The 125,873-nt window shown below is 45.6% G+C and overlaps 2 protein-coding genes and 1 long non-coding RNA gene across 9 annotated transcripts; 1 reads left to right on the top strand and 2 right to left on the bottom strand.

The window, feature by feature from the left end:
- Window positions 1–4,779: 4,779 nt before the first annotated feature.
- Window positions 4,780–91,993, bottom strand: CUEDC1 (CUE domain containing 1). Of its 3 annotated transcripts, none has more exons than XM_055001683.1 (12): window positions 91,750–91,993; window positions 37,145–37,260; window positions 33,193–33,809; window positions 28,678–28,805; window positions 23,605–23,731; window positions 21,759–21,942; window positions 20,052–20,135; window positions 16,701–16,790; window positions 10,378–10,471; window positions 7,779–7,837; window positions 6,857–6,920; window positions 4,780–5,991 (listed from the first exon to the last, which is right to left on the bottom strand). In XM_055001683.1, exons 3-12 carry the CDS (start codon window positions 33,481–33,483, stop codon window positions 5,985–5,987), a joined length of 1,128 nt encoding a protein of 375 aa, XP_054857658.1. In that variant the 5' UTR covers window positions 33,484–33,809; window positions 37,145–37,260; window positions 91,750–91,993; the 3' UTR covers window positions 4,780–5,984. The 3 variants fall into 3 exon arrangements, with proteins under 3 accessions (XP_054857658.1, XP_054857657.1, XP_054857659.1); XM_055001682.1 differs by lacking the exon at window positions 91,750–91,993 and adding an exon at window positions 91,002–91,248; XM_055001684.1 differs by lacking the exons at window positions 20,052–20,135; window positions 91,750–91,993 and adding an exon at window positions 91,002–91,248 and having other exon boundaries at window positions 4,782–5,991.
- On the top strand, window positions 91,403–92,216 carry LOC129344796 (uncharacterized). The gene is made up of 2 exons (XR_008598413.1): window positions 91,403–91,476; window positions 91,956–92,216. It is a non-coding gene; the product is annotated as an uncharacterized LOC129344796 (long non-coding RNA).
- Window positions 92,217–98,868: 6,652 nt separating this feature from the next.
- On the bottom strand, window positions 98,869–124,673 carry VEZF1 (vascular endothelial zinc finger 1). Of its 5 annotated transcripts, none has more exons than XM_055001237.1 (9): window positions 124,238–124,672; window positions 113,988–114,706; window positions 113,339–113,402; window positions 110,480–110,663; window positions 109,086–109,127; window positions 106,207–106,362; window positions 102,752–102,790; window positions 101,797–101,841; window positions 98,869–101,211 (listed from the first exon to the last, which is right to left on the bottom strand). In XM_055001237.1, exons 1-9 carry the CDS (start codon window positions 124,268–124,270, stop codon window positions 100,784–100,786), a joined length of 1,710 nt encoding a protein of 569 aa, XP_054857212.1. In that variant the 5' UTR covers window positions 124,271–124,672; the 3' UTR covers window positions 98,869–100,783. The 5 variants fall into 5 exon arrangements, with proteins under 5 accessions (XP_054857212.1, XP_054857213.1, XP_054857214.1 ...); XM_055001238.1 differs by having other exon boundaries at window positions 114,009–114,706; window positions 124,238–124,670; XM_055001239.1 differs by lacking the exon at window positions 101,797–101,841 and having other exon boundaries at window positions 124,238–124,673.
- Window positions 124,674–125,873: the final 1,200 nt, after the last annotated feature.

Raw genomic sequence — 125,873 nt, 5'->3', positions numbered from 1 at the left:
TCAGCCGTGCTGAGCTTCTCTTCCTAACTTCAGCAAGGCTGGAAAGGAGAGGAACGCTCTGTTGTGAGGGGCAGCTGGCTTAGCCTGTTCGCTTTGGAAGCTGAGGTGGGGCCACTCAGAATTAGGACTCTCTGGACTACTCCCGGCAGGAAATGGCACCTGTGGAGGGCGCACAGACTCCATGGCATCCTTTCCACCGTGAGTGAGTCCCTCCTCTCACCAACATCTGCCCTCCCCAAGCACCACCAAGGGGGAGATCAGTGTTCCCTTAAGTATTACCAGGGCTTTTTTTCTGGGAAAAGAGGTGGTGGAACTCAGTGGTGGAACTCCGGACCGCACAATGACGTCACTTTGGGTCAGCTGGAACAAGGGGGGAGTTTTTAAAGTTTAAATCGCCTTCGGTGAAAATGGTCACATGGCTGGTGGCCCCGCCCCCTGATCCCCAGACAGAGGGGGGTTGCCCTCTGCGCATGCTGTGGCGTGGAGGGCAAGCTCAACTCCCCTCTGTCTGGAGACCAGGGGGCGGGGCCACCAGCCATGTGACCATTTTCAAGAGGTGCCAGAACTCCATTCCGCCACGTTCCCGCTGAAAAAAAGCCCTGAGTATCAGAGCTTTATCAGAGCCTTTATCAGAGCTCATGATGGGAAAAGCCCTCCCGTCCCTCTAAAAAGCACATGAAAGGTGGTACTGTTTTCTTGGAACCAACATAAAGAACATTATAAACACTTATAATCTGGTTCCCTCATGGACAATTTAGACACAAATGTGGCCACAGGATTTTTTTTTTTGGACAGTCACAGCCCATCAGAGGCCCTTCCCTGGCCTTTTATGTTCCATCCCATTGTCAAAATGGCTGCCCTGTACAAACAGCTGCTGAACTGAGGTGTTAATAGGGTTGCCAACTCTGGAGATTTGGGGGTGGAGATTTGGGGGTGAAGCCTGGGGAGGGAGGCGCTTAGGAAGGGGGGAGACCACCCTCCAGAGCAGCCGTCATCTCCAGGGTAACTGGTCTCTGTTGCCTGGAGATAAGTTGTAATTCCGGGAGACCTCCAGCGACCACACAGAGGCTGGCAACCCTAGGTGTTAAAGGCACAGGAAGTCTGGTGGCAGGGGTGGAGTGGGAATGAGGGCCTCTCTATATAACACAGGGTGGTGTGGCTAGTCTGTACCACAGGCAGTTGATGTAGCCTTTTTACTACCACACAAATGAATCACGTATTCCTTTAACTGAAAACAGGTGGGCCTATTCTCTTGTCTCAAATGGGGCTGTCTGTCTGCATCTCTTTACAGCTCTGTGTACCGCAGAGGGGGCACAAGCCCATGGGCTTGGCAAAAGGACAGGTGCCCTCACCATGTGCTCCCCCCTCCCTAACATTCCTCAAAGCCCCTCTCCCCCTCCCCAGCCTGGCATCTTCTAGTAAGCATGCCATTTCTCTGCAGAGGCCCAGGCGGTGGAACTTCTTACTGGCTTCTCTAAGCGTCTTTCTGCATTCATGGAAAGTTTTAACAAGTCAAACCCACAAGCAGCCACCAAGCCTTGGAACGTTCAAACAAGCAGATCCAATTGCAAGCTTGAGCGCCTTCCAAGCATTCAGAGAGTGGCTCCGGACAAGGAGGGAAGAACAGCCGGGTGCTTATTCAACCTAGAAACTAACAGAGGGGAAGTGGGGGGGGGGGGAAGCAAGCCCTTCTCGCTCTTTGGCTGGGTTTGTTTTCCAATGGCAAGTTTCCAGCTTTGCCCTTAGCAACGAGCAGATGCTTGCTGTCCAACAAGGGAGGAGAGGGAGACGGGGGGGGACCAGGGGGGGGAGGAAGGTTCAATCTAGAGGATCTGTGTGCTTCTGCAATGTGACTGGCCTTTCAGAACAAACTGTAGGTACCCGGCTGCCTCTCTTGTTTGGGATTTTTAAAAGCAATATTGTTTAATCCCCTTCCACCAACAACCCAGTCACTTGGGTCTTAAATAGATATAGTGTGGCTGAGCCTGAGAGGCAGAACTTTTGTCGAGTGACATCATTGCCTTGGAGGGAAGACACACATTTCATTCAGGATTGTTGGTAGTTGTTTTTTTCACTTTGTTTTGTGTGCTAAAGACTCACTGATCTGGGTGTGCTTTCGGAGGCCACTTTTGTTGGATATCTTGGCGGGAGGTGATGCCCCTGGCACCACATGTGCGCGTGCAAAGTATGTGCCAGGACCAATGACTTTGGGTCAGCTGGAACAAAGGGAGAGTTTTTAAAAGTTTAAATCACCCTTGGTGAAAATGGACACATGGCTGGTGGCCCCGCCCCCTGATCTCCAGACAGAGGGGAGTTTAGATTGCCCTCCCTGCCGTGGTGCGGAGGGCACTCTAAACTCCCCTCTGTCTGGAGATCAGGGGGCGAAGCCACCAGCCATGTGTCCATTTTCAAGAGGTTCCGGAACTCCGTCCCACCACATTCCAGCAGAAAAAAAGCCCTGGCAAGCACACACATGAAATTTTCACAGGTGTAGCCATTCAATGGGGGCCAGCTCTTAAGATCCACAGTAGCCACTGAAAGGAGGCCATGCTCTAAAGATCCATTTTAATAAAAAAATTATGCTTGAAAACCACGTTTTGGAGATTTAATTGGCTGTTTTAGAGAATTCAAATTGCATCTTCTCCAGCCAGCAATGGTAAGACTGAAGAATATACTTTTCGTGCTCCTACACTTATCAGGGAGGAAGCATGGAAGCATCTCAGCATTCTGGAATGAAGTGACCTTCAAGCTTGCCTTGGACCAAAGTATAGAAAGCCATGTTTGAAATATGTAAACAGCTCATGCAGTTCTTAATGGATCAATAGCAAGTGCACCCCCCATTCAAATCCAGGAGTGGGTAATTAACTCTTTCACTCCCTGCACCAATTTCAAACTAGTGTCTGCTTCTGATTGCCCCAGCAGAAAAAGGATATTGTGCAGCTAGAAAGGATGCAGGTAAGGGTAACCTAAATAATCAGGTGATAGAGGTTTATCAAATTAGACAAGGTATGGAGGAAGTGGAGGGAGAGAGAACTTTTCTTCCCTATCCCATAAATATCTGAACTTGAGGACACCTAATACGCTGATGGGAAGTAGTTTCAGAACACTACGCATAATTAACTTGCGGAACTCACTGCTACAAGACTCATCCACCACGAGCTGTTAGTCATGGTGGCTAAGCAAAACCTCCATGTTCAGAGGTAGTATACCTTTGACAGTCTGTAGGAAGCAACAACACAGGGGAGGCTATGCCCTCTATGCTCCTGCTTGTAGCCTTCCAGGGCTTCTGGCTGACACCACAGGAAATAGGATTCTGGCCTAGATGAATCTTTTGGCTTATCCAGAAGGACTTTTCTTATGTTCTAAAACAGCCTCCTAGAGCTGCTGTTTAGCCCACTAGGGGAGATGCCCGTACAGTTCACGTCTGTTTCTCCCAAGATGACAAACAGCCCCTGCAGGTGGGCCCCTTGAGGTCAGTAAAACAGCAGAGTGGGAAGAGATTTAAAAAAAAACTTCCAGAGGATGCTTCATCAATTTTTGATCTGTTTTGGTCCTAAGGAACATGTCCTGCCCTTGCAACCAAAGTAAAAATTCCAATTTTAAAAATGTTAAGAGGTGTTCTCATGTTTCTCTCTCCTTTTCCAAAACAAGCCAGCAAATGAAGGCATACCTATGCGGCAGACTGTTTGTTACAATCGCTCCTCAAGGCACTGTGGGAACTGTAGTTCTGTGAGGATGACTAAAAGAGAAAGATATTAAGTGGAACCATAAAGATGAAACGAAGTTTATTCCAGCACCAGCTTTGGTGAGTCAGAGCTCGCTTCAGACGCAGTCGTGTGAAACAGTCTGATGCAGTGAGCTCTGACTCACCAAAGCTGATGTTGGAATAAACTTTGGTTATAGCCCAGGACTGTCTCCTCTGACTGGAAGTAGCTTTCCAGGGTCTTAAGCAGACAAAAGTCTTTTCTAAATTTAATTGGAGATACCAAAAGCTAAACTGGAAAGTTCCTCATATGCCCTGTGGTGGGTCCTCCCATGTTCAGTGTTCCTTGGTTATGTTTCCTAATGTAGATTACCACGACAAATAAAATGGTGACCAAGAAGCCATAACAGCCAAGAGGTACCCTACCCTCCAATACAAACCAGATGCTAAAGAACCCAATCCAAAGCCCCTGTGCACGGCCTTCAGTCTAATGGCCCCTTCACACGTGGCTTCATCCTGTGTTCCTGAGGTAGCACTTGAAACACTGGCTCTGCCAAGGGCCAGGCCCTTCCCACCCAACAGTCACCGAAAGCCATGATCTAAGCCTCTTGTGGCAAAACCATAAGGAAGGGGCCCCCAAGTCAACGAAATAGTTCACAAAGGGACTCTTAAATTACTGAAACAGGAAGGGGACTGTCCGGCGCTGCCGGACTCGGCCCCGGGGTCGGGGGTGCCACCCTCCAGCCAGGAGGGACAGCCCTCCCACGGCCCCCCAACCCCTTACCTGGCTGGCGACATGGGGGGAAGCGAGGCCCAGCCCCGCGGAGGGCCTCCCCGTGCCGCCGAAGACCGGAGTGAGGACGCCCGGGACGGCCGTGGCGACCGGGAGGGCCGCGGCGAAGACGCCAGCCGCGGCGAGGAGGCTGGCTGCGGCGGTGGGGGAGACCGCGGCGAAGACGCTGGCCACGGCGAAGACGCTGGCCGCGGCAGCAGGAGAGGCCGCGGCCCGGGCCCCGGCGGAGAGCCCAGCCGCCGCAGCCCGACGGAGCCTCGAGCCGCGGCGGCCGGAGCCGCGGCGGCAGGCACAACCAGCCACACCTGAGCCGGCCCGGGGAGGGCCGGAGCGGGGGAGGGAGTCCGGGGGCAGGGAAACCCAGCGGGATTGGCCCCAGGGGAAGGAAGACAGGGGAGGAGGCAAACCAGGGCTGCTAGTTGGGACACGGAAGGGTGGGGGATGGCAGGATTGGTGGAGGTGGTGGGGAGGAAGCTATAAGAGGGCAGCTCCCAAGGACACCGGGGAGGAGGTGGCTGGAGCGACTGGGAAAGAGCCGAGAGAGAGGGCGAACGCACAAGCCAGAGCTCAGCAGGGAGAGACGGTGGAAGCCGGGTGCCTTAAACCCCCACCTCTCACCCATATCTGAGGCCGAGGGAGCCGCCCTCTACTGGACCGCGACGGCGGAAGGCGGGAGCGGCGCGGGGGCCGGAGCGGGCGCTCACAGGGACATAATAGAATGTAACCTCCTCTTACATTAACGATACAGAAATACAAAATTAGAAGATGGGTCACCCGTGAACAATAGGAATAATGTATTTTTAGTCATGTGGATAATTCTTTAAAGTTTGTTTTTTAAAACCCAAGGACTGAAGCCAAAGATTGAGCCATTGTGGTGTGTTTTCTCGTTGCAGAGTGGGATGAGCAGAAACGCATTTTCATTATTCTGATTGCAACAACCAGATCTTGATTTGGGCTTACCTCTATTAGCAGCAAGAATGATAACAAAACAATTAGGCAAAATTTTGAGGCCACCCTATACCTGGATGGAAGTCACCACACATCCGTAAAAGAGAGATGTTTTTCCAAAGGCTAGCCCGAAAACCACCCACCAAAGGTGTATCGCTTTTTCATTCAAACATCTGAACAGCATCGCGCAACAAAGAAATACAGAGGTTTGACCCATCCAACTTCACAAACTCAAAATCCATTCTCCAGCAGCAAAGATTTCCATTAAAAAATTCAGATCAGCTGTTAGTTTAATCACTCTTTGTTGGCTGGACTCCTTAGATAAGGAACGGGGTGGGGAACAGAAGTGTTTTCTAACTCTTCCAGTAAGAAAACATTGTGCCTGACGCTTTAATGCTTGTACATTGAATGGAGTCCAATAACTCCAGAGCAGGGATGAAATACCAGCCAGAAAATCATCTTCCTTCTTGACCAACTTCCAGCTCTCACCTTCTTGTCTTTTATTCATTTCTTTTCCAATTTGCTGATCAAAGACCCGGTTCAGGCCCTAGAAAACAAGGAGAGAGCATGAAAAGTTAAAAACCGAGTGAGCTCATTTTATGAGCGATGCCAATAAATCAGCCTCCAAGGCTTGGGAATGCAAATTAAAAGGAAGGCATAAAACAGCCCATCAAAGAAAATTCTGTGTCAGAAAGGACTCCGTAACTTACGTGATATTACTTAGTGAGGTCTAAGCCAGGTTTGGATATTTGTTTAAGGCGCTTACTGTGATCAGAAACGAGCAAAGTATCAAACTGAAGGACTGCGGGCTGGATCCTATGATTTCCCTTCAGCTAAGTTAGATCTTGTCACTCTCCTCCAATAAGTCTTCCTTCAATAGAGAAAGCCTTCCTCCATTGGAGAATGACTTCTTCTGGTGGAGAAAGGCCTCCTCTGATGAAGAAACACCTTTCTTTCCGAGAGGAAAACTTGGCGCAAGTTGATCATAGGATCCAACCCAATCCAGACTTTCCCACCATCTGAATGGAACTTTCCCGCCTTCTCCCGCCTACTGCAATCCATCTTCATGAAACGCTGCTCTCGGGGGACAGGGAACCTTGTGGAGTAACATGATGGAGGGGTGCAGTGGGAAAGGGGGGGAGGAGTTGGTGGACGTTTTCCTTAGCGGAAAACCTATTCTGGATCTAACCCCAACGTGAGTTGAGTTGCAGAAAAACCTCACTCCACACCCCAAATCAGATATATTCAACAGCCACAAAAAAGTGAAGTAAAATGTAGTAGAAATGTGCCACATTTAAAATTAAGCTTGGATCAAAACTGTGGAGTGGAGGTGCAGGGCGGCCTGAACAGACGGAGCAAGCATAAAAGCAGGGGCCACAGAGGTCATCTGTATAAGCTGCCGTTCTTCTTACAGTGCTTCTCTGGATGCTTCTTGTTCCACATCTAACTGTCGCCTTCTTCCCTGGGCATCTTCATCTGAAACGCAAACACAGATCAGCGAGGATCCTGAAGACCCAGCTTGCCATTTAGGTGTTGTGAGTTCTTCCCGCAGACACGGGCCCCAGATAATTAGAGGGGGGGATATAAGCAGGACACTGTGAAAGCTTTCGATTTACATGGAACTTTACATTCAACCTTGTAATGTTTTGCCATGTAAATATTTTTGTGTGTTTTATTTCTGGAAATTAAGGTGGGGTTTTTCAATGCATGTTTGCTAGGGTTTAAAATGCAGGCCTCTAAAGCAAGGAGGAGGAAGGCTGGACGGGAGCTGATTCTGCAGTTTAGCCAGAGTTGCTCTAAGGGAAATAGTTCCGTGTGTTGTATGAAGTGTTCTGGGGGGAAGTGAGGAGGAATGAAGTGCTATACTCTGAAGGAAGTCGGTGTGTTCTTTGACGGTGCATGAATATGTCTCAGTGGATGCCAAAATTTAAGGGATATTCTATGCTGTGTGAATGGGAATACCCCTCTTCTAAACAACAGTAGCCTCCTGCTTTAGGTGTGTGTGTGTGTTTGTGTGAGCGCTTGTATCAAAACCAAATCATTTTAAAAACTATATTGCCGTATTAATTGGGGGAACTTTGTTGTTAATTCAATGGATTTTAGTGAAGTAAACGCATCTACTGACTAAAGAATTGCAGCCCCAGTCGCGCTCCCCCGCCCTCATCTGGCTAAGGTGGGAGGTTGGCGAGACTGCTGCTTTACAGACCCCCTGATGAATCTTTGAAACACATCAGGATGTACAATTGTCAATAAAACTACCCTTTTACAGCACCTTGTTTTTCTTTCTCTTTTCTTCAATCCACCCCCCCCCCCCAGCCTAAGCCACAGTCTTACCGCATGAATGTCCTTCAACGTCATCAAGAAGGTTAGCTGTCGAGGCCGCAGTCCCCATCCTGCACTTGCCGTTAAGGAGAAAGGGGAGCTCCTGGTCTTGCCAAGTCTCAACCTGAAAGAGGCCCCCGCGTGACTGAGCTCCATGGCTGGTGTCCAGTGGCCACCAGGACATGGGGAAGGTCCTGCTGACCAGCTACCAAGAGCCTTTCCCTCAACACCCGCTACTGGGGATTCCCCACCTAGCCCAGACTTCCTCTCTCAGAGGCCCATTCCTCTGAAACGGCCTACCAGGGCGCCACAGCACTTGCTCTCACTTGTTGCATGCAGGAAGGTGTGCAAAAACTGCTTTTGTTCAGAGGGCATTTTGTAGATGGTGAACAGCTTGAGGCTGCGTTTTAACTGGTATATTGGTTTGGACTTGCTTGTATCTCTGCTGCTTTGTCTGTTTTGCTAGCCACCTTGAACTTGCAGAGATAAGGCGAGATATAAATAATGTAAATAAGTAACATTGTGCAACCACCCTGTGTCCCTGGGATTCCCTGCTTGCTGAGAATCTCTCTACATGAGAACACTCGAGTTTAGGGAGATGCAATGTTAGCCTGGAAGCGTAGTTTAAAAAGACAGAGCCAAAGGCTCTTATCAATTTCACCTCTCTTCAGAGCCTGCAAAGATCACTCCTCAGAGGGCTTGTTAATTTCCTCTTTGCCTCCCTGAAGGCTCTGTCAATTTCACCTCCCCTTCAGGGAGGCGAAGAGGAAATTAACAAACCCTCTGAGGAAAGATCTTTGCCTGCTCTTCAGAAAGGTGAAACTGACAGAGCCTTTGGCTCTTTCTTTTTAAACTATGCTTCCAGGCTAACATTGCATCTCTCTACACTTAAGTGTTCTCGCGTAAGTAGTCTCGTGTAGAGAGACTCTGAGACAGGTGCATCTCCCCTTCACAGTTTCAGCACCTATTGAAGCTAAGGAGAGTCAAACCCCACAACTTTTTTGTGGTATATACCAGTGCAAGCGTGGTGCCCCTTGAGATTTACAGTCTCTGAAACTGGGAAATATGTTTGGCTTTCTTTGTGGCCCTGAGGTTAGTTACCCGCCGCTAAGATCCAGACTGAAACAAGCAAAACATCCCTGAAGGACATCATTGTTTGACTAAGCAGATCTGGAGGAGGACGTGCTCCCAAGATGGAAGCTGCATGCATTAGAAAGATTCTAATATTCACTACAAAGAGAGAGTTTAAAAAACCCTCCCTCCTCAAAAATGTCCTGGAGAGGGCTTAGCATCAATGGAATGTTGGGAGCAGTCGTGAAGCAATGAAAAGGTGAGAGAGGGGTGAAAAGGTGTGTGTGTGTGTGTTAGACTTTATTAAATCCCGCAGGGGACATCTGAGCTGGAGGTGCTGGTGTTTCTCAGTCATTTATCCCCACTCCCTCATAAATGCTTTGCAATTACACAGCTAATTACTTTTATTATTAATAACCAGTTTGGTGTGGTTAAGAGTGGCAGGACTCTAATTTGGAGAACCAGGTTTGATTCTCCACTCGAAGAATGGTTTAAGTGATGGGGCAAGGGATTTTTTTTTGTTGTTGACTGTGCATATGTATGTCCTGTTACGCCAATAAAGCTATTCGGTTCTCCTCCACTTGAAGCCAGCTGGGTGACCCTGGATCAGTCACAGCTTCTTGGAGCTCTCTCAGCCCCACCCACCTCACAGGGTGATTTTTGTGGGAAAATAACACACTTTATAAACCGCTTTCGGTAGGCGTTAATTTATCCTGAAGGGCAGTATATAAATCAAATGTTGTTGCTGTTGTTGTTGTTGTTATAAACTGACAGAAAGTATGTTATCAACATCATTAAACAACTATTATCATTTGAACCTGTGTTGTCAACAGGATGCTTCAACCATCGGGCATAAAAACCAGCCCCGCTTGTTGCAAGGCAACACAGAGTGCCTTGGGAAGGGAAGAGGGAGCCCCGAGTTCACTCCCTGGTCAGCTGTGGAACTTGTGGCGCTCGCGGGCAGGACACAGAAGGCAAAGAAATGTCTTAAAGAAAAGTACGGTGATTTTACCCCTGAGGCTAGGGCATCACTCCACTAGTGGCTGCGCTTCTGTCCCCTCCTCGTTTGCAGGTACTTAATACCTGGGGACTTGGCGTGAGGCATGGGCCTTTGGGTATGGGCTGAAGGGCTCACAGCCCTTGGCTCACAGCCTGTGGTCTTGAGCAAGCTGTGGTCATGAGCCAGACCAAAGACCAGTCCTGGAGTTTGGGTAGTACATTTTGTCTTCTCTAGTCACTTAAATTTAAATATTTCTGGGGTTTTAGGGAAGCCAATTTCAGTCCCCAGGGATGAGAAGAGCAGCATAAAAATACCTTAATGAATAACTGACCAGTGCAGGAAGTCAGCTGTGTAGACCGTAAAACATGGTTGCTCTTGTGGCCCGCCAAGCACACCCGAGCGCGGACAGAGGATCCTTGCATACCTGGGATGTCCTAGGAATGGTGCTCTTGTCTGGATAAGATCTCCATGCTGAAGACCAAGTGGAGGAAGATGTTACACAGTCCTAAAAGGGTAAATAGGCCACATGTGGAAGGATACACCTGATGTTTCAGCAACTGTTTTCTTTTTGACTTCCTCATCTTGGTCTTCTCTGAGAAAGCCCTGGCAAGTTCAAAAAGCTTTTTGCGTGTAGCTGGAAGAAAACCAAACAGTTTTATGAAAAAAGGGTCCCAATATAATTTTTTGTGACCCACAAGATGAGGTGGGGAAAGCCTAACTCAACATGGCCTCCATATGCAACCCCATAAGATCCAAATAATCTGTTCTGTGGTAAACCTACTTTGCTTTGTGGGGAAGAGTCTGAATACGGCTATTTAAAAGCATTATGCGCTAGAGTTGTCAGCCCCCTCCCCAATGCTTGAGCCACTTCTCTGGGTATCAAAAGGCGAAACTGGTGGTCCTTATCCTAGTGTATGCTGATCCTAGCACATTCGCACACACATGAACACAAAGTCGCCTGCAATGCACAGCCTGCTACTTTATACCCTGCAGCTCAGTTTGCAGCTCAGTTTGAACTATGATACAAACACAGAGCTGGAAGGATAATAGAGCTGCAAGATAACATAGAACTGCAAGGGTGATCTAGTCCCAGACCCTGCACAATGCAGGACATTCACAGTCACCTGCCCTCCTCCTCCTCACCCCATAGTGTCTGCTGCTCTATGCCCAGAGGAAGGCAAAAAACCTCCAGGAGCCCCAGCCAATCCGGCCTGGAGGGAAATGCCTTCCTGACCCCAAAGTGGCAACTAGCATTACCCTGGGCATGGGAGAAAGGGCCATGAGAGCCTGGCACCAGCTCATCCCTTCAGGCCCTCCCTCTCCCCATCTGCATACATTCACATTAAAGCCACAGAATCATCACTGTTGTCAGGTGGCCACCTAGCCTCTTCTTCTATCCCTCCAAGACGGGGGGAGCTCACCAGCTCCTGAGGAAGCCTGTCCCACCGAGGAACTGCTCTGTCATTTAGCTGAAAACCCTTTTGGTTTAATTGTAACCCAGAGTTTCTGTCTGGTCTGTCCCTGTGTCAACAGAAAACAACTCCACCCCATCCTCTATGTGACAGTCTTTCAAATACTTGAAGAGGGCTATCAATCGCCTCCCTTCCAGGCTAAACATGCCCACCTCCTGCAACCTTTTCTCATTGGACTTGGTCGCCAGGCCCCTCACCATCTTTGTTGCCCTCCTTTGGATGTGTTCCAGCTTGTCAACATCCTCCTTAAACTGTGGTGCTCAAAACTGAACACGGTGCTCCAAGTGAGGTCTAACCAGAGCAGAGTAAAGCAAAACCATCACTACACGTGATCTGGACACTATTCTTCTGTTGATACAGCCTAAAATCGTATTTGCCCTTTTAGTTACTGCATCACACAGCTGACTCATGCTCAGTGTATCATCCACTAAGACTCCTAGATCCTTTTCACATGTAATACTGGCAAGACAAGTCCCCCCATGCTATAATTATGGCTTTGATTTTTCCTATCTAAATGCAGAACTTTACATTTATCTCTGTTAAAATTCATTTCATTAGTTTTAGCCGTTGTCCATCCTGTCAAGATAATCCTGAATCTTGATTCTGTCTTCCACTGTATTTGCTCTCTCTCCCAGTCTAGTATCATTTGCAAATTTAGTTGCCCTCCCTGCTATTCCTTCATCCAAGTCATTTATAATGATGTTAAACAACACAGGGCCCAGGACAGATCCTCGAGGCACTCTACGTCACTCCTCTCCAAGAGGATGAGGAACCACTTACAAGCACTCTTTGGATGTGATCTATCAATCAGTTACAAATCCACCTAACGGTAGGAGGATCCAAACCACATTTTACCAACTTGTCAACGAGAGTATCATGTAGGACCTTATCAAAATATCCACGTTTTGATTATTTTGTCTGAATGCACCCTGACAGGGCAACATCTGACAAACCTATCAACGAAACTCATTAATTCACTTGTGTGTGTCAGGGAAGCACACTGGGGCATCAGCAGCCATGCACAGATCTGGACCTGGAGCACATGTTCTCCATCGCAAGGTACATGAGATCAGTTGCTAGAGCTGGAGACTCTCAAGTGGAGCCTGAGATTGGACTGTATCAACTACTGACAAGGGGAAAAGGCAGACGGGCCTACCACCTCCTACCAGGCCTGGCCATCTAGTGGCTTTGCACTGTCTGCCAATCACAGGTACATGTTGTGGACACACCTGAACTGAGACCTGGAGGGCATGATCCCCAGTGACTTAAACTGGAGAAGACGGAGACACTAAGAAGGGCATAAGGAACTGCTCCGTTGAGCCAGGCAAGGGTGAAAGGGCCAGGTCTCTCATATTTACACCCGACCAACACCAAGGCATCCTATTAGGTTGGATCCAGCTCAAAATTTCCACTTGTGCTAGGGCTCTTGCACAAATGGGAACTCAAGAAAAAGACTGCATCAGCACCCACGCTTATCGTAGCCCCACCTGCATCTCTCCATTTGTGCAAGGTCTTGTGCAACTAATTTCTGGGCACTAACGAACAGGGAGGAGAGTGGAACTGCTCTGAGCAAGTGGAACTCCTCTAAGTCCCCTTATGTTTCTGCTGCACCTCACTGGATCCAAGCCACTGTTTGCCAATGACAGCAGGCAACGTGGCACCACCGTTCCCTTCTGTTGCTCAAAGGCCTTAGACGATGCCACCCTCGGTGTAAATCTGTAAGCCTCAACAAGACAGACTGACAAGTTTCCAATTAAGCATTTTCTCAAGCATCCTTAGGTTAAACATCCAAATAATTTAAAACGTAATGACTACACAACAGCACACTCTTGTCACAACTTGCTAGTTAAATGCGGCTCGTTTAAAGAGAAGCCCACAAGAGCCACGTTGTCCAGCGCAATGGGTTGTGAACGGTGAGAGCAAACACACTAAAATGGAAAAACCAATATGAATGCCTTTCATCCCAGGCACACAGAATACTCCTTTCCTACAACACACAGACAGAGGGACACTGCCTATGTTCCCAGGGCTTGTTTTTAATATGCATTCCACAGCTTCATTCATGTGAAATGCAGAGAGATGAGTACGAGGCTGTGCGGCCAAACTAAAAATAAAATGAAATCTAAATTCTATGACCCACCAAACGCGGCTGTCAGTCAAACACTCATAGCATTTAGCAAAATTTATTTCAAGGTTACCAATCCGTTGGGAGTGAGGTGTATGGAGATTGTGGATAGATAAGAAATAAGAATGGGACATGTTAGCCATGGAGGAGAGAGGAGGAGTTGGGCAGAGAAATGAATACATTTTCCCCCTTTCTGTCCAACAATAATCAGACCATCATGAGCAAAATGGGTGGAATCAAAGCTTACTGCACCTACTGCGCAGCACAACAAGGTGGTGGAATCCTGAGATTTTTTTTTCTGGGAAAAGAGGTGGTGGAACTCAGTGGGTTGCCCTCGGAGAAAATGGTCACATGGCTGGTGGCCCCGCCCCCTGATCTCCAGACACAGAGGAGTTGAGAGTGCCCTCCGTGCTGCAGCGGCACAGAGGGCAATCTCAACTCCCCTCTGTCTGGAGATCAGGGGGCGGGGCCACCAGCCATGTGACCATTTTCAAGAGGTTCCAGAACTCCGTTCCACCGCGTTCCCCCTGAAAAAAAGCCCTGGGTACAGGGAACTGTTCCATTTCATATTGCAGGGGGGGAGATACCACATTTCTGTAAGGAGAAAACTAATCTAGCCAGGAGTGATTGATGCCAGAACGCTTCTCCCTAATGTGCTCATTTTCTTTTACTTGCAGGCATTTTCTTTAGATGGGAGAATGTTAATCCCGCAGTCTGAAGTGCTTCCCTCTATTCTGGATTCCACCGCCACACTCTGCTCAGGGCCAGCATCAAGGGCTGGAATGACTGGGCACCTGGCAAGGTGAGTGGCAGAGAGCCCACTGCCAGGCAGAGACACTTCATCCGTCTGATCCCGTCACCCCATGAGGAACGGGAGATCATCACAGAGGCGTTCTGCGTAAGTTCTGTGATCTCCCATTTGCAGCTGGGAGCGAGGTCTGGAAGAGGGAGTAGACGCTCTTTATGCTCCTTCTGAGCCCTTCTGGACCCTTTTGAGCCCTGCGGGCACCAATGCCATTCAAAGGAGAGTTAACGTGTTGCGCTCTGCTCCTCCTTCTGAAGCCCACGGAGCCCATCTTGCCCAGGACCCCACCAGGACCTGGAGCCTGCCCTGACTGGTCCATGTGCTGACCACACCTCAGGGCAAAGCTAGACCAGTCCATTTTTCACAGATTATGCCTGGCTTTCGTAACCCAATTTCCAGGCCATCAGTCACACATCACGCTGCTGGGAATGTGTTTCTTAAGTTCACAGGTCCCCAGTTCAAATCAGGACCATGGCAACAGGGCTTCAGCCTTCCTCCATTTTCCTGCCCAGAATGGTCTCAGGGGCATTATTGAGGGGAATGTGTAGCCAATCAGTACATGGGTAGTCCCTCCAGTGGGGCAAAGAGTACCCTGCAGGGCCATTTCAGATCAGGAAAATGGCACCGGAGAGGGTAAAGGCTGAAGCCCCTTTTCCTCCATACACCATTCCAGATGCAAACTAGATGCCTGTGCACTTGGGAAATGAGTTTCCAGCAAGGTGACATGGCTGAAGCTCTGAAAGCTGGGTCAGCAATAGGGTTGCCAAATCTAGGTTGGGAAATGTCTGGAGATTTGGAGGCATTGAGTCTGGGGAGGGCAGGGTTTGGGGAGGGGAGGTACAATGCCATAGATTCCGCCTTCCAAAGAAGCCATTTTCTCCAAAGGAACTGAGCTCTGCCATCTCATGCCTTGAGGTATGTTTTGGAAGTTTTTATGAGTTTTAATTGGTGTTTTAATGCTGTCAGACACCTTTCAACCCAAAACTGAAAACAAGGGAGACCAGATTTTGGGACTTCTGGGAGTCATGTAAATTGTGCAAATTAAACACCTGTTGATTATATTTTCATAATGTATCCTTCTCCTGCTGGCTATTGTGTTCACTGGAAATTCTGCTTTGTCTAAACTTTGGCCTCTGAATTCTATCAGGAGCAGCCTACTTTTTGCCAAGACTATCTTAAGGACTAGAAACACGACTTCTCACCCACAATCATGAATCGGCCAGCAGAGTCACCAGCACAGGTACCAGGCCCTGCAACAGACCCAGATGCCAGCTCTGCCCCTATATCTACCCAGGGAATACAATTACAGGACCCAATGGCATCAACTACACTGTCTCTGGCTCTTACAGCTGCTCATCCTCCAATCTGATATATGCCCTCATGTGCCAACAATGTCCTTCTGCTCTGTACATTGGACAAACCAGCCAACCTCTACGCAAAAGAATAAATGGACACAAATCTGACATTAGAAATGGAAACGTCCAGAAACCAGTGGGAGAACACTTCAGTCTACCAGGACATTCCATCAAAGACTTAAAGGTCGCTGTAGTTCAACAGAAACCTTTCAAAACAAAATCCAACGGGAGGCTGCTGAACTGGAATTCATATGCAAATTTGACTCTGTCAAGCTGCGACTGAATAGGGACTATGAATGGTTATCACATTACCACAGGTAACAGATTTCCTTTACAGAGGTGGGGTCTGGGGGAGCCCAGTGGCACCTGGCGTGGGCTTTCGGGGACCACAGTTCTCTTTGTCAGATGCATCTCACGGGGAGAGCTGTGGTTATCGAAGGCTTATACTACATAGGAATTGGATGGTCTAGCTGTTTTACTGCTGCAAACTAACACGACAAACTCCTTTGAAGCCTCACCCAAGCCAACTGACCGCCACACCAAAAGGAGATGTTTACATTTACTAGCAAAGGAATGTTTTGGTTGGATCCTCCCTCTCCCCCCCTAATTGCATCTTCTCTCTCCTCCCCTCCTCCCCCCTCCTCTTCTATATTTGACCAGTTTCTGTACCATGCAGCTGACGAAGAGAACTTGATTCTCGAAAGCTTATGCTACAATAAAATTGGTTAGTCTTAAAGGTGCTACTGGACTCTTTTTGATTTTGCTGTTATTCCAGCATCATTTTTGTGAATCGCAGCTCACTTCCCAATCCCATGCACATCTGAATCTGTGGGAATACATGCTGTTAGCCTTTATAGTGCCACTGGACTGCTGTTTTATCTTTCTGCCCACATAGTGGATGGCCATTTCTCCACCCATCCCCAAATAGGAAGAAATGGGCACCCAGAAAGATTCCAGTGTGCTGACACCAGCATCAAAAGGATGCAGTGGTCTCATGCCACGTGCCCAAACAAGCACAGAGGCTCACACTGAACCACCATTAAATCTGGCATAAAAGAAATCACAGCCTAAAATTCAATTCTGCTGTTTGCTGCAATGCAACTCACATTTTCCCATGTGTTTTAATTTGTCCCTGAATAAGGCATCTTCGGAGATGGCACTGCTGGCCACGCCACTTAAGGAGCGAGTGATGTCATCTGGAATGTAAAACACATCTGGGATCAGCTGGCAGTCGATGAAATAGAGGTGAATTTTTAGCATGATATGTAGCAATGAAGCCCGTTTGCTTGGCCGCTATAAATATGACTCTGGCCTCTACGACTGCACCAGGTGTTGTCCCTGAACAACTGGACTTCACAGAGAACTTTGCCTTAAAATATAAGAAGAACACAGAGGAAAGAGTCGATGTGAAAAGAGACCAAGGATATGAAACTGTCATTATTGAGGTCATTTATAGATTGATGGTCCACTTTTTAAAAAGTTTCCAAAACGGCACACAAATAAATCAAAAGATTCCAAAATCAATTTATAACAACTGAAATTACAAAAACACAACAAATAAAAAACATAATTCACGCAGTAAAGAAATTTTTTTTTAAAAAAAAAGTAAAACAAAGCTTGAATCCCATTTAAAGCCCCAGGGGATAAAAGGTCCTCATTTTGTACTGGAAGGACGTCTTGGATCTCTTTGAGGGTATTTCTTAAAGGGGGAGTAAGGATGGGAGACCGCCAATGAAGACCAGGGTTGCAGAGGTAGTCAATGGCAGACCACCTCTTGCCTTGAAAACCCTATTAGGGGATGCCATAAGTCAGCTATGACTTGACAGCACTCTTCACCCCCAGCCCCACCCCAAAGCCCTCTAGCCATCTGCCATATTTCTAATCAGGGCTGTAATTTCTCAGTCTGGTACAAACGTATCATTGGCTCCCCACCCACCCACCCTTTCAGGGTGCAAAATCCATCTTGGGAAATTCCTGTAGATTTGGGAGTGGTGCCCAGGGAGGGAGCTCAGCGGGATATAATGCCACACAGCTCAACGGGATATAATGCCTTTGAAGCTGCCGTTTCCTGCAGGGGAACGGACCTCTGTAGTCTGGAGATCACTTGTCAGTCTGGGAGAACTCCAGGCCCCATCCAGAAGTTGGCAACCCCTAATCCTGTCCCCATGCATACAATTTCATGAATCATTAAAAAAACGGACCATTTTATTTCTGAAGTGACATAAAATATCCTACGAATGGGATTGCAGCCAGCCCCCCCCCCCCCTCAGTGTCCCGTCCCCTTCGTTGACCTCCCTTCAAGGGTAGAGATATCCCCTGTCGCCAGCAATGCTTGGGCCCTGATCCTAATCCGTGAAGACAGAAGCAAAGGAAGACAGGAATCCTGTGTAGGTCACACAGGGCCGACTCTTCTGAGAGGAGGTAGTTCTCCCCGTATGCTGACTCCAAGCCATTTATACCCAATTCCCCTCAGGACCAGAACCAATGGGTTGAAATTAAATCAAAAGAGTTTTTGGCTAAACATTGGGAAGAAGTTCCTGACAATTAGAGCGGTCCCTCAGTGGAACAGGCTTCCTTGGGAGGTGGTGGGCTCTCCTTCTCTGGAGGTTTTTAAGCAGAGGCTAGGTGGCCATTTGTCAGCAATGCTTATTCTGTGAACCTGGGCAGATCATGATGGGAGGGCAGGAAGGGTGACATCAGTGCTTTGTTCTCGTGGCCCCTTCTTACATGCCCAGGGTAATGTCGATTGCCACCTTGGGGCCAGGTAGCAATTTTCCCCAGGCCAGTTTGGCTAGGGATCCTGAAGGCATGTTGCCATCTTCTGGGCATGGAGCAGGAGTCATTGGGGGTGTGGGGAGGGGAGGTAGTTGTGAATTTCCTGCATTGTGCAGGGGGTTGGACTAGATGACCCTTGAGGTCCCTTCCAACCTTATGATTCTATGATATGCAGGGCTGGTTCACATATGCAGGAGAATCACATGGTTGAATGGACCATACCACTTCAGGCTGCTGGGGAGGGGGTCCGACTTTTTCAAGCAAACAGAAAACCAGCAGCATAGCAGAATGAACGTTTCAACATCCCCCGCTTCTTTCTTGATGCACAATGAGGCTTTAACATGAGGCTCTAACATCCTTCAATGGCATCCTCAATGATCCACCTCCACCAACAGTCCGAAGCAGTCCAGTCCATTCTACCACCACCACCCCCCATTCTCCAACATGTGTGAACCAGGCCTCACTGTGTAATCGAGTGGCATGAAAAGCCCCGTCTCCTGTGCGTCAATGTAGAAGAAGACAATCCCGCAAACGTTCGGTGCTCTGGTCCCTGTAGCAGAAGCACAGCATCCATTTTCTGTTTGCAACCTCAGCTAAAATGGCCTCCTTTAACACTCATTTTGCCTCTACAGACAACGGCTCTAAATCTCTCCTGGGAGGCTGCTGCTCAGCTCAGTGGGTAAGGTTAAGTAGGATTATTCCCTTATCCTGCCCGCAAGTCAATATCCCTCTCATTCAAAGGATAAAGGACTTTGCATTTACTACAGTGGGGAACAGGTCACCACCACCCCACCCCAAGTCCAGATCCAGCATTCGACACAAAGTAGTCCTATTTTTTTAAAAAGCAGCTCTGTTCAAAAGGCACTGCAGACGTACAACACGGAGGCTCGAACCATATGCGTAGATGCCTGGATCCCATATGACTGGCTGCACCAGCTGTTTTTCCCAGGTCAGATGAAGAACAACTGGAGCGGATTTGTTTGTTTTAAACTGATTTTACGACTTGGAAAGCTGCCTCCCAAAGCTGTAAAATCAGTTTAAAACAAAGAACGTACGTTGAGAGAAAAGACCAGAACACTGTGGCCGCAATGAAGCCCGACTGCTCCTCTTCATGGCGCTTCTGAAGGATGGAGGGGGGGCGGGGTTGACCCGGATGGTCTGGCAGCTGCCGTAGCGGCTTTCTCTTTAGAGGTTACAACAGGACTGGGGGACAGAGGCTCCCAAAGTAGTTAAGAAGCAACCTCAGATATCAATATCTGGCAGGCTTCGAAGGAAGTTCACAGGTATCCAAATCCCAATGCAAATTAAATACTAAATGTCCCTTGGAGAATGGATTCTCAGTTGACTTAGATTCATGGAGCGGTTCCTGGAGATTCCCTGCTTTCCCTCTGACAGCCTTCAGTCCAAGGACAGATTGCCCTGCGCCCTGAACGGTATCTCAGATGATGGCTCGACCTCAGAGCTCACAGGTTCACAAAACTAGTATCTTGCTACCTGCAGTGCATATAATGGGCTTGTGACTGTGGCTCAGGCAATGACTGTGGATGTGAAAATCAATTTTTAAAAAACACACAAGCAAATTACACTACAGGAAAAAAAGCCAAAACATGAAAGCTCAGTCACATGTAATATTTCAGTTCCTCAACAATGGCAATGCGGAGAAACAATCCAATGTGACATACCTGCTACTGCAGGAGAGAAGCTGACATCATGACTGAGGACTACATTGCTCATCTTGGATTTCTTTGACTCGTATTTCAAGCGATCTAGAAAACGACAAAAATATTTCCCCCCACCTTGATGCAATTTGCCCAACCAGTGAGGAACATATATGTGGTGCGTCTTCTTGTGGCTTCCTTACTGAACGTTCGACAATTCATAGCTAAACGCGCAAAGCCTCTATTGAAAAGCATCGTCTGAATCACAGCAGAAGCACTCTCCATGGGGTTTACCCGTGATGGTTCAAGGGCATGTGCAAAGAAAGAGTAGCTGCAGCGTTAAAGTGTTGGACGAGGATCTGTGAGAGCCAGGTTTGAATCCTTGCTCTGCTGGGGAAGCTCACGGGGTGAACTTGAGCCCGTCCACACTGTGAGGGTTGCTGTGAGGATAAAATGAAGGAGATGAGAATGAAAGCCTCTTTGTGATTGGGGAGAAAGGTGGAGTATAAATGAAGTAAAGAAAAGTAAAGGAAGTTCAGTGGGGTAGAGCCTGCTTAGGCATACAGGAAGTCCCAGGTTCAATCCCCAGCATCTCTAGTTAAGGGATCTTTGGGAAGCCCTTTGCCCAGGGCCTTGGAAAGCCACTGGCAGCTAGAATAGAAAGTGCAGGACTGCATGGAACAACGGTTTGACTCTGTTCAGTAGGCTTCTCTGCTCATATAGGAAGGAACCAGAGCCCAGTGGCAGAACACACACAGTCTACCAAAGGTCTCAGGTTCAAACCCTGACCCCCTCCAATTAAAATGAGCTTAGGTAGCAGGGCTGGGAAAGATTTTCGCCAGAGACATTGGAGAGCTGCTGCCAGACATTAGAAAACAAAAGCATCAGGATAAGGCAGCTTGGCATGTTCGTACAATGTTGCAGTGACCAAGGCATCAGCTTCCACATATGAATCAGTTCAAATGCAGCAATCTAAGACTGAGAATGTTTGGTTCATCTTCGTGGCTTCTGTACAGTTCCACACTGGGAATGTGCATGCACAGGCCAGCCACAGAGAAGATTTCGGGAAGACTACGAGTGCCCTCCTCAGTTTTTAATGCTCAATAGACATTCTAGTGAAGAATACAACTGCATTAAAGAAGATAAGTTTCTCTCTTTCTCTTTGTTGTTATGGCTCAAAATAGTCTTCTTCAAGATGCTGGAAAACACCAACCTGACTAAAGGCACCTGTACCCTCCCTGGTACCCTTAAAAAGGCTAGACAAAGGGCTAAGTCCAGAGGTGTGGCCTGCCCGAGCCTCCCCACGACGGTTCTTTTCCAAGGCTGTGGCTTGGAGAGAATGAAAGAATAACACCCCTCCTCCTAGTCATTTGATGTTTTTGGTGGGAAAGCACCAAAGGGAGGAGGCGCACTCCTAATAAATCTTCTCTATGGCTTGCCTGCATGTGCAGAGTCCCAATGTGTGCCTGCATAGAAGACCACATGATGAATAACAGTTACAGGTAAGTGCAACCCTGTTTTGCATGTACTCATGGGTGCCAAGGTAGACCACAAGTTCATGATTTGCATACTTGAGAACTCAGAGAAACAGATGACAGGAAAAACTATGATTGCCAATGACACTGTGGAACTGTGATACTGTTTTTCTTTCAAAATTGGGACTGAATGAAACAGAGTGAATCCCCATCACGTTAGAAAACACACACCGATGACTCCAAAAGGACCCATTACCTCTCTCTAGAGCAAGGAGGAAGTCTCGATTCCTCTGCAGCTCCTTCATGAACTCTTCGTTCTGCAGAAAGAGGGCGATCCGCTCGTCTTCTAGGTACTGTTTCCACTTCCTCTCTTGGTCCAATGAACCTTGAGGTCCCCGACTTTCCTGGCTTGGTGCAGTCTGGTGGCAGCTTTGTGAACTCTGCACAAAGAGTTCTGGTTTCAAAAAGGAGCCACTTACTAGGCAATGAAAGCAACATTTCTGGACTGCCACCGTGGACACTCAACCACCAATCCTGCAGAGTACCTTGTTCCAGCCTATTGGTGACCCATCCCAACTCTTGCTGCATGTCCTTCCTATGGCCAGAGTCAGGGGCTAGGGTGGTGTCATGATGAACCCCTCTGACCAACCCTCTGACCAGGCCAGTGACTCAGACCAGGAGGGCTCAAGGTCAGGGTGGGCCCAACGCTGCAGAGGTACTGGCTGGCCATGCGCTAGCAGTGCCAGAGACCAGTCTGACAGAGCCTGCAAAGGCCAACCATGCCCCAACAGCACTAGAGACCACCCCACCAGAACCTGCAAGTGAGTCCTAGCTGCCTGCCTCTGAGATCACCACTGGGCCCCTGCCAAGCAGAACACGAACCGGCCCCGCAGCCCCTCCAGATCAGCTCCCACGGTGCAGGAACGGTGGTGGCGAAGGGCCTGGGCAGAGGTGGCACAAAGGAGGCAAAGTGCGAGGCTGGCAGGACGTCACTTCCCTGCAGACTCAGAACAGGCGTGAAATACTTCCTTGCAGGATCATATCCAGAGCAAACTTTAGCTTCCTGACTTCCAGCACCTGCCAGCAAACGCAGCGGAGCCAGATCACCCCTCCGCCCCTCTAGGCTTGAGAGAGCCGCACTGCTGGATCAACCAGTCCAGGAGGTGCAAGCCCTGGCTCCTGCTCCCTCAGAGGCCAGCTAGTCAACTGCCTGACTGACTCCTAGTAAGTCCAGCTAACCAGGTTGAGGACAGGTGGATCCTGGTGTTCTCCCGGAATTACAATTGAGCTCCAGGTGGCAGAGATCCGTTCCCCTGGAGAAAACGGCTGCTTTGGAAGGTGGACTCCGTGGCATCACATCCCAGCTGAGCTCCCTCCTCTCCCCAATCTCTTCCCTTCCCAGGAAGGGAAACCCTGCAGCAAAGTTCCAGACCAGAGCTGGCAACCCTGAGACAGATCATAGGCCAGCTCTCCACCTGACCTCCCTCTGGTGTGCTGGTCAAGAGTTTCTCTGAAAGGAAAAGGCCGATCAGGGTATATGCTACAGACATAACCAAAGACATAACCAATGGAGGTCACTGTCGCGTGCTTGATGCAGCCTCCCTCACTTTGGCTCATGCTTCATTGTGGGCTACGTCGGAGGGCGGAGAGGATGAGCCGGCCAAGGGCCACGCCATCCAAGGTGGGCAGCAGCACTTGGCGGTCCTTCCAGTTTGCAGAACTGAAAGAAGCTCCCTAAGCCAGGCCAAGGATGGTTTGATCTTAAGCCGGAGTGAGGAAGAGGGCTGGATCCAAAAGTAATGTTCTGGCAACCCGAAAAAGGCACTAGACAAAACTCCTAGCATTTAAACCAGCATTGGCCAATCTTGAGGCTTCCTACTTCCTCCCACCTGCAAGAGCTGAGGGAGCAGGTTCCCATTTCCTTTTGCGCCTAAAAAGGGCACTGAAGCCAAAGAGCATTCGCAGACAGCTAGCTCCCAGCCTCCGGATTTCTGATCCGTGCCTGCCCTGGTCCACTGTCAGCAGCTTACGTCAAAGGGGGAAACTCAACTGGCTACCCTTTCAAGTACTAAATAATAATGAAAATAAAATTCACTTCTCACCTGTACCCTGTCCAATTGCTGGGGCAAGATGCGGAGGAAGTCATCGGGAAGGTTGCCTAGCAACGGGGGATTCCAGTTCCTGTACCGCTGTTGTGCCTGAGGGCCACTGGAATTCTGGACATCAGTCCTGTCAGAGCAAGGACAAAGGGCTGTTAAGCTGAAGTTTCCCAATCAGGGAGTCTTGAAAAGCCATCTCCTTTGGCTGCCCCTAAGGGCCTTTGGTTTCTTTTGGCTCTGCAGAATCTCCAAATAATTCTCAGCCCCTGAGAAGGTATGGAAGAGGTGGTGTTCCCATAGATACAAAGGCACCCCAGCAAAGTTATTAAATTGGCATAAACTTTTGGAATGGATTTCAAACCGAGCTCCGGGCGGAGTTGACCAGAGGTTCAACAAATCACAGCAGACAAACTTCACAGAAAGCTACCAGGCCCTTTTTCTTGCTCACCCCCATGTCCACGGAGGACTGGGGGGGGGGGAGCATGCAATTTCCATTCATAAAAGGTGACCATAAGGCCAGCAGACCTCACAGAATCTGCCCAGGAATTCTCTGAAATTGCATGCAGGGGAGAAGATGGGAGGAATCCTTGAAACTGACTGTTGTGCACCAACACTGTGGAAGCCGTGGCTGTAATTCCCTGTGTTCAAATCAGTCAAACAAATCTTGTGGGGGCCCTTGCTTCTCTCCCCCCCGCCCCCGCCTTCCTACATAGGAAGAGCTGGATCAGACAAGGATCCAGCAAATTCAACTTCCCGTTTTTCACAGTAGCCAATCAGATGCTTCCATGAAGCACACCACCCTTCACCTCCTTCCCAGCAACGGGAATTCAGAGATAAATATCAACAATAGACAGGAAATAGTATGGCTGGCTAATAGCCATTTGATAGGTCAGTTCTCCCCCATGAATTGATTTTCTAAATCTACCTAAGTCAGTGGCCATCACTATGTCTTGTGGCAGTGAATGGTATGTTTAGGCAGGGCCGGATCTAGAGGGGGGGCAGGGGGGTAGTCTGCCCCCGGCGCCGCCAGGGAGGGGGCGCCAGAAGCAGCTCCCAGAGCGTGCAGGCGGCAGCATGGGCAGCCGCGCTGCCTTTTGCTTGCCCCACGGGACAGGGGGCGGCTGGCTTGCAGCGCACCCCCTGTCCTGCAGGGCAGGCAAAGGGCAGCGCGCCCGCCCACGCCACTCGCTTGCCCCGTAGGAGAGGGGGCAGCCGGCCGCCCCCTGTCCCGCAGGGCAGGCACATGGTGCGGGCAGCCTCGCAGCCCCCCACACTGCCTTTTTCTTGCTCCGCAGGACAGAGGGCGCGCGGCAAGCCGGTTGCCCCCTGTCCCACGGGGCAGGCGAAAGACAGCGTGGGAGGCTGCAAAGCCGACTGCGCCATTCGCTTCTGAAGCGAATGGCGCGGGCAGCTTCTCAGCCCCCCGTGCTGCCTTCGGCGCACAGCGTGATGACATCATCAAAATGACATCATCACGCCGCGTCAGGAGCGTGCGCACACGCAAGGGCTGGCAAGCGTTGCCCCGGGCGCCGGGAGCACTAGATCCGGCCCTGTGTTTAGGGGAAGAAGCTGGGAAGAGCCCCCTAGCCTAGCTGGCTAGCAGCAGCTGAATAATATCTAGCTGACTTTGTTTCCCCCCTGCTCACAGGTACTTAAAAGTGCAAGCCATTGGACATGAACCAAAGAGCTGGCAGGAAGATCTCGCTGAGACTTACAGAGGGCAATTCCCACAGCTGCTCTGTGGGTGCAGGGAAAGTGAGTCAAGTCCAGATGCAACTCATTACAGAACATAACTGCCCTTTAGTCCAAACCATTCCCTTCTCTTGTCTATCTGTGTTGGTATTTTTTAAAACTGTAAGCTGCTTTGGGTCCCTAGCCAGGAGAAAGTGAGTGTGAGTGAGTGTCTGTGTGAGTGTTGTATACAAAGTCTTCCCTTTAACCTGTCCTGAACTTAGCGCCCACTGATTCCTAGGACTGTCCCAGACTATCTGTCGTCTAACCCTTGACAGATCCTTTTCATTCATTCCTCTTTAATCTCATTCCTTTTCCTTGATAAGACTGCTACAGTCTACCCATCTCTGTCCCAAGGCCTGCTGTAGCCCTCACATGATGTTGCTGGGATCACTCGAACACTTCACAGACTTCCCTCTTCTCTCCCTGGACTTGTCCTTCTTGAATAAAAGAAGCTTGAATGTCAAGGCGGGGCTGGGAAGGATAATTTCTTCCCATCTTCTGCAGGATCGGTGCTGCCCTCCCAAAAGTGTTGTCCCGGATAGCTAGCTAAGGGGAAGGTAGCACTAGCTGCCTCCTAGTTTAAAGCTCTGATCTTTAAGTGTGCAAACAAGAAGAACTGCCCTATTTATTCATATCATTGTAGGGCAGGAAGACGTTTTAAGTAGTAATCCAATCAGCTGCCCTTAGCATCTAAGACAGAAGTAATAAATATTCCCCATCCGATCTTTAGCAGAAACTTTTCAGCTCAAGGGAGCACTGGTATAAGAAGTTCAGTGTGGCTACTTTATCTGTATTCCATATTTGTGGCCACAAATCGCACTATTTTATCCTAAGGTTGCCAGGTCCCCTTACCCTCCTGGTTGGGGGGGGGGGCTGGCACTTATCTCTAGTTCTTTCTCGCACACAGCATGATTGCATCACTTCTGGGAGTGACATCATCGCTCAGGCCCCGGGAGTGCTCCTGGGCTTCATGCCAGACCTCCTGGGGACCTGTGCAATGACGTCACTCCTGGGACTGATGTTGTCGTGCCGCACTGGGAGTGTAGCCCGGGAGGCTCCCCCCTGCACCTTTTCCCCCACCAGCCAGGTGAGTGGTGGCAGGGCAAGGAGGCTGAGAGCAGGGGATCCCCTGCCCCCACCAGGGGACCGGCAACCCTACTTTATCCATATCTCCTACTCACTTCAGTATTGCTATGGGCCCAAACTCTGCACACACACACACACGCACACACACACACACACACAATCCAGAGTTTGGGTGGGATCCAGGACCCAGACTCAATTGGCAACTTCTATCGATTCCCACTTCCTACAGCTGACCCTTTTCATTTTCTTCCTCAGCGTCCTCTATTCCCCACCTCCAACAGCATTTTGTGGAGGTCAGTGGGTTGCTGCGGAAGAACAGAGGCAGGAAAATTCCATTCTGCTTTTTTAATTATTTTTTAAAAAAAGAAAAATCCATTCTGCTATTGAAAAATTTAGTCTGGATCCAACCCTTTGGAAACCCTGAATGTCCAAAGCAGGAACATCTGCAAAATGCAAAGATATGCCAACAAGAAAAATGTCCATAAACTCCAGGCACCAGGTTTCCTTAGCACTGAATTTTGAGGGGGCGCCAGTGATCACACACTTCATATTGCAAGACTGTGCCACACAAACACAATAATTAGGCACAGAATTCAGCAGCTTGAAAAAGACACTTATCTCTTACGGATGGGCACCTTACTCACCAATTTCCCAGCCCTTAAGATTACCAACAAAATATTAGGTAATGCCTAGAGAAATGTCATAAATCAGAGGTAGAGGTTGGGGGGGGGGCTGAGCAGGATTCCGTGGTCAGGTTTTTACCCCTCTCCATGAAGAGCAAAAGCAGAATTATGCAGAACTGGACAAGATATGCAAATGTGACTTACAGTGCAGTTCTGAACCGAGTTGCCCCCTCCTAAACCTGCTGCCTACCCTGCAAATCTACCTAATTTATGCAGGCTGCAGAACTCACCATTTGAGCAACCCTGTTGCTGCCCCGTGCGACCCTTAGATGAGAATAACAATAAGCACATTGGACTGAAAAAGTTCTATGTGAGTCAGGAAAGGATTACAAATAAACTTGAAGGGAACGGGAGAAGACCAAGAACCACCCACTAAGTGCAGTTCTTCTGAACTCTCCGCTGTGCCAGGATTTTAGGAGACTGGAGACAACAGGCAGGACTTCCTTAATTGGCCTGCACAAGAGAAGGCCCCTTGGAAGAGGCGCAGGAAGCCAAGGAGCAAGGAACAGACAAGGAAGGAGCAGAGGCAGCCACATTCTGGTAGGTCCCAGATCAACAAGGAGAGGACTTGCTTGTTGCTGCTAAATGTTTCCTTATTAGAACATCCCATGAAAGCAAGAGGGGGAAAAACCTTTTCCGGGAATGTACTACTCTACCAAATGGGACCGTCATGTTTGTGATGAGAAAAAGTGGCAAAATAATAAAAGTATTCTTCCAATGAGCTGAAGGTAGCATGTGTGGGGTCTTAACCTCTGTTATCTTCCCAACAACTCAGTGAATGACAAACGGTGTCTTAGACCCAGGTTGCCCAATTAAATGCATCTGTCTAAAGAGATTCAAACTCAGGTCTCTCCTGGAAACCCAACACTCTATCCACTGTACCACAAAGGCTCTCTGTTCAGCAATGAACAGCCAGGGCGATACAAAGTGCTCAACTAGCATTCTCCCTCTGACTGAATGTCATGTCTGATTGTCTATCAGTAAGGCGGTGAAACAGGGGTTACCCACAGACAAAACTCTGTGGGTCACCCCCTACACACTTGGAAACTTCCTAAGTACGTCAGAAAAAAACTTCAGAATTTCATTTTTTAAAGGTTAATATAAACTTTTAAAAAATGGTCTGACAAAGACTGAACATGCTTAATGCCAAGGGCACTTGAGAGTCAGTTAAAAATAAAGAAAGAGGGAGAGAGGAAAATCGTTTTGCTCTAGGATTGCCAACTCTGAGTCAGGAAATTCCTGGAAATTCAGGAGTGGAACCTGGAGAGGGTGGAGTTTGGGAAAGACCTCAGTGAGGCCTAATGCCTTCGAGTCCACCTTCAGAGTAGTGGTTTCTTCCAGAAGAGGTAACCTGAGCTGTGATTCCAGGAGGTCTCCAGGCCCCACACGAAGGTTGGCAACCCTAGCCTGCTCATACCATTACTTGGTCATATAAGCTGAGAGGAAGAGATCTGGGTCAGGGAGAAATTTTGCAATGGATTATCTCCTCCCCTGCCACCATGATTCCTCACAAGTCCCCTCAACTTACATGAAGTGTGGACTTTGTGAGCTCCAAAAACAGGTTTCTGCTTACCTGGGAGGCGGGGTTGGGGGAGCTTGTGGATACTGTCTGTCAAACACGTGCATGTCGTAGGAAGGGGGTGAGTAAACGGGGGGTGGCTCTTCATCAGAACTATCTGGTTCCAGAGTCCGTTCCAGGATCTAATCAAAAAAAGACACAGAATTGGAATTACTTCAAACATTGCAGAGGACAAAGCAGGGACCCTGAGGGACTGCGGTTTCTCTTCCCCCACCTTCTCTACTAGTGCTATAAGACATGCCTATAGCTTTTTGGAGCTCTATGCAGTTGGGTGCATGTATGAAACAACTTCCCATAAGAATTACTTGTATCACACAGTAAGTATCTGCAGTGACACCACAGGTGCTTCAACAATACACGTGGGATGGCAGATTCAAATGAACTGCAGCCCCACAGACACCTAACCACATGGAAGCAATTTCTTAAGGCCACAAAGTCACAATCAGCCCACGGGAAATACTGGTGTCGGGGGAGGGGGGCAGAGTGTGTTCAGGGTTCCAAGATGGGGAAATTACCTTTCCTTCTCCTTGCAATTTACAGCCCCTTCTGTTTCTAGGATGCAAGTGAAGTCCCTGAGAATCTGTTGTGACATCACAGGCAGATCAGCTAACGGCTGCAGGGCTTGCTGGCGACAGCCCTCGAGGGAGGTGGCCCACGAATTCCGGCCCTGGGTGTCGTGATCCCCCCAGCTGGCTCTGCACTCTGACTCAGAGGCCTCAAAGGAGGAGCCTGGGAAGCCGGAAACATGGCCGGGGGAGAGAACTCAGGGAGACCCCTGCACGGTAGACAACCCAGCCCTGTGTGTGCCAGAGGCTGCCCCCGAGGAGCCTGCCCCCGAGGGCCCTCCCCCAGAACTTCCCTCTCTCCCCCCACATTCCAGGGAGACCAAGCGCAGTCCAGGAGCTCACCACGACCTGCCTCCACCCAGCTGGAGCAGCAGAGCACGGACTTGCGCTGGGGTAGCCGAGGGGCGATGCAGTGCCAGGTTAGCAGCCCGTGTACCAGCTGGGAAACCAGAGAGATGGCGCTCCCTCAAGGATTCCGGCCCAACGGAGCCCTCCCAGGAGAGTTCCAGAAACTGCCTCCAGAACAGCTGGGGCTGCTTTTCCTCAGTCTATTCAAGCTGGGGGCCAGGAAGCGAGCGCTGCTGGGTCAACCGGTGCACGAGGCTGCAACCCTTGGGCGCCAGCTCCAGCCCCCACTAGGCAAGTCCTGGCTCTCAAGGAGACCAGCACACCGGGAAGCCTGAGGCCAGAACCCTGGGAGCGAATTTTTAACTGCCAGGGCCCCACAGGTAGAGGAAGGGAGCAGATGGGCCTTCCTGCCTCCACCTGTTTGGGGCTTCTGCACCTCTCCCTTTTCCAGCCAAGACAGCTGCCATTTTAATTGCCAGAGTCCCTGTGGGACCCTCTTCAAAGACACTCAAGCAGCAGCAAAAGAATCTGCAAATTGCTGAGGAAAGACGGACACAATCCATAACGAACATAAACCAAGAAACGGCAGGAAGAGACTGTAAAGAGCTTCCAGGGAATTTGCAGAAGAGATACTTAATTTGTGTTATTGCAATGTATTCATTTTTGAAAGCTGTCTGGAGTCTCAGAGAGGTGGGCAAACACTTTTCAAATAAATGTATGTATAATGGAAGAAAAGAGGAAAGCCCAGAGAAGCTTTCCCAGAGAAGCCCAGAAGCAAAGCAGCTGACTGAATATTTTCTCTGGCTGTTCGTTAGTATAATAGAGAAGAAGGCCGTTTTCACACGGCTTACCGGCCACGGAACATTGCGCCGAGCTCCCGGAACGACAGCGTCTTCCTGGCGCGATTTCGCACGAGAACTCCTGGCGCGATTTCCGTGGCCAGTAAGCCGTGTGAAAACGGCCGAAGTCGTGGGATGAAGAACTCAGATCTTCTCAACTGCTGACAACCACCCCCCAACTATCCAAGGCACTAGACACACATTACGGCCTGCTAGGCACTCGATTCTCCCTCCTGCCCTTGTGGTTCTAAGCAAATCAGAGAAACAGGAGGCCTGTTATGTCCCCAGTGAGCTGCCAAGGAGGGACATTGTGCTGCATTCGGCTCCGGGTCACACAAGTCATGCAGGCTTACAGTCACAGCAAGTCTGGGAAGATTCCCAGCAACTTGCCCTTAATTGACCCAGGACATAACACCCTTTGACACCAGCACCAGTCAGGATTCCATCCCAATCGAGATCCTCGCTTGAAAGTTGGGGCTTGCACCTACATCTTTGGGATGTTTTTCAAATCCATAAATAGTCAACAAGCGTCATGCAACACAAAACCTGCTTGCAGTTGTCGTTTCTGCTCGAGATGACCTGTCCTTTTCAGATCCACTTTCAAACTATGCAAGACAGTTGGATTAATTTTGCCACGGCTGCTACCGTTCAGGTTCTCCCTCCTTGTGTTTTCTTTGTGTGCTGCAAAGCTTTTCTGTCTGAGGTTTCCTTTCGCCATTTTGAAACAGCAGGATTTGAGTCCAGTGGCATCTTAGAAACAAACAAGATTTTCAGGGTGTAAGCTTTCAAGATTCCAAGCTACCTTCTTCAGACAAGGAGGAGGAGGAAGAAGGGAGCTTGGACTCTTTACACCCTGAAAATATTGTTGGTCTCTAGGGTGCCACTGGACTCAATCCTGTTGTTCTACTGCAGACCAACACGGCTACCTACCTGAAACTATCCATTTTGAAACAGTGTCAAGGCAGCGTGGTATAGCTGGATTAGAAACGGAGAGAACTGGGTTCAAATCTGCACTGCCATGGAAGCTTACTGAGAGACCTTGGGCCAATCACTCTCTCTCAGCCACAGAGTAGTTCTGAGGGTTAAATATAGGCGGGGGAAATGAAAATGTAAGCGGCTTTGGATTCCCAGTGGGGGAATCAATGGTTTGACTCAGTATAATGTAGCTTAATATATTTATTTATTCATGCATGTTATATTTGGGAGAGGCCATAGCAGAATGCAGGCCTTGCATAAGGTCCCAGGTTCAGTCCTTGGCATCGCGAGTTAAGCAGTCACAGGGACTGGGGAAGCGGCTTTCTCTGTCTCAGACCCTTGAGAGCCACTGCCAGTTAGAACAGACCAATATTGAGCTAGATGAGCCAATGGCCTGTTTCTGGGGGTGAGGAGAGGAAATCTAGCCCTTTACCATTCTAGAAGTGAGGAGGTAACAAGGCTAAACCAAGCAAAAATCCAGAATGAAGTTCCACATACAAGTTTAAAACATTTCATAATTCAACTTCAACTTTTACAACTTCAACTTTTACTTTGAGGGACATTTTTTTCCTCAAAGACTTCTGTTTCATTCTTTCATTTGTTCATTACGGTCCTAAGATTAGTATACATATTAGTCAAGTGAGGATACAATTAAAAGGAAAAAAGATCAGCTTTAAGAACTTTTAAAATACAATTTCCGTAATTTAAAAATTAATGCACAAAATTTAGCGATTTGATGTGTAATCCTAAAATTTTTATCAGATAAAAACTAGCGGAGCCTTGCATTATTGGTGGTTAAATGACCGGGGATCATATCAAATAACTGGGTAATGAATCTGAGACGAACCTCCCTATAAAATGGACAACTAAAGAACATGTGCTCAACAGACTCAGCCTGTCCTAGGAGGCATGAGCACAACCTTTGTAGGTAGGGGATTTTGTTGTACCTGCCTTCGATAACCGCAGATGGAAGAGCGGAGCACCTGGCTAATCCAAAGACTTCTGTTGAATTTTAAGGCAACTGAATCCAAGACGGACCAATCGCCACATTGTTCAGCTGTTTTCGAATCTCCTTTTCTCTATATTCTCCAAATTCTAAGAATATCTGGCAACCGTAATGTTGAAAACAATCTGCGTTAGGTTTGGCAATGTCCAAACTATGCACTATGCCAAGGCTTGAGGTGCACATTGTAAAACTAAGCTGCCATGTTGGATATATCCACCTATCTGTACCTCTCAGAATGGTGAAAGCAATACAGCCACTCTTGGAGCCCACCAGCTTTCCTCCGCATGCACCTAAGTGCTTTACACTGGATCAGAGCCTTAAGCCATGCCAAAGCACTATTAGACTATTGCATAATTAAAAGCAGCTACTGGAAACCCCTAAAATTTGCAGGGGCTATCTTAACTGCCCTCCAGAAGGAAAAAAATCCAGCAAGCATTGATCTGAGGAACAGAGCCGTCGTACAGGTTGATACTGAGAGAGGTGATCTTGTTTTCCATCCCATTTAGATGAAATTCTCAGGGACTGCAGGATGAATCCAAGGGATCTCAACTTTCAGATGGATGGGACAAAAGACTCCAGGCAAGAAAGGGCAACACATTTGGCACTTAAAGGCAAAACAGAGGGAACTTGCGAAGATCGACAACACTTAATGTTTCGTTGTTATCCCATTCATTTTTGCTAACCTAACAAATGGGACTCTGTTGGTTAGTCTTTCCATCAGTCTGCACAGCAGCATGCACCCCCCACCCCTCACCCTACGTCACAGCAAAGTTACCTCTGGAGGAATACTGTCGTCTGAATCCGAGCTGTCGTCATAACTGCTGCCATCTAAGTTCATCTGTAACAACTGATCGATTGTGGCATCCACAGCTCCATTGTTAGCCCTCAAAACACATTCAATGATGTCGTAATCCATATTGGGGAACATCGTCTTGAAATCCTCCATTGCCTGGTTAAACTCCAGCCGCCGCACCTGCCTGGCAGGGCGGCTGTTGTTGAGTTCCTGGGCAGAAGAGCCGTTCCTTGAGCTGCCATTGCTGCTGCTCCGTCGGAACAGACTTGTCATTTTTGATAACTGCTTTTGGAAAATGTTTAACCTTTTCAAATCAGCTTTTGAGGTAGGAAAAATGAAATGAATAAATCCCAGGCCAAGGAGGGAGATGGGAAGAGGCACGAACTGCCTTCCAGGTCTGCTGTCAAGAAACTACGTAGCCATCTTCTAACGCTGCCAGCCGATAATCCACAAAACAAGGGCGAAACATTGACGATGCCAAGATGAGTGGGCACAATAATCCTGAAGCGTTTCCACCCAGGGCGACTCCGCCACAGGAGCTGTCCAACGCAAGGCCTCTAGAAACACTGCAGCATCCAAAGTCTTAGAAGCATGTTTAACTAAAACAACAAGCACAGATAAGAAAAGTATTCATAGAGGTAGCAGATTTTTAAAACATCAACACAAACATTTAAGTTAGGAAAATCTGGAATGAATTGGCTGGAAATTCTCAAGCAAATGTTACACTTTTCTGTGAAAATTCACATGTGGAGTGAGGACAAAAGGGTACCATTAGGTGGAGTGGTGGAGCCAGTTTGCCCACTGCCCTTATCATACTCATAGATGCAGAGGAGTCGGCCGTGTTAGTCTGTGGAAGCAAAATCAAAAAGAGTCCAGTAGCACCTTTAAGACTAACCAATTTTATTGTAGCATGAGCTTTCGAGAATCACAGTTCTCTTCGTCAGATGCATGGTACAGGAACAGTTTCTGTACCATGCATCTGACGAAGAGAACTTGATTCTCGAAAGCTCATGCTACAATAAAATTGGTTAGTCTTAAAGGTGCTACTGGACTCTTATCATACTCAGTACAAAAGTAGCTCCTCCTCCCCAGCCTGAGTGCTCTGGGGGGAACCAGTCCTGTCTCACTGTGTTCTGCTCTGGCTCCACCCTGGTCTCTCCAAATCCCACCCATAATGTGTCCCGATTACATCATGGCCCCACCTCTAATCTGGCTCCGCCTCTCAGCCGTTTCCAGGCAGCCGTTCCTTTTGAAGTGAGAAACTGGCAGACCAACATGTAGCTAAACAAGCAATTTTCAGAACTGAAAAATTTCAAAATTGTGGATAAACCACCAGAAGGGAGGGATGGGGAAGTTCCACAGAATCCAAGATTAGCATTTTGCCAGTTTCCCTTTGGAAACACAAAAAAGTGACATTTATTTCTGGAACAGAATCTAACGACAGATGAAATTACACTGGGAATGAATTCTGGACCTATCGCATTATCTAATTTCCATTGAGTGATAGGTGGAAGATTTCAACCCAGTTAGATAACAGAAAATACTCAAACTTCAGCGGGGGAAGTCACAAAATGAAAGAAATGTCTCTTAGTGATATGTCACGCAAGCAGATTCAACACTATTGGCCAAAGCAACAAGCTCTGAAACTGGCCCATACAAAACTGTTCCTCTATCATGCATATCGGTGATGCACATAAGCTGTGTTCCTTGTGTTAACCAATAAGTGTAAGCAATAATAAAAAACCTGTGGCCTTTCACACTTTGAATTATTCTTTGCAATGAAAGAGAATGTGCTGAGCGAGGGGATCTCAGGGAAAGAGTCATGACGGAATGCCAGAATAGCGTAAGGGAGACAGTCCACCTGTCAGTTTTTCAAGTTCCTCTGTTCTCATGTGAGGTTTGTGTGAAGCATTTCCTTCTTCTACCAATGGAAACCTGTGCATATGGCCCTGTAAAGCCACAAGGGTCTGCAGCCTGTCACTCTCTGGCAGCCGCACCTCAGACCTCACTCGCAATGCCACCATGGCAGCTCACCAAATGAGGGCAGTCCACTGGCCTGCAACGCAGGGTGCTGCCAATACAGCTGGATGAAAAGAGGTATGTGCCGCAGCTACTAATTCAGTGACAGCCAAAGGACAGAAGGAGACAATGGGATTTGGCTTAGCCTTATAAAGCCTCATGCTCTGGCCTGGCCCGAAATGCAAATATTCTCATGTGCACGCACACACGCACGCACGCACACCAAGAACCTTTTGTATTCTTTTACACAGAGAATTGGGGCAGTGGTAATTTTGATGCTAGCTGTTTTGGGAAGGTGAGCATGTACCAATTCCTAGCGTGGAAGGCAAGTCTCCAGCAAGAATGTAAGTGGGAGAGTATGCTGGGTGACTGGGGTGAACAGTAGGGGCAGGGAGCACGAGTCTCCTGCACCCGCAGGTTGTCAACCAAGGCAGTCAAAGTTCCAGCCATATGCAAACACCCACATACACTGCAGCAGCCACCCTTATAAGAACTGCAGCAAATAGAGGGGAGGAGGCATCCTCCTTGCTCTGTTTATTTAGGTAAACTACGGGCTACCTCCCTCTCATAGTACTGCTGGAAAAATGGTCAGCGTTTGGCGCATGAAAGAACAGGCACCCCGGAATCGGTTTAAACTAGGTTTGGTGTGACAAATAAGCAGATATGTTCAAGGTTAACCATGAAGTTCAATGTGGGTGGCCTTGGGCCCACCTCTCTCTCTAATCCTATCCTACCTCACAGGGCTGTTGTGAGGGCAGAATGAAAGAGGAATGAACCATGGAGACAGCCCCGAGCTCCTTGGAGAAATAAGGACAGGGAAATCAACAGGGATGTAGCAGCCAGAACTCCTCTAAACAGTTTATGGTGTTGCTGTGAAAGAAAGAAGAGGCGACTAAAGCTAGAAACTGTATTTGTTTGTACGCAGAACCACTCTCGTAGAAGACTGCTGAGTGAAAACTAAGAATTTTGAGGCTCTGATCCAAGGATTCTGAACAGATAATCTGGCAACTTCTCACTCACAGGCCTCTAAGGTAAAAATAAAATTAAAAAGTGTAAATATACAATACACCGAAAAATTATCATCATTTATTGGCCCTCAAGACATCCTAAAGGGAAGCAACATCATCAAAACTGGAACCACCACCACCAAAAAAACATCAAACCACACCCATAAAACAGTCCTAGGCAAATAGGAAAAAAACCTTAGCCTGGCCCCTGAAAATTAAAAAGCCAGACATACAGTAGTAGAGAGCAAATCCCAAGATGCTATTTTTGTATACAAAAAAGTCAGTGTGGTGCAAGGCTTTGGGCTTTGATGAAGGTGACCTGGGTTCAAGTCCCACAATGGCAACTAGTCGACCTTATGTCACTCATTATATCTAAACACATGGGCGAGTAGCGGTTAACGTACTGGACTACGATCTAGGAGACCCAGGTTCGAATCCCACTCTGCCATGGATGCTTGCCGGTGGTGACCCTGGGCCAGTCAATGTCTCTCAGCCTAACTACCTCACAAAGTTGTTGTTGCGAAGACAAAACGGAGGCAAGGAAAATGATGTAAGCCACTTTGGGTTCCCATCAGATGGAAAGGTAGGATATAAGTGAAGTAAAATAAATAAAAATAAGCCACCCAGTCATTACTCTTTGACTGAGACCCACTTGCTCAGCAGCATGTCCTCCAAGATAAATGTTCCCCCAGATCAATTTTGCATCTACATGATGGTAGACTTCCCACCCATGAGAAGATCCACCATCATACCACTGTCCCATATTCAAACTGACCCATGCATTCACCCACTTCTAGTAGTGATAAGTTTTTCCAATGTTAGCTTTCCATTTCTGGGAGCTTTCTGGGATTTTGTGGATAAGGCCTTAAAATCTGGTACCTTCCATTTCTGAACCTCACAGGACTTACTGAGATAGGTCGCAGTCCTGTGTTGTCATCCCGTTCTCCAGCAATTCCAAGAAAACTTTTCTTTACTAAGAGAATGAAATCCTTTCATCAGACTGCTGGAGAGAAACAGCAGCAACCTGTGAGAAAACATATATTTTAAGTTCTCCATCATTCTGTAAGCAATTAAACAGAAACGTGGTGGGAGGCAAGATGGTGAATGGGCAAAAAAAAGCATAAAGTTCATAGAGTCATAGGATTGGAAGGCACCTCCAGGATCATCTAGTCCATCCCTGCACAATGCAGGAAATTCACAACTATCCTCCACACACACACCCAGTGACCCCTGCTCCATGCTCAGAAGGTGGCAAAACACCTCCAGGATTCCTAGCCAAACTGGTAGTGATCAGGCTTACCCTGGGCATGTAAGAAGGGACCATGACAACTAAGCCCTGATGTAACCCTTCCTGCCCTCCCTCTCACGATTTGCCCAGGTTCACAGGATCTGCATTGCTGTCAGGTGGCCATCTAGCCTCTGCTTAAAAACCTCCAAAGAGGAAGAACCCACCACCTCCCGAGGAAGCCTGTTCCACTGAGGGACCGCTCTAACTGTCAGGAAGTTCTTCCTAATGTTTAGCCGAAGTTGACACTGAAGAGAACAATTTTCATCAGTTTTTTTAAATATTGGGAATTCAACCCCAAACTCATCCAAGGCTAAGTATAAGGCATCTGCCTTGGAGATGCTTACACCTCTTTAGGGATTAGCACAGTGTCTCAGAGGCAGGGCACAAAGGTCCCAGGATTAAGCTCTGGATTCTCCCACTTGAAAGATTTGAGATAGCAGTTGATTGGAAAGACATTTCTGCCTGAGACAGGGGAGGCTCCGGACCAGCTAGACTAGATCATTGTGAGCTAGAGGGATTGATAGGTCTAACTCAGTAAAAGGCAGTTTCATTGTGTACATGAAAGTTGTTTACAGCCATACTGGTCCAAAATCCAAATCCAAAAACAAGTCACAATCCACACAGCAGGACGCCAAAGATCATGCAAGCTTTTGAGTTCTCCACGACTCATCTTCAGGCAGGATGCTACAATATAAAAGAGTGAGGGAAGGAGATGTTTCAGGCAACGATTTTCGTGCCAGCATCTCCGTGCAGAGTGCCCGCAGGCAAGCAGATATACATTGGCACCTTTGGTTTCAAGTATCATATAATTGTATGCAACAGTCCAGGACAAGCATTCCATATGCTCTATATGGCATAATTTGGGCATAACTTCCTTGTACATACACATGGCATGCTTACACATATTTTTACAGAAGCATAAAAATTATCAACCATTAAAACAATTACAATATCCATTAAAAAATGTAGCCAGCACACAAATCAGTCCTAATCTCTCTTTATCAGTCCTAATCTCTCCAGCAAAATAGCAACAGAAACATTCACCAACACAAGTGAATTATAACCCAAACAGCTGATGTTGATGGGACATGTGGCGTCACGGGGCTCCTAAGAGATGACCAAGATAGTGCCAGGGAAGGAGTCCAAAAACACACACACACACCTCTCTCTGGAAGCCACCTGCCAAACCTTGGAAAGACGGGAGGTGGGAGATGCATTTCTGAAGACTGTTCAAAAGCTAAAACTGGTTCAAAAGGTAGGGACAATATTGTTCCCATGTGTGAGCTGAACTACAGGCAGATTTAAAAGGGTCCTCACTGGTTGCCAGCGTGTTTCCTGCCGCAAGTCAAAGTGCTGGTTATGACCCATAAATCTCAGATCAAGATACATGAAGGATCATCTCCTCTCGGATGAACCTGCACGCTGCACCCTCCGTGCCCAGAATCCCAGCCAGTCTCTGAATCCCAGTGCCAGGAGGCAACATCACAGGAGGCCTTGGCCTCCCTGCCCCGTTGATTGGCCCTCCAGGGCAACTGGCGGGACACGGGGCGAAACAAGATGCTGGCCTAGATGGCCCACAGGGCCGATTCAGTAGGGCCCCACAGACTGTCCTTATGCCAGTTAAGATCTTCTTTGGAGCCTCTGCTCTGTGAGTGAGGACCAGAGAACAGGGTCTTGTCTGCCGTGGGGTCCTTTAGGAATGTACTCCCCCCATACAGCCCTGCAGAGTTGCAGTTTTTTTAGGCGCCAGGTGATGACGCTTTTCTTTTTCTGGAGGATTTTCATCATAGTTCCTCACACAGGAAATCTTTTTATTTGAAATATTTACTTTTTTTTTTTTACTCCATGCAAATTCAGCTGTGCTTCTTTTAAGCTTTCACGGCATAATGTTTTGGGATTTTTGTACAGTATGATTTTAATCGCTTTATTCTGATCTGTTTTTATGTTGCTGGCTTTTTGTATTATTCTAACTGCATTGTAAAAGTCTGTTTTTTGGAGAGAGGACTAGAAATATTTTTAAACTAAAAAAATAATAAATGCAGTCTGGACTAATGGCAGGCTCGTATGAAATGGCAAGCTCATTTGTGGCAAGCACAGTGGAAGTTGAATATAATCAAAAGGAATACCTGGCCCTGCAGAGACTGGTCGTACAATGGCCTCACAGCGTGACCTTTCTTGCCTCCCCATCACTAAAACCGTAAGCAGCATCTTACGTGACAGGAAATGATAAAGAAGTACATTGTGCCCATGTGTTGTATGCAACAGCACATCCTGGGTTGAACTGTACAGTGTTACGATGCTGTTGAGTTGAACATAGCTGTAAAATGGAGAAATGACACCTTTGCAGAAACACGAGCCCCTGGCCGTTTTCACACTACCTTAATTTCCCGCTTTGTCCCCGCCTTTCCTAATGCCATTTCTTCCAAATCATTCCACACTCCTCTGGAAAACACGGCTTTCTCCTGCCATCCAGTTTCCTCACTGTCCTGTAAAAGAGCGCTCCCCCCCCCCAAAGGCATGTAATGTGATTAATCACGTGATATTTCAAACTCACATGATCTTTCAAACTCAAAATCACGTGATCTTCAAAATGGGAACAGAGGGCGGTGTGATTGGGCTGCGCGATCAACTTCGGGGGAATGAAAGTAAAAGTAAATTCTAGTGGGAGTGGATGGAAAACCCTTTTATTGCGGCACAGGAGAAACACGAATTAATTGTGTTCACATATATGGGGGGAAAGACGCAAGAAACCCGTCCAAAATAGGAAGAAACGGGATACTTTGAAGCGGAAGAATGGATAGGATTTTGCAGCACATGCACGAGAGGATTACGAAGAGGTGTGGAAAAACCAGCAAATGACGAGACACAGACGATAGCATGACGCGACAATAAGGTAGTGTGAAAATGGCCCCTCTTCAAAAGGGGTTGGCTGAAACCGCTTAAACAAAGAATGGCACTCCTCCCTGCCTACACACAATTATTCTATACAGAAACCAAACAGGATTGTACAATTCATGAGCCAACAAAACAAGTAAGGCATCACAACAATTGTTCTATGGGTCCCTCTAGTAGTTGAGATGGGATCAGAGTTTATTATGAGGTGAGGTAACAGCAAGGCAGCCTCCGAATTTGGGGTGCCGTTGAGGACGCTGCATTCCAGAGCGGCAGGGCTAGGGTCAAGATTCTTGCAACTAAGGCTGCTGCTCAGAAGATGCAATCTGCAGGCTGTTCTGGCTAAAAAACATTCAACCACCCAGAATCCTCAGGGTCCATGGAGTCATGTGACACCAGAAAGCCAATCCAAAGCTGGCTGTTGTTCCTCGCTCTGTGTACTATGGCACAGTGGAACAGGATCTTCCGTCTGCACCATCTGTCTGCTCCATTTTGATCAGGTGTGGCTTGTATGCCGCTTCCCTGCCTACTTAGGATGGGGATAGTGGCAAGAGCTCCGGCCCAAGGAAGGCAAGTGGCACGGAAATGGACTGGCACAGGGGCAACATCTGGTCTGGGTGCCCACAAAATGCCCTAGGTCACTCACCACACTGCTTCTGAACACCAAAGTGTTATTCTTAGCTAGCCTGGTTGACAGAGAGCCACTGTGATATAGCAGCCGGTCCCTGAGTGGGGAAGTTCAGATTTGAATCCCCAGTCTACCAGGTATCACTTTAATGATACTGCTGCTCATACAGCCAATTCGGCTCTGAACAGTGTCACACTAGAATTAATTAACGCACTAGAATTGATTAATGCACAGAGCTGTATAATATAGAAATGTAATATTAATCGTCGAAGGCTTTCACGGCTGGAGAACGATGGTTGTTGTGGGTTTTCCGGGCTGTATTGCTGTGGTCTTGGCATTGTAGTTCCTAACGTTTCGCCAGCAGCTGTGGCTGGCATCTTCAGAGGCGTAGCACCAAAAGACAGAGATCTCTCAGTGTCACAGTGTGGAAAAGATGTTGGCAGGTCATTTGTATCTACTCAGGAGGGGTGGGGTTGAGCTGAGTCATCCTGTAAGAGTTTCCCAGGGTGTGGAATGCTAATGGTGGGAGGCTTCACTGTATCCTGAGGAGGTTCTTTTGCATATGGATTGGGGCTTGATGTGCTAATCTTCTCTGCAGGGCTATTGTCGGGTATAGAGTGTTTTGTTAGCCTGGTGTTTTTCAGGGCTGGAAACCATGCTCTGTTCATTCTTAAGGTTTCTTCTTTCCTGCTGAAGTTTTGCTTATGCTTGTGAATTTCAATGGCTTCCCTGTGCAGTCTGACAAAGTAGTTGCAAGTGTTGTCCAGTATTTTGGTGTCCTGGAATAAGATACTGTGTCCTGTTTGAGTTAGGCTATGTTCAGCCACTGCTGATTTTTCAGGTTGGCCAAGTCTGCAGTGTCTTTCATGTTCTTTTATTCTTGTCTGGATGCTACACTGTGTGGTCCTGATGTAAACTTGTCCACAGCTGCAGGGTATGCAGTATACTCCTGCAGAGGTGAGGGGGTCTCTACTGTCTTTTGCTGAACGCAGCATCTGTTGTATCGCCCTTATTAATCAGATTTTTCCAGCAGATGTAACAGCCTTATTCCACCATTGTCTGACAACTAGTTACTTCCAATGGGATAACGAATTCTATGAACAGATGGATGGGGTGGCCATGGGAAGCCCTCTCAGCCAAGTTATAGCAAACTTCTACATGGAACATTTTGAAAAAACAGCTCTAGAATCAGCACCCCACAAACCTACAGTCTGGTTCCAGTTCATGGATGATACCTTTATCATCTGGAGCCATGGTGAGGAAGAATTGATGGAGTTTTTAAACCACTTCAACAATATCCACCTGAACATACAATTCACCATGGAGAAAGAAATTGAGGGTAAACTCCCATTTCTAGATACCTTGGTCATCCGCAAAGCAAACTTTCAGTTAGGTCACAAGGTCTACAGGAAACCAACTCACACAGATCGGTACTTACACAAAAACTCCAATCACCACCCTCGACAGAAAAGAGGCATAATAAAAACATTAGTAGACCATGCAAGACAGATATGTGAACTGCACTTTCTCAACGAGGAAATTAATCATCTAAACCATGCACTTCAAGCAAATGGCTACTCCAGAAATGAAATCAGAAGAGCGAGTAAACCAAGGATAAATCAAACAACTAAGGAAAAACAGTCTCCCACAGGAAAAGTGTTTTTGCCATATATCAAAGGAATCACTGATCAGATGGGAAAGCTTATGAAAAAGTACAGCTTACAAACAGTATTCAGACCCACCAGAAAAATACAACAGATGCTACATTCAGCAAAAGACAGTAGAGACCCCCTCACTTCTGCAGGAGTATAACGTATACCCTGCAGCTGTGGACAAGTTTACATCGGGACCACAAAGCGTAGCATCCAGACAAGAATAAAAGAACATGAAAGACACTGCAGACTTGGCCAACCTGAAAAATCAGCAGTGGCTGAACATAGCCTAACACAAACAGGGCACAATATCTTATTCCAGGACACCAAAATACTGGACAACACTTCCAACTACTTTGTCAGACTGCACAGGGAAGCCATTGAAATTCACAAGCATAAGCAAAACTTCAACAGGAAAGAAGAAACCTTAAGAATGAACAGAGCATGGTTTCCAGTTCTGAAAAACACCAGGCTAACAAAACACTCTATACCCGACAATAGCCCTGCAGAGAAGATTAGCACATCAAGCACCAATCCATATGCAAAAGAACCTCCTCAGGATACAGTGAAGCCTCCCGCCATTAGCATTCCACACCCTGGGAAACTCTTACAGGATGACTCAGCTCAACCCCACCCCTCCTGAGTAGATATAAATGACCTGCCAACATCTTTTCCACACTGTGACACTGAGAGATCTCTGTCTTTTGGTGCTACGTCTCTGAAGATGCGAGCCACAGCTGCTGGCGAAACGTTAGGAACTACAATGCCAAGACCATGGCTATACAGCCCGGAAAATCCACAACAACCACAGTAATATTAATCGATTGAGAGAGGAACTTGGCAACTGCCAATATAATACAGAAATCCACCCCTGCTAAAAGGAATCTCAAATTGTCTGTGACACAGCGAGAGTCCTGGATATAAGGTTTTATCCAACTATCTCTTGCCACACTGAGCATATCACAGTCGAGTAGACAATGTTGAAGGGTGTCTACTTGGCCAGAGCCACATTGGCACAGTCGCTCAGAATAAGGTACTTTATTTAGACGTCCCAGCAGCTGTCCTGACAGGATGGCATTCTGCCTAGCCAGCATAAATAATCGTCTATAACTGTCAGGAAATCAAAGTAAGCTGGGAGAGACTGTGGCAATATTAAACCTAGATATAAAGGTGAGCATACTCTACATGCTCTATTATCCAATTTTTCCAAGTGACCTAAAATTGAGGAAGCAGCTACTGAAGGTCCTTGTTCTTTCAGGTTACAAGGGGGAATTCCCACAGTCCAGATATGGGTTTCAACCAGTTTACTCCACGCATCTGGTCTCAAAGTGGCGAAGTTCAGATTCGAATCCCCATTCTGCCAGGGATGTTCACTGGGCAACCTTGGGCTGGTCAATCCCTCTCAGCAAAACAATCATACCTTGCAGAGTTGTTATAAGGACAGAAGAACAATATTTTAAGCTGCTTTGTGACCCCACTGGGTATAAATATCCGAATAAATATAAATAACTGAGTAAATAAAACACTTTTTACTCTGTCCTTACTCCGTCTTTACCACACTGGCTTAGACATGCTGGTTCTATGCTTCAATCCCACATCAGCTCCTCTCAGAGCACACACTTTAGGAACCACTGCTTTAGCAATTCAAGCCACACTCTAATGAGGTGGGTAAGAAACCTTGGAGGTGCTTTGATGGCTTTTTTGCAACCAAGACGCCTTGGTATTCTCTGCTATTCTACTGACTCTGAATCCTTCAGAGTCTGAGGAGAGTCTGAGCAAATTGAACACGTAAACCCCCAGAGCTTTGCCAAACCATGCTGTGGGCAGAGACCAAGGAGCTTTAGACCAACCTCATTAACTAGCAAGCAAAGGGATGCTAATCCAGCAACAGATTGCATTCAATTAAATGAACATCTCCAAGGTGCAGGAGAACTGGTGATTACAAGCTCACAAAGGGGCCAGCCGATTCTCCTTGGTCTGTTTTGCATCCTAGGCTAAGCGCTCGCTCACAGGAATGCCTTGCTTTGTATCGCTTGCCGTTCAACATGCATTTGCCATGCCTCTGCTCTGTGACATGCCGCAGAAATCATCTGGTCCCTTGGCTGCTGCATTAGAAAGACATCTTAACTTGAAAGAGGCGCTTTAGCATGGCTGCTCAATTTCTAGCATAAAAAGCTTTGGGCAGATGGAAATTCCAATGGGATGTAAGATGCTGTCATATGCTCCCTTAGACCATCCTACCACAGGGTTGTCTAGTCCTCTCAGCCCTGCTGCCTGTGATCTTTTTACAGTTGAGTTGGTGGGGACTGAACCTGAGAGCTTGTGCCAAGGGTGCCAAGGTGTTTTGGCACCCTTGGCAAACTATGACTTTGGCACATCTATTCAATAGAGGGAAACATGAGCAGTCTAGAATGAATGTTTTACTTACTGGGCATTCAAAAGAAAATGTAAAAATAAAAATAAAAATAGATAAAAGCCCTCCCTGTTCCATTGTGGCAGTTACAGAAAACCAGAGTCAATAAAAATGGAAATTCCAGAAGCCAACTACTGCCCAGATTCCCTCCAAGTCAGGAGCGGGTGCACCTCAAAAAGTCCAAGTCATCTTGGTGCACCTCAAAATCTGGCACCCTCGGCAGCCACCTATGCTTGCCTAGTGGTCAGGTAGGCCTTGTGCGCTGCAAAAACCAGAAGCTCGACAGTTCAGTCATGGATTCCTTATTTTGTACACTGGCTGCTGCACCCAGGCTAAGCTAGGATTCCAGTGCTACGGACCAAAATTCTGGCCTGGGAATCAGGTGATCCTGGAGGGTCGAACCATGGCACTGCTGGATATATAGCTGCAATATCTGGGCAATCCATTGTTGAGATTATCCGCCTTAACCTGTGCTGATCGTCCTGTTCTCAGGTCTGCTCCAGGTACCCACCCACCCCTTCAGCCATGGCAGGGTTGAACCTTGTCATCCTCTCAGACCAAGAATGTGCGACACAGTTTACAATAGTTTCATGAATGAGGTAGAGTGGTCCGTCGCCAAGAGCAATTACAAAAATTCATATATATACAATGATAAGCTCAATCGAAAGTGGAGAGTGATCTTTGGCTAGCCACTTTGGCTAGTTTTGTCTTATTGATTCCATCTATGAACACACGGACTGCCTTTTCCTTTGGCTGCACTCTCCACTTTCGATTGAGCTTATCATTGTATATATATGAATTTTTGTAATTGCTCTTGGCGACGGACCACTCTACCTCATTCATGAAACTATTGTAAACTGTGTTGCACATTCTTGCACTTTTGTATATATATATATAAAAAATTTTCATATGCAATTACTTGCATTGCTCTCCGGTTTGTAATTTACGTGTCCTTCTCCGGGGGCTTCCCTTTAGTTGTTGCTGCTATCCTCTCAGACCAGACAGCCCAAGCTATTGTGTTATCAGACGAGGGCAAGGCACAGCATTGTAGCACAAAACAAGGCTACTGATATTGTTGCACAAAAAAGTGCTCTTTCCCTTTGCCCCTTCCAATCTTCTGAGCAAAAGAGAGATGAGACAGACAAGGGCTGTTGTAACAGAGTATATTTGCAAATATAGGGTACCAGCTTACAAAATGAGCTTAGAATGTACCACAGAACAAAGGAGCACATGCTTCTTTTAAGGGCTTGTGACATCATTTTGGAGAAACGAAAGTCACATTCAGAATAAGGCACCTGATCACTTTTATACCTTTACATTGGACTATTGTCCACCGTTCAGTCTCGCGACAACATCATGTACCATCCTTTCTTGGTCTCCATAGCAGCATCTTCCTTCATTCCACAACTGGTTACTTTTCTACACAAACTCTCTTCTCCAAAAGGGGGAAGGGGGTGGAACTTATAATTCTCCCTTTGTTTCTAGCTTTGCCCTGTTCATATACTGGCAGGACTGTCCAGTTATCTATCTTCAAGGATAGACATTCTTTCTTTCCATGTACAGCTAGGGAGAAGAAGGGGGGGGTGGCTAAAGACAGAGACCAGTTACTTTAAAACATAAAGAATCCATCTTATGCTTCTTGCTAGCTTACTATTATTGCTATATGATTAATCCATAGTCTTTACTAATATTTGCTAATCCCACAATATGATGTGGCGGGGTTTGGATGTAGGACCCCATCATTTACCTCCCAGGTGCCCTACACTGGATGAGATTCATGCTCTCATCCAGACATACATCACAGAACACAACAGGCACTGCGCCACCTCCGCCTTTCCGACTGACTGTAGTGTATCCAAAGCAGTAGTCCTTCTAGCTCAGGAACAGCCAGTTGAGTAACAAAAGCAGGCCTTGAGTTCTCTCTCCTAGGGCATAAGAATAGCTCTGCTGGAGGAGGCTGAAGGCACCACCCAGTTCAGCATGTGGCCAGACAGATGTTTCTGGGAAGTTCATAACCAGGGTATGCAGTAGACATCACTCCTCTACAGATGTCTCCCGTGTCTGGCATTCAGAGGTACGCTGCCTTTGAACACAGAGGCCAATCAGAGGAGGACAACAGCTGCAGCAGCTGGGGAATCCTCCTCCTCCTCCCAGTCCTGAAATGTGGTGGCTGCCGTGGATTGCCAAGCGTTCCCTCGTGATCCACTGACTGGAAATAGTTAGGCATGACGGTCTCCTCTTAGCTGTTCTCTCCCTACCCCCACCTCGCAAAACCGAACAAATAATCACTGTTATTCCACAGATGGGCTTGCAAAAAACCTGGCCTGTCCGCTGCTGTTTCAAATGGATCAAAACCATATTGCACTCTTCTGCAATTTGTCCACAAACGCCTCTCACTGAGCCTTAAAACACATGTTTTTCACACATGCACACACACACACACCATTCATTCAATACTTTTGGCAGTCATGTACGTTTTCATCAGGCCAAAAACCCCTCCTACTCATTCCATTCAAAGCTGCTGAGCTCATTCCGAGTAAAGTCATGTTCAAAAACACTCAGTCTCCTAGTATAGAGCGCATCTACCAATCCATCACCAGCAGGATTGTGCACGGTAAACCAGGAGGCACATGCTGCTCCTGTACAAAATAGTCCAGTGAATCCAAGCACTCTACCTGCCATAGTGGCCAACGAGAGGCTCCTGGAAGACCTACAAACAGGGCCCTGAGGCCGAAGTGTCTCTCTCTTCATTGGACTCCAGAAACTGGTATATATTTTGCCTCTGGACGCAGAGGTTCCAATTCTCTTTTCACAGCTAACATCCACTGACGGCCCCCCAAGAATGTGTCCAATCCTCAGTTAAAACCTTCTGAGCTAGCAGCCCTCAATATGAGGCAATGAGTTCCACAGGCTAATTAAGATCATGCCAAGAAGTACTTACTTTTGTCTGTCCTAAATATACCGCCCATCAACATCACTGGGTACCCTCAAGTTGTCATATAATCAAAAAGGGAAGGAGGGGAAGTTCTCTGTTCCTTTTCTCCGCAAAGTGCATAATCCTCCATTGTGACTCGCCCAGTCATCTATTGTAAAGCTTTTCCTTTTAGGGAATCCTTCCACCATCACCTCTTGATCATTTTGATTGTCCCTTTCTGCACTTTTCCAGCTCTACAATAACCTTTTTGCAATAGGGCAGCCAGAGCTATACACATTATTCCAAGTGGGGCTCACACTATATATGTGTATGGTAAAAGGTAAAAGTAGTCCCCTGGGCAAGCACCAAGTCATTACTGACCCATGAGGGATGTCACATCACAACATTTTCTTGGCAGACTTTTGTCATGGGGTGGTTTGCCATTGCCTTCCCCAGTCATCTACACTTTACCCCCAGGAAACTGGGTGCTCATTTTACTGACCTCGGAAGGAGGGAAGGCTGAGTCAACCTTGAGCCGGCTACCTGAACCCAGCTTCTGCCAGGATCGAACTCAGGTCATATGAGGGCACTGTAATGTCAGCCAATCCCTTTCCTAATTATTTATAGAACAGAATTAGCCATCAGTGATAACAAAACTGAACTCAGGAAGAACTTGGAAGTGGCAGTCTGAAGCTCAGTCTGGCAGCAAAGATGAGTGCCCCCACCCCCGTTTTAACACTAATTCCAAGCTTGGGATAATAGTTTTTTCACTTATCCGGTGAGGCAGGGGTGAGCCCCAAGGGGGCTCTCGGTTCTGGCTCCAAGCGGCCACGAACAGTGTCAGGTGGGGAGTTTGACTGGGACGGTACACCTGTCAAACAATAACGCAGGTGTCCTAGGCGCGCTCAGGGAGGACAGAAACCTCCTGTGGAGCAGAAGAGCAAAAGCTCGCTTGATCTTGATTTTCCGTACAAATACAGACCATGAAAGCAGGGCCTCACAATCCACAACACGCCATGCTTCAGCGTCACGTAGAAGCAGTGAGAACTTCTTGGTTTCCAGCATAAGTTCACCAATTCTTTTCGAGCTGCTTTCCTTCTGTACTGCAGGAAAGGATGTAGCTCCACGGTCAAGCGTGTGCCTTGTCTGCATAAGGTCCCAGGTTCACTAACCGGCAACTCCAGTTTCAAAATAAAAAAGCAGGTGATCAGACAGACCTCTTCCTGGGATACCTGAGAGTTGACACCTGAGACCCAATTTGAGCTGATAATACTGACCTTGATAGAGCAATTGTTCTGGTTCAGCAGAAGGCGGCTTCATGTGTGTGTGTGTGTGTGTGTGTGTGTGTGTTTTTAATAAGAGGAGCCACAGCCCTATCGTAGAGAACTTGTTTTGTACATAGAAGGCCCCAGGTTCAATCCCCAGCATTTTTTTCCTTCATAGACTTTGTTTGAAATTGACTGTACCAAGCAAGACGGACCCGGGGTCTCATCTGATTTAAGCCAGCATCAGCGGGGCATTTAAAAACCGCAAGGAAAAACTTCCCCAAAATTCCACATGCAAACACTAGCAGTCGGAACTTCAATTCAGTACATTTCAGAGAATTTTAATCCTTCAGATAAGCAGATCCTCAGGTAAGGAAGGGCTTTAAAGGTCAACACTTTGAACGGAAAGCAAATCAGAAGCCTGCCAGCACAAGCTCTGAAAAACGAAGATGCTAAATCCTGCAAGTAAATGAGCAGCCACATTTTGCAGCCCCTGAAGGCAGCGTGTGTCACGACCCCCTCTGACCCACTCAGTGATTCTGACTTGGAACCCCCAGGGAAGGAGCCTGAGGAGCTGAGGGGCAGCAGGGGAACCAGGAAGGCCCAGCCGTGCACAGATGCCTGCAGACAATACCAGCACCAGAGCCCACCCTGCCAGCGCCTGGAGGGAAATCTCACCATCAGCCCCTGAGACGGTCACAAGGCCTCTGCCAGGCAGGACTTGAACCCAGACCTGTAGCCCCTCTCCCAGTCTGCAGGAACACTGGCAGCAGGAGGCGAGGGCCGAGGTGGCACAGGCGAGGCAAAGTGCCAGACTGGCTGCTCATGTCACAACCTCATGGCAGAGCTCGAGCAGTGCACTGAGGGGGTTCCCTGCAGGATCCCGGCCAGTGCACAAAGCAGCCTCAGGAACAGTCTGTTGCCACCGTCCTGAGGTTACTGAAGCATGGATCAAGGCAGGCAAGTCAAAAGGGAAGAGAGTTTCGGAATGAGGTGTTGATGAAAAAAAGCATTAACAATCTAGCTACCGATGGCTGTTGTGGGTTTTCTGGGCTGTATTGCCGTGGTCTTGGCATTGTAGTTCCTGACATTTCGCCAGCAGCTGTGGCTGGCATCTTCAGAGGTGTAGCACCAAAAGACAGAGATCTCTCACTGTCACAGTGTGGAAAAGATGTTGGCAGGTCATTTGTATCTACTCAGGAGGGGTGGGGTTGAGCTGAGTCATCCTGTAAGAGTTTCCCAGGGTGTGGAATGCTAATGGCGGGAGGCTTCACTGTATCCTGAGGAGGTTCTTTTGCATATGTAGGAGACTGTTTTTCCTTGGTCTCCTACAGTCTCCTACAGGAAAAGTGTTTTTGCCATATATCAAAGGAATTACTGATCAGATGGGAAAGCTTATGAAAAAGCATAACCTTCAAGCAGTATTCAGACCCACCCGAAAAACACAACAGATGCTACGATCTGCAAAAGACAGTAGAGACCCCCTCACCTCTGCAGGAGTATACCGTATACCCTGCAGCTGTGGACAAGTGTACATCGGGACCACAAAGCGTAGCATCCAGACAAGAATAAAAGAACATGAAAGACACTGCAGACTTGGACAACCTGAAAAATCAGCAGTGGCTGAACATAGCCTAACTCAAACAGGGCACAGTATCTTATTCCAGGACACCAAAATACTGGACAACACTTGCAACTACTTTGTCAGACTGCACAGGGAAGCCATTGAAATTCACAAGCATAAGCAAAACTTCAACAGGAAAGAAGAAACCTTAAGAATGAACAGAGCATGGTTTCCAGTTCTGAAAAACACCAGGCTAACAAAACATTCTATCCCCGACAATAGCCCTGCAGAGAAGATTAGCACATCAAGTACCAATCCATATGCAAAAGAACCTCCTCAGGATACAGTGAAGCCTCCCGCCATTAGCATTCCACACCCTGGGAAACTCTAACAGGATGACTCAGCTCAACCCCACCCCTCCTGAGTAGATACAAATGACCTACATCTTTTCCACACTGTGACACTGAGAGATCTCTGTCTTTTGGTGCTACGCCTCTGAAGATGCCAGCCACAGCTGCTGGCGAAACGTTAGGAACTACAATGCCAAGACCACAGCAATACAGCCCGGAAAACCCACAACAGCCATCGTTCTCCAGCCGTGAAAGCCTTCGACAATAAATCTAGCTACCCCTTTTGGAATCAGGAGAAATTTCTGGATGCTCTTTACAGGCAAGTTGGCAACCCATTACAGTAGTTCGGCCTATTTACCTGTCACATTTTTATCCTTTCTTGCTTTCAGAGGTCCCAGGATTCTCTCCTCGTCTCCCCCTTTCATCCTCACAACAGCCCCTTGCAAAGTCAGTCAAGCTGACCAAGGTAATCTACAGTGAGCTTCACGGCAAGCAGGGATATCATACCCATCTGCCTGAGTCAGGCAGGCCTGAGCAACACCCAGCCGGTGTCGGAGTTAAAGAAGGAGCCCTCAACGTCAGTTCCAGTGGATCCCTGGATCTTTGCTGGTTCCCACTTGGTGGTGTCAGATCTGAAGTCCCCATGCACTCCGGCTCAGGGCAGCCAACAGCGTCAGGTCTGAACGATCCCAGGCTGCGGGAGAGAGCTTCTTCCCAAAGAGCAGCTTAAAGCCACGTGGCTCTTTCCATGCAAGCCTTGGACATGAAGCCCCTGAGGATGGGCGGTTTCTAAATCGAAACAACAACAACAACAACAACAACAACAACAACAACGAAGACCTGGCAGTGCTTATATGCTTCAACATTATGCTCGTCTCCAAGACACAGAAGAAAGAGGGAATGCCCGTCTGTCTTTGTCATTTTAGTGCCACACTGCATGTACTTCTTGAATAAGGCTTTATCAGCAGCCATGGATCTTACAACCTTTTTCTCCTTTCTTTCCACAGAGGGTGCTGACTTGGTGGAATAGGAGAGGCCAGTTTTTAATGCTGATTGTTTCCCCCGTGATTAAAATGTCTCGGACTATTCCTGGCAAAATTTAAGAGCTCCTTCCAAATTCACATGAATTTATTGGAGTTGTTTTGATTAAGAGGGAAATCAGCTGGGGGGGGCACTCAGATGATCTTTCAGAACCCTCCACACTTGCTTGCGCTTCCCTGCTCGCTTCTCCTCACCTCGGCTTGTCCCTCTCTTGCTCAGTTTTGAAGCAGATGTGTGATGGGCAAGTTCTTTCCCTTGCCAGACTTGTGCCTTCCAACATTTGGCAATGCTGCCTGGCTGCCCTAGAGCTGCATACTGTCGGCTGCCAGGTAGCAAAGAGAAAGACTGCAAAATTAAGTTGTGTCTTTCCTAGTGCAACATGTCTATTGAGGCCAGGTAGGCGGTGGCCGCAGGCGCGGGGTGCCGGAGGGAGCGCTGGAAGAGGCACGGGGGGGCGAGAGCGCGCCCCCCAAAGCAGAAGCCTCCTATTCCTCTCACCCTGCGCCGCCGCTGCCGCCAGCACAAGCCCCTGGCCGGGCGCAGCCACCGCGGGCTGGCATCTGCTGCGGCGGAGGCAACCGAGCGGGAGAGCTCGGAGGCCGCCCGCCACAGCGATCGGGCCGGCGGCGGCGCGTGCACTTCTGTGATGACGTCACACATGACGTCATCATGCAGGCAGGTGCGCGCATGCTCGTGCACGTGAGGGGGGGCGTTTGGCCGGCCAGCCGCGAGCGCGGCAAACCCTAGCGCCGCCCCTGAACATCAGGTTGCCCCGGGAGTCAAGAGCCAGTGCCTTTTTGCTGGGGCCAGGATCAGAAACCCACATGATACACAGAACCTAGGGTCAGTGACAAAGCATTATCTTGCATGTACAAGGGACCAGCTTCAGTCAGGAGCATCTCCAACATTTCCCATTTTATCCACACAACAACTCTGTAAGGTGGACTAGCAAGGAGACCGAGATGCCTAGTCTCCCTGGTTGAAGACAGACATTCCCTCACTGGCTCTTGGCTTTTCCCCACATAAATGAATGACTGTACAGTATTTTTTTTATTATTTATGCTATTTACAGTCCACCTTCCTCACTGCTACTCAAAGCGGATTACACTGTTTAAGTTAATGCAATCAGTGGCTGGGACATTCAACAGACAATACAGTAGGGCATGGATTGCATAAGTCCAAATACAGAACAATTCAGTTTTGCGCAGTTTGTGGAAAGCCACGAGTGTGGGAGCTGTCCTGATTTTTGCAAGCAGGCCATTTTATTGGGTGGGGGCCACAACAGAGAATGCACGTGAGGGGGAAGTGGCTGATTTTACCCGTGTGCTGGGTGGCATCCCTGTTCAGATGAGTAAAAGCTGCCACGATGGAACATAGGGAGAGGGGTGGTTGCACAGATACGAGGGATTAAGGCCGTGAACGGCGTTGTACGTGATGGTAAAAACCTTAAACTGATAATGTTGTGGTGGAGGAACAGCACTTGGGGAGAGGAGCTGAGGAGGCAGCAAGACACGGTGAGGCTCACGCCCAAAGGAAAATTGACTTGCCCTGCCAGCAGTTTCAGCATCTGATAAAGATGGTATTCCTTCAGAGAGCTTTGCAGGATCCCAGTTAGACCTCCTCAGTACTGGCAGTCACTGTGCTTATTTGGCCCTTTTCTTGATCGATCTGTTGTGGGTTTAGCTTTGCTATATTTTTGTATGTCATAACTGACGTGATTCATTTTTAAGTCAGCTGCTGCTAGCTTTAGAAAAATTCAAATGTAGAACATTTTATATAAAATAAGATGGCCCGTCATCCAATGAAGGCATGTATGGGAGTTTTCCAGGTGCCCTACCCCCAAGAGCAGTTCAGCGCTGCAGAGTGGGCATGGCTTCTTCCACAGAGACAGCCAGTTCATAGCTAGAAATGGGAATGAGGTGGTTGAAGGGTGAACAGATGCACACTGCTTGATGGCAGATACAGGCTTTAAATAATACTCCACATTGAAAAGCTCCACACAAATAAAAAACGAGCAGAGCAAGGGTTATTCTAGGTTGCATCCATACAGTGAGGAATCTCTGTTTTGCATTCACTGCTGCATTGGCAAGGGAGCAGCCACACAGGAGTTTGCCACCGTCTGCTGCCATTTTCCCTACCAAATTACCCATGTTGGTAACTGATACAGCACTACAGCAATTACTGTTTTCCTAAAAGCTCTCTGGAGGCATGGCCTAGAAAATGGTGCCACTAGGGGCTGAAGGAAGGAAAATGGTGTCCAACACTAGTGGGACCTTTGAAAAGGCACACCTTACCATCTGGACAGAGCAATGGCTGCTTGGACTGCACACTTCCCAGAAAGATCATAGTAAAGCAGGTTTGGGAAAGTACACAAAACAGGGAAAGGACAACAGGTGCAGGATTAGAGCATGACCTTGCAGGATGTTCTAAAATAGAGCTCCAGTCTGCACACCAAAACAGAGAAAAACCTCCATGTGTAATCAGCAGTCATCTCTTATGCTTATTTAGCCTACATATGCTTCATCTTTCCACATCCTCCTCCTCTGTTCCTAGAAACCTTATTTCATGTTTGAATTCCCGCAACTATTTTAAGAATGTCAACCTACTGAGATCAAATTACTTCTCGGCACAACAGAATGGAGTGCAGGCCTGCGAGGCATGGAACTTTTCAATTAAGCACCTCCACTTTTCTCATTAACATGGGCTTAATTTAGAAATATGGAAGGTTTACATTCCAGCATGTTATAGCAATCCATTAGTCACAGAATAGGGGAGGGGAGACATTCCAGACATTTTTAGAGGCCAGTCCAAGGACAAACACACACTCCTGGCTTTGTTCCTGTGGCAGTTTTGGAATGCAAAGGTTCTTTCTTGACAGTCACAGCTTTGAAAGAATTTAAACGTAGAAATTTAAGTGTTTGACTATTACAGTTCTGCAAATAAACCTTAAAAAGACAGCAAATCCCATAGCAGGAAATAAAGATGGCCAAGAGGTGATGTGAACGCATTCCGCTGTCATACTGACTGTGAAAACCACTATGATTTTGCCTGACAAACTAAACAGTAGCCAAGAGCCTAAGAAAAGCACATTTGTGTTCCCTGATGGTGAGGATATGTCCCTCTCATTTTTGCCATTTTGGAATCTGAAGCTGCAAGAACAGCTGCTTTGTGGCTGGCTTTTAAGCATCTGTATGTTTCCAGTTCTGTAAGTCAAACAAAGATGACAACCCAACCGGGGGATTCCACTGCTCTCTCTCAGCTAGAAGAAACCAAACACCAGCAGCACAGGCAAGCCAAAGTGCGCTTAACAATATGGTTTCATTAGCACCATATTGAGTGCTCATGAGGAAGGAAGGAGAGAGCTGGTTCCCTCTCGGCACTTGTACCCCAGGGAAGCAGGCCTTTCCGAAACACAGCCCCTGCTGGTTAAAATGGGGGGTGGCAATGATACATTTTAATACGCAATCGAAGTTTCAATCCATTAATCACTCCAATGGATCGATTCCAGCTTGGAATTTCAGTTATACCGCAGTGATACCACAGCAAGCAAAAGAACAGGCGGCCTTTGACATTCTGACTGAGGGCTCCCCCCTCCTCCCCCCTTGTGAGGCCTCCCTGCTTAATGTTGCAAGAAGTGGGGGGGGGGAGAGGATAAACTGCTATTGATTTGCCCAAGGCAAGGCAAAAGCGAAAAGCCTGCATAGGTTTCTATGGAAACACAATGAATGGAGCTTGAAAGGTGGGGAGAGAGAAAGAAAAAGCTCCTCACTCATGGGCATTGTAAATTATTTAAGCAGGACAGGCCTCTGTCCATTAAGGGCTGATAGAAAGATTTAAAACTGATCATTACATCCAAGAGTTGCCATGGCCCATTTCAGACCAAAAGCCCAGCTGCAACCTAGGAAAACAAAAGTCGCTTGTTTTTAAAGCCTGCAAACAGCTGTGTGGGCCTTCTTGCGAGAGACGTCACATTCCAGGAGTCACACTGTAGGCCAAAACCAAGCAAAAAAAGATTACAATAAAATAAAGCCCATTCTTTAGCAGCTGCGTTCAGACATCATAATAAACTGTTGTTTGATGAAACCTTGGTTTGCTGTGATACTTGAAGGTGGTGGGGATGATATCAGAGATGCAGTAAGCTCACTTCTAGTTATGATGTTCACAATATTTTACCAAAGAGATAGGAGGGTGGGAACTCCTAGAGCATCGCTGACATTGTGACAGCATTTCCAGGTGATCACCCAGGAATGACATCACCATGTCAGGCACATTCCCTTCCCTACGTTTGCCCCACAAAGTTCCCAGGAGTTGCCAGCATAGGGCTGAACCCTATGTCTAAATGCCAACATTCTCACAAATCAGAGATGCTTTGCTGGCTGACATTAAACTGATATTTCAAAGTAGGGTTTGCAGTTGGTTTGTTAACTACTGTTGGTGTGTGGTTTGCTGTGATGTCTACATTCACAAATCAAAGTTTGTCAAGTAGTCGCCTGGCCACGGAGACAGCTGTATAGGGAAGGAATTCATACACAAACTGAGATTTGTTATGACTTACATCCGGTAAACTAATCAGTTTGTTGCATACCTGGCAAGTTTTGTATTTGGAACCCAATTCCCAGGGAGATACAGTGCAGATGCAAACAGGGACCACAGAATGTAAGGGGATGGGTCTCCAGCACCTCCTTCTCCCAGCTACTGTTAGCCTTGTTGGGGAAACTTATATCTACTGATGGCCACATGTAGGTTTCACCAACAGGAGAAAGAACAGATCCTTGGGGCCCAATCAGGCTGAAAAAATGGCACATGGGAGGCTGCAGCCCCGGCTCCTTGTCCATCACAGTCCTGATTGGAATTAGCGCATGGGAACTAAGTTCCCAGCAAGGCACTTGGAAGGTGCATCTTACTGAAAGTCAATGAGGCAGGCCCCGGGAAGACATGAGGATAATGAAACGTATAGTTGCGCCCACCAAAATGGTTGCTGAGGATTATTTGGAAACCATACCCTTTCCTATAATCCAAGACCCATCAGGCTAGTCATGGGTCCTTGGGAGCAACAGAAAGGGACTCTGCACATCTCAGAGGAACTTTATTGTTACGAAGATGGTTTGTTATATGAGCCCTGCTGGATCGGACAAAATGCCCATCTATGCCAGCATCCCATTTTCAACAGTGGCCAGCCATATGCTTCAGGGAAGCCTACAAGCAGCGAATAATGGCAACGTCAATGTCTGCTGTGATTGGTAGCAGCTCACTAAAGTCCCCTCCCTCCACTCCATCACATGGACAAAAGTGTAGAGTTCATTTTCCTTGAGCATGTGGACTATTCATGTGGTAAAGTTGCCATGACGACTTTCCCCATAATTTTTACATTTAGTACAGAGACATATGCTAAATAAATATCCTATCAATGATTTACTCTGAGTTCTCACTACGTGTGTATATATTTGAAAAACATGTATCTTGTAAGAAAGAGAGCTGAATTTTGATCTGGATTTGTCCCACCTCTCCATTTGTTCCCTGAGTACAATCTAGTGCCAATCAAATAAATGAAAGGAGTGTTATCCAAACAGGCAGTCTCCTAAACAGTTGGGGGAATTAGCTTATAGAGTTACAGAGCACTCTCACTAAAGTCTCAGGCAAGGGCGTATCCCAGTTCTTTTACTCTTTTAGCTGAACATGCCAGAGACTCAGTGCAGTGTATCGCTCAGAGTGTTGGACTAGGATCTTGGAAACCCAGGTTTGAATTTCCACTCTGCCATGGAAGCTTGTTGAATGATCTTGGGCCTGTCACTCTCTCTCAGCCTAACCTACCTCACAGGGTTGTTGTGGGGATGAAATGGAGAATGTTATAATCTGCTTTGGATCCCTGCTGAAGAGGGCATAACAATATAAATAAATACACTGATTGAATGTACATGCAAAAGAAGTGTTGCTGATTTAGTTACAAGCACCTCCAGCACATATCTGGAGAGGCACATTTAGGTCTTCCAAATAAATACATGTGCTCCAGCTCTGTGCTTTGTGCTCTCCTCCAATATAATGTATGTGAACAAGTGCATGAAACTGCCTTATGCTGAGCTACTGTTGGCCCATGAAGCCCAACATTATACACAAGAAGAGCCCCCAAAGGTCCTCCTAGACCCACATCCAGGTGTTCCAAGGAAGCCCTCAAGCAGGACTATAAAGCCAACAACCCTCCCTACTGACTGGGTCCCAAGCAACTGGTGTTCAAGTGTACTGAATGTAGCGATTTCCTTTAGCTGACGGCTAACCATTATCAATCAACCTGTCCTCCAGAAGCCCCTTCTAAAGCCGTCTTCACAACCCGTTGCAGCAAATTCTAAGGCCAGTGTGTCAAGGAGACTTTTCAATTCTACGACCAACTCGATCTTGTCAGGTGGCCTCAAAGACTAGCTGGCATTACAAGAGGGAAGAGAAACAAAATGTTCTTTATCAGCTTCCTCTATACCTTGCACAAAACGTTTAACACATCCCTGCTTAATCACCTGGACTGAAAAAGCCTCAAATATTTTAGCCTTTCCTTACAGGGAATTGCCCTCATTATGACTCCAAACGCTTCAGGATAGAATCCTAACAACTGGGGAAAAAGAGGCATTCTAGGACTGAACACTGGCCTCAGTTAAGATGAGCATTGCCACTAGTGGCTGTCGACCAGGTCTGACAGAAGTGTGTGCATGATCCAGCCATGGTCTCATAAGCAAAAGTGGCTCCTAGGAACACCACACATAACAGACAAGGTTGTGGGGCAGTGGCTCGGTGGTAGAGCATCTGCTTTGCATGCAGAAGGTCCCCAGTTTAATCCCCTGCATCTCCAGTTAAAAGAATCAAGGAGCAGGTGGTGTGGAAGGCCTCTGTCTGAATGCCTGGAGAGCTGCTGCCAGTCATGGAACAAACACTGAGCTTCACAGACCAATGGTCTGACTCAGCTTCCTGCCTGTTCATTTGGGAGGTTGTTTAAATTCAATGCAGGACACCATGTTCTTTACTGGGGAGGCAGACAGAACACGTAAAACCTTTACAACGATGATATCCTGTTCTTTTTTGATGCATTGTTTAGAATGGGACCTTTAAGAAAGAAGAGGTAGGGATCCATACAAAGATGTCATTTGAAGATGTTCCTTCTTTTTCTTTTGACATCTTATGTTTAGCAGATCATCTGTTTTCCCCAGCAAAGCCTACAGGCAAGATTAAGCTGGTTTAGAGCCAAGTCTGATGTTCTAAGAAGCTCTAAATCTCCCATCCCAACCCCAGCCCCCAATCACCAAGCCTGCAAGTACACAGTTTAAATTAAATTCAAAGGAATGGGGGGGGGAGAGAGAGAGAGCACGTGCACCCTGTTTCTCTAAGCTTAGGAAATTTGACAACCTCCTGTTGATTTTCTCTTTCTGACAAAGGCACCCAGAGGCATGTTCTGATATTACAATAATACAAGAGCTACCATCCACTCCATATCAGACCTTCATACACTCTCTTTATTTCTGCTTAATTGGTATTATGGCTATTTCCTCAAAAATGCTGTACCTCACTAATGGAGGTACAGCATGCATTTAGGGGTGGGCAAGGGCCACAGAAGCTTATGCTACAGTGAATGTGAGAGTCTTTCAGGGGCCGCCAGACTGTTACGTTCTCGGCTGCACACAAGTCTTAGCTGGAGTACAGTGAAGATCAGAGCATCCCATCTGACACAGACTGGACCCTTGTTCTCTTGGGATTTTTATGCTGGGTATGTGTGTGGGGGGGGTCAGTTTGCTGGCAGAAGGAATGAAGAGACAAGCACAGAGAACACCACCAGAGCAGTCACACCGTCAGCTGATGGACAAACTAAGAGGTGGTGGCCTCAGGGATCTTTCTCATGACATAGCATACATATTATATTTCATATTGTATCGTATCATATTGGCAAGTTAATAGAAACAAGCCAAGGCAACAGAAACAATAAAAAACAAGCCAAGCCAATAAAAAGAGGTCAATTAAAAGCCATCCGGGTATAAGAGCAGCATAAAACAAACAGAGCAGTACAAAATGATATTGATAAAACAAGCCTCAGGCCCAGAACAGACCACAAAACAGCTAAAGAGAGTTAAAAGCCTTGGTTCTGGCCCGGGACATAAAGGAAAGTAAGGTAGGTTGTGCCAGGCAAGCCTCAAAGAGGGCATTCCAAAGGAGAGGTGCCACTGATGAAAAAGCCCTGTCTTCAGAGAAGCCGAGGTGATGAAAGTTCACCCTCCTTGCTGAGGTCCTATCATGTAGACAAGCTGGGACAAAATATCATGCCATTTTTCAAAGATCTTCAATGGTTTTCAATTTGTTCGTGGCACAATTCAAAGCCCTGGTTTTCAACGTATAAATTCCTAAAGAACTTGGGACCAAGATACTTGAAGGACCGCTTGCTCCCACGTAAACCAGTCCATGGCTAGCGACCATCTTTAAAGTATCTGCTCTAGGGGCCCCCAACCTCATGAGGACAGGAAAGTGGCTATCAGAGCAAAAGCCCTTCCATAAGCAGTATCTCATGGAACTCCACACACACACCAGAAATGTACGAATGGTATCCAACTTTTAGCCCAAGTTAAAATACTTTTATTCTCTCTCAAGTATTTGATACCTGAAGAAGTGAGCTGTGGCTCACGAAAGCTCCTACCCTACCACAAATTTTGGTAGTCTTCTAGGTGCTACTAGACTCTTGTTCTTTTCTGCTGCTATAGACAGACTAACATGGCTACCCATCTTGAAGTATCTGATGGTTATATTACCTGCTTTTTATTTTTTACTGCTTGCTGACTTTAATAGTGCTCTGGTTTTGCTGATTTATTAATCTTTTCATCATTATATAATTTTGTGTTCAAGAACATACAATTTAGTTCAATTATTGGGCAGAAATTCCTTCAAGAAACAAGCAAACAAATAATGCTTGGTCGCCATAAGCAACCAACTGAACCAACTGCTCATCTGATAGTCTTGGAACAGTGTTCTCCAAAACCATGATTGCTGCAACATATTTTTCTTTTAAAGATGAACTTGAAAACACATTTCCCCCCCTCACCACAGAAAAGATTTACTTTCACGGTATGAAGGAGTACATATAGCAAGCCATCAGGAGAGCAAAATATACATTTATTTATTTATTTTGCAAAAAGTCACCATGCTTGACTGTGACTCCTCAATGGAGTGGAGAAGTACGGAGCAAAACCTAATGCAGAGATGCCGCAGTCTGCTTCCTTGTAGGAATGGTAATTGCACTCTGCATTGGAGTAAATCTTGCATAGCATAGAAGCCTTTAATTACTTAATTTAGTTCTCACTGATTCTCTCAGAGATCACAGTTTGGGATCACTACCTTTTGGGAATAACTAACATAAGTCTCTTCTATCCAAGGTTTACTTCTACATGTTCCTATACTGGGAAGTATCAAAAGAGGCACTGGCTTCAACCTTGACACAGCCACCACTAAACCTACAAGACATCAAGCCAGAAAGAAAAGAAGTGCTCCCTTCCCTCAATTCCTGACCTTCCTTCCGAGGCATCAATAACTATTCATTTTTTAAATGAAACAAGCATTTCAGTGCAGAAATTCACCACAAACACAACTAGGTAGCAACAATAGAACAGTCAATTAAACAAAGTAAGTTTTTTAAAATGAAGAAGATATGCAGTTGTTTCTGGAGTCCGAACTGTAACAATCCCTGTAATCTGTTCCGGACTCTGGGGAATATTCTAGGGTGCCCAAGCACTGACTGGTGCCATTGGGCCTCATCACAATATCATGAGCTGAAATTATACTCTTAAGAAACGGAAAGGGTTGCCAGCTCCAGCTTCAGAAATCCCTGGAGATTCAGGGCAGTGCCTGAGAAGGGTGGAGTTTGGGAAGGGAGCTCAGCAGGAGTGTGATGCCATAGAGCCATCCTCCAAAAGTGTCATGTCCTCCAGGGGAACAGAACTCTGCAGTCCAGAGATCAACTGAGATCCTGGGAGAACTTCAGGCCCTGCCTGGAGATTGATAACCCAATGTACCTTATTTTCTTTTAAACCAGTGCAGGTACAAATTATTGCAGAATGAACGAATACAGCAGACGGCATACAATGGACAGCAGCGGGTACTCACTGAAGGGCAATGCGGGGGGTTGCAAACTCAGAATATGCTCTTTGGTGTGAGGATCAGGATGTTACCAAATGCACTCGCCTCCCTGTTTTTGTCTGAAATGTTGACAGGATTGCTAGCTTGTGATTTTAAAATATACTTGATGGTGGCAAAGCCAAGGTGGCTTTTGATTGGTCAGAAGGCAAAGCTTGGTGAAATTCTGATGGATCAAGGGAAGGGGCTGGTAGACTAGAGCATGAAGATAATTGTAAAATAGTCACTGCCACCATCCCCTTCCCTTAGCTTAGAAACATCTGGTTAAGGAAGTACTTGATATCAAACCAAAGGGCAGTAAAGTCACTGAACAGCTGGCAACTTTAGAATCTTAGAAGGTAGGGTTTATTTTTAAAAAAGCAGATAGAGGCTCTGAGATGAATGGCAGCCATTCTGAGTTGACAGCAGATGAGAACTTGGAACCAGAGCTGGTTCATACGTTGCCCCAAATGGCTGATTCACACTTTTAATTGTACCCATGAAGATATCACTTGCAGAAGCAGTCTATTCAGGTAATATATGCACTTCTAAAGTCAACTTTCTTCTCTAAAAAAATCCATTGTCATGAGTTCATGTCTGCATTATAAAGGACATGGCTCCCTGCCCCACCTTGGGTCCAGAGATGCTCAGGAGAAAAGCAGGCATATAAGTAAGTAAGTAAGTAAGTAAGTAAGTAAGTAAGTAAGTAAGTAAGTAAGTAAGTAAGTAAGAAAGAAAGAAAGAAAGAAAGAAAGAAAGAAAGAAAGAAAGAAAGAAAGAAAGAGAGAGAGAAAGAGAGAGAGAAAGAGAGAGAGAAAGAAAGAAAGAAAGAAAGAAAGAAAGAAAGAAAGAAAGAAAGAAAGAAAGAAAGAAAGAAAGAAAGAAAGAAAGAAAGAAAGAAAGAAAGAAAGAAAGAAAGAAAGAAGCTTGGGAATTTTTGCTTTGTCAACATCTTAGCAAAAATACAGTTCCCAGGATTCCTTGTGGGAAACCAGGACAATTAAGCAGTGCAATAGAGTTAAATCACTGGTTGGCTTTGGTTAGTAATTGGATGGTAGATCTCCAACAAAGACTAGGGTTGCAGAGGCGTGCAATGCAAAAAAAATGCAGCAAGCTGGGGTAGAAATTACCCCACTTTGTTCCCGCCACAACTGCTGCTGAGAGCTGCCATAGCATAATGGCTAAGAGACTGAGCTACAGCTCAGGAATATCCTGGTTTAAATCTTACCTTTGGCGCGCACACCTTGCTTGGCAAAGTTAAGGTGAACCACTCTTGCCCATCCCAAACCATCTGCAATACTGGAACAAGAACACTCACACATTTTTCAGGGTTTTTTGTAAGGATTACAATGGCAGATAAATCAGAGAGTTTTGATACATACACAATCAAGTATCTTTGAATTTTTAGACAAGTCTGTTAACCGATGGTGACTATTATTCTGTTCTACTGCTAAAGACAAACACGGCTGCCCATTTTCATCTATTATTCTGTTGTTAGTATATATCCATAGATTCCTTAAATAAATGTTTAGACAGACAGACCTGACTTCAAGCACTCGTCTCAGTTTCAAACGAACCGATGACTCTCTTGAGTTACACATAACCTCCACTTTTATATTTTAAGAAGGCAAGCCTCTAGTCTTCAGTAATAATGATGATGATTCTTAGAATTCAAGCATTTTACATACACCATCTTCTTGCAGTGATATAAGGTAGGTTGGTATTATTATTCTCATATTGCAAATATATGGGGTCAAGAGAATGGATTTCCTAAATTCATCCAAGGTGGCTTCCACACAGAGATTTTGTTCTTTTGGCATTTGAACTGAAGGTTTTTTAAAAAGAATTTATACAGCGTCAACCCCATTTCCAGATTTCCCTATGCTTTGCTTTGAACTTTCCCAAACTTGGTTTAATATGATCTTTTGGGAAAGTCCACAGTCAATGCATGTTTGCACCCTGTGTGGAGGGGAAGGTGCACATTTTTGCAGATTCCATTCACATTGGTACCATTTTCTTTGCCCCAACACCCCACAGCTAACAGGTCCCTCCCCACACCACTGGAGTTTTTTAACATTGGTAACTGACTTCTTGCTATAATGTTAGGATACAGTAATGTCAATTACCAATTTTTAAGTGCTCCCAAAGCTCTCTATTGGTGCAGAGGGAGGGAATACCTGCCAAGGGGAGCTAAGTCAAACAAAGTCTAGAGAAAGCCACCATGTGAGAGCTCCACAGAGAAACGTTACTGTGAAATCTGGATTTCCCGATTCATAGCACTCTCTGCTAACCACCAGAAGCCACGTAATTATTTAACAATGAGCACACCCTATCTGTACAACTTCTGGTGTAGATCTTCTCGGGAGAAGACTGTATGGTTTCCTTTACCTCTTTCTTACTTGTTCCCTTAACATGGGCATCTTCCTTCCAACCTTCTATCTTAATCAACATTAATACAGTTAAATGTGGGGAAATTAATCTCTTACTTCTAGTTCCCACATCATTTATTTACAGAAATCCAATTATACAGCTTGAAATATTGCTCAAACAATATCTGTAATATCTTCTGATGAAACGGGGCCTTTCCTCCCACTGGTAGACCCCGCTCTGCCTACCCCTCCCTTTTTCGCCTCTGGCCTGGCACTTGAAGGGGCTGTCTCCCTTCCCTGTCTCTGGGCATTTGCTGCCACCACTGTCCCTGTATGGGGTCCTGGTTAGGCGGGACAGCCTCCTAACCCCCCTCCTCTGCTAGTGGGCCCAAGCGGTTGGGGGACTATGTGGAACAGAAGAGCTTTCTTCCTTCATAAATTCCAAAAACTCATTTATTGAACTGCTAACTATACACAGGCCAATATACAGTGAACGGAAGGAATAACGAAACAGAAACGGAAACCCCTACTCTCTCTCCCTCATGCCCTAATGAGATGTTGTGTGGGGCAGGCCCAATCCTTTGGTACCTGGGGTTACACTAGATCTCCATCTCCCCTCAGAGCCATCTCTCCCTCAGCTCTCCAGCCACCAACTGTCCACTCCCAACTCCCCTCCACCGACTGACTCGCTCTCCCTCCAATCACATTCCACTCCAGAACTGGCCCCTCCCCTCTGCAGCCCATAGAAAGGGAACTCCACAAACAGAATGGCGTTTCTCCACATATCTATAAATGAAAACGCACTCTAGAATAATGTAATGATCTGCATTTTTAAAATGCAAAATTACAGTCTTTTAGATGCAGAAATCCAGGTTTCTAGAATTTGGATACGAAAGGGATTCTGTTCTATGTGCACACCTAATTAGCTTCTTAAAGGCAGCCAACTACAGCACACATCCAAAAATTCCACTGAGCTTCAAGCTTCATCATACAACAGTAACTCCTCTTTCTATAATGCTTAATGGAAAACCACTGCCCCATTCGTCCTAAAGAACAAACCATATAAAATATTTAAGGTGATCCCAAGCTGTGCAAAGTAGCTTGCCAACAGGAGGCTGCAAACTTTTGATGCTGTGTTCTACCTGGTGAAGTGTTCACTGTGGACCTAAAGCCTACATCCTGTTCTTTTACAGAACAAAATTAAGTAATCATAGAAACTGAGATAGGAAGAGATAACCATTATCTTTGTGGAAATGTATGCCATAAGGAAAACAAGAATCCTTGCTTTTCTTAGAAGAGACTAAGTCACTGAGATTAAGCCATATGCAAATGAGAGGCAGAAGGAATTAAAAAGGGATGGGATCACACCAGCTGTCTGCAAAGGAACTATTAATTAAAGGGGCAGTGCTGTCACTTGTTTGAATTAAAGCTCTAGAAAAGACAGAAGGGATGTAGCTGGGACATGATTCCCTCCCCTTCCCCTCTTCGCATGTCTGCTTAAAAAAAAGAGAGTGGCCATATTTTTCAAATGCTTCTGCAATCAAATTCAGAAGTTTTTAAACGAAGTATAAAAATTCCACTGACAGCACTTTTGATGCTAGTGTTTAACCTACATCCCGAATGGCTTAGATGCTACCCTTTGAGGAGGCCACAGGTTTATGACTTATATAGATTTCAAAGGCTTGCTGTTCCATCAACAAATGTGGCTCAATTAAAGGTATTATCAGAATTATTTTTTATCCAGTTTGTATTTTGGGAGTCAGTGCACCAACTTACTCTTGGTCCGTATGAATATAAAAACAGCTCTACTTGATCAGAACAGATTGGTCCATCTAGTTTGGCAACCTGCTTCCCATGCCAACCAGTTGCCTCCAGAGAGCATGCTAGCAGAGGTCAAATTCTCCTCCTCTTGCTCCTCCCTCCAGTAATTGGTATTCAGGGGAACCCCAATTCTGGGTTTCCAACCTATAGCTCTAGAGCAAAATGTCCCCGCAGTCTCAAATATAGCTCTTTAAAATGAAATCACTAAGTTAAGATGTATTAGAGAGATAAGTGGGATGTCTGCTGCGTAGGCTTTGGGACCGAAAGTGAACCCAGAAAGTGAGTATTCACAGGTCAGAATCAGTGGGCACTAGAACCATAGAATCATAGGGTTGGACAGGACCTCCAAGATCATCCAGTCCAACCCCCTGTACAGTGCAGGAAATTCACAACTACCCCACCCCCAGTGACCCCTGCTCCATGCCCAGAAAATGGCAAAACACCATCAGGATCCCTGGCCAAACTGGCCAGGGGAAAATTGCTTCCTGGCCCTAAAGTGGTGATCAGCATTACCCTGGGCATGTAAGAAGGGGCCACAAGAACTAAGCACTGATGTAACCCTTCTTGCTTCCCTCTCATGATCTGCCTTAGTTCACAGAATCAGCATTGCTGTCAGGTGGCCATCTAGCCTCTGCTTAAAAACCTCCAAAGAAGAGTTTAATATCCCTTAGTCCCCAATCCTCGCTGCCTGCTTATTCTCTTCTTGAAATACCTCCCCTATATTAAAAACAAAACAAAAAACTTTGGCTCTAAAGCTAAATGTGGCTTCATACAGAACCCAATACGGCGCTTTAAAAAAGCAGTCTCTCTGTTAAGATATATTGGAGGGGGAGGTGGCATGCTAGAATAACCACTATGCAGAGGGCTTAAACAGGACTGTCTTTGCTTAAACAGCTCCACTGTTGGACAATTTGTTTCTGAGCTCAATTCAAACTGCTGGCTCTTACCTTAAAGACCTACCAGTCCGGAACCAGAGAAACGAATACACTGTTGTACACCAATAGGCCTTACATGCATTCTTTGTGATGTTCAGAGGGGTATTCTTAAAAGGGGTCAGAACTACGGTGTGATAGACAAGCCCAGGAGATCACTCCTCTAAGGTGACAGCATTATAGTACAATGTTTATTGCATGTATCACCCCCTTTTTCTGCAGTTCAATGTCTTCCACCTCTGTAACACTTTCTTCAATATGATACATCAAACCTTAGACAGTCTTCTTGCCTTAGGTAGTTTCCCCCCCTATACTGACTCTTTCGTTGCCTTAGGTAAAGGTAAAGGTGCAAGCACTGAGTCATAACTGACCCATGGAAGGAAATCGCAACATTTTCTTGGCAGACTTTTGTCACGGGGTGGTTTGCCATTGCCTTCCCCAGTCATCTACACTTTACCCCCAGGAAACTGGGTACTCATTTTATTGATCTCGGAAGGATGGAAGGCTGAGTCAACCTTGAGCCGGCTACTTGAACCTGCGAACTCAGGTCACAAGCAGAGCTTGGGCTGGAGTATTGCAGCTTACCACTCTGCACTACGGGACTCCCTTTTGTTCCCTTAGACAACTTTTTATTATTTGCTTGCATTGTCTTCCAGCTCTTCACTCCTAGCCCACAGCATTGCTTTGTTTCATTAGAGATATGAGCTGTTTAATTGAAATTGTTTTTCATAATTTCTAATCTGCCTTCAGTTTCAGTGAAAAAGGTGGGGTATGAAGGAATGAATAAATCTTCAACAGAGGCCCTGCTCTTGTACATCACCTCTGAAAGTGAATTAGCTGGCCATTAAGGACATGGCCTTTTCTGTTGTGGCACCCTGCACACAGCCATTTTCTTGGCACCAAGTCTGATGTCTTTTTAGAACCAAACTAAGAACTTGGCTGCAGGACTGCATTTTATTTGGTTGTTGTAGGTCTTGCCTTTTCTGTATGCTGCAGTTTCTAATCTCCACAGAAATAAATCAATTGCAATTTTGTTGCTATAAATCAATCAATTTTGTACTTTTTTCAGTTTCTCATCCAATTTCTCCTATTTTTTTTTAATTTGGGATGATTCTATTTTATACTGTATGTTATTGTTTTGTAATTTTTTTAAATGTTGGCAATGCCTCGAATTATTTTTATTTTTATTCAAGTGATGGTATATAAATTTTCTAAAGTTTTCAGATATTTTATGCCCATTACCATATATAAATGAAAAACAGTCTCCCAAGGACACAGATGGGGGATTATGTGCTCTTTCGTTACCATGGAAGCATTTCTAGGAAAGGTGAGACTGAGTCTCTCTACGCGAGACCTCTTAAACAAGGAAGCTCAAGCAAAGGGAGACGCTATGTTAGCTGGGAAGCCGAGTTTTAAAAGACAGCTCGGGAGGCTTTGTCAATTTCACCTCTCTAGAGCCCTCCCCGATCTCCTCAGAGGGTTTGTTTATTTCCTCTTTGCCTCCCAAAAGGGGAGGTGAAATGGACAGAGCCTTCAGGGAGGCCAAGATGAAATAAACATTCCTGCCCCACTAGAGAGGTGAAACTGACAAAGCCTTCTGATCTGTCTTTTAAAACTCAGCTTCCCGGTTAATATTGCATCTCCCTTCACTTGAGCATCCTTGTGTAAGAGGTCTCACATATAGACTCTGAGCATAGATCCAAACTTGGGTTAGGCTATGGTTGGAACATACCCTAGTTTGTAATTGCTGCACATACACTTACCTTCACACTGGATTCTGCTACATTCTCTTTTCCTTGAAAGGAACAACTGAAAGATGCCACAAATCAGGAGTAGCTACTTTCCCATCTCCTGCTGCCACAGCTGGACCACACTGTCCTACACAACTGCCCTTCAGAAAAGAATTCCTGGAAAACAAACTGTCCACTGCTAGGAGACCTTTGTGATGAAACAGAATTCTACCAAATGCCTTTGCCAAATGCATTGGGTTGTTATACTAATGCTGTATGCAGTCCAGACTTTGAATGTGTATACACCTCATCTTAGAGTATGGCTGTAGGACGAATGATACAGCAACCTTGATCTGGTTGTGGGAGTCCCCTTGGGAAGTCTCTGTAGATCATCCCGAGGTCTATGATAGACAAAAGGTGGGACAGAAATGTAACAAATTACCACCACTACCATTTGAGGTCCCTTCAAGTCAACTGCTGAAGCCCAAAGCACAGCAGATAGAAGAGAACCAGCGTGGAACAGAGATTAGAGCACTAGACTAAGACTGGAAAGACCTTGATTCAAATCCCTACTCAGCCTTTAAACTCCCTGGAGGACCTTGGGCCAACTGCACTCTTCCAACCCATCATATCTCATCTGCCAACAGTCCTCACTGAGGTCCTTGGAAAGAAGCTGGAGAAAAGTATGATACCCAGGACAGACGGCTACTGGAGATCGATAGGTGCATAGAACTGGCCGTGCATCTCAGCCAGGACTAGCGGTCCAGAGTTTTCATGCTCGCTGCCCACTGCACGGGCCTTTATTACCTGCATCAACTCCTTCCCATGCCTGAACACCATCTGAGGGAGTTGGTCGGTTAGGTCCCAGCCTCTGGTGGTGAGGTTCAAGCCTCAGAGGACATGCACTGGATCCAGTCACGACAGAATCAAGGCCCGAGGCCTTGGAACGGACTGCAAAGAGCACTTCAGCTGTGAATTGCTTTTCAAAGGCCACGAATAGTTGCAGTTGCTTGCACTGCACTTAAACAAGGTGCGGAGATGAGGACTCTCTGATAGCTCACAAATTCCAGCCTGTCTGTTGCCAGACAAAAGCGAAGCGAAGCAGTTTCTCACAGAAGCCAGGCCAATCCCATCCACGCACCCAAGTTCCCTTTAGGCAAGAGTGTGACACAGCAGGTGCCACGGAAAGCCACCTGTCAGGCAACTCCAGCACTGCTGGAGTGATACTGTCACCCACAAAGCAAAGGCTTCTTGTCCCTGTAGGGCCGTCGGCTGACAAGGGTTCTTCTGCTGAGTGGAACTGCTTCGGCATTCATTTCCAGTTTCCAGGGTTTTTTTTTTAAGTGTGAGCTGCTGACATGTATCTACCTACTTATCTTCCACAGCAGCTGGCTAGAATGGCAGGCAGCTTAGTGGTGGGCAAAGGAGACCAGCCAAACTCCTGAACAGGGCTGTGTACATTTGCCACGCAGGCTGGTTCACTATTGCAAAAGCAGGACATAACATTGTGAAAACCCTAGCTTTGACCAGAAAAGAGAACATTTGTAGTCTGTCGAACTCCTGGAGGAGAAGCTGTGGCTCGGCTGTAGAGCATCTTGGTATACAGAAGGTCTCATATTTATTTACTTTTTGTGGGGGGTATAGAAATTTTATTTAAAAAGAAAGAATGTAACAATAGAAAGTGCATAAAAGAAACTTATACAGCACTATATTTGGAATTAATTTGACACTTATACAAATTTAAACAGTACATTTGAAATCAGTTTTAAAACTTATACAAGCACTGCATTTGAAATTAAACTAACAAAAAGATACAGTCGAAATTTATAATTACAAAGCTTAATTACATAATAGCTCTCCTTCTCTCGCCTTGGTTACTTATACAAACTATAACGTCAACTGCTTTGGTTAACCATTTCCTTGTGTTTTATCTGCTTATCTTTGTACTAGTTACCCTATAATTCTTCTTTATTTTTACCTAAGTAGTCAAAAATAAAATCCTTCCATTTCCCCCATAATTCAGCTATTGGTCTGTTATATACATAAGAAGTTAATTTAACCACTGATGCATATTCATAAATCTTATCTATCCACTCTAACACATCAGGGCACATATCTACTTCCCATTTTGCTGTGTATAGCACCATATTTATTTACTTATTAAAACAGTTTACCCCACCTTTCCTCATGGTTCAAGACAGTTTACAACATCTTGAAAACGTGGAACTACCTAGCGGGAGAGCCCAGGTGACGTGGTTGTTATCGGATACAGATGATTCCGTTACCCTTTCTGTGACAAAATATATACGGGCAATAATTAAACATTAGAGACATGATACCAAGTAAGGTTCTTCCTGTTTTGATTTCTGCTTAAGGCAATAGCTGTAGGAGCAGTACTAGACAGACAGACAGACAGTTTCTAATAGTAGATTTAAACATTTACAGTTCAAATCAAAATTAAAAAACCAAACCCCAATTCTCTCTCCCCACCCCCCCAAATGACTGCCATTCAACCTCCCTCCAAAGAACGGGAAACCATGAAGCACCTCTTGAAGGTCTCCAAGATGTGAGCTCCCCTCACCTCTTCAGGGAGCCCATTCCACAAAGCAGGGGCCACAATGGAAAAGGCCTGGGCTCTGGTTGTTGCCAGACAGGCCACCCTAAGAGGTTGGATCATCAACAGTTTCCAGGTTCCATCCCCGGCATCTCCAGCTAAAAGAATCAAGTAGGAGGTGATGTGAAAGACCTCCACTTGAGACCCTGGAGAGCTGCTTCCAGTCTGATGGACCAATAACAACAACAACAACATTCAATTTATATACCACCCTTCAGGACAACTTAATGCCCACTCAGAGCGGTTTACAAAGTATGTCATTGTTATCCCCACAACAAAACACCCTGTGAGGTGGGTGGGGCTGAGAGAGCTCCAGAGAGCCGTGACTAGCCTGAGGTCACCCAGCTGGCTTCAAGTGGAGGAGTGGGGAATCAAACCCGGCTCTCCAGTTTAGAGTCCCGCGCACTTAACCACTACACCAAACTGGCTCTCAAGAGTTTGATTCAGTATAAGGCAACTTCATGAGTCCATGGTCAGGAAGATTCAAGGGGTCAGGAAATGGGGCAAAACAACCTGCTGAATACAGTTCCAGCTCTCATAAAATGCTCACCAAGCAGGGTAAGAACATAAGAACCACCACACTGGATGAGACCAAAGGTCCATCTAGTCCAGTATCCTCTTTTTCTCACAACAGCCAAACAGATGCTTCCGAGATGCCCTCCTTCCCTGTCGTTCACCAGCAACTTGTGCCTAGAGGTCCACTGCTTCGGAACATGCTGATTTCATCATCATCATCATCATCATCATCACAGCTGACTGGTTTGTTTTAGGCTGATCACCTGGCAAAGAGCAGCAGTGGGAGAACAAGGTGCCAAACAAGCAGAACAGTGAACCCTAAATTAGCTCTCCCGCCTCTGAAGAACTTGGATTTCCGGATGCAAAGTTGCTGGTGAGTGACAGGGAAGGAGGGCTGGCTTCTTTGCTAAACTGGTCTAGTGAGCAACTGGGCTGCAAACAGTCAGGGAAGACACTGGAGTGCTCTTGCTCTGCGTGCAGTCTCGGGCCTCTCCATGGCAGCAGTCGTCTGAGACCTTCCTGTACCTGAAACCCTGAAGGGCGGCTGCCAACCAGAGCAGACAGAACTAGATAGATTGTAAGCAGGTGGCATCAACAGGGGAGTTTTGAAATGTTAGCAGGACTCAAAAATTTGAGGGAGGGAAAACTGTGTCAGCTGCAGTGTGGTGGAGGGTTGGATCCTTCCCTCTCCACAACTGAGAGCCTGCTGAAACAGGAAATGTTTGGCAAGAGTGAGGGAAATAAGAGGGGAGGAGGAGGAGGGCAGGGAGAAAAAACAAGAGCGCTGTCCTCTTTTCTCCCTCAATTGGTAACAGCAGCCAAACCCGCTTCTCAGCACAAGGAGAGTTTGAACTCTGGCCTTTCTCTCCTGAAGGGCTTCAGCTTTTTTCTTTGGGAAAAGCCAAGGAACGCCAGCCCAGTTTTTCCTGCGTGGGCTTTGCTTCCCTACATCTGCACAAGGAGGCGAGTCAGCAAAACACAAAGGCCCTAAAGCCCAGGCAGACAACTGGGTGTGATGCTGCTGCAAGTTGAGCACAGTCCTTCAGCACTCACAATAATTCCAGAAGGAAATCTCACTTAGTGCACCTGAGATTTTCAAGCACGCCTCCAGAACATCCGCCCAGGGTTGCTTACGACAGGTCTCCCCTCATCCCACGGCTTTAAAGCCCATTCCGTCTTGCGAGAAACAAGCATCTAGTCTTATATGGCTTCAATTGCAAATTGCACTTCACTTTTATTCATAAGCCACATCAAAATCCAATTGTAGTGGGACATTGAAGGATACAGATGTCAGCATAAATAAATAAATGAAAGGTCAGAATAACATAGCTGAAAAGGTAAATATTTTGAATTATTTTATGAGGAAACAAGTGAGGAACCCACAAGGACTTGCAGGGGGTCACTTCATTTCCCCCAGTATCCCCTTCCCCACACTTTCTCTCCTATTGGCAGCCCCCATATCCTCTCCCCTTTCTCTACTTCATTCTCTCTTTCCCACTCATCTGTTGGAAGTGCTGTTCCTTTCCTCAGGTTTCAGAGGGCAACAAAACAAAGAGTTAGAAAGACAGAGAAGTCAGGGCACTCTATTTACTGTTTACTGTTTATGCTTTGACTGTCCTTTGATATGTAGATTGCTATTATCAGGATTTCCTCCTCCTGACTTCCTCCCTCTCACTTCTTCTCTTCCTGGCACTGTTCCAGGTAACATCTCTCTCCTTCTCCTCTTTCCATCTTGAAAGCATGGATGCAGGACTTATCCTGGCATCCATGGCCATCCTTAGACTAGATAAGTAGTTGGGATCTGTCTCTCCCCCTTTCCTATCAAAGTATGGAGTTCCTACAATAAAGAAGTCTTATTTCTATTCTAAATATAAAGCAAGTGTATGATTTGTTATTTTCTCTCCTGCACACACATCAGCCAGCAGAACCAGCTCACAACCACCTATAATCACACTTCCTATGCCAAACAATAGAATCTACTAATGGTCCAAACATGGGATCCTTTAATTAGGTTTCTGGGGAACTACATACGATTTATTTATTATCAGCAAACTTTCTTTCATCTGTCTCCCGCCCAGTTTTTAACTTTATTTAATTCATTGACACCTTGCCTCTCTCCTCAGTGGGTACCCAAAGCAGTTGTATACCCAGAGTTGTTACCAGAACTGCTCTTTATTATAAGGGGAAATTAGCTTTAGCAGTCTGTAACTTAAAATTAGCGCGGATCTTAACCTATGTCTACGGAGGTCCCGATTCCAGACACTCTAGTGAAAAAGAGGCAGACTACAAATAGGTTCCAACACGTGTATTTTCTAATAGTGTGGCATAAGCCTGAACTTGCACATACATACAAGAAAACATACAGGGTCTAAGAAATACAGAGTAGGAAATATAGAGACTTTCGCATTAGCAGGTTCCCAACGATGATAAGGGAAATACTCACAATCCTGGAGCGAAGCAGAGACACAACAGCGAGGTGGCCCAATGCCAGCACTGGGACCACAGACGGACAGCAAGGGGTTCTGGATAGGATGGCCTGAGCACCGAGTGGTCTGGGAGACCAGCTTAAATACCCCAAAACATACCCTGGTGCAGGTGCTGTACTTGGTGGTTCTCACAGATTAAGACAAAGGTTCTAATGGGTTACTGAATGGCTTGGATGGGCCACTTTGGTAATCTGATTGTGATAAGTGACACCTCAGGAAGAGGGGACAAAAGAGGGAGGGGGAAATCCGAGTGGGCTGAAAGGATGTTCCAGCGGACAGGGCTTGTCCTGATGTCATCAGCTCTGGAATGCGGAGGTTTCTTTGAGATGCATTCCCTAAGTGCTTGGGATGGTCGGCACTTAGTTCCTTCTCCGGGGCGGCTCCTAAGATATGCAGACCGGGGCGAGGTACTCTCGCTGCGAACGTGGTGTGCCCGCTTCACCGAAATGGCTTCCCAAAGCAGTCTTCTTCCCTGGGTCTTCTGGCTGCCTGAGAACATGGATACCGGCTGGGCATAGCTGGGGCTGGTTTGCAGGCTGCCCGGTAGCGAGGGCAAGCTCGGGGACCGACCCGCGGGAGTCTCCAAGCGGGAACTGACCAGGGAGCGCCTAGCCAGGCTCGCTGGAGGTTTCCCCGGCAGGCGCCCGGCTGCTAGCAGCGGCTTGGGCCCATATGAGGCAGGCTTCCATGGAGGCAGGGGGGGAACAGCACTTTAAAACACAGTCCAAGGCAGGGGACAGGCACAGTCCGTGGCAGATGGCAATGCAGACACGGGGCACACTTGTAACAAAGTCCAAACACACACTGGGAAGTCCAGATATAGGTCTGGGCAGGGTTGCCCAGGAAAAGAGTCCTTTGTGCAATTAACCAAACATGGAGTCAGTAAACTACACAGTCTATTGCAGCAGCAGGGTAATCAAACAGCAAACAGGAAACTGACACGTGTATCAGAACACACACGTGCAGGGCAATCTTTGTGTAGCAGTAAAACAGTAACGCAGGAAACTTTTAACACAGTTCATGGCAGGCCTTAAAGCAGGAGAGGGGGCCTACTTGGCAACAGAGTTCTCTCCTCTCCTCCATTTTATCCTCACAAAGTCATCCAGAATGTTTCCATGGCCAAGAGGGGATTTGAACCTGGGTCTCCCAGAACCTAGTCTGACGCTTTTACTTCCACTCTCAGCTCTCCCCTCCTTTCTTCCCCCTGGCAGCCTCTCCTGGGGAAGTCTGGCCACGTTGCAAAAGGCATGCAAGGTGCTCAGCTGAGCTGGATGGTGGCCACTGCCAGGCCTAGTCAAGTTGTACAAGTTATACGGAGGCTGTCACTGGGTCCTGGTGAGTTGTGTGGCTTCCGGTTGTCTGACGGCCACCAATGCACCTGTGTGGGTTGACCAATTGTGTGAAAGCAAGTTGACAACTGTTGAGAGCTGCTGCACCTGGCCCCAATTAACCCTCCTTCCAGGCAGGAAGGAATGGAGCAGGGAGAGACTGAAGGAAGAGGCCAAAAGAGCCCAGAAAAGGGCCCTCCTCCTCCCATTTTTTACTGACAACACCATAGACTACAGACTTTAGTACTATTGTAGTGAAGATGATCCTGCAGGTAGTTCCTATGTTGTTTAATACATCAGTCTTAGAATTGCTTATGTTCTGTTTCAGCATTTCTTGGACTCTGAATTGGACTTCTGCTGTTTTAAATCTAGGGACATTTGTATAACCTATTACATTTTTATTGAACTGTTTTTGGAATTGACTGTACTGACTCACACAGTCTCAGTGAGAAATGTGGACAACAAATAACATAAATAAATAAATAAAATTGTTGTGGTTACCCAGCAACCCCCATAATGGCTACCAAGATCTCAGAGGGCATTCATTTCTTAAAGATACTGTCAGTCCCTGGCAGCTAGATCCCCAAGTCCCTCACAGCAAGCACTCAGGTGCATTGGTTGAAGTAACTTTTGTTAGAGATCCATACAGTTCAAGGTGTTCAAAGGTAGCAATTGGCAGAAGTGACTATTCAAAAAAGGGCACTAGTAATTATAGGGAAACTTCCTGCCCTTTGGGTCCGTTGACATTCTGGCGCGAAAACCCCAAAGAGTTACATGGGAATGGATTAGTTTAGGCTAGACAGAGTACAGATTGAAATCATCTCAGTCTCTGAGAAAAGATACATTGCTCATTGCCCGCAGCTGGTATCCAAGGACACTTGCTACAGAAGTGAAAGTAAATACCTTCAACCGATAACAGTCATCCCCCACTGGCCTAGTACATTACATGTTAGCAGTTAACACACTCTCAGATGATACAACAGAATACAACCTTAGCAAACAGTTATGATCAGCACAAAATGCAAAACACATTAATGGCAGGTATGCTTGCATACATGACAGATACCAGTTCTGCTTCTATTATTTGGGGAGATAACCCCCAATTTTTTTATTTTTGGATTTCAGATTTTTCTGCAGACATGGAGCTTTTCTCAGGTTTGTAGAAAGATCTATCTCATTACTCCAGTCTCAGGACTGAAGTATCCATGGACGGAGCATGATGAGAATTAGATATATTACAAATGTAATTAATCTAAGGACACAGAGAAGTTGCTGCACCTCAAACCGATATATGAACTGGATGTTAATATTCTATATTTTGGGGAGAGGGGATGGACAACAACATCTTTTGAAACTTTGTTTTCTTGCTTTCCTTCATTGCTTATCCCTCTAACCTGCCTTTCTACCACCACCACCACCCATACTTAAATTCGGATTATAAGATCCTTGGGGCAGACATCTATATATTGCTTCAGAACACGAGGGGAATAAATCTCGTTTGGATTAGACTCCAAGGTCCATCTAGTCCAGCATCTTGTTTTTTACAGCTGCCAACCAGATGCCTTCAGACAACCTACGAGCACACACCACAGAGGCCAAAGTCCTCCCATGTTGACCCCAGCAAGGAATATTCTAAAGTATACTGTCTATAAACATGATGATTCTATTTAACCATTGGGGGAAATAGTCATTGACAAATATACTCCTCCTCTGTGAATTTCTTTAACTTCTTTTTAAAGCCATCTAAACTAGTGGCCATTATGACATCCTGGGGCAATGAGTTCCACAGGTTAATTGTGCATTTTGTGAAGATGTGCAGTAAGAAGCCTGGGACATGAGACAGTCAAGGCCAGAGAAAGTTATGTGGCCTGTCTTCCCATATGTGTTCCACACAGAGCCAGCTACCAAGAAACTGCTAAAAAAGATTGTGTCTAAGTAAGCAAACACTCCAAAATGAAGAGGCGGTGCAGTCGCTCTTGCTTGGGCATGGCAAGTATATTGTTAAGAGGGATACATGCTGGAGCTTGCAGCTGGTTCCTTGGAAAGAACCCTATGACATTTAGCAGGAGGAAAAGAGACTATTTTGTTCTACCCAAAGTGAACCAAACTTCTGTAGGGTTGCAGCAGTGAGAAAGCAAAACATGCAAGTTGCTTCCATGACACCCAGTGGTCAACCCCGCCAAAGAACCACTGAAATAACAGCGTGCTCTGAAAATGTCTTTGTGTGATGTTTTTGCATGATCCAGAAACCTTTCCTTAAAGAAAGAAATCACAACTCTACCTAATGCAACCCAAGTACTGAAATTACAGGCATTCTCCACACTTTGTGGGGATGTTCCCAGAAACACAAGGTACAAGGCTGCAGACCCTGAGAATTTGGAATTCCCAGAGGGGAAAAGCTGCAAAAAGAAAAAGTCAGGGGTCACAGCCGGCCTATGTTGTGCAAGCCCAATTTGCAGTAACAAATGCTAGGGACTTTTGAAAAAATGGAACTATGCCCAGAAATAAACAGAGGTAACAAACAACCTTAATTAAAGCATGTGTTGCAAGTGATTCATACAACCTAATAAACTACAGGGTTATTGTAAAGGCACACAGATTTTCTGGGGAAAAACATTAGCATTCCTCCTTTTCTCCTACCCAGTACGTGAACTCGGTCTGAGTTATCCTATCCCTTCTCTTCCTCTATCCACACCACTCGTCTGGATAAAGAACAGGACTTTGAGAACACTGAAACCCTTCTGCTTTTCCCAGTTATAGGAGCTCTTTGCTTGCAGCCAAGAATTCCTGACATCAGTATAGGAAATTCCACCCTCTCCACTTCTGTGTTTTCTACTGATGTGCACCTCTCCTCTGCCTGTTCCCTCCCAGTATTCCTTCTTCTTTTATGCTCCTGCACCCCCGCCCCACACACACACACCTTCTCATCTTCCTCCTAGAGAACTATTTCAACCTACCCCTTTTGGTAATTCTATCCCTCTCAAGGACCAAAGCAGCTCAACCAATGGAAGCTCTTCTGACAGTTCAGCCTCTCTTTGACAGCCTGGCAGCTCAACCAGTCACATAATGCCCAATATTTCACAGATGAAAATATGGACTTCATTCATTCATTTAATGATACTGCTCATACAGCCAATTTGGCTCTGAATATTGTCACACTAGAATTAAAATAAGAGAGAATCTATTAATGCACAGAGCTGTATAATATAGAAATTTAATATTAATCAACCGAGAGAGGAACTTGGCAACTGCCAATGTAATATAGAAATCCACCCCTGCTAAAAGGAACCTCAAATTGTCTGCTACACAGCGGGAGTCCTGGATATAAGGTTTTATCCAACTATCTCTTGCCACACTGAGCATGTCACAGTCGAGTAGACAATGTTGAAGGGTGTCTATTTGGCCAGAGCCGCATTGGCACAGTCGCTCAGAATAAGGTACTTTATTTAGACGTCCCAGCAGCTGTCCTGACGGCATGGCATTCTGCCTAGCCAGCATAAATAATCGTCTATAACTGTCAGGAAATCAAAGTAAGCTGGGAGAGACTGTGGCAATATTAAAACTAGATATAAAGGTGAGCATACTCTACGTGCTCTTATCATAGTACTTCTATTATCCAATTTTTACTTCCTTTATACCACATACCTTTCTTCCCAATGGAGGCCCAAAGTAACTTACATTATCTTCCTCTCTTCCACTTATCCTCACAACAACCCTGTGAGGTAGTTTAGGCTGACAGAGATAGGCCCTAGGTCACCCAGAAAGCTTCCATGGCAGAATGGGAATTCAGACCTGGGTCCCCCAGATTTTAGTCCGTGCCAGACTAACCACAACACCACATTGGCTCTCAACGCTTGTAACACCCCCATTCTCATACAAGAATCAGTGTGCAAGCCTCCCATGCACCCACTGCTGAAAGTTCTGGCAGGGCTGTGATTCTTTGGGAGTCAGCCCAAAATTGGCACCCAAAGAAGACACAATAACTAACTTGCAAAAACAACACAAAGAGCTCAGGGAGGGGTTTCTCAGGAAGTCCAGGCACGCTGCCGGCTGCTGCCTCTTCTCCCCGTAGCCTTGCTGATGGGTTTGGTAGCTGAGAAGAGAGGAGTTCTTCAGTCACAGAGGTTTGCAAGCACAATGGGGGGATGCCTCACTACGGCCGGCCACTTCTCCCTCTTGTCTCCTCAGCAGCAGTTGACGGATTCTCAGCTGGAACTGAGACACCCATGCAAAATAGGAAGCTAACAGGGGATGGTCCCTTGCAAAAAGGGGCAGCTGGAACACGTGCAGTCGCTGTCAGGTTTCATCTCCATCACACAGGCCCTTTCCAAATCCAAAAAACCTTCCCTGAAACTTCATCCACAGACAACAAAAAAGCAGCTGTTGCTGTTTCCTACAACAATCCGACTGCATGTTTACCTAATTAGATTTAAAATTAAAATCTTGCAGACTCAAGATGGTGGAACAGAGTATAATACTCTGCCAACATGAGCCACAGAAGTAATTCTCGGCACAGGATTTAGAAGCAGAGGAGGAAGTCGTTTTGTTGTGGTAAATGAAGGAACACCTTTTAATTTATTTTGGATTTAGGACATTAGCTTTCCGGTCTTGACAATAAGGATCAGCCAGCAGAATCCAGCAGTGGAACAGAGACTGCAAATACCCAAGAGCAGCGTTTGCAGAAAAGTCGCCTCAGAGAAATCACTGTCCGTATTTGCTCAGCTTCATGAGCTGCAGAGAAGGTATAAAATGCACCAATTCTCTGTGCAATCCAAATTATCCTTGAATTAGTTTCTTTACTTAATCCTGTCAATTGTACCTTTGTCTTACTCAGTAATTTCCTACCCAAGTTGAATATTTTCCAATTTAGAAAAATTCACTGGGAAGCCCTAGGCTCCTAGGCAATTTCCCTGGAGTGCCAAAGGGGCAAGGGGGCACCCGGGGCAGCAAGCAGCACTCCCAGACTGCCAACCCAGTTGATGGGATGCTGGCCGGGACCTACTCGCCCCATTACCCAGCCTGCCTTTCCCTATCCCACCCCATGAAGGAGAGGGAGGGAGAGAGGAAGAGCAGGCAGCCACCACCTTTGCTGCTCCCTATCCACACAGCTCGCTTCTTGAGTCTCTGCCCACAACAATGCTCCAAATCCCTTATCACACTCTTTATGTAAGCCTTCTTACATAATCAGTTATACTGAAATACCACTCCCCCAAGTTCAGTTACCTCTCTCTTATGTTTATTGTATTAGCCATAAGCCATAACAATGCATACAGTAAAACAATAGAACAAAGACACACCAATTTATAACAATTGGGTGAAAATAGACAGTAAAGTCAATAGTTTACAGTGAGGCCCAGGGTCAGTCTAATCTTCATTGCCGCTAACACAAATAAAGCCACTCTGTTGGAAACGTAAGGATCCGTGTCCAAGAGCAAAAATATAACCATATCCAGATCAGAGATACCGAGACACCACGGGACAATCGGGGTGATGAACCTTTGTCTGGGCGCTTCATGCCTCAGAATGTAGTGTACGACATCATCCACTTCCCCCATGTCACAATGGCAAAATCTAAAGGGGGCAGGGATACCAAAGAAACGGCCCGTACGTATCATTGAGGGCATAGATTGAAATCTTAAAGAAGTGAAAGCAGTTCTTAATTCCAGGGTGATTAATTTCTCCAGACTGGGGGACCGGGAGACGAGTTCAGTTCAACATCTGATTCTTGTCATATTGGGAGGCTGTAACAACTGGAAAGAGAATTAGAGGGAGAGTCTGACAAAAGCCACTGATACCTGAAATTCTGGATCCAGACTTGGCAAAGTTGCTCTCTCATGCAAATCCTCAAAGTTACTTGTTTGAGTGAGGGCGTGGCCTCACAGATATAAAATTTCTGGACATTCTGAAGTGGAAGGGGAAACTATTTTCCTTTATCTTTCTCCAAAATAATCGAAATTTGCGGGAGAATTGAAATATATGCAAAACTTACTTTCTTATCAAACCTAAACCTATTCTACTACTTCTTTTACAACATAAATGCATCATTACATTACAGTATAACCCATCCTTACAGTATAATCTTAAAAGTTTTACATCCTTATAAACTCAATGGGTTTAGAAGGTTATAACTCCGTTTAAGATTACACTGTTACCTTTGTAACAAGCATAACTGCAAACGTACCCAATACTAGAGAGACAGCTTCAAGCTACTAGCTCCTATGCTATGTTAACACAAATAGCGTTTTTTCTGCCACCTGAGAAGCATGCAGAAACAAAAATTGAAAATAGAAGGCGAACAAAAAGAAATGTTGGTATAGAAACAACCTCATACAGTCACATTACAACTTTCAACATATTTGGATAAAAAAATGCGACACTGAACATTTCAAGAGCACATTACCATTATAGAAGATCTGACAACAAAATTTAAACATATCCTTGAAAATATGTCTACATTATCCACAAGAATTAGAGACATATATTGCTGTAGACGGTCTTACAAATCTTCACACCACATGGTTTCAGTGTTTATAAGTATTTCACTCATTCCAAAAGATAAAACATTTCCAGCCGGCTTTGTTCAGTGATTCCCTCAAACCTCCATCTTCTCCACAGGAAAACTCAGGGGGGGGGGGAATCCTCAGGAAAAATGAGGCAGGGGGACTTCCTCCACCACAAACTGTTTCAGGCCTTCATTCCTCTACTGGAAATGGGAGCAGACAGAAGGTACTTATTCAAGCAAGGAGGCCAGCTCCTAGTAGATATACTATTCCCAGCCAATTTAATAGCGTCCACCAATTGCAGAGACAAGTGTTGCCCACTGCTATCCTCATCTGTGCCAAAGGAGAGCTCTGACATACAGACCTGGACGTTTAAGATTCAAATTCAGAATCCCTCTGAGAGAATAGCTCCTAATATCATGAGGAGTTCTGGTCTTGTATCCCTTTTATTTCATTATAAGCACTCATTATGGCTACCGGTCCCCTGCTCCCACCGTCCGCCACCACTCACCTGGCCACTGGAAGGGAAAGGCACAGGAACGGGCCTCCTAGGAGCAGCATGACAGCATCCCAGGGCACCATGACAACATAACGTTCCAGGAGTGATGTCATCACACTGCCCTAAGAGTCCATGCACACACTTTGCAGAGAGCCAATTTGGGCCCAAAACTTGCCGTTTGAGGCCTAAATCAGCCCACTGTGAAGCGTACACATCAAGCGCTCCTGTGCCTGTGTAATGATGCTGCCCGGAAGTGATGTCGCCACGCAAGCACAGGGGCGCATGTGCAAGGGACATAGAGAAGATGAGCACCGGGTACCCACCTTCCCACTGGGAGGGTAAAGGGACCTGGCAACCCTAATGCACAAAACCCTAATGCAACTCATGCACAAAATAACGGTTAGCAGCAACAACTGGCATTACTGGGGATAATTCTTTTCCACACAAACATACAAAAGCTGCCCTTAGGCTGAGTTGGATCATTGGTCCATCTAGCTCAGTACTAAATATGCTACCTGGCATAGACTCTTTGAGATCTCAAGCCAAAAAGAGCTTTTCCCAACAGGTTTCTCTGAGATGTTATGAACTGAACCGCCGGCATGCAAAGCCTTAACACTACAGCTTTGGGTAGCATACAGGACATGTACATATAAAGCCCCAATTCAAATTCCTACTCTGCTATTGAAGCTTGCTGGGCGATCTTAGGCCAATCACACACTCTCAGCCTAACTACTTCATAGGGTTGTTACGAGGATAAAATGGAGGAAAGAACAATATAGGCTGCTTTGCCTTCTCAGAGCAGATTATAAAGTAAAATAAATAAAAAATAAAAAATGTTGCAGAATGGCCTCCCAGTAGGGTTGCCAGTCCCCCCTGCGGGTGGGGGATCCCCCGTTCCCACACTTCACCCCTCCCCCGCCCCTGCTACACGCTTCCTGGGGTGCGCTCTCAGGCAATGTGGCATGCTCCCACACACCACAGCAGCCCAATTCCGCTGGATTTGGCCCAAATCAAGCTACAGTGGAGCGTGGGAGCGCTCCCAACGGCCTAAGTCGGGCCAAATTTCCCCCCCTGCTGAGCACAGGGGAGTTCCCAGGGCAGCTCGTGACCCGCACAATGACATAACTTCCCAGAAGTGTCATCACGCGGGCTGGAAGTTGCATGTGCACATGCACCAGGAAAGCTAAAACACAGGTGCTGGGCTTCCGACCTCCTGCCTGGGAAGCTGGGGGACCTGGCAACCCCACCTCCCAGAGTGGCGCCTTTACTCACACTGTTAGGTGTGTAGAGCAGGTATGTTCCAGAGAGCTTCTGACGGAGGGGAAATTGTTTCTGCTGATTTGGCTATGCTCTTGGGAACTGTGATTTTAATCTGGAGTTATTTTGATTCTGAGCACTTTTTAACCTGTAATCTGTGCTCTTCAAAATTCTGTCTGTTTTCAACTTGTGCACTTAAAAAATCTTGTTACTTGGACTGCCATGTTTTGTGTCCTTGAAACCTGATGCTGCGCTGTTAGCTGCCTGGAGTCTGAGGAGATACGGCGGGCACTTATGTTTTTTTGAAAAACAAAATAAATTGCAGCCAGACACGACAGCCTCTTCTTCAACAAAAGGTAAATGAATCCAGCAGGCTGAGAAGAGCTTCTCATAGCAGAAGATGCACTGGGGGGCTGCACAGGATAATGGCAGAGGGGTGCTAATTTGGAACTCTCACCCACCCTTCCAGGTTTTTTTAATCTCTCAGAGACTTTTGAGCAAGCTAATCTCTTCCTCCTTCCCTGAACTGATACTTAGTTGTTCTCAACATCCAATATTCCACAGGTTAGATTTGGTTTAATTTACAGAGCCCTATTTTTCAGCACATGTGAGGAGTCTCCTGAACAGGTTAGAGGTCCAAAGGAGTTAGCCATGTTAGTCTGTAGTTGCAAAATAGAAAAGAGTACAATAAAGTCGGTTAGTCTTAAAGGTGCTACTGGACTCTACTATTTTGAACAGGTTAGGGATCCCAGTCTTGTTTGTGGGTGGCCCGGGGCGGCACCTTTTGCTACCTGCCCCGTTTACTATTAGATACAGGCAGAGTTTTTTTCTGGCCGTGCATGCTGGTACCCAGTTCCAGCACCGCTTTCCGCAGGACCAGCACCTTTCTCAGCTAGTGGGCTTAGGACTCCAAGGTGGCAAGCATCATGGTTACCAGCACCTCTTTTTCCGAAAAAAAGCCCTGGATATGGGGATGGCACCCTCTCGTGATGATATTCAGTGAGAAACAGGGTGCTGCAATCACACAAGAGCATCTCTGGTTTTCTTCTGGGAAGCATTTTTGGGTTTGTGTCACAAAGAGAACAGAAATGCAGGTGGGATGTAGCTTTGCCCATTTGCCTTCCAGAAATTCTATGAGGCAAGTTAAGCTGAGAGAGCGGCAGGCCGAAGTTCACCCGTGGACTTATGACGGTGAGAATTGTAACCCAGGCCTAGTCTGATGCTACTTCACAACTGCTGTCAGCACAGCAGGCTGTATCACTTTAGACTGCAAGGATGCGTGTGTCACACTTTTGAGTACTTCCCCAAATAAAAAAAATCAACTACAAATTATAACGGCCAGGGGAAGGGTTCTGGCCCATCCCATCCTTTGCTTTATTAGTTTCTACTTGCAGGCGAAGAGTAAGGCTCAAGTCCAGTAGCACCTTAAACATCAACACGATTTCCAGAGTATAAGTTTTAGAGAGTCAAAACTCCTTTTGTCAGATATCTGACAAAGAGTATCTGATGAAGGGAGCTGTGACTCGTGAAAGCTCATACCCTGGAAATCTTGCATGTGCTGAAGGTGCCGCTAGACTCAGATCCTGCTCTTCTACGGCCAACCAACACAGCTACCCACCTGGAACTACTTGCAGGGAGTTCATTTACAGTCCTGAAGGGATATACAGTGCAACTCTAAGAGGACCCACACCCTTCAATGGGCTTAGAAGGCCACCGGATTGCACTGGCGGTCCAATCTGCCGCTACAGGTCTTCACCACCCTGTTCTGCTGAATACGTTAAGTGGGCCTCCAAGAAGGTAACGGCCTGGAATCAGGAGAGCAATACAATGCCAATCATCAGGTAGATATGATTGTCTCATTCAGCAGCTACCAGTCAGGTCATTTTATACCCAAAACCCAAAGAGAGGCAAGATGATGAATTGTGGGCTCTCTCTCACACACCGAAGTTTTATTTTATTTTTAATTCCTGTCCCTTGCCCTGAACTGCAGACCTGCTTCCCTGGCCCAGTCCCACATCAAATCTTAAGTGGCTTCTGAAAATTTCCTCCAATTTTCAAAACTGGTTTGGCAGAGCAATCCAAAGCAGAGTTACGCCCACTCAAGCCCATTTACTTCAATGGGTTTGGATGGGTGTAACTCAAATTAGGATTGCCCAATCACAGCTACAAATCCTGCTTGGACACTCAGAATGACTGGCACAGTTCTTTAGATCCTCACTTTTTATTATTATTCCCTCCTTTTAATATTAGAATTTAATTGATTTGCACCTGAACTCTTGCAAAGCTTTAAAACTCTTCCAAGTTAACATGGCAAGGAGATACACCCTTGTGCAAATTTCCAAGTTAGATCCAGTAGCTTAGTTTTTGCAACGTCTGAGTAGCTTGCCTTACAAGCAGATTACAAAATATGAAAAAAATCAACAAACAGCACAGATGCATATTTTTTATTTACTTCATTTATACTGCATCTCTCTCTCTCTCTCTCTCTCTCTCTCTCTCTCTCTCTCTTTCCTATGGAGACCCAGAGCAGCTTACATCATTCTTCTCCTCCATTTTATCCTCACAACAACCCTGTGAGGTAGGTTAGGCAGAGAGTAAGTGAGCAGTCCAACATCACCCAGCAAGCTTCCATGGAAGAGTGGGGATTCAGACATCACAGTCCAACCATTACACCATCGTGGCTCTCATTACAAACATTGAAAGACAGACCGATAAACTACTATGAATACTATAGTAGTTCTCTCTTTCTCCAGAGATTCTGAAAAGATACTTTTCCAGTACAAAAAAGCCAGAAACATTTGCAGAGTTCAGCCAAAATCAAGGCGTTCTGTAAACCCAGAAGGAATTTATACTTGTTATTTCTGAAGGGAAATAAACTGTTTTGCTATTTTACAAAATAGACATTTGTGATCCCGTCTGTCAGCAACTGTCTCTCAGATTCATTGTGACACAGTGCAAAATGTTGAGGTTGCTACTTAGGCACCCCTGCCCTGCCATTTGTACTCACATGCAAGACCTTATTTCTCAAATGTATCTATATCTCTGAACACTCCATAGGTTCAGCGCACAAACTTTTGTATAAGACAATTCTGTGAACGATCCATAATTACCTGCTATGCATGTCCTGACTCTCAACAATAATATGGGTGGATGGCTGTCAGAGACATAGCCTTCTCTGTGTTGGCACCTCTTCTATGGAATCCCCTATCTTCTCCTATTCACCTGGCACTGAGTCTGTTGTGTTTCAGGTGCCAGGTGAAGACATTTTTATTTTTCCAGGCAATGTTAGTTGATAGTTTTGCGTCCTCCACCCTGGCTAAATGTATTTTATGTTATTCTGGTTTAATTGTGCTGTGATTACTGCTTTAGTATGCCTTCCTCCCAGTGAAGAGATTCTCTAAAGACGTTCTCTATGCATTCCCCCTCCTTTTGGTATGCACTGTATTTCTCTATTAAGAGATTAAGTATATAGTTGGGTTGGTTTTTAAACCTTGTGCCATTTTCTTTCCTATGGTATTCTTTCCCTGCAGAAGTTTAAACTTCTTTATTCTAAGTGCTAGAATGTCTGTTGTCAACTTCAGGAGTTGCAAGCATAAATAAAAGACAAAATAATACGGACTGCAAATGGAAAGGAAGAGGAGGAGCAATAATAATGTTTAAAGTTCCGAATGAGTCCATCATCTTTCTTCACCTGAACACGTCTCCAAGCACTGGTGTAGCAGCACCAATAAACTGAAAGGGGGAAGATAATACATGGGACTTGAGGCAACCTGGACTCATGAAGAAAGCCTACAAAATGCTCCATCAATCCCCCCTGGGAACTGAAGCAAGGAAAAGGCAGAGGAAACAGCCATTGTTACATTACTAGGCAGTAGACCAATCCTCTCTCTGCAGTCTCCCCTATTTGCAGGTTTGAAAAATCCAATCTCCAATTGGCAATCTGAGAGATGCTTCCTGTCAGATCTGTGGCACTCAGAATACTAAAGGAATTAAAATGGAGTCTCTTTGGTTATAACATTAGAGAAAGCATTCTGAACCTGACACTTCCAATTTTAAATAGTCTCACCATTTAGTAGCCATCTTGCTAATAAATAATAAGGTGTACAATGGCTAATAATATTATAAAGGTAACAGTTTCACGGAGAGCTCAAGCAGCCTTCAACCCAGTCTAACAAGTCCCTTTTGACAGACATAATAACAACTGCACTTCTTCTAGACAGATCAGCGCCTCACCCACAGCGGTGAACAAGTTAGTGTTATTATTATCCCCACAATACAGCTGGGGAGCTGGGCTGAGAGGAGTGGCTTACCCAAGGCCACCTGCCAAGCTCAGGGCAGTAGCGGGATTCAAACCAGTAGAGTGCTGATTCACAGCCGAACCACTTAACCGAACTTTACAGAAATAAAATGCAACCCTTCTTCTGCAATACTTCCTGCCAGTCTTTCCACAGGCTGCCAATCAACTGTGCTGTTTTATCTGACAGATAAATGAGCAGTCAAGCAACTGAACCTGTCTAGGGGTAGGGGAGCAATATTCTGGTTGGCCAAGAGTGATCCAGATTCCAGACAATGAGAAACAGTTTTAAAATTGTAACAGTACACTTCAGTAAGAAGCAAAGCAAACTGACACTCTCTCCTTTGGAACATTACTCTGAAAGGGGCACCACTTCTAAAGAACCTAGCGGATTGCCAGTGGATCCCATGTAGCATGATTTCAGTTTATTTTAATTGTTACCAGAACTTGTAAGAAAAAAAATCAGTGCATGCTTTCATTAGCACACTGATGCTTGAATCCCGTCCATTTTGAAAAATGCCCTCATGCTGCTTCTGCAATGAAGCTGAGACCACACTGGCAGATTTCTAACACTTACCCACACAACTGCCCCCAAACAACTCTCCCCTTGGATTATTCCCTCCCCGTCAGATTACATTTGTATTTTTCAAATTAATTTAAAAAATGGGAAAGGGCAGAGCAGCTGTCACCTGGGAAATCCTCAGCAGGCATCTCCGTTCTCTCCAGATCTCATTCTGCAGCCTTCAACACACCTCAGCTCCCACCCCACCCCTCTTGCAAAATGTGGATGATAATAATAATAATTCCTGAGCAAGAAATTCCTGAGTTTGGGTCTCACTGCTGCTGTCAGCTCTCTAGGTGGCTTTAGGGCAGCCCCCTCCCCTCTTCAAAATGGGAATAAGAATACTGGCCTATTTTATAGCATTACAGGTCAGGAACATGAAGTTATTTAAATGCTCTACCGTGTTATATAAATGCTAAATATATTTATAAAGTGCTTGCATAAATTTAAAAGAAATAAAATTGGCAGGCAGGTAAACAGAATATGACTGGAGGCAGGGGGTGTGAGATGAGGAAGGGGCCACAACGCTGAAACAGGGACAACAAAAAAGTTGTAGAAAAGAGCAAAAATCCAGTAGCACCTATAAGACTAACAAAATTTGTGGTAGGGAATGAGGTTTCATGAGTCACAGCTCACTTCTTCAGATACAGCTAGAATGTGAGTTCATTTGTCTTTATATCAGAATGATTTTAGAAGCAGAATAACAATAGCAGATAAATGGCAATAGCTGGTGAATGACAAGAGCAGGCTAACTGCATAGGGTGAAGTATGCAGAGGGGTGATGGGTGTGGAGAAATCAGCATTGATAATGAGACAGGAAGCCTGGGTCTTGATTCAATCCAGGTTACAGGCACTGTCAAGACTATTGTCATTTCCCTGCTATTGTAATTCGGCAAGGCAGCTGTATCTGTAGAAGTGAGCTGTGACTCTCGAAAGCTCAAAGCCTACCCCAAATTTTGTTAGCCTTATAGGTGCTACTGGACTCTCACTCTCTTTTATTGAGACTGGTCAAAACGTTGTTTTACATTTCGTCCTTGATTTTCTCTCCAATAGGGACCCAACTTGGCTTCCCACAGGTTCCCCCCTCCTGCCTGTCATCCTCACAACAACCCTGTGAGGGTGATCAAGATCGGTCTCCACCTTCGTCTGTCTGTAGCAGTGGAAAAGAGTCCGGTAGCACCTTAGAAGACTGACAAAATTTGGGGTAGGGCAGGAGCTTTCGTGAGTCACAGCTCGCTTCTTCCGATGTAGGAGGTCATTTTTGCACAACTCTCCTCGGCCCCGTAGGTGGGGGAAAGACAAATCCACCCCACCCAGCCAGCTCTCCCGCCCTGTGGGATCCCGTAAAGCAGGAACGGCCCACGAGCCGAGCCGAGCCGAGCGTCAACCGGCCACACCCGCTCCCCTCCCAGGCGGGGGCGTGCGAGCCCCGGCCTCCGCGCGGGGGAAGGCGGCCCTCCCGCGGCCCCGCGCCCGGCCTCTCCCCCAGGCACACCCCCCTGCCGGCCGCCGCCGCCGCCGCGCCCTCCGGAGCCCCCCCCCCGCCTTGGACCCGAGCGGGGCGCGCCCGGCCCTCTCCAGGCCGCAGCGGCCGGGGCAGGGGCTGGCAATCGGGCCCGGGGCCCGGCCGAGGCAGGCGGGAGCGGGGTTGCGTCCGGCGCCCACGAAGCCCAGCCCGGCCGTTCCGAAAAGGCGCCGCGGCGCTCCGACGAGGCTTACCGGCGCTGGCGCTGGCGGGCGTCCGGCGGCTGGAGGAGGGAGGCGAGGGGCGGCCGGGCGCGCGGGGAGCCTGCCGTGGCGGCCGCCCTGGCTGGGCGAGGGGTCCGCCGCCCTCCGCGCTTCCCCTCTCGGCACACGCCAGGCGGCGGCGGCGGCGAAGCCCGGCTGCTGAGGGAAAAGGAAAATGGCAGTGGCGGCGGCCGCGCTCGCTCGCTCGCTCGCTCCCCGCGTCGGTTGGTCCAGAGGCGCCAGGCGGGAGGGGGACGCGGCCGGGCGGGCTTCTCCCGAGCCTAGCGGCCGGCGGCTGGAAGTGCAGCTTCGCACACCCCTCCTCAGAGGGAGGCGGCCGGGCCGGGCCGGGCCTCAGGGGGCACCGGAGGAGGCGGCGGCGGCGGAGGCAGGCCCGGGCGGCTGGCAGCCTGACTGCGAGGAGCCGCGCTCGGGGCCTGTGTGGGACGGTTTATAGAAAAGAACGGTCAGTGGCCGTGAGGGAAGATGGAGGAGAGGAGGAGGAGGAGGAGGAGGTCCGCGGCTTTGGGTCCCTCAATGGGGAGGAAAGCGAGGCAGAAATAAACCAATAAAACGGTTTTGAAGGTCCCGGGTTTCATTCCCAGTAGACCAGGCCCCGCAATCAGGCAGGGCACAGGTACAGAAACGCCCCACAATTCTGCCGCCTGCCAGACGCTTCCAACCAGCAGATTCTCTTAGATCCCTTGAATCTCGAACCTTTAGCCGTGCAACGCTTTACCTTCAGCCCTCCTGGAAGGCAGATACCGCCGCGTCCCACTCCCTCAGCGGCTCTGCCCACTCCACACGGGGAAGGTAGAATCCATGGAACTTGCTCTGCTGCACGGCCCATTCCACAGCGACATCCGATCTCACTGCATAGCTCTCCAATCTTGCCAGCTTTACCAGGAAGATCTGAACAACATTATGTCTCCCTCCTTCTTGCAGGCACTTCCCGGGAGATAACTAACACAGTTGCCAAATTTTGCCTTCCGCCGTGTGGGATATGCAAGCGGTTCACTCAGCCTCAATAACTTACTTCCTTGACAATGGAAGGTGTCACCTCTCTGACCCTCCTACAAGCTGCGCCCGCAGTTCTGTGCTCATCCTACTACAATGTGCCCTCCCTATCCTTATTTTTATTGTTTTTATTCTACTTTTATTCACCGGAGGGGATTCTGTATGGAAATAAATTGATTGATTGATTGATTGATAATTCCCAGTACCTCTAGTTAAAAGGAACAGGCAGCTGGTGATGGGAAAGACCTTTGCCTCAGGCCCTGGAGATCTACCGCCAGTTTGAGTAGACAATGCTATCCTTGATGGACTGATGCTCTGATTCTTTACAAGGAAGCTTCATGTGTAGAATTTAACAAACCTATCTGACAATGTTCCCTTTTATAGTAAGTGTTTTGGTTAAGAGTGCCACATTCCAGATTCTTTTATACCAGTATGTTCTATTTATTTTTTATTTTATATCATTTATACCTTGCCGTTCTCTCCAGTGTGGACCCAAAGCAGTTTACATCTTCTCTTTTTTTTTTTAATCCTCACAACAAACTGTGTGAAGTGGGTTAGGCTGAGAATACATGACGGCCCAATGTCACTTGGCAAGCTTCCATGGCAGTGCGGGGAATCGAACCTGGGACACCCAGATCCTAGTCTGTCCAGCTCTCATGATGCTGAGTTCTTTGATTTCCAAATATTTGCCGCAGTCAGCAAAGATTTAACTGGTTCTGTATCAGCTCTCCCAACATAATTCTTTAAAAAATCCCAACAGTAGCGCTTTGGAATCCAATTGTATTTCATAGCCAGTCATATCTTTTATCAGCACCAAGATTCCCCCTGCCCAAAGGGATACAATATCTGCCTCTCAGGCTGCAATCCTAGAAAGGACACTTGTGTTTCTTAAAAACTTAATAACTTTCTTAATAACTTCCTCTTAATAACTTCAGAACTTACTTCTGAGTAAACATGCTTAATATCATGGTGCACAGTTGTAATCCTGTGTTACTTGGTGATTCATTTATATCCCTCCTTTCTCCACAGTGGGGGTCCAAAGTGGCTTACATCATTCTCCTCTCCTCCATTTTATCCTTACAACCCTGTGAGGTAGGTTGGGCTAAAAGTGTGTGACTGGCCCAAGGTCACCCAACAAGCAGAGTGTGGATTCAATCTGGATCTCCCAGATCCTAGTCCAACACTAGCCCCTATACCGCACTGGCTCTCATTGGTGTGCTTGGTAGCAAGTCCTATTGAACACAGTGTGATAAACCTCTAAGTAAGTATCTGGCTGCACGGACTACTTTTATGTATCGGATACATAAGTAAACACTGTTTACTTATTTCAAAAACTGAATGCTCTGCTGATACACCCTACAGAAAGTGATCTTAAATCCTTGGGTTGCAGAAACCCATCCGCTGGATCATAGATCCCTATGGATCCTCAACATTTTTGAGTGTCTTTTGGAAGGACCTGGTGCTTACGTGAACTCATAGAAAGCAAGGGTGACATCACACTTGCCTCTTTCCAGAACTTGCTGACAGAAGCAGTAAGGCAAGATCCCTCAGCTGTGGAGAGGATTCCCTTGGTTTGTTAACTATTACAATACATCTCCTGGTGCTCAGCTTGTGTTTCTTGGTCTGATTGTCCACAGTGCTGACCTTGACACCAGAGAAGTCATAACTCAGACTCCTCAGCCTATTCCTGTCACATGACACTGTTGTCACATGACTAATGTGTGGTTCCTTGTCACGTGCTTGCAGTCCATTCAGTCTCTGCTCCACCCGCAGGTTAAAAGAAAGTCTCAGGTCTGGAATATGGACTATTTTCTCCTACTCCTTCCATGAACAGAAGCTTCTGCAGCATTCTTTGGCTTCCAGATTGGTTGGAGGAAAAGCCAGCGCACTGTTCCCTCAGTTTCCAAAGCTAAATTGTAGCTTGGATTTTCCTGCATTTCCAGAAAACATCCAAGGCTTTGGCATGTTCTGTGGAAAAGCTCTCCAAAATGAGCCTCTTAATTCTTTGGAGGATGGCACTTGGGAGACCAAAACAGAGAAGAAATCCCTAGATATTAGCCTATGTCTCTGGGGCTCGCATTAAATCTTCATGTGGACAAATAAAAAATTAACCAAAGGAAGATGTTATAACAGTAAATACAGACGCTTGATGGAAATTGAGAGGTGGTGTAATCTGAGTTCTTGAACCAGAACAGAACCATTACTCGTCTATAGGATATTACTCTTTTTTTAAAAAATCCCTAAAACTCTTCCTAAAAATCCCTTAAACAGTCCCAGGCCTCTGAATCATGATTAGTTTGTCATTTACTTAAATTATATGTTTTCACCCACCCACAGACACCCTTATTTTGGGTTTGCATACATGTAATTTTTTCCTCTGCCCTGGTTAGTAATGTAAGTTTCATCCTCTTTAATTCCATCCAGGTTATTTTTATTGGAAGGATATTCATTTTAGTTCAGAAGAGAAGGTCACTATACCCTTTGCACTACAGAAAATTCTGTTACGAACAGGCACCAAAAAAAGATGCTCTCTTGTACCCTGGCTATCATTTTCTTGTTTCTGATCTTTTTTATAATTTCAGCTGGTCTTGAAACACAGCTAGGAGTTGATTTGCAAAATATTTATCGATCAACCTTCACTTGTTTCAAACCTATCAAGATCAAAAACAACGATAAGGGAAACGCAAGTCAACAGTGCAATTTAAAATACAAAGTAAGGAACAAAACCCGGTGATTGAAGGGGCTGTCTCGCAGTGTGAAGGTCCAGATTTTAACAAATCTCTGCAATTGTAAAACTGCACTCAGATTCAAATATAGCCAGAAGTGAATGGGGTGCACATGTTGTTATGTGCACCCCACTTCTCTGATGATATTTTAATACTATTTTAAATAAATGTTTGATTTTCTGTTTCTTGGGATTTTCTAAACACATGAGATCAATATATTTACACTTACTTACTTGCATACGTGTTATTCTCCCCACCACATCCTTTTTACTAATAAAATAGTGCTCAGTGCAGTTTACAACAAGATTAAAAAAACAAAGATATGAACTATCACCTTAAAATTAATCACAAGAGCAGTTGTAAAAATTGTTTAAAACAATAGAAGCAATAACATCAATAAAAACCAATCCCATCAAAAGCATCACTATGAAGGCTGCAGAATAAAATTGGAGAGAACCAAGGAGAAAAGAGGAAAGGGCCACAGGCCAGTTTGGATGCAAGCACCACAAACAGTCCACTGGAAAAGTTTATATAGAACTCCAGAAATCAAGAATGAGGGACAGAACAGGGGACTCTGGACAGGGATTTCCAAAATCTGTGGATGACCACTGAGAAACTCCTTTTCCATCGACTGGTTCTTTGTCTTTAATCATTAAGTGCAACCATGTGGAGCATAGCAGCAGAGGTAGCAGCAGAGGTAGTGGGCACATTCTCCTAGATGAAGGTGGCCAACATTATGTCAATGATCTTTACAGGATTGAGGAGCTATGTAAAGATTTCAAATTCCCCCAAACTTCTGGATTGTGTTCATAATCATGGTGATGAATGGTCTGGCATCTAGAAGGCCCACATTGCTCTACAAGATTGACAGCAAACATATTGTTAAAGTATACCATCCATGTTCAAAATCAGAATGCAAAGGTACACACAGCAGTGTAAACTGTAACTGTCTGTCAGTGTTCAAGATTATCTTTCTTTGTAGATGCTCCAAAGCGTGTACGTTTTCCAAAACAAGATGAAATATTTTCATTGAAACTGCCGTTTGGTGGCCAGGGAAAGAAATTGTAGAATAATTAGCATATTGATAGCCACTGAAAGACCTTTGAATGGGACAGATTATACATCCAGTAAAATGAATCTGTGGCACATTTGGAGGAAGGGTACCATGCTGTCTGCCCTGACCTGGATAGCCCAGGTGAGCCTGATCTTGTCAGATCTCAGAAGCTAAGCAGGGTCAGCCTTGATTAGTAACTGAATGGGAGACCTCCAACAAAGACAAGGGTTGCTGAGGTAGGCAATGGCAAACCACCTCTATTAGTCTCTTGCCATGAAAACCCCACCAGGGGTGGCCATAAGTCAGCTATGACTTGAGAGCACTCTCTACCATACCACCACGTTGTCCAGCCGCAATGAATGTATTACTGCTGTGTTGTTGAATCACAGATGGAGAGAACAATTGAGAATTCCCTCTCCCAAAACCTTCCCTTTCAGGGGCTTGAACTAATTTTCCCCCTTCTTTACTTTCCCTTCTTTTAACACACTCTAAGCTGCATTTAACAATCTTGTGTTTCCTGAAGCATGCTCAGGCCTCTCCCCTGTTCTTAAACTTACAAATTCAGATACAAATTTACAAATTATATCCTCCTTGGTGGAGTTTTCTCCTGTAGTTTTTCATTGTCTGTGACCAAGATAGCATTTTTGTGTTGTGTGTATTTTGCTCAGTAAACAAACACCTCTTCAATTTTTTTTTCCATAATAAATCTGACTTCATTTCCAGAGTTTCTTTTCTCAGAATGTGCTCTTCGGTTCTGGCACTTACTTTCCTTTATAAAAAGTTCTGCTTTCTGGATATAAGCCACCTGCAACAATGGTACTCATTCCATGATTCATAGGGAGCCACATTTTTCGTTACCTGCATATACTTTCATTCCTGGCAGGAGGAATCTCTGGTATCTCAGGGAATCTTGCAACTTACCCATTACTCTTCTGGCTGCTATTTCCAGGCAAAACCTCACGCCAACTGCAAGTTCCACCAGACAAGGGCTTGCCCACTTCCCAGAAATGTGGTGCAGGTACCAAATTTGGGAATTGAGCACAGAAGACCTATAGGTGGCATGTCAAAGAGCCACATGTGGCTTCCAAGCCACTGAATATCACTGACCTACAAATTACCTTCAGCCATATCGATGTTTTGTGCCATGGACCATCTTCCTTCACTGTCTGAAGGACAAAGCAGTTTCCATTTTTTACTCCAAACTTTTTAAAAAAAACATTTATTTTCACCACAGTAAACACATTTTAAAGATATTATTGATGCCTCATGTCTTCACTTGAAACAAGTGTGACGTTTCCTCCCTTGTAGCTGCGCTTGCGCTCTGGTCCTGCCTTTCTGGGGGGTGATGAAAACTGTTCATGCTCTGCCTGAAGGTTCTCCCACCTCTTTATGGCATATTTTGCAATGTTTTCTTCTGTTTTACAATACTCTATGACTTCTGTATTGTTCTTGGGTTTTTAACAATGTACTTTCAAACACCTTTAAACTTATTTTAGAAGCACTCATAAATTTTTCTCCCACACACATGCACATTTTCACTTTTATGTCAGCCTCGTCTAGAATACTTTTAGTGCCCAGTAACTGAACTTAAAATTAATGCAAGGTTGGTTTATGTTGTCAGTTCGCTTGTTTTTGTTGTGCTGCCTTTTGGAGAGACGGTATGTACATTTCCCCCCACCCGCCCCCTCCTTACATCCTATGCATTTTCTAAAGTGCTGTTTTTAAGTCAGGCGTGGCAATCTCATCCTCCCTGCCTATTTCAGGATACTCAATTCCAAAAACAGATGCTTCAAATGTGGGTGCCTTATCGATGGTTTTCTAACAGCCAGTGACTTATTTTTTTGTTTTCCACTTTCTCTGAGTTTACAGTGTGCAATCCTGAGTTCTCTCCCAATTTTTCTTTTTATCGTTATTCATTCTTTCTGATTGACAACTGCCTGTGTTGTATCACGTTGTGACTACATTTTCCTTTCCATCTTAGACACAGGCCTGAGTCAATCTGTAACCGTCCACTTAGGTTGCCAACACCAGCTTGGGAAATACTTGGGAGTTTGGGGGGGGTGTACCTGGGGAAAGCAGAGTTTAGGGAGGGGAAGAAGCTGAGCAGGGATGCGTTGCTATAGAGTCCACCCCCTGAAGCTGGTATTTCCTCCAGATACACTGATCTCTGTAGGCTAGAGATCCATTTTTAATCCTAGAGAACTCCAGGCCTTGCCTGGAGGTTGGCAAGCACACTTCCACCTTTCTCACAAAACCAATCAAAGGTCTGTGCAGTGGGCTGCTGCAGTTTGAATTGCATTTGTGTCACTAGCTGCCAAGTCTGCACACAATGGGCACTAGAACCATATCTAAATTACTTGTTTTTAAAATTTTTCAAAGGGACAAGACCCAGGCCCTAACCTGAACGGCCCAGACTAGTCCAATCTCATCACATCTTGGAAGCTAAGCAGGGTCAGCTCTGTGTGGTACATAGTGGGGAGACCACCAAGGAAGTCCAGTGTCACTACATCCTACAGGCAGGCAATGACAAACCACCACTCTGCATCACTATTGGGTCACCATAAATGAGCTGTGATCTGACAGCACTTTACACACACGAAACAATACTCACTCTCCCAATAACCTTCGATAAATCTAGCATTCACCTGATTAAGCCTGCATAACACCTATATTTCATCTTAACACTGTAACAAAATGAGGGCCATCCTTTCATACCACCCTGAAACATTCTCTCCCTTTTCAAACTGACAAGGCCAAAGAAGCACACTGGGGAATGTGAATACTTGTTCACTATTTGTTATGCTTTCACACTGGAGTTCAGATAGAAAGGATTACCTTACCTCCAGACAACTGTTCCATCTAGCCTAATCGCTTACTACCAAAGCGCTGGAGCTAGAAGTGCTGGGGAATGAACCAAGAATCTCATACTGCATGGCAACTACTGAGCCATGGGTCCGCCCCCTAGTCATAATCTTTACTTTCAACATTTCCACCACCCACATAATTCTGCATGACAATAAGCAACGATTATCATAGGTAACAAAATCATCACTGCAAGGTCTCTACGTTTCTGTTTATTCAGACAAACTAATTAAAAGGCACAAACATGGGGCATATGTTTACATGACATTATAACAAACATATACATTAAAAGTGTAGGAATGTGTTCTCTTTCTGCTACACAGAAAGCTCCTAAGCTTTTATATATACAAAAGTTGTACAATTTGATGTCCTAAGGTACAAAAAGATCATTTATAAAATTATTTTACACTAAGTTCTATTATTCCTCCCCCCCGTTTTACTATGTAGTCCGAGCCCCTAGAACCGTTTTCACATAATGATCTGGGCAGCAGTCTCCCAATTCCAGACGTCAGCCTCAAAAAGTATAGACTGTGGTGCTTTTACATTGACACAACGGGTATAAACACAAACAGTGGACTTTGACCCTCTCAGGTTTGCCAGCATCCTGCCAGAATCAAAATACTGACCACCACTGCACTGTCAAGACCCTTATTCTGATCAAGCCGTCTCACGTTCTACTTTCAATTAGTTTTTAACTCAATCTTAGTTATAGGGTATGTTTTTTAAAAAAAAAACTTTTAAAAAAAGAAGTGACTGACATGATAGCCTAAAAAGTAACTTGCCCTAGATTTCCCATTCTACTTTATGTACAGATAAAAAGTTGAAAGAAGTAAGAGTTATGTGTAGTTTTTTTAAGTCTGACCATTCACAGGAGTAAGGAGGGGAATTTCCCCTGCACTGGATAGGTCAAATAGTCACTGGGACCCCACCCCCACCCCCGGTAACTATGTGTTAACACAATAAAAACAAACGTAAAAATGATGTGGTTTCTTGCAAATATTTACAATGTTGGAGATCTGCACAACACTTGATTAAGAGGGAGGGTTTTTTTAAAAAAAGAAACACAAACAATAAGATGCACTCTCTTGGCTTGTCCTGAAGGGGCATCCTAACTAATTAGTGGTTAGAATAAAAACTGTATACGATTTTTATAATATAAGACAAAAAACTTCTAGTGAACAACACCTGCTCCCCGTCACGTCAGCAGGTTCTGATTGAGAGAATCAGGGCATACACACGTCATACCCCTGGTGCCTCCAAAGTCTTCCAGCATAAAGCAATTTCTCCCCATTTGTTTCAAAGCCTGCTGTCGGCTCTTCAAAAAGAGTCCCATGTGGGTTCTGACCAGAGACCGCGTTCACGTGGATTTCAACTCCTCTTCCATCACTCATGGCTGTTCCTTGCCAAACATAATTTTTTTCTCTTAATATGTTGACTATGCTGTTATACTCCCTTAGGGTAATATGGTGAGTAATATTTACATCTCCAAACATCAGGTCACAATCCCTACCGTTGTATGGTGAAGTTAGAATGTTAAGTTACTGTATGCTTTGCATATCAGAGCTGGTATCACTCTTCCCATAGGGAATTCGGCCTGAAGTCATCATATTCCCAAAGGTAAAATGCATAATTATTCAAAATGCTTTAAAAATAGGACCATGTAATGCATTTACTTTAAAAAAACACTACAATGCTACTTTTAGAATTGGAGGCATACAGAGCTGGCAAATTTAAGTGAACCATTTCCCACCCTGTGTGTTTACAGAGGGCTTTATTCTGAGCTTTCTAGTGTTCAGATTAAAACATTTCTCTATACTAACATGAACCGGATGTGTCTCCCCGCACCTTATGCATCAGGTTCAACTCTCACCTGCTCTTATTTCATCTCCAACTGATAGCTGGAAGGAAATGAAGTGGCCCAGTGTTAGAGTAATGACCAACAAAACAAAAGATGCTACAATAAGTCTTTTTAAACTGGTGCACTTTTTTGCCCCAGCTGAATTAAGTCTGTTTCATCATTAACTAAAAAAAAGAAACAAAAAAAATTGCTGGTAAGGACATGCTTTTCATTCTTCTTTAATACTGCTGTGAGGGTTTGTGTGTGTGTGTTTTTTTTACCAAGGTGGAGAGGTTGGCAATGCCTGCGGGAGGAAAGGCATGCTCTCCACTGGTCTCATAGCTATATTTAATGGACCAGCTAGCGTCATTGGTGTTGGGAGGTTCATGGGTGAAGTTATAGTAACCGGATGTGCTATGTTTACCGGAGCAGTTACTGGAGTCGGTAAATTGACAGGTGTGGTAAGCGTTAACGGAGAGGTCATAGACAACGGACTGGTTATTGTTACAGGGTGGCCTAAGCTCATTGGGCTGGAGATGTTAACCGCACTCGATACATTGACTGGGCTTCTCATGTTCATTGCAGCAGCCACTGTGACTGGGTTGGTGATAGTCCCAGATGCCACTGAGGAGGTAATATTGAAAGGAGTAGAAAGAGTCACAGGCGTTGTGGCAGCAGTGGACGTTTGGCATAAGTTAGCAGCTTCTAAAAAACAAAAAGAAACACACAACCAAAACGGCTGTTACGCACAAGGAATGACTGCAAACCATTGGATTCTGGCAGGGCAGTATGCAAATTTTCATGGGCTCCCACCTGCACTTTTCTAGATTCAACCCTCCTTACCCCTGCCCACATGAAGCCCCTTCTAGATCCAGGCCCTTTTTGCCATCAATTTACATCTGAGCAGTTAAAACATTTTCTACATATCAAAGCTGCTCAACAACCTGGCCACAGAGGGCTTGCAGACCGACCGATTAATTGCCGGCAATTCTTAGCAAACTGGCAACGCTACCTCCTCGCAACAAGTCTATGTATTCTGGGCATTAGTCTATAATATGTAGCCTAAACCAACATTTACCCAGAAATACAGCTGCTAAATAATATAATTCTACATCCTATGGTAACTTCAAATCATGCAACTCATCTGAATTAAAGACATTTCCTGGGGAACTAAGGAGGAAGCTTTTAAAAAATATAAAACGGGGGGCTTGTTCATAAAAACAGCACAGTATTATCAGCAGAAAAAATCCTCTCATGAGGAACATTATAAGTAGAGGAGAGTGTACATACCGAATGGTACGTACTCTATAGCCTTCTCAAAGGTGTACTGACATTCTGTGAAGGTTTTAAAAAGTCATTATTAGGGACCGATAGGCAAAGCTTATTTACCTGCTTATTTCAGTTTTGAAAATCAATTTAAACAAAAACTGGTGGAATGATTTAGTAACTTTATAACACCTCGGTCAATAAGATCTGTATATTAAGCTCCACTGGTTGCACAGTTTTCATGTTAGTTAAAGAAGACACACCAGTGTTTTCTTTGCTATCTGGCATTTGAGAAAGAGCTCGACAGGCATCCACCGAGAGGACCCTGGGGCGGGGCGGGGGCGGGCGGGGGGGGGCGGGGGGGGTAAGCAGAAAGGCTACATAGTAGGGGTAGAGGCCACTGATATTTCAGCACCACCTGCTGGCTAGCCACAGCACAGGAATGGAAGTGAGGTCACACAGAGGTCGAAAAAAATGGAAGACTGCTAGAAAGAATTCAGTTGTGGTATTTAAGAAAAGACTAGCAGCCCTTGGAGTCTCACACTAGGTAAACTTTAGATATAAATCTATTCACATACTTCACCAACAAATCAAAACATGTGGCTGGGATTCCTTAACAGGCAGCAGGTCCAACTGCTTTTCAAGCAAAACCCTGGTCCTGGTGTGCCCATGATCCCACCCCGCTACTTCCCCCCTCAAAAGAAAAAAAAACCCGAGAGGAGGAGGGCCGTCAGCAGAAGGCTGCACAGCAAGGCAGGGGCAGGACACAGGTGGGGCTACGGTCGGCACGACGGAGCCGACACCCAGGAGCTCCCCAGGGGGCAATTCAAATGACAAGCTCTTGTTATTTTCACAAGGCAGAAACTGCCACCTTGTTCCATCGAGGGATGCATGTTTATGCAGGTATTTCAAAGAGGCAGAGGAAAGAGCTGGGAGTCCAGCCGTGCCGTACGAGCTATATAAATGTATCTGACCCTACCTTGCTTGACTGAAGTTGGTCTCAGAGTCTGTTGACTTTCTGCAATCAAAATTGGAGGTGGAGGAAAGGTGTTGCAATTAAGCCATTACATAATGTGTTTCTATAGTTTTCTCTACCCTCTCTGTAAAAACCAAACAGGGTGCTTTTGGGCATGAGAATAAATTCAACTTGTCTGGTTTTAAAATTTCAAACCAAAATCAAGTCTCAAGCATTTCTGTCATAGGGAACCAATGTTACTAAAAATGTGGGGCAAAAACTAAATGCCTTCTAAGACATTACCTCATTTTCTGTCTAGCTCAGCATTTACTCTGATTGGTAGTAACTCTTTTAACTATAAATGCTAAGGAATGGGCCTGGACTGCCTGCATACAAATCATGTGCCCCACCAACAAAGCTAAGCCCTATATCATACTTTGACACACCTACCATCCTCAGAGCTGATGGCTGGTACACAGGATAGCTGCATGTACCCAAATTCCTTACAATACTGCACACACCTGACAAGCATTTGAAAACTGTTCCTACAATTCTGCAGCATTCTGTTTTACCATTACAAGAGACAAGGGGGAGCTTAACTGCAATGTCAAGATTTCTCTGTTGCAAGAGAACTCAGGCAAACACAGAAGAACCACTGGAGTCCAAGCTTCCTAGGATCAGCATCCTGCCATATGCATCCCAAGAAGCCATTTTCAGTGCGTCGGGACAGTGACAGGAACATTCTCCACTAATTTCTTGGCCACTCTTTGCTGCACCTGGCTGTTCCTCTAGCAGTGCCAACATACCCTGGTTCTTAATGCAGTGCAGCTGCTATTTATACAAGCATTTTAAAATCTGCAAAAACTACAGCATGCCATCTCTTTCTTCTCATTCTAACTACCCATTATTTTACATTCTCCTCCCACCATTGTTTTTCCCCCTCAAGCTCTATTTCCTCATCTAGTTAACAGGCAAAAAAAGTATCTTCTGACTGGTTTCTTTTTCTAATGTTTCTTCCTTTTACATTCTCAAGAGGCACAAAGAACCTTGTTCCTGACCTGTTGATTGAGGGCGAAGCAATTACTACCTGACAGGGTCCTTTCACAACTGCTCAGTCCTAGGCTTGCCTTTAGGAACAGCTGGGATCTCTTTTCTACTTCTAGGTCAGAAGAGCCACCAAGTCTAGCTTCCACCAAGGTAGCAGCTCCTTTCCTATTCACTGGATCACTGGAGATCTCTGCTGCCTCCCCTCTCCAGACTTTGTATCTACAACTGCTATCCCCCTCTCTACACTTTGCCCAGAAACCATCATATACACATGAAGGTTCTTAATAAACCAAGTGACTGGGGACAAAAATGCTAGCAGTCACACAAGGGATAAAGCAGAGATAAATAGTTCCTAGAGGAGGGGAAGCAGAAGTAGTCTGGGGAGGCTTAGGGAGTCTAATGTGCCCTGCAAGAGAGTACCAGAGGAACTGAAGTTTAGCTAAGCTCTGCTTATTTGGGAAGGGAAAGCCAAACATACAATTGGCTGGAGAGCTGAGAGTGCTGATTTAAACTGGAGAGAGATGGGTTCAACTAATCTGTCAGCCTAACCTACCTCACAAGGTTGCTGAAATTACAAATGGGCTGATATATATATATATCAGCCCATTTGTAATTTCAGCAACCTGAAATTATATATCTATATATCTATATCTCTATCTCTATCTATATATCTATATATATAAGGAACAGCTTATATATTCCATTTTAGGTAAGAAAACTTGGCCAACAAACTTAGAGGGTGCCTGCTGGTTAGAAACAGTCGCATTCCCACCCCTCCTAAAAAATATCCATCTGAAAAAAAGCCTTGAAAACAGAATCTTGGCAAAAGAACACCATTCTACTTGCAAATTTTCAATTTCTTTGGTGTGCCAAACACATTAGTTTATCTTGAAGGGAAACAATACAAGTTATAAAAACTGGAGACACAATGGTCTGTCAGTCTTCTCTTAGAAGATTTTCTTAATGAAACACATCAATACTAGCAGAAATTAATAGTGCAGAAATATATGAAGTCAAATAGAAAATACAAAATGAGTGAGGCTGTCCTATTCCCATGACAAAAAGCAGACAGACTCGTATTATCCTTATTTTAATGCAAAGAGAAACAGAAAGTTGGCACTAATTTTCACTGAATCAGGTGTATTTTTTAAAAAAGCTGCAATACAAAGACTGCAGTTTCCTTGTATAGCAATTTTGCTTCAAGGCATATAGCAGAAAGAGGGCTAAATGCATCATTGCTAATAATAAAATATATTTGGGCAGAAGAAAAAAGGCTACTCTTAGACCAAGTGCTATGGAGAAAGAATATCCTGAACTCCATTGAGAACTATTATGTTACTACCCATCTGGGTTATCTCACACCTGCTTCACTCACCTCCTGTGCTGTAAGTCATGCAACCCACAAGATTTTAAGCTTCAGAACACAGCTAACCAGCTTCAGGCTACAACAATAGCATTAGGCGTCACCCTTGCAAGGGGGGATCACATCTCTAGCTGAGCCTGTTAACTAAGCCATCAGCAGGCAAAGAATTAAGGTGTCAAACCAACTTCGTATAACTAAGGCAAGGAGAGGCTAGTGGCATATAGCACAAGGTCAAGAAGCCATGTAGGGCTGTGAAAGTAAATCCAAAAATATGGGCACAACAGCTAGTACCAAGTCATCACTTTTTACACATATCTGTCACAGCTTTCTGAAGCTGGGAAGGACTGTGTTAGAAACTCCCTCTCCACAGGGAACTGAAGTGATGCCACAGACTTAAAGCTGATTTGATATATCCCAAGAGACTTGGGGCTGTATTTAGACATCACATCAGCCGCAGTTAAATTCCAGTCTGGCACAAAGCCAGAGCTGTGCTTGTGTGAGCCTCTTGCTCCTCTCACATCCTTCATCCTCTAAAGTGAGGAGCTGGAGCAACACTTCCTGGCTTGATCAAGCTCCACGTCACAATTTCATGCGATTATGGGCACCTCAGTAACCTGACTCTATTCCACACAAACCAGGACTGGTCAACAGGAACGTGATCAAGCCAGGACACATCCAAACAAGTTTCATGCACGAGAATGGAGAGAGGAAGAGGAGCAAGGGCAAGTAGTGAGCTTAGCAATGAACTGTTTTTGTACCCAACTGGAGTTTAATTACAGCTTCCTGTAGTGTATAAACGTAGTACCCATATACCTAGTTCTACAATGAGAGGTGACTTGCTAACCCATGATAAGGCAAGCACCTCCCAGCCTGGCTCCCATAATCAAGCTGCTCAAGCTGTTTAAGAGCTAAGGAGCTTGAGAAGTAATGACAGCTATCACTTGATAAACTGGTGGTAACTGTAATCACACTGCTAAGGTAGTATGCATTTGCTTTTTCTTGTTCAGTGTATGAATCACCTGTACATAAATGGCAACCATTGTAATGTACTTTGCCTATAGTTTTTTACCTTTCTTCCTTGCTTTGACAGCTTCTTCCCATAATCTCAGGGTCTCTACCTGCTTTCCAGGCCAATTTGTAACATGCTGCTGTGGCGGCGGCGGTGGCGGCTGCTGCTGTTGCTGCTGCTGCTGCTTCTGGTTGTTGCTCTCTTCATTCATGCACGCTATTCCAGCCAAATATTTAAAATTGAATTTTAAGATACACAGAGAAATGCAAATTATATTGCTTTTCATTATCAGGGACCAATAAACCATACTCTTGAGAAAGCAACAGAGGTAGGCTTTAGAGGCAAAATTAATATTTTCCCTTCAAAATTCTGAAGACTTGCTTGTGTTGGAGCAGTGTTTCAACAAATGGAGGAAGCACGCACAAGATCACACTTGTTGATGTTGGGGGGGAGGGGTAGAAACCCTTTTCCCCACCCTTTCACGGCCTTGAGTAGGAATTATTCTTCTTCAGCAGCCCCTTGCACCATCTGACTGATGCCCTCTGAATCAGTGCCAAGAGGGCCCTCTTTCCAGGAAAAAGATGGATGATAACTAAAGGGAAGGAGTTACTCTGAATAAAGTTTCCACACATTCTTGTATGCAGTAGCAGGATTCACACAGACTTCAGATCATTCTATGTATTGTCGAAGGCTTTCATGGCTGGAGAACGATGGTTGTTGTGGATTTTCCGGGCTGTATAGTGTCACAGTGACACTGAGAGATCTCTGTCTTTTGGTGCTACACCTCTGAAGATGCCAGCCACAGCTGCTGGCGAAACGTCAGGAACTACAATGCCAAGACCACGGCAATACAGCCCGGAAAACCCCCAACAACCTTCAGATCATTCTCACCAGTATCTTTTATAGATGCCTCACATGGAGTTGCAGAGGGAAAGAATGTACATCAAGTTCAAAAAGTGCCCCCTGCAAAGTTCTGTAAGTTTAAGAGGCAATGAATTAACATTGCTTGTGGAACTAACTGATGCAAGCTCCTTGGAGTTAAACTCTTTCAAATCAGAATGCATAGCCAAGACTGAGTGATAGATACTGGCATAATTTGGTCTTGAGCATACCTCTTTGAACTGGAGTACCATGGTCAATTTTGCACGGCCTATTTTTTTTTTTAAATCCCTTGTTTGAGAAATGTTTTACATTTTTCAAACAAGAGTATATCCACACAGGATCTCAAAACAGTTCAAGTATAATCAGCACCATGAGTTGTGAAACCTCTGCCAGGGAGGGCTCTACCATTTCAGACAAGGTGGGAGCTGGCATGAGGAAATGTTCCTCTATACAAAAAAAAACCCCAAAACCCTCCCCCCTGCAGATGAAAAAATCTGGTGTGCCAGAAAGGTTAGCTTCAACCCCTTCCCTATAACATGCCACTTTTTTCTTGTGCACCGGGGCTTTTTATATGGAGTATTCCAGTGTCAGCTCCCAATATAACTCCAGGTTTGCCCTCTTAAAGAAAGATCACCTACGGCTAGCTGAAGTACGCATTCTTAATGTAAAAGGTGCTTTGCTGGGGTGAGGCCAAAGTCTGCCTGGTCCAGAATTCTTTCCAAAAATCCCTTCAACTGACAGATTCTAAGTGGCCCACAGGAATAGGCCACTGGATTACTGTCTCTCTTCTGCCAACACTAGGCCAGAAAACTAAGATATACAATTTGTCTTTATTTGGAATTCCTTAAAAGGATTGAAGAAAAAATCTTTCCATTTTGGATTCATTATCAGGTAATGCTGGCATAAGATTCAAGTCTACCTATGAATTCTCTGTGAGCAACTGATAAGCAGATAGAGCAGCCTTGGCTCCTTTGCAGGAAAAAGAGACTCACGGAATTATGAGATAGGGAGAAAACCTGAAATATCTGTAACATTTTAAAAGTCCACACTGCCAATTCCTCTGCTGCTGGAAGAGCTGGGAGCAGCCTTCACTGCCACCCCCCCCCCCCCATACCAGCCATTTAAGACCAACCGCTGTTCTGAGACTAGAGAAGGAAGCAGGCTGAACAATCTGCCACAAGGACTGCTGCTGCAGTTCTTCAGGACAGACATAGCCCACCATCATGGCTCACTAAGCACCAACCAGTACATGTTGGTTCAGATTAACACTGTCGAGCTGGGTCTAAAATTCAAGTATTTGCTCTGCTTTGAGTTTCCTTTAAGGGCAGAGCAGTCCTCTTTAATTCAGAAAATTGCTATTACTTGACACGGAGACTGTGTGAGAGAAGTGAGTGTCAAAATAAGCATTTAGGAGGACTGCTTTCTGGCCATCTCCCTACTGCAGGTATACAGTCTTTACCAACAGTAAATTCCATTATGTAAATTTGTCAAAGGGGAAAGGGGGGGAGTGAAAGGGACACAGAAGACCAAGACAATGCAGCTGCTTCTTCAACAGCAAGTCATAGCTGTGACTTAGATAGGACCACAACTTAGCTCTGTGAACAGTACACTGAATATCAGATCAACTGGAGGTGGGTGAATGGACAGAGATCACATGGAATAATTTAGAGAAAATGAAAACCTCTCATTTCAATATCGCTCAGACTGAGAACTGAAAGCATGCTGCTAAATTTCTTAAAAATGATGGGCAAGCAATCTCTGCACTAATAATAACAACAACAAGAACATTCAGGACAACTTAATGCCCACTCAGAGCAGTGTACAAAGTATGTCATTATTATCCCCACAACAAAACACCCTGTGAGGTGGGTGGGGTTGAGAGAGCTCCAGAGAGCTGTGACTAGCCCAAGGTCACCCAGCTGGCTTCAAGTGGAGGAGTGGGGAATCAAACCCGGCTCTCCAGATTTGAGTCCCGCGCTCTTAACCACTACACCAAACTGACTAAACATTACCAAGCTAATATGATTAAGATATCCATTGAAAAAGTTTTTACTCACAAGCAGGGAGGTGTAGATTTTCTTGTTTGAAAAACCCAAACTCTGTAATTAAAAAGAAAACAAATGAAATTACTCTGTATATCATATTCACAATACACACATTATTTGTCTTCAGTACAAAGACTAGGAGAGGCTTCTTTTCCACTGATTGTGAGGGGAAGCACAGTATAGGCAGGAAGCAGAAAAAAGTACATGCAGTGGCAGAGGAATATTATGTAGCAGCAGAGCAACAGAGCCTTTTTGACAGACACTGGCTTACGTTTTGGACATGGAAAACCTTGATGAAATCCCTGCCAAGGATTTCAGTCTAACCTATCCTCACTGGCATGTTGGTAGGATGAAGTAAATGAAGTATATTCTGAAGTAACCTAGCACAAGCACAATGGACATGGCTTCATGGGAAAAGAAGGGCTATGTGCATTTCTTGTTCCCAGGACCACTTCATTTAATCCCAATAACTGAGCAGATATAAAAACTTGTTTTCAAAATTTCCTTCAATTTGGTGGTTTAAAACTACTAATATGTCAAGTTTTGTCAACCGTACAAGTAGGACCACAGAAATTATTAGCCTATTTGAGACCCAAAAGAAAAAAATGAGCCAGATATGGTAAAGGCTCTTTGCTTGGCATCCTAGGTACAATCTTCACTGACATACGTTACTAGGAACTGGCAACTTACAAGCTCAAAGGCTGACAAAGCAATCCAATTTTGCCCCATGGCAAACCCATAATATGCAATCCTAGTGCATCTAATCTATACTGACTTGTAGCTGTTATGTAGCATTACACTTCTAAATTGAATACTATGATGCTGAAAAGATTTTTGTAAACACTCTAGAAATCTTCCAAAAGATGACTAAAGTGAACAAGGGCACTTAACTCTTTTCAGCTCCAATAAATACTCTAGCCTTCGATAACTATTCTGGAAGAGGAACTTTGATTCAATATTTGTATCACTAAACACGACTAGGCATTTCATCTGCAATAAGTCAGATCTATCTGTCCCCAAATGCATCAGGATTAATGCTTTTTTTTTAAAAAAAAACTTGTTTAATCATCAGCTCTGGCCTTCCAGGAACATGGAAGCAGCCATTCAAAGCCTGCTGAAATCAATGGGATGCCTTCCACAGACTTCAAAGGGCTTTGGACAAGGCCTTGCATCCTACTCTCAAAGCCCAGAAGGCTTTTAAATATATTGTTATAAGAGGCAAAAATCTGTGAAAACTTTCAGATCCAACACAGAGATTCCACAGAAGTCCACCATGACTCCAGCCCTCAAAATGCCTAACACCACAATTTAAAGGGAATAATCAAGTTTAACACAGCATGTGGTCTAAATCCAGTAGAAAGAAGACGATGAAATTGCATTTACTTATTTTGAAAATATTCACCTACTTTTATTGATGCCTTGTTTACAGGTATTACAGTTGATACTTTGGCTCTGCCCATGAGTCTTTAAGTGGCTGGTAATATATGCTGCACTCAGAAGTTTACCACAGATATTACACGACACCTTTCCTTCATGGCGCACCATGTGTGTCCGCAGTCTGTCTTTGGTGGCAAAGGCAGCTGTGCATGTCTACATGGAAAGTAAGAAAAGACTTCAAGTAGACTGTCTTGCTCTACTGTGCACAAATTTTAAGGGTCAAACCAGTCAAGAACATGGAAGACCTATGAACAGATCTTGGTAACACTTGTGAGGGCACTGATATTAATTAAGGTTGCCACTTACTCACCTATGGCAGGAATCCTCCAGATGATGCTTCCAAGTCCCACATTTGCTCAATAGAGTAGGGGGAAATGGAGGAAGCACATCAATTGACATCACTTCTGGGTTCCCGGAAGTAACATTTTGATGCTCTAGAAAGTCCCTGAAACTATCATTTTACTGTAGAATTTTGGTGAATTCCTAGAGCATCATGACATCAATTGATGCGTCTCTTCCTCATGCTCTCCCCCCAAAGCTCCTGAGAGTTGAGGTCAAGGGCCTGGCAACCTAGCAATGATTCATACTGGGGTCTTGAGGGATTTTACTCCTCCCACCATGCCATGTCCCTACCTTAACCAGTTCCCTGAAAAATTTATTCTTCCCTGCTGAGGAAACATACAAGCAACCTATATAAGCCTCCTAATGTGACAGGTATCAGCTCTAGTAACTACTTGATGTCTTGAAAATGGGGGTGGGACCAGGGGAGGACTTCAACCCTTCTCACCCAGGCTGTGGTCCCAGTCTGAACAGAAGGGTCCCACAGCTCTTTATGAAGAACGCACACTCTTGAGATCCCATTCAGGGATCATCCAGCATCTCAAAAGGTGTGACCCAATGTTTAATATACAAGGAAGAGAGAACATATAACAACTCCTTAAACCACACAAGATAAGCCCAAATTTTACATTTAATCTGGCCTGTATGGTTGCCCACATGAGGGCACTCAGGAGAACAGTTACACCATTTGTAGTGAACCTGACAGAGTTAACACTATGTCTCTAGCCTCTCTGATTTCCTCAGTAAGTGTATCTTTTTGGTTGGTAACCTGTAACTGGCCATGCAGACTGACAATGAGGGAGATACCATTATGTCAAAAACAGTTTAAACTTATCCATGCTGCCAACCTTCTCCAAACTGATGTATCCACAATCTGAAGGCAGAATGGTATTCTTAAAAATGCGGCATGGAAATTAATTGTGTGGATTAAACACCTACCTAACTGCTAGCACAGGTTGAATCAAAGATTTCCCGGTGCACTCCTGGCAACGTAAAAATTTTTTTTCCATTGCTCAGCTACATTTGGTTAGACTAAAAACCACACAGACTGCATACAAGACAAAAACTGAACAGAACACATCAAGAGTCATTCCTTTGACTCCAAAGCACCGCTAGTCATAATGAGTCACTGGAAAAAAAGCTCAGTCACACATGCATGAAGCTCAACAGAAGAGTAGATGGTTCAAGCCATGGTTCAACCCATTTGCCTCCAGCTGAGGAAATCTTCCTTACCTGGTTATCTGGGGAAACTATTATTCATCACAGATAACCAGAGGTAAAGATTATTTAGACACCTCTCTTGATCCTAGGTTTCATAACGGGCTCTCAGTATCAAGCCCTGAATAGGTACGTCTTTGAGTTTTTGTCTCCTAAAAAAATACACACGACTGTTTGAGAAAGCTGCATCTCTTACTTCAGTTACAATGCTAACTATTATGAAAAACTAAGTAGGACTTCTTTACTAAATCCTCCTTTCCTCAGCAGTCACATGTTAAGAACTTTAGCAGGATGTATCTTTTTAATGAAATAAACAATACTGTCTCATGGAAGAAGGGAAAGAATAAAAATTAAAGTCAGATAGATGGCCCACTCCCCAAAAATCTATGCATATTTAATCTCATGTAACGTAAAGATGTTACATAAAGATAAAATTCATGCTATCAACCTGCTGTCTGAAACACGTCTCTCTTCAGATGAAAGCGTGCACACAGACATACATCTCAACCTACCAGAAATGCTAAGAGTGGTTGGGACTGAATACAATCACCTCAATGACAGGGTCCCCACATTCAACTGCTACAGCAAGCATCACTCTCTTCTTCCAAACTTGAAGCAAGAGGGATACTTCATGATTCTGAGTTGTAATTTCCAGGTGCTCAGCCCAGCACGATGTGAGAGACATGACCCTACTTCTCTTCTAGGTTAGAGTAGGAGCACAGCTGGGGTGGCCACATCATTTGGTTGACTAAAAACAACAGGTTGTGGATCCCTGCTCCAAGAAGTTGCTGAAATTAAAGCATAGGGCAGGGTCTTCCACGAAGTTTTCACCTCTCCTGAACAATCTTTTGGCCTGTTCCCCTTTAGATGCTTGACATCAGCCTAAGGAAGGTACAGCGATAAGGCCTGGGTCAGCTCTAGACAAAATGAGATCCTGGAACAGTGGGATTTGAGTCTGAAGAAGGGAGCTTGGACTCTTGAAAGCTAACACACTGAAAATTGGTCCCTAAAGTGCCACTGGACTCAAATCCTGCTGTTCTATTACAGACCAATATGGCTACCCATCTAAACTAAGAACTTGAAAACACTCCCATAGACTAAGGGCCCCCAAAATAGACGCAATCTAGCCCTTAGATCTAAGGTCCTCACCAGCAGAAGTTCCAATACAAGGATGCCCTGATTTCTATAACCAAACTCTAGCACAAAGTGGTTCGATCAGCAGCTGAACAGTCCAAGTGGTTAAGCTTTCAATTAGTCAACAAAACTCTTACTTGGCATTTGAAGGGCCTCTCTGTGGAATGAACGTGTTTGACATGACAGCTCAAATGATCAGGCCTGCAAAAGAAAGAGGGCACAAGCAAACACAATGTTACTAATAGCGCAGCATTGATTTTCTTACCACCTAAAATCCTTCCCAAGGATCAGTCTGAATCTCTTCCCATCCCAAAACAATATACTAGAACTCCCAAACTGCAAAGCTTAGGAATCTGCTTAAAATGTCACTACTGCATCCCAATAAACTCTACTTAGAAAATAAGTAATCAAGTTATATTTTAAATAAAACTGCCCTGAACAGGTTTAATTCCCACTCCCCCAATCCCCATTATTTTAAATTCCTAGCTGTTCACTTCCATTTTATTTATTTTCACACAGGCTATATTTTTCCAGGATTGCTAATGTCATTCTTCTCCCTTTCCTCTTAAAGATTTAACTTTCATATTAATATAGCCTGCTCGTGCTCTCTACAAGGCCCCAAATAGACAGCAAATGGCTTTTTTTAGGGCTCGTCACATTGAAAGATGCAGCTACACATGCATGCCCCAAATACCACGCCTCACTTTCCTCACAGCCCCATTCCTCCCTCTCCAACCCCCCTCCCCCCTCGCGAACACGGAATGAAAATCCAATACTTGAGCTCGCCTGGGATTTTCTACATGGTACCTCGAAAAGCCTTTTCCACACACACCACAGGTGTAGGGTTTGGTGATGCCACCCTCATGAGACCTCACGTGATAGGTCATGCGGTCCTTCCTTTTGAAACGCTGATTGCAAATTGGACACTCAAAAGGCTTCTCATCTGAGTGGGAGAGCTTATGCCTGTTGAGGTGGTAGACATCACGGAAGGCCTTTCCACACATCTCACAGGCATGATTCTTTTTGACAGGCTTGCTGGGTTTCTTCACTGTCTGTGTCACTGGCATAGCAGTGGCACCAGCACTACTGCTTGGGTTGGCAGCAGAGGAAGACGTAGTGACTGTTGACAAGATGCCTGCAATGGTTGAAACCAACGACGTCCGGCTGTTGTCACCCGCAATGGTTGAGATAAGTGGTACCATCGTGGCAGGAGCCTTCTTTGGCCGTGACACTAACTTTATCCCTGTGTGGCAGGATTCATGGCGCCTCAAGTGATAACTGTCCCTGAAGGCCTTGCTGCAGTATGTACACACAAAAGATGTCTTCGGTTTCTCCTTTTTAATTCCCACAATGGCATCTTTTAGCGTTTCTGGTGCAGGCTGAGGTTTCTGCGTTATCGGCAAGGGTAAAATCGGCTTCTGATCAGGGGGCTCAACAGCAGAGCTCAGGAGAGGCAGCAGGCTGTTCTGTGCTGCCTGCTGTTGGTGATGTGAAGCTTCATGCGCCTAAAATCAAACATTCATACCTCAGAACTTGAAACACTTTGGTTAGACGCATCTCAGATATTTAGGCTGGGAGGCAAATGCACTAGGTAGGCTAATCTGGTTAAAATTTAATTTTGACGAGTATACTTCCTCGATCAGAATGGAAGCAAAAAGCAACCATGTATTGTCGAAGGCTTTCACGGCCGGAGAACGATGGTTGTTGTGGATTTTCCGGGCTGTATCGCCGTGGTCTTGGCATTGTAGTTCCTGACGTTTCGCCAGCAGCTGTGGCTGGCATCTTCAGAGGTGTAGCACCAAAAGACAGAGATCTCTCAGTGTCACAGTGTGGAGAAGATGTGGGTCATTTGTATCTACTCAGGAGGGGTGGGGTTGAGCTGAGTCATCCTGTAAGAGTTTCCCAGGGTGTGGAATGCTAATGGCGGGAGGCTTCACTGTATCCTGAGGAGGTTCTTTTGGTGCTACACCTCTGAAGATACCAGCCACAGCTGCTGGCGAAACGTCAGGAACTACAATGCCAAGACCACGGCAATACAGCCCGGAAAACCCACAACAACCATCAAAAAGCAACCAGTCTCTAAAATTCTAGAATTCAAAAATCATCTAACATCTGAGATTATGCATATGCTGCACACACACAAAAAAACCCCTGAAGTTACACTATGAGAATAAATGAAAGTAAATGGTTGCGTACTTTAACTGGCTTAAGTTATAGTGCAACTAGAATTCAGATTAGTTACCGGCCCCCCAAAAAACAAGGCTTAGGGAAGCAGATACAAAAGAGGAAAAAAATGAATGGAAGTACAGGGAAGAGAGAGTAGCCATCAGGAAAGCCAAGTAAATCACCCAAGTTTTATCTACTAGGCAATGAAAGCCAAGGCATTGATGTGAATGAAGAAAGGTAGAGTATAAGCATCTTACTCTTCTTTCTGGTTCTCAATATATGCATGCTTTGTAAGATAATGGTTGCATTAAAATAAACTGGTTGGTTACACTATTGCTTGCTAAACAAGCTCTAGTTAGTGTACCAGATGGAAATAACCACTCCTAGTATATGTACAAACTAGGATTTATCTTCTCTATGCATTCTCAGAAGGAAGGACAGACTCCCTAAACTGCTGTCTGTAGCCAGCTCACCAAAAAGGGAAATGCTACTCTGAAGTTTATGAAGTTGCCTGTGCACAATGACTACAAACTGTGGTTTGCAAAACCACCTTTGTTTAAAATCCAAGTTTAAAATCTAAGTTTGGCACTAATCAATGAGCCCATTTGTTGGACTGTCCCTATAGATGATCATAGGTAACCATGATTGAGTGTGATGTTTGAATGCGTAGTGTCTACACATGGACAGGCAGGCCAGCTATATATAAGAATTCACCAACATTACTTTTCAAGCTATCATCAGAGAATTCCCACAGCTAACTTCCTGTTGAGAAACCACCGGGTCACACTCTAAACTACAGGATTTGTGGACCACTGCCTTGTCAGTCACAATGTGTGAACATAATGCACACTTTAGAATACACCTGATTATTCCCCATGATAGCACTTTGCAGGGGAAGATCAGTACAGAAAACAGGCCACCTTTCAAAAAAGCTGATGTACCATTCACTGCTCTCCCAACAAGGGTACACTAGAAGCTTATCAGGGATTCCCTGAAGCTCCTCAGAATGCAGTTTGAAAGCCATTGCACCATATGTCTGTTTTCACAAGTGCAGCCTTAACAAATTGGTTTGCAAAAACAGCCTTTTGGCCAACTTAAAATTAATTGCATCACCTCCAAAAAGCACCCCCTCACACACACACCTTTTAAAATGAGACTATAAACACAAAACAAACTCTCAATATAAGCACGGAGGTAACAGGCACTGCAGTTACATAATCTCACCCACAGTGATTTCCTGATAGGAAGATAAGCTTGATTTCTAAACGCAGATGCTCATCACAGATTGACGAGGCAAGGTGCACATTACAGCAAACCCTTTTTTAAATTCCCGAAGGGAAGCAATTCTTGCAACTAATGACTAGGTGTATGCCATACCTCTCAACATATTGTATGATCTCTATCTTAATGACAGCCTATTTGGTTAACTACAGTCATAAACACAATTATAATGCATAGTCTACATTGTGGATCCACTGAGGGATAATGCAACTGTTGACACCAGCACCTCCACTTCCCCCCTCCTGCTTTATTTAAAAGCCACGTGGGGCCCAGAGTGCAGCCACAGTAAGCCAGAAAAAATAGTTCATTCAAACAGATACTTGTCATAACTTGCCTATGCAGGATCTAAATGTAAGGAACCGATGTCTGAGACTTACACATTCTGAAATGTATATATTTAGTAACACAATGACTAAGGCATTCCAGGCAGTGAAGACAGGTGAAAGTAAGAGGCACCTCTTACTCTGCCAGCTACTACAAGGGGGGAAAGTTTACATCAGCAAATATTTGGGCATTTGCTAAGATGGAATGTTTTTAGAAAGCATACTTAGGTGCTGAATTTTATTTTCATAGCCATGAAGAATCTATATAAGCCACATCTTCCACACAGAGGAATGGAACAAGTAAGGTTCAAGGACATAAGAAGACAGATTTGGTGAAACAAAGTAAGAACTAGAGACAGTCATGAAGCAAAATTAAGAGGTGAAATGACATTTGGTTGTGCTTCTCAATTTCTAATGTTAACAATGTAAGCTCAAGTTCAAAGCATGGGTGAGAAGAAACTAGGGTTCCTCAATGAAGTGCAGGGTGCTTTCAACTGCACACCCCCTGCACGTGCCCATGTTTAGATATGCCTTTCCCATTTTTGTAAGGGAAGACATCCTCCAACACTGTCCAGTATCAGATACGGACAATAAGGAAGAGATAACACAGATGGTGACTCCAGCAGAAGCTGGGGGGGCGGGGGGGTTCCATGTACCAAAGTGCTTAAAAAATATGGCACTGTCTAGGAATTTGAAGACTTTTACTGATCATGCTCTAGAAAAGCCAAAGCACCAAAAAGATCTGTACAAGTTATGACAAGATCAATAAACAAAGGCAAAAGGCAGCTATGCACTCAGCTTTGTACACTGAAAAGCCTTTAAATACTAATGTTGACAAACTTTCTGAAGGGGGATCCAATTCTGAAGTTACTGTATGCTTCTTCAGGACCCAGTTTCAAAGAATTCCACAATATGGCCCCCACCTCCCCAACATAAAACACAGGAACGGCATTTCCATTAATACTGAACAGGTTTATACTTTATTTCTCATGTGGAGTACTTATAAATATTGAGCAAAAGGCCTTTTGCAGATAAAGCAAGCTATCTAAAATTTGATACCAAAAGCCTCCCAAAGCCAGCTCACTCTTCTCCTTCTCCCTCCTGCTGTCCTGACTACCTGCAACAGAGCTGTGATCCACTTTTGGGGCCCAAACCATAGGGTACACGAACTGTTGCCATAAATAGATCTGATTCTATAAGACAAAAACTTAACACGTTCTTAACACACATATGTGAAGAGCAAGATTGTAACATGACCCTGAATTACTTACAGCAGAGGACAAAGACAATACTCTGGTGTCATTTGGCAGTGGCCAGTTTGCCAGCATCTCTCATTATCTGAGTTTGTACTGTTGCCTATTGACAGCAAATCCTACAGCTTGGCCCATCTTTTAAAAAAATATATACTTCACTTTAAACTTACCAATCCAATTGTTACTAGAACCAAGTGAATTACATTCTAACTTTGCATACAGTCTAAACATTTTGGAACCTCTACATTAAGTACCACCTGTAGAGGGGCTGGTGTCAACAACAGTGTTTCTTTCATCTAGTTTCCTTTTGTGTTATACACACTTAATTTTATTCGCTAGTCACAAGGAGAGTTGTTTTATTCTCAATCATGATCTAAAGCATTACTGAGAGAAACTGTTCTTAATTTGAAAGCATCTAACGAACTTTCAAGCCAAATCTCATTAGATCTTGGAAGCTTAACATGGCCAGTCTTGGTTAGTAATTGGATGGGAGACCTCTAAAGATCAGAGTCACTATGCTAAAGCAGGCAATGGAAAACCATCTCTGTTGGTCTCTTGCCTTAAAAACTGCAGCAGGGGTTGGTGTAAGTTGGCTGCAACTTGACTTTCCATCACAACAAACTTTTAACAGGTAAAACTCTCTTTGAAAGTTGCCACAGGTAACAAGCCTTCTCATCTCTGCAATTCACCTTGAGGAACAGTATCCACAACCTAATGTATGCAGATGTAAACAAAGGTTTTCACAAGTGTGCTTACTGCTGGAAATACTTCAGGAAACCTCAAACTGGGCTAGATGAGCAAACACAACAAAGGACGAGCTACACAGGTTCATGGAAGAGGCTTGCTGAAGTATTATAGAATTAAATCCTCTTTGAACAACAAACTTTCCACAGGTTCAAAAAGAAACTTGCCACACAAAATGGAGGGCTTCCATTGAAGAAAACTAAACACTCACCCCTTCGACTCAGAACAGTTCTTTGGATTCCGCCCCCAACCTATAACATTCAGTCCTCTGTACAATCACCATGTACCTTTTATAATGTAGACACCACTTTCTTGGCAGTAAACTAATACAACCAAGGAAGCAATACTGGAAAGCCAATTCAGGCAGGTTTCAACTCATTTACTGAGTTTATTTTTCTATTCACTGTACAATGGGAAACATACATTTTAGGTAACACTGCAATGAACGAGAGCTATGTGGTCATAACTCCAGTATTTTCATGTAAACCTCATGCAACTGCACCTATGATTTACCCACATCAAACTCTGGTAAGTAATTAGTTTTTCTATAGGGTCATTAAAAAGATATGAAATAGCAAGCCAAGGGCTCAATCCTCAAAAGATGGCTGTTTGTTATTAGCACCATTCTTTCACTTGTGTTGGTTAACACAGATCATGTGAAATAATTCAGATCTGATCCACGGCTCCAATTGCCAGCGCTTCGCCTGATATCAGACAAACAATTTTAAAATCAACAAATAGGGGGCCCAAGTTTTTTGAAAACATTTCAAGTATCACCCCTGCTTAGGCTTTATTAAGCCTTACAGGGCCATTAAGTATTACAAGGTTATCCATACACCCTTTAATGGGGCAACAGACTGTGAAACCCATCTAAGTGAGACTTTGAACTGTAAAAGTCATCTGTACAAGAATCTATATCTAGAGATTCAAATAGCTCAGCTTAGTAGGGTTTGCCAAAATTGCTAAGTAAATGTTATTTCTACCATAATAGTGTTCAATGAATTCTAACGATCCTTTAAAGAAGGAACAAGAGAAACAAAAAAGTGCAGAATGAAACAGCTGACTATCTTTTGTACACAAGCTGTTTACAGTTGTGATGGTCCAGGAGTAAGACTCAAAAAGCCAAGAACATAATCTATGTAATACATTTTATTAAGACAAACCTAACGACACACAACAGTATGCAAGCGTTCAAGTTTCCCAGAACTCTTTATACCTAATAAAAATTATATGCATTACATTCTCATTTTTTTGTAACTTTTATAAACCATTTTATTCACTTGCAGAATACAGTTTTATCTGGCGTTGCTTACTGTCACTGTGATTTCCATGGTAGAAATACACTGTTTCGTCATCCAGAGTGGGAGGACTTGGCATTATGAACTTACATCGCCAGAAGCAAAGAATTTTTTTGCATTGAAGCCTTGATGTCAGAGCAACCAATTAGCACTGAGTCATACCTTGGTTATACTATTAGATAGCTGTCTCCTAATATTAATATACAAGGTTTTTTTCTAAGCAAGCATAAACATTGTTTTAAGATATGCATCAGTCATGCTACTCTGCTTATTTAGATTTAAAACCTGTATCTCATTGCAGTGTAAAATGCTTTTCATCAGCAAGGTATCTTTCCTTTAAAAGGTGACAAAATCCTTTATATATTTAAATTACCATACTTATCTGCCAAACTTATCACCATTTTCCCCAGCTTCTCCTCAAAGCAGCTCAGTGTGGCATATGAGGTTCTTCCCTCCTGTATTTTATCCTCATGTAAAAGATGTTAGGTTGAGAAAGACAGCTTGGCCCATGGCTGTGAGAGAATCTGAACCTGTGATCTCACCAGTCCTAACCCAACACTAACTTTTATACTGCACTGGCTCTTAAAAAGAGTTTCATTTCACAGCTTTAAATACTGTACAAGATTTTTTAAGGTGTCTAGAACAATATAAAGTGCAATATAAAGTTCACTATCTGTTGTGGTTTTAAAGACAGCTGAAGATTGGGAAATGTCTTGTGAGAAGGGTTCTAAAATCATCACATTGATTGGGAGGGTGTGGGAAGAGAAATGGAAGTAAAAGCATATTTAAAAGAGTTTGTCATTAGTAATTCTTGCTTTCCTATCAAAAACAGGATTAATAGTATTACCGTACTCAAAAGCTCTACAGACTCTACTAGTTTCGTGATGGGTCTGTAAGCTGTCAATGGTTAACAGAAAGCCTTCATTCCACATGCTTACAGGCCAATCACTGGTATTTAACAAGGGAAACTGTTGATCCCTTAGGGGACCAAGGTGCACTAAGTGAGAATAACATAGACTGTACTCTGATGCAGAGATGTCCATGATGAGTTCTGAAGTTTATTTTCAGAATCATCTTTCTTACAAGTGGTTTCAAGTAAAGATACATCAGTGAAAGAAGAAAATGCCGTATGCAACAAAGATGGCACTTGAAAATGGAGATTAACATTGCTTACACTTCAAAAAGAGGAAATAATTAAACACCTGACTGGACTGAAAATGGCAAAATATTTCATGCCTAGCACACAAAAAGTAAGAAGTGCACAATATCTATTGTTGCCACAGTATCAAGCAGATTTGTTTTCAAGAGCATATTCTAAGCCTTTCTTCCACAGATTGAGACCTAAGCATGTGACTCATCTTTGTACTTGGGAGACTATTTTCCTTTAGAAGTGAAAGACTGCAGTGCATTTGCCTAAGATTTATTCTTTCGTTTCATGTTTTCAAACTAGAGTCATGCTTTGTATTTTAAAAAGAACAGAGGGCTCAACGGGCAAGTAACGTAGGCCTGAAATTTGCAAAGAGGATTATTTTACCTTCAGAAAGGGGAGGGAAAGAAAGAAAGCAAGAGATGCATGTATTTTTTTCACGCTAAAAGAAGAATGGTTTATAATCTATGATCTCACTTGGCTTGTAGATTTGAGAAGGAAGTAGTTTGGCATACTGCATTCCTTACAGTAGATTAATACTTCCAGTGAATGAGACAACAACCTGAGTGACTCAAGTCACAGTATATGTGGCATCATTTTTACTACATTTTAAATTATATTCAGGCATTCTTTTAAAGAAACAGTTCTCCAACTGTTTTTTTAAGCAAACAGAGCGCAGCTGAATAGCAAACATTTATTTTCATTCAGATTTGAAGGAACAACCTAACAAATCTTGGAAATGTCTCTTAGGCAAGTATTCTTTGAAGTCTGACTGCGGGGCAGTAAATTAGTTAGAAGGCTGAATATGTTCTCCACCACCATCCTCACAGATGGTCAGTCCCAACATTTTCTTGTTAAGCCCACCAATTCCAGCTAATAACTCAATTAACATGTTCTCTTCTCAAAGCAGTTACTTGTATATGGAAACTGAACTAAGGGGATTTGTAACCCCTATTCCAACAACAAAGTTGGGCATGAATAAAAATATCTACCCTCTAATGTTTTTCAATCTGATTTAGATTCCCCATGAAGAAATTCAACTAAAAATTATGAAAGCAGTGATGTAGTTTTTCTAACCACCCACCGCAGGCTGGCAAACACACATACAAGCAGAATGTATTTATGTGACAACAGCAAACAGGTAAAAGGGAGCAAAGAACTTTTTAAAGAAGAAGCAGAGCAAAGGAAAAAGACTTAAGTGGACAAATTTCTGCAAGGGAGGTGATACAAGAGAAAAACAAACAGCAAAACTTGCACCTTTTGGAAAGGGGGAAAGTAACAAAAATAAACTAATCAAAATGATATAGGAAGATTATATAGAGCAATAAAGGCACACGAAGAAATAAAACTGGGGAACAAAACACAAAATTAAATTAAAATGGAGGCAGCAGAGAAATATTGGAAAACCAATGAGAAAACAGTGACAAAAATAGCAGAGGAAGAAAAATATTAGTATGGGAGAAATCAAAACAGAGTAAGAATGAGATAGCAGAGAATTGGAGAACAGCAGAAAATATCAGTGTCGAAAACAGAACAGGGGCGGGTGGGGGGGAGGCAGAATCACACAGGCAAAAAACTGAAAGGTCAATCATTTTCAAGGAAGAAGATGCCCATAAAAATGAATCGGCACCACTGAGTGGGCCAAAAACATGCTAAGAGAAAGCGAGTTGAGCTAACACAGTGGGGGGGGGGGGACAAAAAAAGCAGCAAACTCAGTAAGCAGGGACTACTGGAAAGCCACAGATGAGACAATCAGCGGAAAATCTGCTCTTAAAAACTAAAGAACGCCAAGGAAAAATAAAGCAAGGGATTAACAGACAAAAAAACATGGTCGAGAAGGGCTTTTGGGGGGATGGAGGCAGAGGAGAATAAAGATGGAGCCAACACTGGAATGGAGCGAGCATAAATCCCATTCTGGGGTCATGGAGAACGAATGTAAAATTCCTAAGAACGTGGAGGAGAAAAGCAGCATCAGAAAAAGAAAAAAAAAACAAGAGGGAGTGAATTAACTTTATGGAGACTGCATATAAATCGGGGGGGGGGGGGGTAGTTAAAAATCCCAAACCCGCTGAGACTAGCGACCAAGTCCCGCTCAACTTAACGGGACTGACTACTGAGTCAACAGGCCTAGGATCGCACTGCAGGATATCTCCCCCTCCTCCTCCACCCCCACCCCCAAAAACCACAAGAGAGAAAGAAAGAAAGAAAGAAAGAAATCTCCTACGCGGTTTGTGCGAGGGAAGAAAGAAGTAAAGCGAAGAAGTAGAAGATGCCTCCCCCACCGCGGCAAGCAGCAGAAAGTGTCCGCCTGCTTAAAAAACGTAAGATGCGACCCCCCCCTTTCCCCCAAATCTTTAAAAAAGAATCTCAATTAAAGAGGGAAAAAACTGCGGGGCAAAGGAGCTCCATCCTCGCTGCCGGTAAAAGAGGCTGAGGTGGGGGGGGGGCAGAGCGGGCGGCACCGCCGGCCTCCCCCCCCCCCGCGCCTCGGCCCGCCGCCTTCCCTTCGCCGCCGCCCCCCCGTCCCCCCCCCCGCAAGAACTCCGAATAATCCGCGACCTCGAACGGGGGGGGGGGGCGAGAAGCGCGCGCGCCGCCGCCGCCTGACAGAGACCCGGCCGGCCTCCCTCCGGCCCGCTCTCCCTCCTGCTGCGCGGCCTAGCCCGGCTGAGGCGATTTGGGTTAGTGAAGGCGGGCGGGGAGGGGGGGCCGAGAAAAAGAAGGGGGGGAGACTCGGCGCGGGCGCGCCCGTGGGGCGGGGACGACCTCGGGGTATTTTTGAGGGGGGGGGGTCAGTCGCGGGCCGTTGGTTGGTTCTCCTCACCTGAAAGAGGAACGCGGTCCAATTGGCCTCCATGGCTGGGAGATGGCGGCGTTGGCGCTGCAGGGGGGGAAGGGGGGGGGAGATCCCAGGCGCCGCTCCGGTTTTTTTTTCCTCCCCCCTCAGGAAAAAGACGCCTAAATTTTTATTCCGCTCCAGGCGCCGGGCTCCCCCTCCCCTCTCCGCAGGCCCAGCGGCCTGGCCTGCTCCGGCGGCTCCTCCTCCGCGCCCGCCTGCCTGCCTTCCCCTCCTTCGGCTGCGGGTTTTTTTTTGCCTGCCTGCCTTCCCCGCCCGCCCCCCTCCCCTCCTCCCTCCCCCGGGCCCCCAGCTACATGGAGCCGACAACAAAGCACAAGCGGCGGCGGCGGATGGTGGTGCTGCGGCGGCGGCGGCGGCGGAGGAGGAGGAGGAGGCGGAGGCGGCTCAACATGGCAGCGCCACAGCGGCCGCGCTTCCGCTAACCCCCGGGCCGTACCATCGCCAGGGCGGAAAAAGGCGGGGGGTGGGCCGAGCGAAGAGGCGGCGGCGGGCGGGGGGGAGGAGCGCGCGGGCCGCCTCGCTGGGAGGGGGCCGGGGGTGGGGAGCGGGGAGGGGCGGGCGGAGGGGGCGCGCCTCGGGCGGGGGCGGGGGGGCTGCCAGGCGAGACACCCCCGCGGCCGCGCGGAATGGGACGGTCCCCTGCGCGAGCTGAGGGGGGAAAGCGAGCGCGGAGGGAAGATGGAGGCGAGAGGGAGATGGAGGGCCCGGGCTGGTCGGCGGCCAGGCGGCTCTCTCCGCTCGCGCGCCCCCCTTCCTTCCCGGGAACCCGGGGGGGGGGGAGAGAAATCTCCTCCCGCGCTCCTCTCCAGAAGGGATCCCCGAGCGAGGCCGAAACAAAATCCGGCATTACACATTCATTTCTTTTCAGCGAAGGAGAGCGAGGACTTCCCTGACATAGAAGCAACTCCAGTATTAAAAACAATTGGAACATTCCAGTCAGTGCCTCCCTCCCTCCCCGTTCACATTTCTAGCTGTGCAGCAGACACAGAGGAGGAAACGCGCTTTAAAAGTTACTTTTCAGGAACACGGAGGGTTCTCTCTGACTGATCCGCTGGACAATAGATTATTTTTTGCACTTGAGCCGAGGTGCGCTCAGCTAAGGCTTCAATGAGTTTAGGAGGGTATAAAACCGTTTGTTTATGTCATTTATGGTCTGCCTTTCTCACTGTGGTTCTCGAAAGCTTATGCTACAATAAAGTTGGTTAGTCTTAAAGGTGCTACTGGACTCTTTACTGTTTTGCAACTGCAGACTAACACAGCTAACTCCTCTGGATCTTTCTCACTGAGACTCAAGGCAGATTACACAGTAAGAGTAGTACAGTCAGTGTCCGGGACAATTTCATAGACAATGCCATAGGGTAAATAAACAAAAGTTTACAAAGACATCACATTTGCAAGAATCCAATACAGCGTTGAAGAAATGCTGAAACAGAACATAAGCAATTCTAGGGCTGACATAGGGGTACATATTTAAAGCAACAGATAGTATGTAAGGCAACATAGTGACCCAGATAAGCAATGTAAGTCCTATTCAGACATCGCACAAGAATGAGGCAAATATGCTTTTACGAGTGGTGTCCTAGTGGTAAATTCTCTAGAT

This window comes from Eublepharis macularius, chromosome 17 (assembly GCF_028583425.1).
Source record: "Eublepharis macularius isolate TG4126 chromosome 17, MPM_Emac_v1.0, whole genome shotgun sequence".
Lineage (NCBI taxonomy): Eukaryota > Metazoa > Chordata > Lepidosauria > Squamata > Eublepharidae > Eublepharis > Eublepharis macularius.
Note: the sequence above shows the minus strand (reverse complement) of the source record. Positions and strands in the feature narration are given on the sequence as shown.

What these genes read in the sequence shown, in the direction of transcription:
- CUEDC1 (XM_055001683.1), bottom strand. Translation starts at nt 33,483, where the DNA reads ATGACAAGTCTGTTCCGACGGAGCAGCAGCAATGGCAGCTCAAGGAAC. An exon ending in CCCCCAACCCCGCCTCCCAG is followed by an intron (nt 23,732 to 28,677) that starts GTAAGCAGAAAC and finishes TTGCTCTGACAG; the next exon opens with GACTGATGTCCAGAATTCCA. An exon ending in CCTCCTTGCTCTAGAGAGAG is followed by an intron (nt 20,136 to 21,758) that starts GTAATGGGTCCT and finishes GTCGTTTTCTAG; the next exon opens with ATCGCTTGAAATACGAGTCA.
- VEZF1 (XM_055001237.1), bottom strand. Translation starts at nt 124,270, where the DNA reads ATGGAGGCCAATTGGACCGCGTTCCTCTTTCAG. An exon ending in ACCAACTTCAGTCAAGCAAG is followed by an intron (nt 101,842 to 102,751) that starts GTAGGGTCAGAT and finishes AAACCTTCACAG; the next exon opens with AATGTCAGTACACCTTTGAG. An exon ending in TATAGAGTACGTACCATTCG is followed by an intron (nt 101,212 to 101,796) that starts GTATGTACACTC and finishes TTTGTTTTTTAG; the next exon opens with AAGCTGCTAACTTATGCCAA.